This window comes from Calonectris borealis, chromosome W (assembly GCF_964195595.1).
Source record: "Calonectris borealis chromosome W, bCalBor7.hap1.2, whole genome shotgun sequence".
Taxonomy (NCBI): Eukaryota; Metazoa; Chordata; class Aves; order Procellariiformes; family Procellariidae; genus Calonectris; species Calonectris borealis.
Genome location: NC_134351.1, coordinates 42,857,648 through 43,001,826, shown reverse-complemented (window position 1 = coordinate 43,001,826; position 144,179 = coordinate 42,857,648). Strand labels below are relative to the sequence as shown.

General features: G+C 45.5%; 2 protein-coding genes across 2 annotated transcripts in view; one reads left to right on the top strand and one right to left on the bottom strand.

The window, feature by feature from the left end:
- Positions 1–57,814, top strand: part of LOC142075042 (serine incorporator 5-like) — a 61,992-nt gene extending 4,178 nt beyond the window's left edge. Inside the window, 11 exon segments of the mRNA XM_075136038.1 lie at positions 26,508–26,675; positions 37,705–37,883; positions 38,169–38,251; positions 43,564–43,657; positions 45,271–45,482; positions 46,312–46,407; positions 49,317–49,443; positions 51,674–51,744; positions 56,412–56,447; positions 57,118–57,265; positions 57,557–57,814. Coding sequence (XP_074992139.1) covers positions 26,508–26,675; positions 37,705–37,883; positions 38,169–38,251; positions 43,564–43,657; positions 45,271–45,482; positions 46,312–46,407; positions 49,317–49,443; positions 51,674–51,744; positions 56,412–56,447; positions 57,118–57,265; positions 57,557–57,704 — 1,362 coding nt within the window. The 3' untranslated portion in view covers positions 57,705–57,814.
- Positions 57,815–69,855: 12,041 nt separating this feature from the next.
- LOC142075041 (thrombospondin-4-like) lies at positions 69,856–130,711 on the bottom strand. Its single transcript, XM_075136037.1, has 11 exons — positions 130,615–130,711; positions 91,226–91,420; positions 87,923–88,174; positions 86,868–86,873; positions 86,017–86,110; positions 82,464–82,548; positions 75,804–75,852; positions 74,252–74,424; positions 70,953–71,090; positions 70,248–70,325; positions 69,856–69,861 (listed from the first exon to the last, which is right to left on the bottom strand). Exons 1-11 carry the CDS (start codon positions 130,709–130,711, stop codon positions 69,856–69,858), a joined length of 1,173 nt encoding a protein of 390 aa, XP_074992138.1.
- Between the last annotated feature and the right edge of the window lie 13,468 nt (positions 130,712–144,179).

Here is a 144,179-nt window from a genome sequence, read left to right as displayed (position 1 = left end):
GATGGGGAAGTCCAGTGTGTACCTCAAGGGGATTTGATTTTGGGTGAAAATAGCCAATGAACTGAATTGTATGATATTAATTGCTATATAATATTGTATATCACTATTTCTATGGTTGCTATCAATGGTATAGCAGTAAAAATCACCCAGATTAATGAAGAATGAACTAACTCCAATGAAACCGAGCAAAGTGCAACAGGCTTCAGGATGCAACAGTCCAACACCACACACCATCTCTCCTGCCCTGAAAGACTTTTATGACAGATGGAGCCCAAAGTCGTGGACTAAATGAACTCAATGGACATTTTAGAGGGATGACCCATAGACTAAGGGAATGATATCTGTGTGTATATATATAAAAAGACAAGAAAGGTGGTGGTGATTAATTGGAACGTATTAGAAAATGTGAGACCTTGGCATGTCATAGATGGTATAGAATAAGGGGTGGATACTGTCCTGGTTTTGGCTAGGATAGAGTCAAATTTCTTCCTAGTGCTGTGTTTTGGATTTAGTATGAGAAGAATGTTGATAACACACTGATGTTTTTAATTGTTGCTAAGTACCCTGCTAGTCAAGGGCTCTTCAGAGGCTGGGAGGGAGGCCAACGGGGTATTCCATACCGTATGACGTCATGCTCAGTATATGAATGGTAGGCGTGTTCCAGGAAGTAGCGATCGCTACGTGGTTATTGGTCAGCGCGGTATGGTGAGCAATTGCATTGTGCATCGCTCATTTTGTATATTCTATCATTATTATTATTATTATTATCATTATCATTATAATTATTATTATTATTTTCCCTTCCTTTTCTGTTCTATTAAACTGTCTTTATCTCAACCCACGAGTTTTTCTCACTCTTACCCTTCTGAGTCTCTCCCTGTCCCACTGTGGGGGTGGGGGAGTAAGCGAGTGGCTGCGTGGTGTTTGGCTGCCTGCTGGGTTAAACCACGACAGTTAGTTAACATCACTTGACTGTCCATTTTCTCCATTAATAATGCCAGCAAATTTTCCTGGTGTGAAGTAAATGAGTTATTGGTACTTTTGGTTTTGGATCAAACCGTGCTAAACATCCAGTTGATGATGCCTGTCGGAATAAATGCATTCAGGTTTCCCGGCCCTGATACCAGTTATTAAAGGATACAGTGGCAAGCTGCCAAACTTTAGTGTACTTTGGTTATGCTGATTTTGTGCTCAAAAATTATTTAAAATAATCTTAATTAACATTACTGTGTGATTTGTATCCTTGCCAAGTAGACCCTGGGAACTTGCTCTCAAGGAACTTGGCCATTTATAAACTTTAATTTCTGCAGCTGTTTTTTATTGGGCAATATACAACCTTATTTTGAAGAGAATTGCTATTTTTAGATTTCTGAGCTGTAATAAGCTTGCTAAATGTTTCTTCTTTTGCTCGCGTTTTGTTAGTAGACCCATTTTCAGAACTCAGTGAGAATACAGTCTGGCTTGGGCCTCCACAATGATTTTGATTACATAAAAACATCTGCTTAAATTGACTGGAAACAGGATTTTACATTTGGCTTTTCTTTAGTAGTTATTCTCAAGAGAATTAAGTTGAGATCACGGTTAAGAAAAGCAGATGTTGTGGAAAATCTTTATTACAATGAGTATGTGTTTTCCAGAGTTAAATAAATGTAATTTAGATAGTTAACATTAATTTTTTGGGAGCAGTATGTTGTAGCTGGGTTGTTCAAGAAGATGGATTTTTCACTTAGAACTGGTAGTTATTAAAGCTTATAAAGCTATTTTTGTATGTCTTTTAAAACTTGAGTGCTTTCTTTAATATTGTTCTGCACTTAGGAAATCATATCATGTAGTAAATGCAATAAGATGTGTCGCAAGTTACAGTATCATATTTTCATTTTATACCCAGACCTCTAACTCTGAGGATTTAAAAACAAACAAACAAAAAAACTGTATTTAAAATCATGGCCTAGGCCAATCTTATGACTTCTGGGGCTCATGGCTTTGGGGGCTAGGGAAGGAAGCCCCCTGTGTGCTCTGGGGCTGCCTGCCTCTCTGGCACTGCCTGTTCGCATCTGCAGGTTGAGAAGGGGGCTTGCAGTCCTGTCCTCATGATCTCCTCTTTTCATTACATGGTGAAGAGGGTGGCTCTGTCATCCAGGTTTGTGTCCTCTGAGGATGCTGTGGCATTGCTGGGGCGTGTGCGTGGCGCTATGTCTGCAGCACTGTGGGATGGTGCTGGAGGCGTTCCCAGCTCCACTCCATGCGGTGCTCCCCAAAAAACGTCTCTCCTTCTGCAAATAGTCTTCCTGCGTGAGCAGGATTTGGTTTATTGTGTTTAACCTGAGCTGGTCAGTTAAAAAAAAGAGGTGGGGAATTTAGTTGTGGGTCTTACCCCCTCTCACAGCTGCCTTTCCACACCCCTCTGTTCACCCCTGCCACCACTATCAGTCATGACTGAAGATGAAACTAGCTGTCTGAGGTCTGATTCCAAGTATTGTAGCGTACTCCACTTAAATACCGTTAGGAAAAACAGAGTAGGGAAGGACTTTTTTCCCGTTTCCAAAAACATGGAGTTTTTGTTTTAAACAAATGGTTGCCTGAACAACTGAATTAGCGAAGCCTGTTTTTCTACAGCTTTGTGTATTGAGGTTGGTATCTTATGTTGATTCCCTTTCTAATAAATACTGAACTTATGTGGCAGCCTTTTCTTTGTTCAGGATTGATTTTTCTCTGCTAACCCTTTCTTTTGTCTGGTTTAATGGAAATTGTAAGAACGGTAATATCTTTGAGGCCCTCATCTGCCTGCCATAGCTGGATAAAATTTGCTGCTAGATTCAAAAGTGATTGGAAAGGGAGGGGAAAGAGACCAAAAGACAGTGAGATCCCGTAAGCATTGTATCATTTGACACTTGCATCGCCAGGTTGAATTCAAAGGAATCCTTTCCCTAGCACTGCATAAGAGGCAGAAGATACTCTTTCTCATTCCTGCTTAAATTCCCATTGCTGCTTAATTTTTTTTAGCCTTTTCCTCTCACATCCCACAAGTTGGTTGCATTGTGGGTTTAAAGCAACAGCTTAAATATTCATGGCTCTACAGCTGTGGAGTGAAGGCAGTATAAGAACAGGACCTTTACCCTTAAGGGCAAGGGGATACTTTTCTGCAGAAGGATATAAATCCTACTGCTGCTTTTATTTTAATTTTTGCAAGTGTAGGTATTCCAGGGTGGTTTTCCTGTTACTGAGACTTTCATTACAATGGATGCACTCGCAGTTGCCGGTGCAAGACATACTTGTTTCAGGGGAGCAATTGAATGAAAGCCTTAGCTATGGCTACAGTATAAGGTGAAGGTCTCGTCTGGAGCTGGTGACTGCTGTCATCCCAAACACATGCTGACATCAGATGGTGTTATCAACTTAGCCATGTGAAGACACTTGGAACTTAGGTTGCTTCCAAGGTCCTTCTCATACCTGAGTTAATGGCACTTCCATTTGTTTCTCAACTGTATGAGGCTCTAATATTTTTTGACATGCTAAATGCTTGGCCTCCTAGATTTTTAGGATGTGATGGACCATTCTGACAACTGAATTGTTCAGGTCACCCAAGAAACAGACTTCAACATCAGCATGTGCTACAGTGTGAGGCACTGAGGGATGGAGCCAGCCAGAGCTGTGGGGACTGTAGTGTTTACCCATGACAGCAGCTGTGGGGAGGTGGCTCCGTGTTTGTTTTGAAGAAAGTCTTGACACACCTAGTAATCTTGTCGTCACTTTAATTAGTGGTAACTATGCTGGGACCTGATGTTTGCAGTTTAGTGATTGGAACTTCCCGCAATTATAGGTGGTGTACGCTCAAATACTTAAACATATAAATGTTCACAGTACGAAAATGGAAAGTTTTGCACTTCTCTTTCTGTCCAGTAGGACTGATGCAAAATGTGTCAATGTGTCATCTCTCACACTGAGTTTTAACAGGAACAGTTCTTAATGTTTTCTGGAGACCTAACTCATATGTTTTTTTCCTTGGCTTTTTATGTTACAGTCACTGGCAAAACAGTGGTTCAGGCATGCTGTTCAAGATACTTCTTGAGTAGTCATTGTAATTGTATTTAACAATGCTCATCAAAAAGTAAACTATGGGAAGACGTGAGCAGGCTCCATTTCGAACCAGCCAATCTGGAAATGTGTGTGAAGTTGACTGTTGTGACACTGATCTAAACTGGAAGGTCTTTAGCAATGCTTTGAGCAATTGGATTTTATTTTTTTTTTACTATGATGTGGTGTCCTGGTTTCGGCTGGGATAGGGTTAAATTTCTTCCTAGTGCTGTGTTTTGGATTTAGTCTGAGGAGAATGTTGATAACACACTGATGTTTTCAGTTGTTGCTAAGTGCCCTCCTAGTCCAAGGACAGCTCCCATGCCTACTGACTGAGCTAGGTACACAAGATGGGAGGGAACATAATCAGGACAGCCAGCCCAGCTGGCTAATGGGGTATTCCATACCATGTGACGTCATGCTCAGTATATGAACGGTAGGCGTGATCCAGGAAGTACCGATCGCTACTTGGTTATCGGTCAGCACGGGTGGTGAGCAATTGCATTGTGCATCACTCATTTTGTATATTCTATCATTTTTTTTTTTTCTCTTTTCTGTTCTATTAAACTATCTTTATCTCAGCCCACGAGTTTTTCTCACTCTTACCCTTCCGATTCTCTCCCCGTCCCACCGGGGAGGGGGAGTGAGTGAGCGGCTGCGTGGTGTTTGGCTGCCTGCCAGGTTAAACCACGACAGTCTTTTTTGGCGCCCAACGTGGGGCACGAAGGGTTGAGATAACGACACATCTGACCTGAACGGGTTAAAACAAATTTGTTATAAGCATTCATTATATCAGTTTAGTACTCGCTGGTCACAATGTTGGTCTATTTGCTCTCAGAGTTGTTGGATCTGTTCTTGGAGTTGTGGTCTGTAGCACCTTACTGGCTGTCTATACTGCTGATTATCAGTATTTATGTGGGGTTGGTCATCTCTGGGAAATGGATTAAGGCCATTGCTTTGCTATACTGTGTGACACTGGTTTATGTTATGATAAAATTATTGATCAGGAGCCTATATTCAGCACTGCCGTCATTCCTGTTCTTCGGGAGCTATCTTTTGGAAACTATTAATAATTACACTTCTTACCCCTTCTCCTCAGAGAGCCAATTTACAGGGGAGACATCTTCCTTCACCTTCCCCTTCTCCTCCAGGCTGATTACAATAGCTCTTGAGGATTTTGAATATCCTTGGGATGTTCAAACCAGCATGTTCCTATTGCTATGTCTCCTGAATGTGTTTCAGGCCTTGTTTAAGGTTAAACAACTATTTAAGAATACCACCCAGAGATCTGCCCCGAGGTTGGATAGTTATGAGTGGCAGGGTGTGTGGGATAGCATGGGCAAGTGCCTAGGACAGTGGTCACCTCCAGTGTTTTGGAATTTCACCCCTGAAAAAGTGCAGAATCCTGAAAAACTAGTAAAATATTTGGGGAAAGCATGCTGTCACCCTGGCAATTCCAGAGAGACACAAATCACTGCAATGTGCTCGGGCCTGGCCAACGCAACGGGCACTGCGGCTACTCCAACCCCTGTAACAGGCACTGCAGCTACTCTAACCCCCGCGACGAGCACTGCAGCTACTCCAACCCCTGCAACGAGCACTGCAGCTACTCTAACCCCTACAAGGGGCACTGCAGCTGAACCAGAGGACCAACCATTGCTGGTAACCGTCGCCCCTGTACAGAAGAAGAAATCTTGGAAGCGGAAGTCAAGTCGTTTAGAAAGGGATGATGGAAAAGCAGGGCCATCACGAGGAGGGGAGGAGCAAGAGGAAGAACTCATAAACGAGACTGTCTCCCACAGCATTCTCCTAGAGAAGCTGGCGGCTCACGGCCTAGACAGGTACACTCTTCACTGGGTAAAAAACTGGCTGAATGACCGAGCCCAGAGAGTTGTGGTCAACGGAGTTAAATCCAGTTGGCGGCCGGTCACGAGCGGTGTTCCCCAGGGCTCAGTACTGGGGCCGGTCCTGTTCAATATCTTTATCAACGATCTGGATAAGGGGATTGAGTGCTCCCTCAGTAAGTTTGCAGACGACACCAAGTTGGGCGGGAGTGTTGATTGCTCAAGGGTAGGAAGGCTCTGCAGAGGGACCTGGACAGGCTGGATCGATGGGCCAAGGCCAACTGTATGAGGTTCATTGCGCCAAGGGAGGTTTAGATTGGACATTAGGAGAAATTTCTTTACTGAAAGACTGGTCAGGCCTTGGAACAGGCTGCCCAGGGAAGTGGTGGAGTCACCAACCCTGGAAGTATTTAAAAGACGTGTAGATGAGGCGCTTAGGGACATGGTGTAGTGGGCATGGTGGTGTTGGGTTGACGGTTGGACACGACGATTTTAGAGGTCTTTTCCAACCTTAATGATTCTATGATTCTATGAGACAGAAACCACCCGATCCCTATCCCTGGGTGAGTTGCGAGATATGCGGAAAGAATTCAGCCATCGTCCAGGCGAGCATATGGTTACCTGGCTGCTCCGATGCTGGGATAATGGGGCCAGTAGCCTGGAATTAGAGAGGAAGGAAGCCAAACAGCTGGGATCCCTCGCTAGGGAAGGGGGCGTTGACAAAGCAATTGGAAAAGGGATACAGGTCCTCAGCCTCTGGAGGCGACTGCTGTCAGGCGTGAAGGAAAGGTATCCCTTCAAGGAAGATGTTATATATCGCTCAGGCAAATGGACCGCTATGGAGGGAGGTATCCAGTACCTGAGGGAATTAGGCGTGCTGGAGGTGGTTTATAGTGACCTGGACAACAACCAAACGCCCAAAGATCCAGATGAAGTCCAGTGCACGCGACCCATGTGGCGGAAGTTGGTACGGAGCGCACCAGTGTCACATGCGAGTTCGTTGGCAGTACTGTGCTGGAAAGAGGAAGAAGCACCAACGGTGGATGACGTGGTTGGCAGACTCCGGGAATACGAAGAAACTGTTTTCTCCTCCCTTGTCTTGGCTGTCCCGGGAGGTCCAGCAACTCAAAGAGGATATGTCCTATTCTCCACCTGTACGGACCAGTATCTCAGCCATTAGGAGTCAGCGTCCTACTGCTCAAGAGAGAGGATATAGAAGGTACACACCACGGGGCACCCTGTGGTTTTACCTGCGTGATCACGGAGAGGACATGAGGCAGTGGGATGGAAAACCTATCTCGACCCTAGAGGCACGGGTACGAGAGTTGCAAGGAAAAACAATCACACAAGGGGGTTCTCCCAGGAAAAATGCTGCTCCAGTTTTCAGGAAAAACCTGTCTCATGACAGTCCAGTTTCCAGTGAACAGTTCCCCAGACAGAGTAGAAGGGCTGATCTTACTTTGGATTGTAATTGCAATGAAGAAATTCTTGACTCACGTTTGCAAGAAGTTAGAGATGGATACTATGACCAGAACTAGAGGGGCCCTGCCTCCGGCCAGGTGGAGGAAAGGGACAACTGGGTTTACTGGACTGTGTGGATTCGATGGCCTGGCACATCAGACCCACAGGAGTATAAGGCTCTCGTAGACACTGGTGCACAGTGTACCCTGATGCCATCAAGCTATAAAGGGGCAGAACCCATCTGTATTTCTGGAGTGACAGGGGGATCCCAAGAGTTAACTGTATTGGAGGCCGAAGTGAGCCTGACCGGGAATGAGTGGCAGAAGCACCCCATTGTGACTGGCCCAGAGGCTCCGTGCATCCTTGGCATAGACTACCTCAGGAGAGGGTATTTCAAGGACCCAAAAGGGTACCGGTGGGCTTTTGGTATAGCTGCCCTGGAGACGGAGGAAATTAAACAGCTGTCCACCTTGCCTGGTCTCTCGGAGGACCCTTCTGTTGTGGGGTTGCTGAGGGTTGAAGAACAGCAGGTACCAATTGCTACCACAACAGTGCACCGGTGACAATATCGTACCAGCCGAGACTCCCTGATTCCCATCCATAAGCTGATTCGTCAACTGGAGAGCCAAGGAGTGATCAGCAAGACTCGCTCACCCTTTAACAGTCCCATATGGCCAGTGCGAAAGTCCAATGGAGAGTGGAGGCTAACAGTAGACTACCGTGGCCTGAACAAAGTCACGCCGCCACTGAGTGCTGCCGTGCCGGACATGCTAGAACTTCAATATGAACTGGAGTCAAAGGCAGCCAAGTGGTACGCCACAACTGATATCGCTAATACCTTCTTCTCCATCCCTTTGGTGGCAGAGTGCAGGCCACAGTTTGCTTTCACTTGCAGGGGCGTCCAGTACACCTGGAACCGACTGCCCCAGGGGTGGAAACACAGCCCTACCATTTGCCATGGACTGATCCACACCGCACTGGAACAGAGTGAGGATCCAGAACACCTGCAATACATTGATGACATCATTGTATGGGGCAGCACAGCAGAAGAAGTTTTTGAGAAAAGGGGAGAATAGTCCAAATCCTTCTGAAGGCCGGTTTTGCCATAAAACAAAGTAAGGTCAAGGGACCTGCACAGGAGATCCAGTTTATAGGAATAAAATGGCAAGATGGACGTCATCAGATCCCAATGGATGTGATCAACAAAATAACAGCCATGTCCCCACCAACTAGCAAAAGGGAAACACAAGCTTTCTTAGGCGTTGTGGGTTTTTGGAGAATGCATATTCCAGATTACAGCCTGATTGTAAGCCCACTCTATCAAGTGGCCCAGAAGAACAACGATTTCAAATGGGGCCATGAGCAACCACAAGACTTTGAACAAATTATACGGCAGTAGCCCTTGGGCCAGTCCGGGCAGGACAATATGTAAAGAATGTGCTCTACACCGCAGCCGGGGAGAATGGCCCTACCTGGAGCCTCTGGCAGAAAGCACCAGGGGAGACTCGAGGTCGACCCTTAGGGTTCTGGAGTCGGGGATACAGAGGATCCGAGGCCCGCTACACTCCAACTGAGAAGGAGATATTGGCAGCATATGAAGGGGTTTGAGCTGCTTCGGAAGTGGTTGGTACTGAAGCACAGCTCCTCCTGGCACCCCGACTGCCGGTGCTGGGCTGGATGTTCCAAGGGAGGGTCCCCTCTACACATCATGCAACCGATGCTACGTGGAGTAAGTGGGTTGCACTGATCACACAACGGGCCTGAACAGGAAACCGCAGTCGCCCAGGAATCTTGGAAGTGATCACGAACTGGCCAGAAGGCAAAGATTTTGGAATATCCCCAGAGGAGGAGGTGACGCGTGCTGAAGATGCCCCACTGTATAACAAACTACCAGAAAACGAGAAGCAAAATGCCCTGTTCACTGATGGGTCCTGTCGCCTTGTGGGAAAGCATCGGAGGTGGAAAGCTGCTGTATGGAGTCCTATATGACAAGTTGCAGAAACTGCTGAAGGAGAAGGTGAATCGAGCCAGTTTGCAGAGGTGAAAGCCATCCAGCTGGCCTTGGATATTGCTGAATGAGGGAAATCTCTGTACTGACTCATGGATGGTGGCAAATGCCCTGTGGGGGTGGTTGCAGCAGTGGAAGCACAACAACTGGCAGCGCAGAGGTAAACCCATCTGGGCTGCCTCATTGTGGCAAGATATTGCTGCCCGAGTAGAGAACCTGGTTGTAAAAGTACGTCACGTAGATGCTCACGTACCCAAGAGTCGGGCCACTGAGGAACATCAAAACAACCAGCAGGTGGACCAGGCTGCTAAGATTGAAGTGGCCCAGGTGGATCTGGACTGGCAACATAAGGGTGAATTATTTATAGCCCAGTGGGCCCATGACGCCTCAGGCCATCAAGGAAGGGACGCAACATATAGATGGGCTCGTGATCGAGGGGTGGACTTAACCATGGACGCTATTGCACAGGTTATCCATGAATGTGAAACATGTGCTGCCATCAAGCAAGCCAAGCGAGTAAAGCCTCTCTGGTATGGAGGACGATGGTTGAAATATAAATATGGGGAGGCCTGGCCGGTTGATTATATCACACTCCCATAAACCCGCCAAGGCAAGTGCTATGTGCTCACCATGGTGGAAGCAACCACCGGATGGCTGGAAACATATCCTGTGCTCCATGCCACGTCCCGGAACACCATCCTGGGCCTTGAAAAGCAAGTCCTATGGCGACATCGCACCCCAGAAAGAATTGAGTCAGACAACGGGACTCATGCCTGAAACACCCTCATAGACACCTGGGCCAAAGAGCATGGCATTGAGTGGGTCTATCACATCCCCTACCATGCATCAGCCTCCGGGAAAATGGAACGATACAACGGACTGCTAAAGACAACACTGAGGGCAATGGGTGGTGGGACATTCAAGCATTGGGACACACATTTAGCAAAAGGCACCTGGATAGTCAACACTAGGGGATCTTTCAGTCGAGCTGGCCCTGCTCAGTCAAAACCCTTACATACTGTAGAGGGGGATAAAATCCCTGTCGTGCATATGAGAAATATGCTGGGGAAGACAGTCTGGGTTACTCCTGCCTCTGCAAGGGAAAACCCATCCGTGAGATTGCTTTTGCTCAAGGACCTGGGTGCACTTGGTGGGTAATGCGAAAGGATGGGCAAGTCCGGTGTGTACCTCAAGGGGATTTGATTTTGGGTGAAAATAGCCAATGAACTGAATAATATGATATTGTATATCATCATTATTTCTATGGTTGATATATGTTGGAGAAAGTTAGCCAGACTAGGCCGCGGTGGGAAAATTCTGAGTCATGCAGACAAGGGAGAAAAGAAAGTTATGCTGACCTTGCTCTGTGCAGATAAGCAACTTTGAGAAAGTACAGTATAAGAAAAACAGGATGGAACCCGGACCACGTAGCAGTAACCGAAAGTAGGAGGAATATGATAATGTAATTTTTAGAGCTAAGCCAATGATTGTGAGACAAGTGTGCATAAGGTAGAACTTAGTGTATAAATATGTGTAGGGTTTTACAATAAAGTTGAAGCTGGCCTTATCACTCACATTGAGTCGACTGCCTGCCTTCCCTCGCTCGTCGCAAGTGGCGCCCGAACAGGGACCCCCCATCCCTGTTTTCCACCGGACAGCGAGATCGGAGAAGCACTGGTAGCAGCGACCAGGGAGCAGAAGATCAGTAGACGCTGTCGCGGCGTGCCTGATCCGTGCTTGAACCCAGGATAATTAAGAAGGGGTTCGCCGTCCGATAGAAGGCTACCCGTGGGAAAAGGCTGCAAACGACCGGATAATTAAGAGGGTCAGGAGAAGCGCGCAATGGAAGTAGAGGTAGCCTTCGATATTTTAAAATGCTTTTTAGAAGAGCGGGGAGTAAGCCAATTAAAAGACCTGGCTGGGTTAATTGCGTTAGGGAAAGCGAAAGGGTTTTTTAAAAACCCTGAAAGTATGTTTGAAGTAGACGAGTGGCGTTCTTATGGAGATTGTTTGTGGGATCTAGTAATTGATGATGATAAATCAGCAAGAAAATTAATGAAATCTTGGAGAGAAGTTATTAATTGTATAAAAAGATATAAAACTGAAAGGCGAATAGCTACAGCCGCCTCCGATCGGCTTGAGCAGTCCGATCCTGCCGCTGGACGTCTCACAGCAGGGGGTGACTACTTTTCACCTCCGCCTTCGGGAATTCCTGTTCCCGTTGTTCGCCGACCCTCTCGTCCCTCTCCTGATCCGCCGACAGAAAGGGCTTGTCCCTCCGCACCGCCGGGGAAAGGGGGAGAGGGAGGGTCCAAGTGAAAATGAGAGGGTAGACGGTAGCGGACAGGAGACTGCTCAAGCTGAAAGTCTTCTAAAGGCCTCACCCCCCCCCACCCCCCCACCCCTCACCCCCCCCCACCCCCCCACCCCCACCCCCCCCATCCCCCCCACCCCCCCCACCCCCCCACCCCCCCCCCCGTCCCAAGCTTATCAACAGCCGCGTTTAGTGCGGGTTGGTTGGGACAAAATAGCACGAGAAGCTGTTGAGCAAAAAGATTTTGATTTATTAGATCAAATTAGCCCTCAAGCCTTCCCGGTAATCTACCAGGTAGATAACGCGGGGGCTATGACTGGGGTGCATCAGGCCCTAGATTGGAAAATATTAAATCAATTGCGAAACACGGTTAATGAATCGGGAGTGCATAGTGAGCCTGCAAGGCAAATGCTAAACTATATCTGGGGTAGCGGAATGCTATGTCCAGAAGATATTAAGAACATAATGAGGCTTATTTTGAAGCAATCACAACAATTACTTTGGCAAGCTCACTGGCAAAGACTTTGTGAAATATCTGCGCACTCGCCCCGAGCCCCAAATGATCGTTTAGCTGGAGTAACTGTAGAACAACTAATGGGTATAGGTCCTTTTGCCTCTGTAGAAATGCAGATGCAAACTGGCCCAGACGTGTTGTTAGAATCTATGAAATTAGCACGAGAAGCCTTGCAGAAAGTTAAAACTACACCAGCTCCTCCCTCATATATGTCAATTAAACAAGGAAGAGAGGAGCCTTTTGCATCTTTTGTAGATAGAGTCACAGACGCTATTGACCGCGCAGATATGGCAGATTTTATGAAAGGACCTTTGCTGAGACAGTGTGTATTAGAGACTTGTAATACTTATACGAAGGGCATCCTTGTCACCTTACCCTTAGACGCCACCATAGAAGTCATGTTAGAGCGAATGAGTAGAGTTCCTGTAGGAGCTCAAGCCATGTTAGTTGAAACAATCAGAGAACTAGGGGAAAAATTAGTCAAGGCGCAGGGACAGGCGTTTGCAGCTCTTGCCCCACTGAAGCCTCCGGATGCCCACCAAAGTAAGACGACTGGCCGACGAGAGTATAAGTGCTTCCGATGTGGCTACCCAGGACATCTGCGTCGACACTGTCGGGAGCCACAAGTGTGGTGCCAGAACTGTCAAACGAATAATCATAATACTACGGTCTGCCGGCGTTCGGGAAACGGGAAACCGAGCGCCAAGAGCCGCAGCGCGCCGACACCAATCGTGGCTCCGGTCACCTTCAGGCCAACGGCAGCCCCCAACCAAACGACAGTGCAGAGATACCAGACGCCATTGCCCAGCTTCGACCAGCAACCCAACTTCGACCAGCAACCAGGGGGAGCCTCGGACTGGATCTGGCAACAGCAGTAGATGTCACGCTAATTGACGACCGGCCGCGAAAAATTGCTACAGGAATTAAAGGGCCCATAGTTATCAATGGACAATCTCATGGAGCGTTGTTGTTGGGGCGATCATCCAGTGGTCTCCAAGGACTTTTTATATTACGAGGACTTATCGATTGTGATTCAAAAACTCAGTACCCACATCGTTGACCGAGCAGTGGATCGTAATGACCCTGACTTACCTGTGGACTTAACCGTTTTGCACGGCCCCACACATTTTATTGGTGCACTCACGCAGTGCAAAAAGAAAAAGGGGGAGACTGTGAGAGTATTAGAATGGATATTTACCGGAATGCAACCAAAGACTACAATTCAAGATAACGACACGTTTGATTGGAATGTGCTAGATTGAATTTATAGCTGTTACTGCTGTTTAGCTATTAATTCGCAGGCTCTTGTGCTTGCCATGGGGCTTGCTTGCCTTAATGTGTATTAGAGTCTTGTGCTCGTTAGTGGCTGCTTTTTTGCTCTCGCTGCTTGCTGTACTGCTGCACTGCTGATCGTCTTACTGTGCTGTGCCTGGGAACGTTCTGATAACAGCAATAGGGATGTGCCTGGGCTGGCAGATGGCCAGGGCATCGCTGCTGCTTCTGTGCTGCTGTGCTGGACAGGCTGGAACTGCAGCGTGAACTCGAATCAAAGGGACTGTGACCTGTGGCTGAGTCCATGCGGGACAGGACGCCCCGAGGCGTCTGTGACTGTGGATAAGCCCATGCCCAAGCAGCAGGAACCACCTGAACCAACGGAGGACAAACTTTACAAGAAGCAGCGCAAGTGCAGCAGTGACCCGACCTGAGCCGGCTTTGGTGCCCAGTAACTCCACGCAACGCACCACCTCTGCTGACCTGAGTGACCACCATAACAGATGGAGCCCAAAGTCATGGACTAAATGAATGCAGTGGACATTTTGTGTACATTTATGGATATTTTATGGACATTTTACAGGGGATTGTGCGGGCCTGTCCTACGTGTAGCCACCATGAGCCTGGTCTCGGAATCGGCGTGAATCCCAGGGGACTCGAGGCCAGAGAATTGTGGCAAGTGGATGTGACTCACGTTGCTGACTTTGGCAGACTGAGATATATACATGTTACGATTGACACCTATAGCAAATTTATATGGGCCACGGCACAAACAGGAGAACGAGCACTCCACGTAATGCGACATTTGACTAGTTGTTTTGCAGTTATGGGAGTGCCACAAACGATAAAAACTGACAATGGCCCTGCATACACAAGCGCCAAAGTGAAACGTTTTTTCCAAACATGGGGAGTGCGACATACTACTGGTATTCCGCACTCACCCACGGGACAAGCTATCATTGAAAGGGCGCATCAAACGCTGAAACAATATTTGCAAAAATTTAGGGAAATCTCAGATGTACAAGAAAGACTTGTTAAGACTCTTTTTGTGCTAAATCATTTACGTATTTTTGCAGATCAGAAAGAGCCACCAGCATGGGTGCATGGTTATCCTAAAGAAAATAAGGATGACAAGCCAGTTTTCGTTATGTATAGAGATCCAGCAACCGGACTGTGGAAAGGTCCAGCAGAAGTGAAGTATATGGGTAGAGGTTATATGTGTGTACTTACTCCCACAGGGCCGAAGTGGATTCCAAGCCGCTGGACCAAAGCTGCTGTTGCTGATGATGATCAATGCAGCTCTGTCTGTACTGATCCCAGCGATGCCGTTGCCCAGCCGTGCGAACTTATGGGTGGCGTGGGCGAATAAAACTGGGACGACAGACTTTTACCTGAGTTCAGCTACGGCAACTGAGCCCTTTAAAACATGTCTGATAGGCTTTCCTGAAATTATTGCCAGAGATTTTGATAATTGGACGTCTGTAACAGTTAATTGTATAAATGTTACTGTAGCAGATTGCTCGGTACAACTAATAAGAGCCCTAAATCACACTCTCCCTTGGGACCCCCAAGAAATTGACCTTTTGGGGTCAGAAAAAACTGGAAATGCAACTGATAATGTTACTACTCAGACATGTTTTGTGTTTGGCAGTTTTAGCCGCTTTGCCGCACAGGCCCAGACCTTTCAGTCATTGATCGGCATAAGCAGCCGCACTGATGATAACAACCCTTTTGTTAATACCACCTGTTGGACTGTTGTTTCACCTTTTACGAAAGGATTCGAAATAGGCCAATATTGTGGGAATTATAACGCTTCCAAAACACTCAGTGCCTATGGACGGAGTATGAAGGGAACCAGTAACTCTTTGTGGAACAATGATATGGCCAAAGCTCTTCCCCCCGGATATTTTTTGATCTGTGGGGATCGAGCATGGCCTGGCATTCCAAAGAACGCCTTTGGAGGGCCTTGTTATGTAGGTAAATTAACTCTGCTCACAGTTAGCCGACAAAGTTGGCTCAATATAACTACAGTAGCGACAAATCGACACAAAAGGTCTATACATCAATTGCAGGCAGATTGTAACGACAATATAGAATTATGGTCAACCACAGCCAATGTATTTGCTTCCCTAGTGCCTAACATAGGCACTGAGCAAGCGCTGGCTTGGTATTCTATTAACAATTATAGTTATAGTAAAAATAGCATATCACTGTATTTTAAACAATGTTGTAAAAATGAACCACAATGTATTGGTGGTCCAAAAAGAAAAAGGGGGAAATGTTGGAGAAAGTTAGCCAGACTAGGCCGCGGTGGGAAAATTCTGAGTCATGCAGACAAGGGAGAAAAGAAAGTTATGCTGACCTTGCTCTGTGCAGATAAGCAACTTTGAGAAAGTACAGTATAAGAAAAACAGGATGGAACCCGGACCACGTAGCAGTAACCGAAAGTAGGAGGAATATGATAATGTAATTTTTAGAGCTAAGCCAATGATTGTGAGACAAGTGTGCATAAGGTAGAACTTAGTGTATAAATATGTGTAGGGTTTTACAATAAAGTTGAAGCTGGCCTTATCACTCACATTGAGTCGACTGCCTGCCTTCCCTCGCTCGTCGCAGATATAACAGTAAAATCACCCAGGTTAATGAAGAATGAGCTAACTCCGATGAAACCAAGCACAGTGCGATGACAATAGAACCGGACGAGCGCAGCAATACTAGAAATCAGAACTGGCTTCAGGATGCAACAGTCCAACACCACACACCATCTTTCCTGCCCTGAATGACTGTTATGACAGATAGAGCCCAAAGTCATGGACTAAATTAACTCAGTGGACATTTTAGAGGGATGGCCCTTAGACTAAGGGAATGATATCTCTGTGTGTGTGTGTGTATATATATATATATATAAAAAAAGACAAGAAAGGTGGTGGTGACTAATTGGAATGTATTAAAAAAAAAATGCGAGACCTAGGCATGACGTAAATGGTATAGAATAAGGGGTGGATACTGTCCTGGTTTCATCTGGGATAGAGTTAATTTTCTTCCTAGTGCTGTGTTTTGGATTTAATATGAGGAGAATGTTGATAACACACTGATGTTTTCAGTTGTTGCTAAGTACCCTCCTAGTCCAAGGACAGCTCCCATGGCTACTGACTGAGCTAGGTACACAAGATGGGAGGGAACATAATCAGGACAGCCAGCCCAGCTGGCTAATGGGGTATTCCATACCATGTGACGTCATGCTCAGTATATGATTGGTAGGCGTGTTCCAGGAAGTACCGATCGCTGCTTGGTTATCGGTCAGCGCGGGTGGTGAGCAATTGCATTGTGCATCACTCATTTTGTATATTTTATCATTATCATTATTATTTTCTCTTTTCTGTTCTATTGAACTATCTTTATCTCAGCCCACGAGGTTTTCTCACTCTTACCCTTCCGATGAGCGAGCGAGCGGCTGCGTGGTATTTGGCTGCCTGCCAGGTTAAACCATGACAGTCTTGCACATCAGAGCTAACCTGGAGAAAATCTGCTCACTGTATGAAGTGATGGCCTCAAATTGTCAGACTTTGCCATTTCTGACTTGTCTTTCATCTTCCAGTTGCTCTGTTAGTAGCTCCTCTGCTGTGAAAGGCAGAGAAGTGGCCGCAGCATGAGCTGGAACAACCTGCAGGTGAGAAAATAATATGAAATTATAGGAAAGGACCGCTAAAGTTATCAGCCAGCAGAGGTTGCTCTCAGTGAAGATTGTCAAGGGATCAATGCAAATAAGCTTCAGGATATTCACTATTTTCATCGGTGTCGTTGTTTAACACCGGATGACACCACACAGCCGCTCGCTCGCTCCCCCCACAATGGGGTGGGGGAGAGAATCAGAAGGGTAAAAGTGAGAAAACTCGTGGCTTGAGATAAAGACAGTTTAATAGGGAAAGCAAAAGCCACGCGCACAAGCAAAGCAAGCCAAGGAATTCATTCCCTACTTCCCATCGGCAGGCGGGTGTTCAGCCATCTCCAGGAAAGCAGGGCTCCATCATGTGTAACGGTTACTTGGGAAGACAAAATGCCATAACTCTGAACGTTCCCCCCTTCCTTCTTCTTCCCCCAGCTTTATATGCTGAGCATGACGTCATATGGTATGAAATATCCCTTTGGTCATTTGGGGTCAGCTGTCCCGGCTGTGTCCCCTCCCAACTTCTTGTGCACCCCAGCCTACTCGCTGGTGGGGTGGTGTGAGAAGCAGAAAAGGCCTTGACTCTGTGTAAGCACTGCTCAGCAGTAACGAAAACATCCCTGTGTTATCAACACTGTTTTCAGCACAAATCCAAAACATAGCCCCATACTAGCTACTATGAAGAAAATTAACTCTATCCCAGGCAAAACCAGCACAATTGGTGACCCAAGGGTACATTTGAAATTGTTCCTGAAAGCTCACGGGTGATGGTGTTGTCCGAAAAGCGGATTCGTGCCCGGCGTGCAAGTAACCAATTCCACACGCTCAGGAGAGATATTGTTTTATTCAGGCCTGGGTGCTCGGTGGACTTGCCACAAATCAAGCACACCTGGTCTAGTCACCTTTCTGTTTATATCCATGCTTCTCATACATATTTTAAGTTTCCTTGTTACATATTCATTACATTTCCGAGAACTAATTATAATATTGCATCATCTTAAACACATGCGCACTAAAGCCTTTAGGGTCTTCTTGGGGGTCTCAGGTGGTCTCTGGTGGTCGGCAGGGCAGTGAACTCTTCATGAACTTATTTCCTCTTTACCTTATAGGGTCGCAATTTGTCCCTGAGCCATGCTTGGACCACATCTGTTTATAGTTTCCATAGCTAAAATTAATTATCACTACTTCTAAAACACACACCTGTTAGTTACCTAACTTCTAAGCAACAAGTCTTCATTGTTTAAAATTACAGAAGCGAGCAACATAGAATCCACAACAAACCAAACCATCCATCACCATAGTACTCTTAAATTAAAACACATACATCTTGATCTCCTCCAATCAAAACCCCACTCACTAGTTTCATCATTCTGGTTTCTTATTAACTGGTTTTTTTAACCCAGTTCTGGGTGAGGGCTATACACAAGATGATAACACTTTAAAGATTAATGTTGATTAAGATTAACATTAACAATGGAAGGAGTTGTGGAGCGGAGAGTACTGTTGAAGGTGGTGTAACCCAGATGGCATGGCCCCAGTGCAAATAAAATACACTTTTTAAATACAGCCAGCTGGCTGGTTGCATGGACAAGGTGTGCGTGGAGGGCAGGCTGCTCCTGCAGCATGGGGTGCTGCAGGGCAGAGTCTTGCCCCCTCTTCAGCTGTGCGCAGGGGAGAGGAGCAAGGTGACTTGCTGGACTGTTTGCAGTTGGGCTGATAATGCTGTTTCTGTGGCCATGATTTTGTAGGAGGGGCTGGGGAAATTTGAGGGGATGCAAGGGAAAAAAAAAACAAAACCAACTTTCGTTGCTGGGAGGAAATGTCTTAAAGCCTTCAAATGAGAGACTGAGGGTAAACTGTTTGGGTTCCTTCTTTGATGAGTGGGGAGAAAAGACCAGGTATTTAAAAGACACTCTAAGCTAGTGAAGAAAGCCTCACCAAGAACCAGGGCCTGGGAACTGTAGCAGACAAATTAAAAGGGTTTTTTTTTTTGGCTGTTTTTAATGATAGATGTTAAGTAACTGGAGGGATGGACTGCTCACCTCATCCTGCTGTCAAATCCAGATGGTCTGTGCTAAGTTTAATAACTGGAAAATAGAAGTACTAGGAAACTGGGTGATGTGATATACTGTGATGCTCAGTTCAGACTAAATTGTCTTGATTTTTCCAAAATCATCAGGAGAAGAGCAGTTGGGCAGTCTTTAATTTAGACATTTTGCAGCGACGTTATTTTCTAATGCTGAACTGAGTCACCACTTAGTAACGTTTGAGCATGGAGACAGAAGCTAATCATCCTCAGTTCAGCCAAGTGCTTAATTTTGGCTCTGCCGACACCTGGCAGCGGCTTGCTGGCATTTTAGCTCTCAGTGTAGCTGTCCTAGACGCTGCTTTCTCATCTAGGTTTTGAGCTGCTTCGTGCTGTATGGCAGTTCTGCCCCATGGTGCAGGGCACAAGCCCCTTCACTTTGGAAACTCAGCTCAGGGTGGGAAAGCCTCACTGGAAAGCAGTGTTCAGGCAGCGTCTGCGCTGGTGTGACTTTTCTCTGAAGTCGGTTTTAATTTTGCACAGTTTGCAGGGAGAGGTGTGCTCCTAAAATTGGTTGTCAGTTGATTAACTGGTATGCTGGTCACAAAAGCTCTTGGCTTGAGCCACATGATCAGTCTGAATATTAAAGAAACAGCAGTGAAAAGCCAGCTAAGTCAGACAAAGGACAAAATAAAGCCTCTTTGGTGAATTTAGTTACTTTACAGGGACAAACCACTGTGTAATCATGCGACTGGTTGAAGAAGCTTGCAAAATGTGCATGTTTATAACAGCGGGGCTTTTCAATAATAGTCTGAGCCCAGCTCCTAACACTTGGGACACCTGGCATCAGGCACCTCTTGTTTTCCACAAAACCACAAAATGGTTTGCTTGCTTGATGCTCTTTCCTGAAACTAAAAGTCCAAGGGCAGGCATGTACTCACTTCTGGATATTAGCTGTGCAGGGCTGGCTGGTTTGCTTTTCCAGCATGCTTGGATTCTGCATGTAGCTGTGAGTGTAGGTGTTTGGGTGTTTTTGATAGACTTTGCTGTTAACAGTTCAGTGATTATCTGCAAATCTTATGGCCCAGATAATGCTGGTAGTCAAGTAATCAAGCAGTGTATGAAAAACTAAGCTGTTGTAGGCCCCCGTGAAAAGAAGCTTCAGCAAGGCACATTACTTTGCTCCACGGAAAGGCCAGAAGGCATGCAGTCTCTCCAGCCGCTCCATCTGGGCAGTCATTTAGGAGGGAAGAGATGAAACGCTGTTAAGTCTTCGTTTCATTTAAGTATGCACTTTTTTTTTTTTATGTGCTCTTCTTCGCTTTGATTTTTACCATTTCTGCTGAAGTCTCCCAAAAGGAAGAGTGCTTTGTTCTGATAAGTTTGAATCCTCCCTATGGTTTGTATATTTTTAAAATACCATAGGCTATTTTGGGCAGTGATCCTGAAACTCCTCACAGAGATACACTTTGTTTTAATGGCTACGCAAAATATTTTCTACGACCTCTGAGATTTTTTTGGAAACGTCTCTGGAAAATACCTTCTAAAAATGTCACTGTCTCTACAAAAGCAGTAGGCAGGACACATTCACTTTACTTCTCAGTCTTGTATGTAAATAGTTATGTGTGTGCTTAACATTACTGTCATATCTCCTTCCACTGATTTATCAGGTTGGGTCACAGCTTGCAAAAATCAAGACTTGCATGTGTGGCAGATGTTAAGTATATGTTGGTGGAGTATTCATTGTAGGGAGCGGATAGCTCATGTGCAAGTTGGTAAACCTGCTTTTACCCTGTTTTGTTAACCTGTCTAACTCTTGTTAACCATAGGTACTCCCCAAGCTGGCATAATATGGGAGTGTGCAAATATGTCCAGGCCAGCCTATACTTGGAAAAGTGGTTAGCACCGACTAGGGCTGTTATATAGTCCATACTGTACTACTGCTTGCTTCTGCTCCTCACTGTGTGGATGTAAAAATTATTGTTCCTCTGCATTGGCAGGAACCTACTGCGCTTGTCTCAAATGAGGTGGTAGAAAAATGCCACTGAAATGTCTGTTCAGAGAAGGGTCAAAGCAGTCGGGACTGCTGCGAGGCATTCACCTCTGCTCTCCTCTTCTGTCTGCGTACTGTCACCTCAGTTGAAATGGTAAAACTGTTTCTGCCATTGCATAGTAAATCAGCAGCTGAGAAGGATTGATATGTCATTTTTCTTCCCTTTTTTTTTAGCCAATAAGTTGCTTTATTTGGTTACCCCAGCAGCAGAAACAACTATCAGTGCTACTGAGGTGCTGGTGATAGAGGGAACTAACACTTAAGGGTTAATAGCAGAGCCATTGTCTGGCTTGCTAGTGCAATCTTTTGTAGCTAGCAACTCGGATAGACAGATAGATAACAGGATCCTTGAATTACTAAACTAACTAACAATTCCTGACTGAGACCTTACTGTAGTGCATCCTCCCACTTGATAAGAGAGGATAGACCTTGAGCTGGCTCGTTAGGCCTCCTATGTAACACCTGTGATGAGATAAGTGTCCTATGTAAATCACTAACAATGAACAACTGTGAAGGGATAAGTGTTAAAGGACAAGATAACCTGATGCCTCGTTACATTCCAAGAGTCGAGGAACTGATGAGTTAATTAAGTGACCGTATATAGACAAAGGAAGCCCAGAGTTCAACTAATGGACACAGTGAAGAAGACTATGGACGACCACTGGAGAAGGAAAAGACCCTAACCCTAATTTTACTGCGCATGCTTGGACTATGTAAATGACTTCCAGGAACTCATTACCATAAGACCACCTTTTCTAAGGAATGTAATGAATATGTATATATTGATTGCATATAACCCCTGTAAGTTAAGTACCCTGGCGCGCACGACTTTGGTGGGACTACCCCCCGTGCTGCCCAGCGCTGAATAAACATACCTACTTTATAACCTTTTAGGTTGTGGAGTCTGTTTTCCGCACGTCACTGGTGCGAGGGTAGGAGTGAGTGGCCGGCAGAGGAGAAAGGCTGGGGGGAGCCGATGGCTGTTAAGCCAACCTTGCCACCAGAATAAATGTCTGTGAAATTGTGCTTTGAATATTTTTTAACAGAAAAATTTCCCACACAGCTTTCCACAGCTGTTATTGTGAAACCAATCAAGTCAACCATCATCCAGACAGTTCAAATCACTGCACTGTCTGTTTTCAAGTACACTAGGTTTTCAAATTTCAGGCAAGCTGGCACTGTGTGCTCCTTGAGCTCCTAAAGAGTAGCACCGAGCAAAACAGATGGCCAGTCTACGTTGTGGAGGCCTGGTGGCGCGCTGGGTTAGTGTGAGAGGGTAGGCTGATTGCAAGTATTTGTGGAAAGCATAAATATTTGCGTAGTGCTTGTAATTATTGTCAGACCGTGATGTTCATCCAGTGAGGAGATGTAAGACTAGAGAGGGAGCTGGGGTGGCCGTACGCACTCATGCTTGCTGCCTGACTTGTGGGAACCTTTGGACGAGGAAGGCTTGAAGACAGAACCTGCTGTGGGTGTAACAAACTGCCAGAGCAGCCTGGCTTTTGGATGCTCTTGCGTTGGGCTCTTGGGGACCCAGGACTTGGAAGGATCACAGGACTTTGAAGGAGCTCTGTAGGTATAGACCAGGATTTTCAAGGCCTGCCTGCTGGCAGAAGTCATGGACCTTGGGTTGTCTGGGTTGTCTCTGTTCTGAAAACCTCGAAGCGCCTTTGTTCTGCAAAACCTGTCCTTTGGAGGAGCTTTTGTTTAATGATAAGCTAAATCTGTAAAAGATCTGCGACAGTAATTGCTTTTCATCACAGCCCAATTGTTTAACATGTCAAGAATTTGTTACCAGCTTGCACTTCAGCACCAGTAGGTCCTGAGCCCCTGGGCAGACCCTCACTGTGGTCAAGAGAGGCAGAGGTGAGGTGAGATGGGCCATGCCCACGGTAAAGCATGTGGCATCAGAGAGACTGCATAGTTTAGCTGCACGTTGACGGCAACCTTTTAACAGAGAACTCGTTGTAGAGGTGGACTTTGAAGTCTGTCACCCAAAGATAACATCTTTGAAACCTCTTGGGTCAGTAGGTTGTGGCCAGCACCTTACTCTTTGGGACAGAGACTGTTTTCATTTATTTTTGGATAACACATATTTCATTGCGGCCCACTCTGTAATGTAGTTAGTCATAACCAGAGTTTAAAAAAGAAAAAAAAAAGCCAAAACAAAAAACCTACCCAAATTTGGAACTGTGGCTGAATAACCTAACTAACTTTCTATGGTTTCCATGGCTATTCAGAGTGCTTAAAGGAGTGCATCTGAAATAAGATGGGTACACTGGTATTTTTCACAAATATTGCCAATTTACAGGGTACGTACCAACTATTATAAACTGTCATTAAAGTCTCTCTAAGTAATGTGGAACAATGCATAAATGAGCTATATATTCTATTGAAGTATTTGTTGCTTTAAATAGCAGCTCCAGGGACCCAGGACTGGAAAAGGAGACACGTTGCTGGATGTGGATGAGGTTTCACTGGCAGAGCTCTCTAGCACATGGCTTTAGGAAAATGTTGTTCCCTTTACAAATGCCAAAGCTGCATACCTTTTTAATTCTTTAGTATAGTTTTTAACCTTATGGTGAGTATGGCCAGCAGTTGAAGTTCATCCTGGATACTTTGGACCTGGCTGATACAGATTGAAAGGACCTTTAGTCTTAATCTATTCTTCCCCCCTCATAAATCTGAAGTGGATGGATTATACTTTTCTGGTATGTTTTTGTTTTGAAATGTTAATTGTTCTGTTTGTTTGCTGAATTGTTAACTTGCCATAGTTTCCTTATTTCTTGGATTTGTAGTTGATGCTGTAGAAGTTAACTTAATTTCACTACATATAAAAATTAAAATTGCCATTCAGCCACCACTGTCTTCTGTTTTGAAAGTATACTTGCATGATGTGCTTATGCACATAGTATTTTTAATTTCCAGCTTTGGTGCCAACATGAGCCTATTCTGTTTATTCCCCACAGTTGGAGCTTTGTGTGTTTTGGGGAGGATTTCTGTTTTGCAGCAGCAGCAGCAGTTTTAGCAGCTGCATGCTTTGAGGCCCCTGTCTCCTCTGGCGTGAGATCCAGCGATGAACTGAGAGAAGAGCAGAGTGGGAGCCGGGTTGGACTGTCCCTGTTTCATTTGTTCTGCAAACCGAAGAGCTGTTGTCAAGTGAGGCAAGGTCCCATTTGCTACAGCCTTTGTGCGGGGCTCAAGGCAGGAAGCCTGAGCTGGGTATTGCAGCAGATAGATAGGCAAGGAAATAATAAGCTGGGAGTCTTTTCAAGACACTTTAAAATTATTTGGAGCTCTTTGATCAACCAGTCTGGTTGTGAGACTCTTGTGGAGTTATATCAGATATGCACATCTGCAAACACACATGTGAAACCCCCTTCTCTGGGTCGGACAGTCGTCGATGCTGGAAGAGGAAGTGTCCTGGGAGGAAAATAGCGCGTGGTGGTTTGGCGTCTGAAGGCGCATACAAGCGAGTGAAGTTTGCCTGGACAACTCAAATGTGGCACTTGCTGCTTAGAGTATACCCCTGGTGACGAACAAGTGCGTTTTGAATTCCTTGGCAAGGGCTAAGAAAAGCCATCCACCTCATACAGCTGCTTGCTAGAGAGCAGGGGGGTCCTCTGAACATTTGCGCATCCCCTCCAAGGGCTGAGGAAACATGGGGAAAAGGCAGCCTCGGACTTGTTCTTGGTGTACTCAAGCCCCTGGCGCTGGCAGCACACTGCCCCTGCACTACACACTAGCCACAGGGAGCCCCCCAAAAATGGGAGTGCTGAGGGGTGAGGTTGCTCTGAGTCTGCAGCAGCGAGACCTGGAAGAGAGGTTCCCTGCTCCTGGATGCCTGCTGATGTCCAAAAATCCCTCCTGTAGTCATGGCTGCTGGGTTAAGGAAGGGAGCCATATGAAGCTGCTGCCTATTGCAAGGAAGGGCCTGGCCAAGGACACTGCTGCGTTATGTATAAAAATAAGGCATATATTTATATCTTTATATATGACTTTTCTTAAAGTAGAAGGCAGGGAAGATGAATCCAGCTGCTTTGAACGTTAATGATCCTGTTGACAGCAAGGAAATAACGAGCCCCGAGCTAGATCCCTTTCAGGATTTGTTCAATACCTTTTTCCCTGTTCAATAAGGCAATTATGTGCTTTTTGCTATGCTGCTTGTTTTTTTTTCTTGGTGAACCCTCAGATAGTTGCAGGTAGAAAAGAACTAAAAATACACAAGGAATTCTGTCTCTGATAGCGTTTAATTATTGGAGACAGAATCAGCTAAATATCAGCTAAAGTGTGATTTGGTATTATTTTCCTTGCAGCTGTGTGGGGTTTTTTTGTTTTGTTTTTTTTTTTCCTTGTCATCTTGCAAGTGGAATCACCACTTTCACCTTTGCAAAGTGTGTCTAAATAACTGTGAAGTTGCATTTCTTCTCTGGCAGTACAAGATTGTGCCATTGTATTTTGGGTCCTTGGGCTATCTTTTGCTTTGTTTGTAGTAAGCAAAATATTTCCAGGTTCTTTTTCTACTGCCCAAGATATTTAGAATTTTCAATGTGGTTTTTGTTTGGTTGGGGTTTTTTTAGTTGTTGTCTGTTTATAAAGCATTCAGCACAACTGTCCCAAAGTGTGGCTTAAACAGTTCCCCCCTCCCTTTAATTTGCTCAAAGTCTTTAATAGCATAAAAAGTTCTGTAGCAAAAAAAAAAAAAAAAAAAGGTTTTTGTCTGTGTGTACACCAGAAAGGGCACCTTAAAAAGGACAGTGTGGTTCTGGTGAATTGAAATGGATCTGTACAGCTTGTTGTGAAACAAAACCCATCTCTAGCTTGTCTTAAAAACAAAATCATTTTGTCTGTACGTTAAAAGTAAACAGTTTTAGTGTCTGTGCCCTACTTGTGCAGATTTGTTTTTTCCCCACTATGGAGGGGATAAGAGTGTATTGCAGGAAATAGAGCTTGATCATTGCAGTGCCTGTTCTGCTGGGTGAAACGTGCCAGGACCATGAGCTGCATAGAGATAGCAGAGAGCAGGATTAAGAAATCAGGAGCGGTTCCTCCTCATCCTTAGTGTGTGGGAAAACTAGAAGCTGGTGTGCTTAAACCTAGTGACTTTTGATAAACAAGACAATCTGCTTCTACTTAAATACTGCTCAGCTGGGAGGAGATGACTTAAGAAATTCTGGAGTTTTACAGGAAGTCTCCCAGCTTCCCTGTCTGACTTTTGTGATAGAAACCTAGCGACGATGATGGAATGACTTGTGTTTTTGTCTTGCTTTCCAGTTGGCCTGCTGCTGCAGTACTGCTGCTTGTTCCTTGTGCTGCAAATGCTGCCCCAAGATAAAACAGTCAACAAGCACCCGCTTCATGTATGCGCTTTATTTCATCCTGGTGACTATCATCTGTTGTGTCATGATGTCAACAACAGTAGCTAATGAAATAAAAACTCACGTAAGTAAGAGAGATAAACCCACTGCTGCCCCTGAAAGGAAATGGGGCTCCTTCCACGTCTCTTCATGTACAGGGGTGCTCCCTCAGAAGAGGCGGTTGATTCCCTCTACCCACCCACTTCCAAACTCAAACAGGATGATTTTCCGTTTTCAGCCTCTTCCTGTCAATTGCTCATCCATCGAGTGTGTTTCACAACAGGAAGAGTCAAGGATCACAGGACTTGCAGCCTTCCTCCTTCTTCATTGTGCAGAAACACACTGCAATAAACCCATCCCAGGTTTGTTGCGCTGGCAGTGTCAGTGTCCCGTTAGGGGACATGTTATAGTAGAACAAATCGGTTCAGTCTAATGTTGAGTTCGTCTCTGGCAACTACTTTAGTAGCAGAAGAAGCAAATTAGAAAATAACTCTTCAAGTATTGTGTTTATAATTTTAATTCTATGTTCTTGGTGTTATGTGACAGACTACTGCAATGTATGATGCTGTGGATCCTTTACAAGGGGTTTTCTTCAGTGTGCGTTGAGTCATCGTGTTCACATGGCCTCTAAACACAGCAGATATTGTTTATCTCTAATTGTCTTTTTAATTAAAAAGCTTCAAAAGCATGAAAGGAGCTGTGGCTAAAACTAGATTTTAAAACTCAAGTTTCTTTCAGAGCTTTAATATAACTTTCCTGAGCTAAATGCTCACCAGCCTGCTTGTGGTCACACGCTAGACCTGTTGTACTGTGTTTTTGGTTTGGTTTCTTAAGCAACCCAAGTTGCTCTCAGTAGCACAAATCCTCTCTCTCACCCTCTACAAACTACAAGAAAAGTTGTCTGTTTTTAAGTAGAGGGAACAATGGCTGGATTGCTTAATTTTTAAAAATTAAATAATGTGGGACTGAAACTTAGTTTCTGCACCAAACTTGGCATCAGGCCTGCTGATGAGGTTGTGAATGTGCTTGCCCTGGAGGTTCAGGCGGCCTCCATTGCTGAGGGCATCTAGTTGTTTTGTGTTATCCTCCCAAGAGGGAGTGCCAGTGAGTGCAGAGTGTTGGGGAATTTTTATGGTACCCCTCGAGGCGAATTAAACACATGTTTGTGCTTAAATATAAAAAAAAAAATAATGAACAATGCATTGGGCAGAGTCCTACCGCAATAAGCGGTTCTACAAGGAGTCTGCAAAGATGTGTCACAAGCAGATTCCTTATATACACTTGCACCAGCACCAATCCCCTGAGCGGTTGCATGGGGCACCTCAGCCCTACCAGCTGGCCATGGGTCCATCCCCCAGCCCAGCTCTGCTGCCCAAAGGTGGCCCCTGAGGTCTTGCATTCCAGGATGGCTACAAGACAATGCTGAGGCTGTTTCTTATCTCATCACCAAGGGAAACTTCACTCCCTTGCAGGGAGTTGTTCTGTATCTGACACCCCTGCTTCCAGCCAGTTTAACCCCTTCTTGCAGTTGCGCCTTCTTGCCCTCCATGCCAGATCATTCCGCTGTCACAAATTACCACTGCTGAGCAGTTACAATTTGAATTTCCCTGTCAACAGTTAAGACTGTTTCTTCGTTTAACCAGTTGCTGGTCGAGTTGATGCCCTGCTTACCTTCTGCGCTTGACTTTCGGTTGTCTGTGAAACACTTCCCTCTGCAGCAGCCTGGGTCCAGAAGCTGGTTGTAGCACTGTCACGAAATACTGATTTAGGATCCTGCAGACTACGCCAATTTGTTGCGAATTAGTGGTTTTGAGAGCACTTAAAGAATCACTGGCAAAGGTATCAGCAAAAGGTGATTTTAGTAGAAATTTGTAAAAGCGCGACTTAACAGAATTCGATGGCAAGGTTCACTCTATTACTCATTACATGGATTAAGTATACACAGGGAAAATCATGTCAGAATTATGTTGGAATGATTTATAGAAAGACCAAGAACAAAAGGGTAAGGAAGACCCTCCCGTTGAGTCACGAGGTTCAGAGTAGACCCCCTTGCTTTCTAAACTCCTTCTCAGAGAGGAGTCTAGGTGCGGCTGGATCTACCCCTAGTCTCAGACCTGGTCAACGGTTTATGCCTAAGGGGTTATATATGTTTAGCAGCAATTTAAAGTGTCTAGCAGCAATCTAAAGTTCATTCACAGTTTTAAGGTAGATCATAAGATTTTAACAGCACTTAATCATTGACTAATTTAACAGTTACAAAGCAAGTTAATCAAGTTTACTACAATTACTAAATTACGATTATGCTTATTGTTAGTTATCTAAATCAATACACACACACACACAATATAGATCTATTCACACACAAGAGCCCATAGCCAGGTAAATTCATGAAAGACAAAGGCCTATAGCTAGATAAAGATACCGGTTAAAAATTCCCCTCGGGTCTGTGAAATACTCACATTAAATGCCTTGGCATTTCTCAACGGGCGAAGGGTTGAGCCCTGAGGAGTGTCTCGGCCGAGGAGTGTTTCAGCCCAGGTTCCGACGGTCCTCCGAATATCACAAACTTGAGAGTTTGTGAACTCTGAGAGGCGTCCCAATCAGAAGGAGACTCTAGGCGCAGCCCGCTGCAGTCCAGGAGAACTCAAAGGGTCTCCCTTGGGACCGCTGTTTATAGGTTTGCAAGATGATTGGCTTTAGTCATCAGTAAATTTCCATCTTGGCCACTATCTGAGATGGTCCGGGGTAGTAATTATGGTATTGTTCCACGGTAACCATGGTATCGTTCCACTTGAGCTATGATCCAGGTAGGGAATGCTTCAGGGCTGTCAGAGATGATGAATTATCCCCTGCTCTTGTTCCCTACCTTGATCAGGTAGCTGGTGTTCCTGGTACGATCAGTGTCGCTCCCCGCCTTAGCCATGCAAGAGTGCCTGGTACGGTCAAGGGACGTGTCGTGGTTTAACCCCAGCCAGCAAAAATAAACACCACGCAGCCGCTCGATCACCCCCCCCCCGGTGGGATGGGGGAGAGAATCGGGAGGGCACAAGTAGGAAAGCTCCCGGGTTGAGATAAAAACAGTTTAATAATTGAAATAAAACTAAGTAGAACAGTAATAATAACAATGAGAATAACAACAAGAACAGAATACACAAAGCAGGCAATGCACAACACAACCACTCACCGACCGCCGACCCCGTGTCACGAACGGGGGGCGAGCCCCCCCCCCACACCTGGTTTTTACACTGAGCATGATGTCACATGGTATAGAATACCCCATTGGCCAGCTGGGTCCACCACCCCGGCTGTGCTCCCCCTCCCGGTGCAAGCATCACCCAGCAACAGCCAAAGCATCAATGGGCCATCAACGCTCCTTTCACACCGAACCCAAAACACAGCACACCCCCAAGATACTGGGAAGAAAGTTAACCCTGTCCCAGCTGGAACCAGGACAATATCCACCCCTTATTCTATACCATCTACATCATGCCCAGGTCTCACATTTTCTCATACATTCCACTTAGTCACCGCTCCTTTTTCCTGCCTTTTGATATATACACACACAGAGATATCATTCCCTTAGTCCATGGGCCACCCCTCTAAAATGTCCACTGAGTTCATTTAGTCCATGACTTCGGGTTCCACCTGTCATAACAGTCTTGCAGGGCAGGAGAGATGGTGTGTGGTGTTGGGCTCTTGCATGCGGAGGCCAGTTCTGGGCACTCATCCGGTTCTATCATTGTTGCACCTTGCTCAGTTTCATCGGCGTTCATCCTACATTAATCTGGGTGATTCTTACTGTAATACTGTTAATATGGCATATGGTAACCATAAAAGTGATGACATACAGTACTATGTAATAACTAACATCGTACAATTCAGTTCATTGGCTATTTTCACCCAAAATTAAATCCCCCTGAGGTACACACCGGACTTCCCCATCCTTTCTCATCACCCACCAAGTGCACCCAGGTCCCTGAGCAAAAGCAATCCCACGGATGAGTTTTCCCTTGCCAGAGGCAGGAGTAACCCAGACCGTCTTCCCCAGCATATTTTTCATATGCACGACAGGGACTTTATCCCCCTCTACGGTACGTAAGGGTTTGGATAGGGCAGGGCCAGCTCGAGTGACAGATCCCCTAGTGTTGACTAACCAGGTGTCCTTTGCTAAATGTGTGTCCCAATGCTTGAATGTCCCACCGCCCATTGCCCTCAGTGTTGTCTTTAACAGCCCGTTGTATCGTTCAATTTTTCCAGAGGCTGGTGCGTGGTAGGGGATGTGATAGACCCACTCAATGCCATGCTCTTTGGCCCAGGTGTCTATGAGGGTGTTTCGGAAGTGAGTCCCGTTGTCTGACTCAATTCTTTCTGGGGTGCCATGTTGCCATAGGACTTGCTTTTCAAGGCCCAGGATGGTGTTCCGGGCGGTGGCATGGGGCACAGGATATGTTTCCAGCCATCCTGTGGTTACTTCTATCATGGTGAGCACATAGCGCTTGCCTTGGCGGGTTTGTGGGAGTGTGATATAATCAATCTGCCAAGCCTCCCCATATTTATATTTCAGCCATCGTCCTCCATACCAGAGAGGCTTTGTTCGCTTGGCTTGCTTGATTGCAGCGCATGTTTCACATTCATGGATAACCTGTGCAATAGCGTCCATGGTCAAGTCCACCCCTCGATCACGAGCCCATCTATATGTTGCATCTCTCCCTTGGTGGCCTGAAATGTCATGGGCCCACCGAGCTATAAATAATTCACCTTTATGCTGCCAGTCCAGATCTACCTGAGCTACTTCGATCTTGGCAGCCTGATCCACCTGCTGGTTGTTTTGGTGCGCTTCAGTGGCCCGACTCTTGGGTACATGAGCATCTACGTGACGTACTTTTACAGTCAGGTTCTCTACCCGGGCAGCAATATCTTGCCACAATGAGGCAGCCCAGATGGGTTTACCTCTGCGCTGCCAGTTGTTCTGCTTCCACTGCTGCAACCACCCCCACAGGGCATTTGCCACCATCCATGAGTCAGTATAGAGATAAAGTACTGGCCATTTTCCTTTTTCGGCAATGTCCAAGGCCAGCTGGATGGCTTTCACCTCTGCAAACTGACTCGATTCACTTTCTCCTTCAGCAGTTTCTGTGACTTGGCTTATAGGACTCCATACCGCAGCCTTCCACCTCTGATGTTTTCCCACAAGGCGACAGGACCCATCAGTGAACAGGGCATATTGCTTCTCGTTTTCTGGTAGTTCGTTATATGGTGGGGCCTCTTCCGCACGCGTCACCTCCTCCTCTGGGGATATTCCAAAATCTTTGCCTTCTGGCCAGTTCGTGATCACCTCCAAGATTCCTGGGCGACTGGGGTTTCCTATTCGGTCCTGTTGTGTGATCAGTGCGACCCACTTATTCCACGTAGCATCGGTTGCATGATGTGTAGAGGGGACCCTCCCTTTGAACATCCAGCCCAGCACCGGCAGTCGGGGTGCCAGGAGGAGCTGTGCTTCAGTACCAACCACTTCCGAAGCAGCTCAAACCCCTTCATATGCTGCCAATATCTCCTTCTCAGTTGGAGTGTAGCGGGCCTCGGATCCTCTGTATCCCCGACTCCAGAACCCTAAGGGTCGACCTCGAGTCTCCCCTGGTGCTTTCTGCCAGAGGCTCCAGGTAGGGCCATTCTCCCCAGCTGTGGTGTAGAGCACATTCTTTACATCTTGTCCTGCCCGGACTGGCCCAAGGGCTACTGCCTGAACTATCTCCTGTTTAATTTGTTCAAAGGATTGTTGTTGCTCAGGGCCCCATTTGAAGTCGTTCTTCTTTCTGGTCACATGATAGAGTGGGCTTACAATCAGGCTGTAATCTGGAATATGCATTCTCCAAAAACCCACAACGCCTAAGAAAGCTTGTGTTTCCTTTTTGCTAGTTGGTGGGGACATGGCTGTTATTTTGTTGATCACATCCATTGGGATCTGACGACGTCCATCTTGCCATTTTATTCCTAAAAACTGGATCTCCTGTGCAGGTCCCATGACCTTACTTTGGTTTATGGCAAAACCAGCCTTCAGAAGGATTTGAATTATTTTCTTCCCTTCTTCTGCTGTGTTGCCCCACATGATGATGTCATCAATGTACTGCAGGTGTTCTGGAGCCTCACTCTGTTCCAGTGCAGTGTGGATCAGTCCATGGCAAATGGTAGGGCTGTGTTTCCACCCCTGGGGCAGTCGGTTCCAGGTGTACTGGACGCCCCTGCAAGTGAAAGCACACTGTGGCCTGCACTCTGCCGCCAAAGGGATTGAGAAGAACGCATTAGCGATATCATTTGTGGCATACCACTTGGCTGCCTTTGACTCCAGTTCGTATTGGAGTTCCAGCATGTCCGGCACGGCAGCACTCAGTGGCGGCGTGACTTCGTTCAGGCCACAGTAGTCTACTGTTAGTCTCCACTCTCCATTGGACTTTCGCACTGGCCATATGGGACTGTTGAAGGGTGAGCGAGTCTTGCTGATCACTCCTTGGCTCTCCAGTCGATGAATCAGCTCATGGATGGGGATCAGGGAGTTTTGGTTGGTGCAATATTGTCGCCGGTGCACTGTTGTGGTAGCGATTGGTACCTGTTGTGGGGTTGTTGAAGGTCAAAGAACAACAGAAGGATCCTCTGAGAGACCGGGCAAGGTGGACAGCTGTTTAATTTCCTCCGTCTCCAGGGCAGCTATACCAAAAGCCCACCGGTACCCTTTTGGGTCCTTGAAATACCCTCTCCTGAGGTAGTCTATGCCAAGGATGCACGGAGCCTCTGGGCCAGTCACAATGGGGTGCTTCTGCCACTCATTCCCGGTTAGGCTCACTTCGGCCTCCAATACAGTTAACTCTTGGGATCCCCCTGTCACTCCAGAAATACAAATGGGTTCTGCCCCTTTATAGCTTGATGCCATCAGGGTACACTGTGCACCAGTGTCTACGAGAGCCTTATACTCCTGTGGGTCTGATGTGCCAGGCCATCGAATCCACACAGTCCAGTAAACCCGGTTGTCCCTTTCCTCCACCTGGCTGGAGGCAGGGCCCCTCTAGTTCTGGTCATAGTATCCATCTCTCACTTCTTGCAAACGTGAGTCAAGAATTTCTTCATTGCAATTACAGTCCAAAGTAAGATCAGCCCTTCTACTCTGTCTGGGGAACTGTTCACTGGAAACTGGACCGTCGTGAGACAGGTTTTTCCTGACAACTGGAGCAGCATTTTTCCTGGGAGAACCCCCTTTTGTGGTTGTTTTTCATTGCAAGTTATGTACCCGTGCCTCTAGGATGAAGGTAGGTTTTCCATCCCACTTCGTCATGTCCTCTCCATGGTCACGCAGGTAAAACCACAGGGTGCCCCGGGGTGTGTACCTTCTATATCCTCTCTCTTGAGCAGAAGAACGCTGACTCCTAATGGCTGAGATACTGGTCCGTACAGGTGGAGGGTAGGACATATCCTCTTTGAGTTGCTCGACCTCCCGGGACAGTTTCTCTACAGCCGAGACAAGGGAGGAGGAGATAGTTTCTTTAAAATCCCGAAGTCTGCTAACTAAGACATCCACCGTTGGTGCTTCTTCCTCTTTCCAGCACAGTACTGCCAACGAACTGGCATACGACGCTGGTGCGCTCCGTACCAACTTCTGCCACATGGGTCGCGTGCACTGGACTTCATCTGGATCTTTGGGCGTTTGGTCGTTGTCCAGGTCACTATAAACCACCTCCAGCATGGCTAATTCTCTCAGGTACTGGATACCTCTCTCCATAGTGGTCCATTTGCCTGGGTGATATATAACATCTTTGTCCTGGTTCCGGCTGGGAAGGAGTTAACTTTCCTCCCAGTAGCTTGGGGGGTGTGCTGTGTTTTGGGTTTGGTATGAAAGGAGCATTGATGGCCCATTGATGCTTTGGTTGTTGCTGGGTGGTGCTTGCACCGGGGGCGGGGGGCATAGAGGTGGGAGCACAGCCGGGGTGGTGGACCCAGCTGGCCAATGGGGTATTCTATACCATGTGACATCATGCTCAGTACAAAAACCAGGGGTGTGGGGGGGCTCGCCCCTCGTTCGTGACACATGGTCCGTGGTCGGTGAGCAGTTGCATTGTGCATCTCCTGCTTTGTATATTCTGTTATTATTGTTGTTATCATTGTTATTATTACTGTTCTGCTTTGTTTTATTTCAATTATTAAACTGTTTTTATCTCAACCCGGGAGTTTTCCTACTTGTGCCCTCCCAATTCTCTCCCCCATCCCACGGGAGGCGGGGGGTGAGCGACCGGCTGCGTGGGGTTTATTTGCTGGCTGGGGTTAAACCACGACAATCTTTCTTGAAGGGATACCTTTCCTTCACGCCTGACAGCAGTCGCCTCTAGAGGCTGAGGGCTTGTGCCCCTTGTCCAATCGCTTTGTCAATGCCCCCTTCCCTAGAAAGGGATCCCAGCTGTTTGGCTTCCTTCCCCTCTAATTCCAGGCTACTGGCCCCCTTATCCCAGCATCGGAGCAGCCAGGTGACAATGTGCTCGCCTGGACGACGGCTGAAATCTTTCTGCATATCTCGCAACTCATTCAGGGATAGGGATCGGGTGGTTTCCGTCTCGTTTATGAGTTCTTCCTCTTCCTTCTGCCCTCCTCGTGATGGCCCTGCTTTTCCATCATCCCTTTCTAAACGACCTGACCTCCGCTTCCAAGATTTCTTCTTCTGTACAGGGGCGACGGATACCAGCAAGGGTTGGTCCTCTGGTTCACCTGTAGTACCTGTTGCTGTGGTTGGATTAGCTGCAGTGCGTTTCGCGGGCGTTGGAGTACCCGCGGTGTCTGGTGCTGGGGTTTGAGTAGCCACAGTGCCTGTCGCGGGGGTTGGAGTAAGTGCAGTGCCTGTTGCGGGGGTTTGAGTAGCCACAGTGGTTGTCATGGGGGTTGAAGTAGCCGCAGTGCCTGTCCTGGGGGTTTGAGTAGCCACCGTGTCTGCTGCTGGGGTTGATCTCTGGACAGTATTCCTGAATAGTTGTTCAACCCTAAACAAGACCTGAACCACATTCAGGAGACATAGCAATATGATCATGCTTGTTTGAACATCCCAAGGATATTCAGAATTCTCAGGGAATATTGTGGACGTCTTCATGAAGAGGATAGAAGAAAAAGGAGTTTCTGACGATATGGAAGGAAAGATGAACAAGTGGGAGTAAGTGTCCCATCCTGTCTCCCCCCTAAATTCATTCTCCTAGGAGAAAATAGTGTAATTACTAATAGTTTCTAAGAGGTGGTTCCTGAGGTACAGAGATGACAGCAGTGCTGAGTATGGATACCAGATTAGACTTACGACCAATGATTTTATCACCTCATAAAACAGCAGCAAAATGATAATCTTGGCCCAGTTCCGAATAATGATAAACAGCACAACAGGGAACATTATATACCCAACATTGAGAGCCAGCCCCACAACTCTGAGAGCCGATAAATCAACATTGTGACCAATCAATATAATGAATGCTTATAACCAATTTTGTCTTAACACGCTTTGGTCAGATCTATCGTTATCTCAGTCCTTCATGCCCCACGTTGGGCGCCAAGAAGGACTGTTGTGGTTTAACCTGGCAGGCAGCCAAACCCCACGCAGCTGCTCGCTCACTCCCCACACACACAGTGGGACGGGGAGAGAATTAGAAGTGTAAAAGTGAGAAAAACTCGTGGGTTGAGATAAAGACAGTTTAATAGAACAGCAGAGGGAACATAATAATTATAATGATAATGATAATCATAGAATATACAAAATGAGTGATGCACAATGCAATTGCTCACCACTCGTGCTGACCGATAACCAAGTAGCGATCGCTACTTCCTGGATCACGCCTACCATTCATATACTGAGCATGACGTCACATGGTATGGAATACTCCATTGGCCAGCTGGGCCAGCTGTCCTGGCTATGCTCCCTCCCAGCTTCTTGTGCACCTGGCAGAGCATGGGAAGCTGAAGAGTCCTTGACTAGCAGGGTACTTAGCAACAACTGAAAACATCATTGTGTTACCAACATTCTCCTCATACTAAATCCAAAACACAGCACTAGGAAGAAATTTAACTCTATCTCAGCTGAAACCAGGACAATCAGCCAGAGTTTTTTATTTGTGTAGTGTTGTGTCCTGGCATGCGTTGTTTTCTGTCTCCTCCAGCTACCTGTGCAGGTAGCAGCGATCAGCTCCAAAGGATTTGATGTGTTGCTCAGCTGGTCTCACCACCCTTGGATTGAGAGCTGTGAGCGTACAGAGAGGCCCTTCTTTCTTTGAAACGAACAGTGGTTTTCTAATTAAATGCCTCTCTTCCTGTGCAGCTGAACAGCTCCCTGTCTGTGAGGTGGCGGGGCGGGGGAGTCACAGGACTGAGTCTTGGCCACAGAGACCTGCTTTTTGAGCGCTCGGTGTCATGTCTGCCTGGTGAAACCGATGCCAAAATGTGTGGCTGTTTGCTTTCCCCTCCTGGCAAGAGCAAGGCCTCAAAGGCAAATATTTATTGAGTCAAGAGAAAGGTGGAATTTTCCTGCCTCTCTGTTCATTTAAATCAAAATCAGGGCAACTGGCACAACTCCCGTTCAGAGGCTGTGATGGAGGGGAGGGGGCTTGCTGCCCCTGTGCCACTTGGGTGTGCTTAGGTCTACGTTTCCACTGAGGGCAGCATGAGCCAGAGCTTCCTGCCCTGCAGCCCCGTTCACGGCCTCTTCGGCTGGTAAAACTGCTGGTATGGCTCCACGTAAGCTGGATTACTGAAGCAATCAAAGTCTTTTGCCGTAAAGCATGGGAAGAAGGAAGAAGGTCCCTGGGGTCAGGGGATAAGCAGTAAGGGGCAGAGATGGCTTAAGCCAACAGAGCTGAAGGAAAGGTAGGTGGACTTGTACCCCAAAGCATCTGGAAGGAGTTGAGAGTTGAGGCTCTGGAAAACTCCAGTCCCTTCTGTTTTACATTTTTTTATGTCCTTAAATCCAGGCTGAGGGGTATCAAGAGTGAAAGGTGTCAGTGTTAAATGAAGCCAGTGAAAAGTCGGTGGTGCATAGACGTAGACATGCTTAGTTACAAGGAGCCCTGTGTCCTGTCTAACGGCTTGTAACGTGTTGTGCTTTTCAGATTCCCTTCTATGAGCAGATGTGCAAGGGTATTCAGGCAGGTGAGATGTGCAAGAAGTTGGTGGGATACTCTGCGGTGTACAAAGTCTGTTTTGGAATGGCCTGTTTCTTCTTTTTCTTCTGTTTGTTCACCATCAAAATTAACAACAGCAAAAGCTGCCGAGCATACGTTCATAATGGGTGAGTATTTGTTCGATTACTTAATTTCCACTTCTCTTTATCAGTTTGTGCTGCCTACTTTCCAGTTGGATGTAGTACTAGGGAAAGAAAAAAAAAAGTAGTTTATTTTACTGCTTTTGTCAGATATAATGCAGTCAAGTGAAAACTAAATTAAATGGCAATCAGTCATCAAAGGTTGTTTTTTTTCTGTTGCTGGGCTTTAAATAGAGATTTCTCATGGTACTTGAGTTGAAGACCTCTAATTCCTATTATAACCAGATGATTTTTTTTTCTCCTCTCATCCAGATTCTGGTTCATTAAACTTATACTTCTGACAGCAATGTGCTCAGGAGCCGCCTTCATTCCCGATCAGGACACTTTCCTCAATGGTACGTCCTTCTCATTTTGTTACGCTGCTTTGTTCTGTACTACCTTGTGGGTGGTTATAAATCCTAAAGGTCTGATCAACATGAGTATTGCTGTATTTCTTCAAGTAAAGCTAGTATAGTCCGAGTGCAAAATAAATATTTGGAGCTGTTTGGGGGGAACTGCGCACACACACAAAATAACCATTCATGTACGTGTTCTTTGTGTGAATGCACAGTTGTGGTGGGTTGACCTTGGCTGGACACCAGGTGCCCACCAAGCTGCTCTATCACTCCCTTCCTCAGCAGGACAGGGGTGGGAGAGAGAGAAAATAAGATGGAAAAAAACTCGTGGGTCAAGATAAAGGCAGTTTAATAAAGCAGAAGCAAAGGCTGCGCACAGAAGCAAAGGAAAACAAAAGATTTATTCTCTACTTCCCATCAGCAGGCGATGTCCAGCCACTTCCTGGGAAGTAGGGCTTCAGTATGTAGCGGTTGCTCCGGAAGACAAACATCGTAATAACCAATGCCCCCTGTGCTCCTCCTTTCTCTTAGCTTGCATTGCTGAGCAGATGTCATATGGTATGGAATATCCCTTTGGTCAATTTGGGTCAGCTGTCCTGGCTATGTCCCCTCCCAAGATCTTGCCCACCCCCAGCCTACTGAGTGAGTGGCGGGGGGGGGGGAATGTTGGAGAGACAGCCTTGATGCTGTGGGAGCACTGCTCAGCAGTAGCCAAGACACTGGTGTGTTATCAACACCTTTCTAGCTACCAATAAAAAGCACAGCACTATGAGGGCTGCTATGGGGAAAATTAACTCCATCTCAGACAGCCCCAATACAATCTCCACCCCTTATTCCATACCATTTGTGTCATGCTCAGGTCCCACATAATTTAATACATATATATATATATCTTCTGACTATCCCACTGTATTTAATTGGCTGGACGGCCGAGCCCAGAGAGTTGTGGTGAATGGAGTTAAATCCAGTTGGCGGCCGGTCACGAGCGGTGTTCCCCAGGGCTCAGTTTTGGGGCCGGTCTTGTTCAATATCTTTATCAATGATCTGGATGAGGGGATTGAGTGCTCCCTCAGTAAGTTTGCAGACGACACCAAGCTGGGCGGGAGTGTTGATCTGCTCGAGGGTAGGAAGGCTCTGCAGAGGGACCTGGACAGGCTGGATCAATGGGCTGAGGCCAACTGTATGAGGTTCAACAAGGCCAAGTGCCGGGTCCTGCACTTCGGCCACAACAACCCCAGGCAATGCTACAGGCTTGGGGAAGAGTGGCTGGAAAGCTGCCCAGAGGAAAAGGACCTGGGGGTGCTGATTGACAGCCGGCTGAACATGAGTCAGCAGTGTGCCCAGGTGGCCAAGAAGGCCAACAGCATCCTGGCTTGTATCAGAAATAGTGTGGCCAGCAGGAGCAGGGAGGTGATCGTGCCCCTGTACTCGGCCCTGGTGAGGCCGCACCTCGAATACTGTGTTCCGTTTTGGGCCCCTCACTACAAGAAGGACATTGAGGTGCTAGAGCGTGTCCAGAGAAGGGCAATGAAGCTGGTGAAGGGCCTGGAGCACAAGTCTTATGAGGAGCGGCTGAGGGAACTGGGACTGTTTAGTCTGGAGAAGAGGAGGCTGAGGGGAGACCTCATCACGCTCTACAACTACCTGAAGGGAGGTTGTAGCGAGGTGGGTGTTGGTCTCTTCTGCCAAGTAACTAGCGATAGGATGAGAGGAAATGGCCTCAAGTTGCGCCAAGGGAGGTTTAGACTGGACATTAGGAGAAATTTCTTTACTGAGAGAGTGGTCAGGCCTTGGAACAGGCTGCCCAGGGAAGTGGTTGAGTCACCATCCCTGGAAGTATTTAAAAGACGTGTAGATGAGGCGCTTAGGGACATGGTTTAGTGGGCATGGTGGTGTTGGGTTGACGGTTGGACTCGATGATCTTAGAGGTCTTTTCCAACCTTAATGATTCTATGATTCTAATTCTCATTACTGAAATCCCTGCTTACCAACACTTACAACTTATACTACATACTTAAACCATCTTTATACCCAACATACAGATTTATACATTCTCATTAACTACTATCCCCTGTCCTTTAACAGACAGATATTACTCTCACATTCCATGGGCTTCCTCCACTTCTCCAGATGTTCATAAGAACAGGCTATGACTTGGGCCCCATCTGTCAAGATGGGTGCTCAGGACAGGAGAAGCAGTATGTTCGATTGTTGGGCGCCAACACCGGCTTGGTTTGGGTCATCGTTGCACTTGCCTGGTTCCTTGCGAAACTCACTCTTCGTCATTTCAGGTCATTCCTGCTACATTATTTCCTACAACATACAGCTCACATCACAATTATTTTTCCCCCAAGGTTAAATCTCCTTGAGGCACACACCGGGTCTCCCCATCCTTCCACATTACCCACCAAGTACACCCAGGTCCTTGAGCGAAAACAATCCCACGAATGGGTTTGCCTTTTCCCATGGGAGGAGCAATCCACACCGCCTTCCCCAGCCACTTCCCTATGTGCACTACGGGGACCTTATCTCCTCTCACAGTATGTAGGGGGTTTTCCTCCCACAGTATGTAGGGGTTTTGTTTGGGCAGGACCAGGACGGTTAGCAGATCCTCTGGTGTTAACTAGCCAAGTGGCTTTTGTGCATTTTTTTTCTGACCAAGAACAGGCCAAATGGGTAGGTAAAATACCACTGTGGTGCTGTCTTGCAAATTCTTTAAGAAGCAGAGAGCTGTAATGGTGCAGAAGAAATTGTTCACGCTAGAATACAGAGCCACGTGTTAGTTTGGCTTGTACAGGTAGCTTTGCTGTAGCGCAGCAGCCGAGGGCCGGGCTGCGCGGTGGAGAGGTGCTGGTGCTCCAAGGGGGCATGGTGACCTGCAGGGCGCTGGCGTTGGGTGCCTGGAAACCTGCAATGCCATAAAAGAATTTGGGATGTTGTTAGCTTTCAGGATGGTGGTGTAAATGCAATAAGGTATAATTAGACTTCTTGCAGTGTGTTGTGAGTGCTCTGCTGAGGATGCCATGCCTGAAGCATTTCCAGTTTTGGAAGACACCCTGGCACTGCACAGGCATGCTGGTACTGGCCCAGCACTTAAATGACAGCTCAGGGAGGGGCTTCTCACAGGCCTCTTGTGGGCTAGGAGCAAAAATCCCAGTGGTACTGAGTCTGGGCGGGTGAAAAGGGGTGGGCTCAGTAACACAGAGGAGCAGTTGTCTACTGCCTGCCTCCACTAAAGCTCACTGAGTTATGTGTGTTTTCAACACCAATCTCTAGCCAGGGTGTTTAAAAGGGGAAAAGGAAGGAGTAACACAAGGGAAGAGGATAGAGTGATGTACTATGAGCACGGTGCTCTGGGAAACTAAGGTAAAAACCACTTCAAGTAAACCACTAAAAGGCGTAATTCAGCTTCTTGCTCTTACTAGCTGTTTGTCTGGTCCTGGTTCAGTTTGATGCCCCAGAAGTGAAGGGCTTCTTATCCCTATTCGTCTTCTCTGTGAAGTCATGCGATGGCTGTATGTGCTTGTCCTTAGCGTCTAATCACTGGTTGGATTAGAAAGATGTATTGGTGCAATGCATTGTACCCACGAGCAAGTGAGACTGCCTATCATCTTTGCAAGCAACCCTTTCTGTGGTGAAGTTGTCAAGAATTGAAGTGTTTGGGGAGAAGGGGAAACAGAACTTTTTGTGCTGATTGGAGGACTGTTTCTCAGCAACAGTCTAACCTAGTGTGGAGATGCAGCATAACAAGCTTTCTTCCCCAAATTAGTTCTTGACTTTTCTCTGTAAAGCTGTATTCTATACATCCTGCTAAACTGTCCTCCAGGAAGCTCCTGAATTTGAGATTTACAGAGGGTTTGGGTATTGTGTGGTTTTGTTTTCCCTCCCCCCCCAAAGCAACTTACATGGTTTTTTTTGGTTTTTTTTTTTTTTGCCTAAGAACATTCTTGGAGCATTCTCCCAGTTTGCCTATTTTTTCTAAAAAAAAAAAAAAAGCTCTTGCCATGCTTTCCGTGCTTAGCAGTTTGTTAATCATGGAGGAGGAGTATTATGTGCAAGCACTAGGTTTGTGTGGGCTGTAGCGTTAAATCCACACTGGCCATGCTAACCTTATCTATGATGGATCCATAAAACATCCTGCAGTGTCTTGCCTGTGGCAGTGGGAGATCCTGAGAGTCTGGCTCTTTAATTACTCACTCCATTGGTGGTCTGCTTTTCCCTACTGTGCCTTTCCCAAACACACATGCACACCCTGTTCCCTGCCTTTTTTTTTTTATTTTTTACATGCTAGCTTCTTCTATTTTTGTTTTGTTTGTTTGAAGAACAGCATGCTTATCAAGTGCATACAATACATTTAGCAAAACCAGACAAATGGCATTTTTGCTTGCTTTCAAATAATGAGCTTATGGTGCAGTAAAAAAAAACCCAAAAAACCCCAAAACTCTATATTGTCTGCTAAGGGTAACGTACCCTGACTGTTCTGTTATTCCAGTTTACTTATACAAGCTTTCTTCAAAAGGAAAACACAATGTTAGGATATGGTTGAACTTTGCTAATGCACTTCCTCGGTCGTCTTCGCTGAAATCAGCTGCACACCTGGAGTCATTTATGGGCTACACTGCACAAGCTGTATATGCAACTAAACATTTAAATAGTTATCCCTATTTCCTCAGAGACTTCTGATGCACATAAGGGATTTGTTGTCCAAAGTATCCAAACAGCTACCCAAATACAGTATATGTAGGTCAATGGTATTACACTAGACAGTCAAATAACCTGTCTTAAAATCAGTCAGTGAATACTGAGTGTTCCTGTCTCTTTGGGAATGGATCAGGACAGCATTTGTAAATGGATAAGCCCCACCGTTGTTTTTCTGTGGTACTGGAATCTGGAAGGGAAGAAATTGCCCTTTTTAGTACTGGGTTCCAGTACCTTGCAATTTTAGGGTTTAGATTCCTGTGAAATGCCTTCAGGCCACCTCCCCCCCACCAGTCACAAATAAAGGTTTCAGTATTTTCTGTCTGAATATAGTAACTTTGTCTCCACAAAAATTCTCTAGGTTAGGGAAACCATGTAAATGTCCTAACAGGCTTATTTTGAAAGTGTAGCAGGTTGCAAGCTGAATTCACCAGGGTGCTAATCTTGAGTTAGCTGAGCTGGCCTTTCAGCTGAAATCTATCATCTCCTGCTACATCTGCGGGCTTGAGATATTCAAACCGCGTAACAGCTTCACTGCATAGACAATAATTCCATTTTATCTCAAGGGAAAGGCAGCTGCAGTTTGACCTATTGTCTGCCTCTCTGCCTTGCAGCCTGGCGCTACGTAGGAGCAACAGGAGGTTTCCTTTTCATTGCTATTCAGCTCATCCTGCTTGTTGAGTTCGCACACAAATGGAATAAAACCTGGTATGTGTTGGGCAAGTAATTATTTGCATAAAATTCTGGTGGACTCCTGAACAACACATTTCTCATAACAAAGAATTTAAAAATACCATGGATGTAATTTCTGAAAGAAGACACCTTAATGTCAATATTTAGAGCTGTGCATCTTTGCTTCATCTACTTTCTTCTTCCCCAGTGGAGATGTTTCCTCCTTATTCACTTCTACTCTCTGCTGATTTATTCTTAACCTGAATTGCTCGGCTTCCAATTAGTAGTAGTGTGTAGGGATGCAAAGACCTCTATTTTAAGTTGTTTCTGTTTTATATGAAAACATACCTGCTAAGAAACAGAGTGGTGCAAGAGAATAAAACTGAATTTGCAAAACATAACAGTGAAACTGTGTGCAGTGATGTTAACTGGTAAATCCTGTTTTTTGGTGTCAACTTAATGCACATCAATTTTTTTTTTTTTCTTGACATGAGAACTGCTACTTTCTCTTCAACTTCTTTGCTTTCATCTAAATATGCAAGATTCCATTATCAACCCACATATACCCCATTTTGGCATTGACTTGATTTCTGGTTTAAGTACATTTGCTATTACCTTCCTGGCCCTTAACCTCTCATCATGCATTAAAATATTTAAATTGTCCTCCCACATATATGCAGGAACTCCTGCCTCCCCCTCCACCCCTTCCTGTCGCCCATTTCTTCCTCTACAACCTTTGCAGTCCTCTCTTGTTCTAGTTAGCATACTGACTGCTAAGAAAGAGTTTTAGCAAACCTTTGGGCTTTGTTAGATACCTGTTTTCACGGAGGAAGAGGCAAGTTCTCCTTATACCACAGATATTTTTACTGCTAATTACTGTAGCTGCTTTTCTGCGGATGAAAGATTTCCAGCAGCAGCATTTAACTTTAGCACTCTCTACATTAGATATTCTTTACAAAATAAGTCATGTTTCCACCAAAAAAACCCCACCAAAACCAAAACCCCACAAAAAAAAAAATCTTCCATGCACCAAAAAAACCTTTGTGCCAAAACAACTTTTTTTAGTTGGTACTCCTGAAAAACACAGTGATCTTTGCAAGGGGTGTTTGGAAAGTGAAGAGAGGAAAACAAGACAGACCATGCTTTAGCTGGGGGAGACTGGTGGGATAGACCCAAACGGAGAGGAGGCTTTTTGAGTGAAAAGGTAGTAAAACTGTCAAGGTAGCGCAAGGGGCAGAAGAGGGGCCATGCTGAGCAATGCCTTTGCTGTCCTTGTGTGAAGAGCATCGCTCGCTAGCTGAGCCTGGGGCACTCCCGAGTTCCCACTGAGGAAATTCCCAAAGCATTGAGCTGAGATGCGCTCACGGGCTGATCCCAGCGTTTGGGAGTTCTCGGAGTCATGCTGGGCTATAATTATTGAAAAAGCTGGCCTTGATAATACAGAAGGTAAACACTAATGCTAAGGAATGTTTCCCTCTGTTTCATGGGAGGAACCTTGCAAGGGCCTATGTTGGTGTAGATTACTATATAGATGCTTCAGGAAAGTAAGCACTGTCTTTTGTATTTGGGGATATAAACTATTCAACTATTAGAATTTTATTTTTTGGGAAAGGGAGAAAAAGATAAGGTGCTTGTCTCTGTCTCCCCAGGACTGCGGGTGCAAACCACAAGCAGATGTGGAATGGTTTGCTCGCCCTGGTCACTCTTGTCTTGTACTCCGTTGCTGTGGCAGCCCTGGTCCTCATGGCTCTTTTCTACACACGCTCAGAGGGCTGCATGTACAACAAGGTCCTGATCGGTGTTAACGGTGGCCTGTGCCTCTTTGTGTCGCTGGTGGCCATATCACCCTGTGTCCAGAATCGTGAGTCTGCTGACCTCTTCTCCTCCTGGGTTTCTGGTGCTGTCACGGTTGTGTGCCTGGAGGCATGAACCGTGTTCAGGACAGAAAGTCTCATGATAGTTCAGAGCTGGTGCTGCTCTTGCCCCTGTCCCCTTATCTACGCTATGAAGTGCTATTGCTGGTCATCAGCTCAGCTGCTTAAACTACAGAGATGTTTTGGGTGTGCCATCAGGCAGTTATACTGTAAAGAAGGCTCACATGCTGATGGCTGGTAATGTGTTGAGGAGCTTACACAACTCTTGCAGTGGTAGCAGTTGAGGTAATAGCTGTCAAACTCTTTCACCTCTGTTTTACCATTTACTTTTGGCTGCTTGTGATTTACCATATGTAAAGTTTGGGCCTGGAGGAGTTGACAGCAGTATTTCATGCTTCAGTATATTTTGTGTGTGCTGTTAGTATCTTGCATACATTGGACCTGGAAATAGTAATTTGAGTGACTCCAACACAAATTTTACGGGCAAATAAAACTATCATGGCAGCTTGTTAATAGCTTTTGGAAAGCTGGTGCTTTTGGCGAGAGCAGAAGGGTGATTCTTTACTTACATGGGAATCTAATGCCTTTCTAAAACAGCCAGCAGAACTAAAGGACAGACTCTTTTCTCTTTACCTGCCAGAGGAAATGTATCTATCTAAACTGCCTCAAAGACTTATGAACTGCCTTAAGTAAAACATAAAAGATACTCTCCTCTTCTGAAAGATACTAGTGTGCTGTTCTTTAAAGGATATAAATTTCTTTTTCAGTTTGTTAAAATGACTACAAAAATAATCTATTTTCCTCTTTCTTCTAAAGGCCAGCCCCATTCTGGTTTGCTGCAGTCAGGAGTTATCAGCTGCTACGTAATGTACCTCACTTTCTCAGCACTATCCAGCAAGCCACCAGAAACTAGTAAGTTATCTAGTGCTTTATGTAAATCCTTTGAGACATGCTATGTATTAAAAGCAAGAAGGCCTTTAGCAAACCTGAATTAACAAATTCAGGGGATATAGGAGTGCTGGTTTTGGTCTGCTCTGGAATATGCGGAAGAAATTGCGAGTACTAAAAATAAATCTATGCAGCATTTGAGAGACTGTAATTGGCACTCTCCATGTACCTTAAATGCTTTGGTCTAGGGGAGCTTAACTTACTATGGGTGGGTTGCATCTGTTGCACCAGAGCCATTCCAGCCTGTTTCCTACAGACAAATTTCCCAGAGTCCTGCAGCCTGTCCCTCGTGTGGCAAGTGCATGTTCTCGTGCGATAGGACGTAACTAAATACGTAACGTGTTTGGTCACATGATGGGAAAGGAGTTGGAACAAATGGCTCTTGGATGCCTCTGGAAGAGGCCAGGTGACCAGCTCCATCCAAAAGGTTACTAGGTCCACCACCAGTCAGTAGGTCCCTTGCACCCAGGTGGCTTTGTTCTGTTCTTGCTGTGCTGGCCATCAGAGTGGATACTAAAATCACTTCTTTTCCCCTAGAATTGGTATGCTAGATAGCCTTGGCTCTGGACTCCTAATGGAGCAAAAACTTGAGTACTGCTCATCTTTAGTTTTGAGAGGAAACATTCTGAGAAATTACTTGGAGTTATGCTGCAGTTGTTTGAGGTGACGCTGTTCTTCAGCAGAGTTCCTATACTCCACGTCTTCTAACCATTGGCATTGCAAGCCAGGAGTAGGGAACTCCCTAGAGTTTTAAGTTCTTTATGCTACAAAAAGACAGCAAGTCTTTACAAGCACAACTCAAACTGTTTCCTTTTCCCAGGTAACCATTAGATTCACCTATTTGGACAAGGAGCATTCTTTTCACTTACAGAAGACTTTTCTGGTTCAGATCAGTAATGCTAAAAACCCCTTATTTATTATTGCTTAACTTTTAGTGTTGAATAGCTGAAACAACAATAACTAGAGGAAAATAAGTCCATTGGCAGGAAGGAGAAGTTTTACAGACACCTTCCCAAAGAAAGGGGAGAGATGGATGGGGGAAGAATCTCTTTCTCTCACACTTGTGTAGGCACAGGCACACACACAAATGTATTCCAGAGCTAAGAATGAAAACCAGACAGTGTTTAGGTGGAAGATGTACTTATGGAGCTTAAGCAGTGCTTTTGAATGAATATAGAAGTTCATTTAGATGGCATCTGAATTGCTCATAAGACTTGACACACTGTAAAAAAAAAATGTTATTTCATGCTTGTGACAGTCAAAGCCTTCAGCAGTTAAGTGAATGCTCTGATTCTTCTGGTATGTATTGCAAGTGTGGTTATTGCATTTGTCAGAGCATGCATCAAGCACGCTCTCAGACCTCCTGAATCAGACGTTTCTCCTTGTCTTCGCAGGCCAGAGAACTCTCTTGGTTGTCATCTGTTCTCAGAGATGCTCCTTTCTCCCCTGTCTATGTGATAAGGACTCTCATACTGGCCTGTGCAGCTTTTACAGTAGCACATGCTGGAGAATGTATGGGGAGCTGGCACTTACTAAGGTGTCCCATACCCTCTCGCCCAGATTTGCCATGAGCTTACCTAATGTTGACTCATTCCTCAAGCAAGGACCTTCAAATTGGCCATCTTGCAAATCGGCCACCTTGCAAACCAGGCCTGAAGAAAATGCAAGCTGCAAGTATTTATTTGCAACATCCAAAAAGCAGAGTTGCAAATGTCTTTAGAAGGAATAGGCAAACAAAAGGAAATGTCTGTTGAACCTGTGCTTATCACAGTGTGCCTTAGCTTTTTGGTGTCAGACTTAGCTAAAAGACCTGCCAAACAGTGGACCTGTCTTGCTGCAGATGTGTCCCTGATGGATGCAGGTGGGGGATTCTGCACATCTCTTGCCAAGGTGTTCCTTAAAAGCTTGTCATCCCTTCTTTTGCTCCCGCCTTCGCGCTGTCCCTGTCTTGTGCTGATAAAGCTGTTTGTGCAGCCTTGCAGGGCTATGCAAAGGCCCCCCCGCCACCAGGTCAGGGGACTAACTTTGAGTTTATTTTTAATCTGGGTGTAGCCTTTGCTGCATTTTGCCCTCTGCCCCTACAAACAGTTGTGCTGCCCCAATGGGGATGCAGTGTGGCTGCTGGAAGGAAAGAGGAGATGGGAACACAGTTTGCTTTAAACAGCATTGACTCAAAGAGCTCTTGATTTGAGATAAGATGCAGCTGTAATCTGCTTTGGGGTGATGCTGCAGGCTACTACTCTTGCTTTACTTTGACCCCAAGCAGACACCAAAAAGCCAGATGCATCTTGGAACATCGAGGACTGAATTGGTTTTGATTCAGGAACCTAAAAGTAGTATTTGCTTAGATGTTAAGATAAAATCTTGCCTGTGACCGGTGCATCTCCTTTTCTTTGGTTTTCTGTATATCAGTCTGAGAACAGGGCAGCTACATGCTACCTTTTTTCACTGAGTACGAATTTCATAGTTGTCCTCAAGGCACACCTGCTGTCAAAGAAATTTATGGACTCAGGTCCATACTATTTCAATGTTATATGGCTCTGTAGTCTTGGGTGAAGTGTTATTAAACTTCCAACTTCTTATTTCTTAGTTCACCAGACAGTCTTTTTCCTTGTTTGTCTGCGCTGGTAAAACAAGAAATTTTAGTACCCTACTAAGTTGCATTTTTGTTTTACCTGAAACGCAGAATCTGCCAGGTCAGATTTACAGAATTTTTTCTGTATGAACTCTCTAAAAGATAGATAGAAACAGCTGAAATGTGCCTATCCAATGTCTGAAGTAATAAAAATATTTTGCTGAAAACCTTCAGTCTGAAGACTACTTTGAAATGCAGTGAAATGAGTTTTGCTAACTGTTCGTTTTGTTTTGTGAAGTCCTGGATGAAAACAATCAGAACATCACAATCTGTGTACCTGAATTTAGCCAAGGCCTGCACAGAGATGAAAACCTGGTTACTGGCCTGGGTACTACCATTTTGTTTGGCTGCATTTTATATTCTTGGTAAGTCTGGGGGTTTGCAGTTACCTCACTGGAAATGCAATGTCGCGGTCCAACTAATGAAGGCTTATAGCAGGCCTCATGCAGACAAAGTAACGGCGAGAAGTAGAATAGAATTGAGCTGGAAGGTTCATATTCTCCTTAGTTTCAGAATGGCTAGATGTTCTAGCCAATAATCTCTAGCAAGCTAATATAACTTTTGAAACAAATATATTTTATTAAAACTGAATAGAGCAATTCACATCTAAAGGTGTATATGTGGGGGAATTTCCAGCTGTTCATGAACCCAAACAGTCTCAAAGTGCTTTGAATTCTGTATTTACTCTTTCTATAAGAAAAAAATATGCAGTTATGTTGTCATGGTTTAACCCCAGCCAGCAACTAAACACCACACAGCTGCTTGCTCACCCCCCACCTCCGGTCGGATGGGGGAGAGAATCGGGAGGGCAAAAGTGGGAGAACTCACGGGTTGAGATAAAAACAGTTTAATAATTGAAATAAAGCAAAGTAGAACAGTAATAACAATGATAACAACAACAATAACAGAATATACAAAGCAGGCGATGCACAATGCAACTGCTCACCACCCGCCGACCGACACCCTGCATGTCCTGAACCGTGAGACCCCCCCTTTCCTGGACCACGCCTCCTAATTATATACCGAGCATGACATCACATGGCATGGAATACCCCATTGGCCAGCTGGGTCAGCTGCCCCGGCTATGCTCCCCCCCAGCTTCCCATGCACCTGGCAGAGCATGGGAAGCTGAAAAATCCCCGGTGCAGGCAGCGCCACTCAGCAACAACCAAAACATCAATGGGCCATCAACGTTCCTCTCATACCAAACCCAAAACACAGCACCCCCCCCAAGCTACTGGGAAGAAAGTTAACTCTGTCCCAGTCAGAACCAGGACACATGTCCATCTAAAAAAAGCCATCTGAAATTTCTGTAGCCTCCTGGCAGAGGTTATCACTGTTCTTCCAGGGTCTTTAAAAAAACCAGAACTTTTTGGGAGGGTTTAGGTCTTCCTTTGAACAAGCGATGAGCACAGTACTGCCATCAGGATTTGCCAGCAATCTGCTCTAAAAAGATCTGTTTGTGCCCATACAGTTGTGATGCTCACCTTGTATTATTGCAGCTCACATCAATAAATTAAGTCATGCTCGGGGGGGGGAGAGGCGGGGAGTTGCTGATGACTAAAATGTGATGTATCACTTGTTTTGGCCATGCGGGTTGCCAGGAAACAGCACTGCCTGTCTGCTGCAGGTTTTTGAGCAGGTTCTGCTTCTGAATCAGTCCACTTCAAAGTTTATGTGCTGCAACTCCTTCATAATTTTGAAGTGAAAATGAGAGACTTTCTGACAGTTATTCTTCTGCTAACAAATATGCATATTTGTTCCATTTAATTCTGATATCAAATATATGGATAAGTATCATGGATCTAGTTCACATTAGAACAGTATTTCCAGTGCATCAGGAAGGTGTTTGGGGAATGCAGACAACCTTCATGTAGCCTGCAGGGGAAGTGCACCATGTAGCTGGGAAGATAAGAGGGCTTTCAAGGGGAATGTTTTGAAGTATTGCTTACTAAGGCTCAGTATGTACAGCAAAGCATTAACACACGTCTGTCTGTGGGTAATGGATAGTTTGCATTACGCATCCTGAAAGGGGAAGACTGGGCAAGAAATGTTTCTAATCAGAAGAAACTAGAAAGGATTCCCTCCAGACAACTACAATCATGCAAGAAAGTGATTTCTAGCAACTGGAATACTGACAATAGTGGTTGGTAATTTACTTTTGAAAACTGACTGCTGCCAGTGACCTGTTACTTCACTGGCAAAGCCTTTACAGAAGCATTTTATAAATGGTGAGCCAAAGCAATGGCTGTGAAGTTAATATAAAAGCATTGATTGTGCACAGCAGGGAAATTGGAGCAAATTGGAGCACTTAGCTGCTTTGCTGGTGTCTGATGGTGATGAATTTACCACCTTTCAGGAGTGACCTACTTTTAAGCTCGTGATTCATCCTGAGTTGGCCAGTGGCTGTCTGTCAGGCTGGTTTATACTTGTGCAGAACAAACTTTTTACATGCTTAGTGCTTGATGCTATATCTGGGCAAATGCTTAGCTTAGACATGGGAGTAGACTATTTGTTTGCTGTGGTGGTGAAAAATCACCCTGTTAGGCTTATACTTATGCCAAGGGTTTTGACACTATCTTCTTTTACTCCTAGTTTGACCTCAACAACACGTGCAAGCTCTGAGGCGCTGAGGGGAATATATGCAACACCTGAAACCAAAGTGAGTTTTTGCTTCCTCCCACAAGATTTCTGTGCAGACTTCCTTGTGTGCTTTTCTTGCTGTTGTTTTCATGGCTAACTAATCTGTAATTAGGTAAAAACAAAAGCTTGTTCATAGCACGCATGCTATGTGTCTCTGGGTATGGATTTGTCAGGACACTTGTCCACATTGGCCCTTCTGCAGCTCTTGCTGGTCCCTTGGAGGTGCCTTTATGTACTGAAATAATTTGCTGCTCTTGCAGTTTATTTAACATCCTGCAGACTTCCTGTAAATCTTGTGCTTCACACAAGCTCGTGTCCTCTCATTTAAAGGAAAAGTCTGCTGGGCTCTAAGAAGCTATCAGATAAAGAAGCAGGGGCGTTCTCGAACATTTTCAATCCTGGTTGCCTTTGTTTTCACATCAACATAACTAGTGCTTATGATCCCAAGTACCTATCTCTTATTTTTATTTCCCCTGTGGTGGGTTGACCTTGGCTGGACACCAGGTGCCCACCAAGCTGCTCTATCACTCCCCCTCCTCAGCTGGACGGGGGAGAGAAAATATGACAAAAGGCTCGTGGGTCGAGATGAGGACAGGGAGATCACTCACCAATTACAGTCACAGTCAAAACAGACTTGACTCGGGGAAATTAAATTAATTTATTGCCAATCAAAATCAGAGTAGGATAATGAGAAATAAAACCAATTCTTAAAACACCTTCCCCCCAGCCCTCCCTTCTTCCCGGGCTCAACTTCACTCCCGATTTCTCTACCTCCTCCCCCCAAGTGGCGCAGGGGGACAGGGAACCGGGGTTGCACTCAGTTCATCACATGTTGTCTCTGCCACTCCTTCCTCCTCAGGGGGAGGACTCCTCACACTCTTCCCCTGCTCCAGCGTGGGGTCCCTCCCACGGGAGACAGTCCTTCACAAACTTCTCCAACGTGGGTCCTTCCCACAGACTGCAGTTCTTCATGAACTGCACCAGCGTGGTTCCTTTCCACAGGGTGCAGTCCTTCAGGAACAGATTGATCCAGCGTGGGTCCCCCATGGGGTCACAGGTCCTGCCAGGAGCCTGCTCCAGCGCAGGCTCTCCACGGGGTCACAGCCTCCTTCAGGTGCCTCCACCTGCTCCGGCGTGGGGTCCTCCACGGGCTGCAGGTGGATATCTGCTCCACCGTTATCCTCCATGGGCTGCAGGGGGACAGCCTGCCTCACCATGGTCTGCACCACTGGCTGCAGGGGAATCTCTGCTCTGGCGCCTGGAGCACCTCCTCCCCCTCCTTCTTCACTGACCTTGGTGTCTGCAGGGTTGTTTCTTTCACATATTCTCACTCCTCTCTTCCGGCTGCTGTTGTGCAGCACTTTTTTCCTCTTCTTAAATATGTTATCACAGAGGTGCTACTACCGTCGCTGATTGGCTCAGCCTTGGCCAGCGGTGGGTCTGTCTTGGAGCCGGCTGGCACTGGCTCTATCGGACATAGGGGAAGCTTCTGGCATCTTCTCACAGAAGCCACCCCTGTAGCCCCCCCTTCTACCAAAATCTTGCCATGCAAACCCAATACATCCACACATAAGTATTTCCTTTCGTTTTGCCTATAATTTCATCTCAGATTATATTTCTTGTCCCTGTTTCCTTCAGCAGCAGAGGTTTCTTCATTCCACCTGCCTATTTCTTTGGCCTACTTATCCTGGGAACACCCAGAAACACTGGGAAACAAGTGGGGTTTTGCTAAGTAACAGTTACTCCTTATTTAGGCTTGCTAGTGTCACACTTTGAATGTATGTGTGTGTTTGGAGGATGAATCTCCATCCCTAACTCACTTTACATTTGTGTTACTTGCATCTGTAATTTTAATTTTTATTTTTAGAGTCTTTGATCGAAGTTCAAAGTGTGAGAATCCAAAAATGCAGAAGTGTCTGATAAGGCACTTGGTGTTTGCAGTAGCTGGACATGGGGAAGCAAAACACGTTTCGCTGTGGGAGCGTGTCAGTGCTGGAGGAGCTTTTCTCCAGCAGGAAGTTGCAACTGGACGGGGAGCGGGTGCCAGTGCCGAGGAGCCAAGTGCCCGGTGGGACTGCCTGCACCAGCTCCGAGCCCTTGCAGGCAGGCAGCCCACCAGCAGGCTCGGCGTCAGGCACCAAGACGTGGCCCAGCCTGCCTCAGGCAGATCCGGGCAGGACCTGCACCTCTCCCCCCAGCTCCCGTGCTGAGGGGCAGGTGGCAGGGGGTGAGGCGTGGGGAACTGGAGGGAAAACAGACGCCCTTCACGCCCATCCATCTTCCTCTTCCAGCGTTAAGCCATAGGAAGTCTCATCCAAAGGGCGTGGAAGTGGCTGCAGGTAGCCAGCGGTGCCAAAAAGCGGGTGCAGCTGTCACCTGAGTGATACCACAGCCCGCCGCACTGGTGCCGCCGAGGGCCAGAGCACAGGAGTCTCCGCCGCTGGAAGACACGCGCGAGCTACTGGCTTCATAGTGTTGCACCACAGCTTTGGGGTTGCAGTGTGCCCTGTGGCAGGAGGAGCAGTCGGGTTTGGGGGCAGCTGGCACAGCATGGCTGCTGGATGTGGCCCGCTCACTGGGAAGGCCCAGCTCATCCACTGCGGCGCTTGCCGACGAGATTATTTCCAGACCATCCAGTTTTAAAGAGCAGTACAAGAGCTGTTGAATGTAAATATAAAGAAATGACTGGTGAAGAGCAACTAATTGCACTTTGATTGTCTTTCCTGTGGCAAAGGGCCTTTGTCTCCTGACCAGGAATGTGAATGTAGCTCTGCAGTTGCTTGTGGTGTACAGAGTCTGTCGGCGTCTGCGCTGAAGACAATTGAGTATTATGAGGGGCTAGCAGTATGTGTGCCAGCATTGCTAATTACATCACTGTGTGTGCAAGGCCTTAATTGCAACTAATTAAAAAGTTTGAGGGAACCAGCACTTGCCTCATAATCTGAGTATGGCCAAAGGGGAGCTCAGGCTGACGCTGTAGGTGAGGCTTGGCATAGCAGTAGAAAGAGCCCGTTAATCCACTGACATACAGAATAAGAGTTTTATTTAAACTCTCAACCAGTCTCTTAAAAAAGAATGAGGTTTTTGGCTTTTCATGAGATTATGAACCTAGTGAGTACGTGTAATCATGGGTACGCAGGGTAAAAACTGTTGTTTGATATTTCTGTTGGACACTGTACCTTAAAGGCTTACTATCTGATTTTTGGGATTGTTAGGAAAATTCGCAACTGGCCCGTGGGGACTGAGGAGAGAGGCTAGGACACAAAGTATAGAATTATAAGGGTAAATATTTATTCATGCGCATGAGGTGTTCCAGCCAAATTGGGGCACACCGAATGTGATTTTACACAGGGTTCTTATATCCTTCAAACATTCAGGTACAACACAATTTGACTAATCACTAACACCCACACTACTGATTACTAATCATAGTAAAACTTTGCAAAGCAACTATATTTCTGCAGCATTCTTGCTGCTTGTCTATTGATCCAGATGTCCCTGGAGTCAGTCTTGCTATAGTTACTTATCTATGATGCCAGATGACGCTGGGAGGGTTTTAAAGATGTGTTAGAGGGGCTAGGATGCTGGCATTATCTTGGTTGTCCAGGGGTATCTTTTATCCTTCATGGACAGCTCTAAGCTTCCAAGAAGCAAAGTCCTTATTTCCAGGGCCGAGCCGTCCTTTAGTTTTTCTTACTTAAGCATGAACAATACCAAAGTCTCCAGTAAAATTCCACTACCTCATTACGTTGCAGTGTATAATGTGAATTAATATATATTAACAAAGTTAATACTCTTTCATACTATAAAGACTGATTGATATAATAGTTAGGGAAGGGAATTTTCATAACAGGGTGCATTGTCTTTATCAGACCACAACAAAAATAAATCCCAGAGTAGAATTTTATCAGAAGAAATAATGTTGGTGATGCAGTACAGAAAGTGCTGACTTGTACTGTGGTCTGGTGCAGAAAATGCACTTACTTATATATTTATTGGACTGTCAACACCTTTTTCCCATTTACATTACCACTCAACACAAGAAGTGTCTGACCCATCAGCAAACAATTTCAGCTTTCCTTTTTCCATCAGTTTAAAAAAAAAAATTTAAAAAATCTTCATTTAAATGAAGCAGTAAAACCAGCTTTCTGCTTGTACTCATTCTGGCTCCATTTCAGCAAAATCTTGCAAAGATAAGTACATTTCTGACTTATGCATGTGCAGTTGTGATTTCTAACCCATGCAGCAGGGTTTTGAAAGTTCCTTATACCTTCATTTCAGTAGAGATTTTTTTTTTATTTAAAAAGCACTTAGATGCAAGTCTGAAGAGGTAAGTCCCCTCTGAACTATTAATGTGCAACCACTTTACTGTAGCTTTTCCACCATTTTGTCATAGATTATTTGCACCAGTGCTTGACCTTGAGTTATATAAAACGGATGGAGTAATTCTTAAAGAATGGTTAATTTGCTCCAAATCTTACTGAGTAGGTTTTTCCAAAGCTTAGAAACTGCTGTTATGAACTACTTGGCAAATCCTAATTTGAGTTTTGTGCTGGTTGGAAAACCAAACCAGACTTTTCTAAATTAGCATCTGCTGTAATGTAGACATAACAGACTTTCTTCACCAACTGTTTTGCTGCTTTGCTGTAGCACAGACTCTTACCCTTCCTGTTGTCTGTTCCGCGGGTAGCTCATTGCTGCTTTTGCTGCGTGCCTGACGGAGATGGTAATTACATTTTCACTGCACAATTTACCTTGCTTGTGGGTTTCAGACCAAAGCAAAGAGAGTAAGGTCACTGCTGCAGACAGAGAGCTTCTTGTATCCTCGTTCTGTGGCATATCAAACTGAAGCAGCTGAAGTGCTCAAAGTTAAACTAGGGTGGGAAGTAAGAGATGTAACAATACCATTTTAAAACAACAGGCTAGTTAATAATTCCTTAAAGGACATCTCATTAATGCAACATACAAAGAGTAATCTCTGCTTGTGAGTGTGACCAACTGCCGGATTTTTGACTCAGCAGCTCTGCAGGGACTCCAGTTCAGGAGTGAGTTCAGGAAAGGAGTGTCCTGTTTGCAGACCTGATACAATCAGGGATATCATCTTGGACTTGCCAGAAGAATATCCTACAGGTAGAGCAATTTAAATGGCCCAAATGCTCAAAAAATAGCCACTAAACCAGGAAGCTGATACAGGGCAGGATTTCAGTGGCAGTCCCATTTATTTTACTAAAGGCTTAGGCCCATGCCCTGAGGGCAAGGAAATGTTCAAGTGTTGCTCTGTATCACACTTTGCTAAATCACACCATAGATGTTTTGCTCTGTTCTTCGTGAAGCCAGCTGCTGTTTTCAGTTCTCATTAAATTTGCAAAAGCTTTCTTGTTTCCTGTCTCTTACAGCTGATGCTGAAGAGCACATTGAAAAAAGGGGAGGCCAGACTGTGATTTATGATGAGAAGAAAGGCATGGTGTACAGTTATGCCTACTTCCACTTTGTTTTCTTCTTGGCTTCGCTCAATGTGATGATGACAGTAACTCATTGGTTCCAGTAAGTGTGTTTCTTTAAAGCTGAGAAATTATTGTCTCTCTGCATTGAGAGGGGAGATGTGAACGGGAACTTCTGCCATTAGTGTGTCGTGTCTCCTCTCCTTAAGTAAGAAGCTGGAAGAGAGGTTGCAATTCTTGAGCAAGGGCTTGCTCTACAAAGGGCTGTTCTCCCCTGCTTCGTGTCTGGGTTAACCTAGTTGAAGTCTGTGACCCACTTGGAAAACCAGAGGATACTGCAGTCTGAGATATGAATAGTAAGTTTATTGGTGCGTTTTTTTTTTTTCTTTAACAGTTATGAAAGTGCTCAGATTGAAAAATTCTTCACCGGAACCTGGTCCATCTTCTGGATTAAGGTGGTCTCCTGTTGGTTTTGTGTCTGTTTGTACTTATGGACTCTTATTGCTCCACTCTGTTGCCCAACCAGACAGTTCTTAGTGTGAACACTCAAAAGGTCCTTCTGTGGTTTTCCTCTTTTCTTTTTTTTTTTTTTTCTGTTACAAATAAAATACAGCAGTCACTTTGTAATGAGGAAACACCTATTGCCCGCTTATCATAATGTACCAGTTAGTAACTTTTTAGTCAGACTAAACAAATGATTGAAGACTTTTTTACCTTTTTTAATTGTCATGAACAAGCATTGCCCAAGGAAACGAATCTGTTCCAAAACTTTGTAACACTGATGTGTGGAGTGTAGGAAACACAGTTGTTGCATAAACTGGAATAAGTGAAATGCTTTTCAAATAACTGACAATCTTTCTCTGGCTTCATTGGCAAGAAAAGAAAAAATCATGGTGCAGATGTATCTTCTTCTTCCTGTGAATGTTGGATATCTTCTAGCAAATATGTGTTCCTTTTTATACTCTTTTATTAACTCTGTCTTTTACAGTTTGCAATGATGATTTGGACTGCTGTTTTGTACAGCATATAATTCTTGTAAGTAGTATGCAGATATTTTTTCCCGAAAATATAACCAAATACTTCTGTAGAAATAGAGAATATGTAAGAATTTGACTGCCAAAGCATCTACTAAAAATTGTTTAACTAAATATTAAATATATTAAGTTATTGTATACCCAGATTGAGAAAAGAATGTACCAATGATAAAAGAGTATTTATTCTATTATAACTTTAAAAGGCACCTGAATGTTTTATGCAATTCAGAATCAGTCCAGTTGTTAACAGAAGGGGAGTTCTACACACAGAAATTCTTAAACTCTGAATTTTGTCCAATTTTGCTTTGCCAGATCACTTAAACTGCAAGTTGTGTGTATGTTTGCTGTTGAGAAAATGCTAATTACAGGAGCACTGCCAGTTGCTGTTAACTTTAAAAGTGGAGTGCTCATTTACTTTTCTACCCTGATGTTTCAACTTGTGTCTAAAGATCTCCCAGGATCTTCAGTTCTGTTTCCATTAATAATTTTATAATATTTCAAATACAGTGATGGTCAGAAAAAGGACTACAGTGCTTCATCTTCCTTTTCTGCCTGTGTGTTGGTTGGAAAGTATTCTAACTGCTGTATTTTTATAGTCCTCTGTTGATGTTAGTTTTGCTGTTGGGATGGGAGTTAGCCAAACAATCCATTAATGGAGACTCAATTTCTTTTGGAGAACTTCTATTCCAAGCAGTGGGGTAAGCAGTCAGCAAAACAAAACCAGAAAACACAAATGTGACAGCAGCTGCCTTAGTACAAATGACTGATTTGACAATATTAAACCCTACCATGTCACTTTTATTTGCTTTTAAGCAGATTATTTGGTGGTAGAACAACAGCTCAGATGCTCTAAATGCTGAATAAGGTTGAACCCACTTTAGTTGTCTACATTCTGGTGGGATGAATTTATGACTCATGCTAGTCCCAGAGGTTTTGTCGCCCCCCCCATACAATGTGAAATATGCAGGATATAAACAAAATCAACCGATTTAGCAGTTCTTTTTTTGAAATATGATTGAGCCTTAAATCTTCACCCAATGCTTTCTGCAAAGCAAAGAAAAACACAGCATAAAGGCCAATGAGATGGCCAAAATATTTGCATGCCTTATTTGTTCTGTTGCAATAATTGATGGCTAATGCACACCTGGTAAGTAATCCTAACATAACAGATCTCAGTTCTGCTTGTTTTCTTTACCATTTTTAGCTGCCTTGTTGCTATGGTATCCTAGGGCTTCTGTCCTGCTTGGAGCCTGCTAGGGGTGCGATCTTCCCAACCCCGTGCACTCTTACCTCAAGCAAAATCCACAGGTCTGCAGTCCTGTATACTTATACCACCTACCCCAGTGATTAGGAGCCTCAAAATACCTGTCATGAGATCTGAGGGAAGGAGGAGTCTGTCCAGAGGTGACACTCTTGCTCTTCTTGTTTGCGCCTAGGGGGAAAAAAAGCAGTTGAAGCTTAGCTTTGACATTGAGTTAGAAAAGCAACAAATAGCTCTGGAGAGGGAGGCAGTTTTTTGTCTTTCCTCTTGCTTCTGCTGGGAGGTTCTGATCTCACCAAGAGCTCTGCTAGCATGGGGGTCCGTCAGTATGTCTCTGCCTGCGTTTGGAGTCCAGCCATGCAGATCCTTCTGCAGCAGAAAAAGGCCTATATTAATGCATTCACAACCTAGAAGCATTTATCTGTCCCTTCTAAGATAAGAGCTTATGGGCTGTGCAGTGATAACTAACAGTTGTCTCGCCTAACTCATAGCAGCTATTCTGACAAACAATCTTGATCCAGTGCTAGAACTGTGAGCTGCAGCTGAGATAGTCCAGGCTCTTGCCCCTCCCTTGGCAAATGCTGCTCCCTAATATATAAAGGCTCACAGGAGTTGCCTTCTAGTGCCATATATGTTGTAATATGAGAAACCAAGGATGTTTTATTAAAATTAGCAATGGTTTTTATAAAAGAGCAATCTGGGCAAGGAGCTCTACAGAAGGCGGCATGCAATATGTCATGTTATAAGGCATGGTAACTGTTCTCTGGATCTGATAACAGGCATCCCAGTCACAAATGTAGATGATCTTGATACATATCTTGGCCAAGGTGTTGTCGATTTTAAGCCCTCGAAACACACTAAACAAGCATGTTTAGAGAGGAGACATTGCTTTATTCTGCGCAGGGTGCAGGGTGGATATTTTCCACAAATCAAGCACACCGCCACAAGCTCCAGGCTCTCCTTTATAGTACAAAATTAGCAAAACCACGCCTAAAGCCATGCCTAACTAATACATATTCATGAGATTATGTAAGTGTTACTTCTTATCTTCCCTGGCATTCTTCCCAGTCCTTCTGCGCTTGCGCGGGGGTCTCTGGTGGTCATCGGTGGTCATTTGGGGAAGTGCCCCCTCCTCATTTTGAAGCAAAGTTCAGTTTTAGGGCACAGGTTTGCTGCTTTATCAGGGATGACCCTGGCAACCATTCAAGTCTTATTAAAACAGTCTTTGAAATACAGCCTTTTCTATATGTTCAGGTCATCTTGACACTGCTTATCTCAGGGACTAAGGATGATGTATTCCAGGAAGGTTTGGGAGGAACAGAAGAGCTACATCCTTGATAAGAGAATGACAATTCATCGCTAAGCTTATAACTGTCTTACACATTATTTACATAATTTGCAACTGTCCAAGGCTTCACTATGGAATATTACATGGCTTCGCTATCCATGTTATTTTTATACTCCTCCAGAGTGTGATCTCAGAAGATGGCAGGTTGTACAGATTTGTCCGTGGCATCTACTCTGTACAGTCCAGCTCTCTGAGATGTGTCAGATACCTCTGACAGTGCTAACAAAATATTTTCGAGGCCAAGTGTAGCACTGAAGCCCCTGCAGTTGTTTGAAACAAGGATTTCTGATTTGTTTCTCATTTGCCCAGATGGTAGAGTGGCCAGCTGCTGAATTTGGCACCTAGATCTGCACCAAGGAAAGTGCTGCATCTCCATGGGTCCTGGTCCCTTGTTTCTCACTGGCTGTGTTCGGGCTGTCATGGAGTCCTGTTTCAGCATATGCTGGCTGCAGCCCACTTGCCCAGTACTGGTTGCACACACGCCATAGAGCTGACTGGACCCATGCCAGGACATGAGTTCCTTGTTGTTATGAGAAACTGCTGACTGAGTTTCAAAGGATCAAATGGCAGCCACTATTCTCTGTGCAGCTCTGGTGCCAAGCTGGGAGGCTACACGTGGTGAATGAGGTGCAGGGCAGAGATGGCGGTTCCTGAGTGGTGCCGAGGGTCTGCGAGAGCTGACCACCTTTGCTCAGGAGCCTTCCACCGGTCTGCACACCCCTGCCTTCCCCCCACCCTGCAGGGTTCTGGCAAGATGTTGTTCTCTTCTGGTATTTCAAACCAGGAGAGGGTCTTAGGGAATGGAAGCATTTGAAGTGTGTTTGTTGTGGTGTTTGTAGCACTTGGGAAAGAGTTAACCTTTGGTGAGAGGTTAGACCCTGGTGAGCGGGAGCCCCAAGACTGAACTCCAAAGTAGTTGCAGCTGCTGCTCCAGCTGACTGCAGCCCAGCTGCGCAGGCAGTGGGGGCAAGAGAGAACTACGTGCTCAGTTTTAAATGAGGGATTGCAATGTCTTTACTTTCCAGAGGCCACACATGGAGCTCTGTCTGCATTGCACAATAGTCCAGAAAGAGGTGGTGGTGCAAGAGGAGCTTGTTTAAATGCTTATACACAGGGACTGCACAGTCTCTGATGGAAACATGAGGGGCAGGAGGTTTCCCAAGCCTGGAGTATGACCTTGGGGCAAATCTTTGTCACAGCTGGACTTTGCTGTTCCTGAACTTGCAGGCTACCCAGCAGTTGGTGTGTCAACACAACAGACATAGTGAGCTCCAGCATCCCATTGTAAGGTCCCAACAGAACCTTCTGAAACAAAAGCAAAAGTTCTGGCTGTTTAAGCTATGACTGGTTTCTGTGGCTACCAGTTGAGCAAGCCAGTATGTTTTCTGTCAGGAGAGGTTGGAAGCTCACAGCTTCATGCAATTACCTTTGACAGCACAAGAGCCAGAGCCTGTATCTCATCTTCCAGCCTCCAGTGGCCAAGGGCTGTGGCATAGGCTGGAAGAGAGCCTGGAAATGGGCAAGCTCGAAGGTGACAAACTGGTGTGGCAAATGGCCAGGGTGCTCCCTCCCTGCTGCTGTAGCAGGAGGAGAGCCTCCGACTGCAGGCGGGAGGGCTGGGTGGAGGTTCGGAGGCTGGCAGGGGTTCAGAGGCTGGCTGTGGTCATGTTTTCTGATTGAGCTGATGTGTGCTGTCATGTTCTGACCAGCACACGCTGCAGGCAGGTCAGGGTGGGCCTGGCCTGTTGCATTCACTGTGCATAGACCACTTGGGCAAAATGTATGCAGTGCAGGCCAGGCATACCCCCTCTGTGCTGTGCCCACGGTGTGCTTGTGTGCATGCTACAAGTAACTGCCTTCTGCCCAGGTTGCACCCAAACCATTCAGACAGGATTTCTGCCTGGAGAAGGGGCTGTATCCAGTGAAATGCAAATGCATGATAGGGAAGATGTAAATTTGCTTTATGGTCTGTGTTCTAGTTTATAAATGAATGATACTGCAGTTACAGCCTATGTACAGCTAGAAGCAGGTGTCTTTTCTCATCTTTTAAGCATAATTTGACAAAAGCCATGTCAATACCCTCTGTGTTGCTCCAAAGTAACTAGCCTTTTGATCTTCTATTGAAAACCTGGTGAATGAAGTTGGGTTTGGTGAAGCCAGGGAGAAAGGAAGACTGAAACTGGAGGACCTCTCGTAATGAAACGCCGTGCCAGGGGAGTGCTCCTGCGTCGTGCTCTTTGCTGTGGGACTCTGGGCTCCCTCATGGGACAGGTCCCAAGGCTGCGCTGCTCCCAGAAGCCTTGGCAATGGTGGACAAGCCCATGGTGAAAACTCTTCCTGTAGCCCAAGCCTTTGATAGCATCATAAACCTTAAGTATATTTTTATTGTAGTGAGAACAGGAAACTTTTTTTGTTTGTTTGTTTTGTTTTGTTTTTATACTCTCACCTGATAATTTAACTCAGTATTTCCTCCTGTAATCTTGTGCTGGGAAACAACCATGGCTGTTCATTTTCTCAGGGCTACTTCTGATTTTTAAATCACTGTATTCCCCCTCTGTCTCCGTGTGTGTCATCCCCCCCCGCTGAAGTACTGTTTCCTATTGTCCTTTTTAAAGTAATTGTCCTGTACCCTGCAATATCCTTCTCTTCAGCTTTCCTTGAAGCTTGTCCTCCCCTACTTTCATAGCTTCATTTTGAAAAATGATGTAGTAGAAATGCATGTGGTATCCAACATCTTTCTATATATTGAATTATATAGTGCATTGTGATACAATTTTTTTTGCTTTTTGTTTTCTAATCCTTTCCTAATGGTTACTAACGCTTAATTCAGTGGTTGTTTTTTTTTTTTAACTTAGTGACTTATTTTCATAAGATTGCAGTACCTGCTGAGAGAGCTCGGCTCTGAGTGGGGACAGCAGGTCAAAGCCTGGCTTTGTGTATGTGAAAGTTAATCTTATTTTCTCTCTATGGGTGATTCTGCATTTATCTCCATATGTCTCTTTTGGTTTTAGTCACATGCAAGTCATGCACTGCGTAAGACGTGACTACAATGCCCTGCAGTCAGCTTTTTTGCTTTTACAGGCTGTGATAGTGTTACTCATAGTTTTCTGGGGGTGGGAGTGTAGGTAGGTCTAATAGAGTTCTTAGAGGAGGTCTGTCAAAGATAACTAAGTAAGTCTCCAAAGGAGTTAAACTGCTCTAAAGGAGATAAAACTTCTTCCTAGCAGGGACTAAGCATGACTGGAAAGGTACTGAGAAGCCTTTGGCTTGGACAGACAGCTCCCATCTCTTCTAATATCCACTTCATGCTGGATGCAACCTGTTGTTTCCGACATGTACTAGACAGACAAAATTGTGCTTTCTTTCCCATCCTGTTTAATACTGAATCCAAAACGGCAATAGATTCAAACTTTTCCTGAGAATGTTTTAAGCAAGTATCATTCCATTACATGCTGCTCCCTAGATTTTAGGGCAAATTTGAAAACAAGTGAAGCCCCAGTCTATTTTGTCTCCTTTTTATTTTCACTTTGTGCTCGTTTTGGCTGGGATAGAGTTAATTTTCTTCACAGTAGCTAGTATGAGGCTATGTTTTGGATTTGTGCTGAAAACAGTGTTGATAACACAGGGATGTTTTCGTTATTGCTGAGCAGTGCTTACACAGAGTCAAGGCCTTTTCTGCTTCTCACACCACCCCACCAGCGAGTAGGCTGGGGTGCACAAGAAGTTGGGAGGGGACACAGCCGGGACAGCTGACCCCAAATGACCAAAGGGATATTCCAGACCATATGACGTCATGCTCAGCATATAAAGCTGGGCGAATAAGAAGGAAGTGGGGGATGTTCGGAGTTATGGTGTTTTGTCTTCCCAAGTAACCGTTACACATGATGGAGCCCTGCTTTCCTGGAGATGGCTGAACACCTGCCTGCCGATGGGAAGTAGGGAATGAATTCCTTGATTTGCTTTGCTTGCACGCGTGGCTTTTGCTTTACCTATTAAACTGTCTTTATCTCAACCCACAAGTTTTCTCACTTTTACCCTTCTGATTCTCTCCCCCACCCCATTGTGGGGGGAGTGAGTGAGCGGCTGTGTGGTGCTTAGTTGCTGTCTGGGGTTAAACCACGACACGCTTTTATACAAAAAAAAGTCTGACATAGTCACATCAATGAGAACAAGCTGTGGTGTGCACTTTACAACAACAATCATATAAGGATTTAAAATATATTGTTTTATTGTTTGCAATAGCAATGTTAGTTTGCCTTTCCTTCTTAAATATCACCAATGCCAAATTGCTGAGCTTGAAATTCTTGAAAGTCCTCTGGGATGGTGTCTGAAAACAGGAAAATATGCAAAAGTTTAGTCTCTTCTGACAAAATCAAGGAGCACTTAATTAATTACCCAACTACTTTTTTTAGGTAACATGCCTTCTCTTTTGTTTACACATTAAGAATGAACTGGGAATGTTTTCAGTTTTAGCTGTATGCCACTGAAAAGCAGAGAGAGGCTAACGAGACAGCGAGTGCTACAGTGCCAGCCCATTATGGAGTACTATCAATCTTCAAATTACATTTCCACCTGAAAACTTTGTGGCTTTCACTCATATTTTTATTACTAAATGCTAACCAGAAAGGCAGAAAAAGTGGTTGTCTTGCTCTGCACCCCAGACACGTTTGTAGTGTCAGCGTCTCTATTTCTCATGTATACTAATTCACCTTCCCTGTGATGGTTTCTCATGCCACAAGAAGGGACAGAAACATTAACCTAAGGACCAGTAGCAACTGGTAGAAAAACTTCAAAATTGGTGAAGGGAGCTGGAGATGGGTCAATGTCATAAGAGTAACTACAGTTCTGGTTGAAGCGTTGAGTTTGCAGTGTCCCTTTGCCAGAGCCCAGAACACTTCATCTGGAGAGCTAGAGCTAACAGGATAGCTAAAGCTGCAGCCAAATATGGACTCACAGCTATGAAGCTCAACTACCTGACCTCAACTTTGATCTGATTATTTCCACCCTGATGCGGGACAGGTAATGCTAAACTCAAAAAAAGAAGTAACTATATAAACATACACAGTATATAGAAAACAAGGGGAAAGCCCTCCGCTTTTTTCAACTGTTGTTTTGATTGCTTCTTTTTTTGAGGCTTGAAAATTCTTTTTAAGGTTTTTCTGCAAATGTAGGAACTTGTCTCAAATGAAAGTAGGGATGTTTGGGAACTCCAGAGACTTCTTTGAGTGAGTTTCATTGACTTACTACAGTGCCTACAGCAAAGCCCCTGCTTGTTCACTGCCAGGAACATATCAGTGGCAGCTTTGAAACATGCTTTCTGGGAAACCACATACTGTTTGAGACTCTTATCAAGTAATTTTTAATTGTAAGCACCACTGTCTAGAAGTTCCCCTGTTTAACCAGGACTGCGAGCACCAGCCTAGGCATACCAAGTGCCCAAGAACCAGGGTCCATCACCAGAACAAGCTGCAGAGCCAGGGCCTGGCCATGCAGTGGCTGTGTCCACTGCAGACCTGTGCTGGGCTTCTTGGATCCACAGAAAGCAGACAAGGAAACTATTCCAATTTGGCTGGTAACTTATTTTCCTAAGGTTGCCTTGGTCAGGCAGGGGTTGATACTGAGAGGAGGGGGCAGCCCCTCCAACCCCACTTCAAGGTAGCTGAACTGCTGCCAGGGCAGAAATAGCCTGATGTGATCAGCTTTTGTGTGAGTGACCAAGGGTTGAGTTATTCCTATAGCGGGAGATCAGGGCTAAGTTGTGAGGTTCTTACCCCAAGTAGAGCGAGCCAGCATGCTCCCACAGAGTGTGAGAAGGATTCCTCCATGGGAGGAAGGACATCTTATGATCTTGTCCTCCCACAGACAGGAGCAACCAGCAAGTACACGGGTGACGCTGATGCCTGGTGACTGATCCCGCTGGATCTCCAGATTTATTTCGCCTTGTATTCAGAGCTCAAGGCATCCTACATACAGGATGGCCTCAGTATATTGTGCATGTACAAATCATGGTTGGTTGGTTTTAAATAACGTTTCTAATTCTCTGATGACAGCTATACTACTTAGTTGGCACAATCTCTGCAGCAGAGTGACTGCTCTGGGAGGAACAGTTGTGAGGTGTTAGTTCCCATCTGGCTGGGCTGCAGTGTGTTGCTGGTGTCAGGGGAGGTGTTTCACAGCTGTGAATAACTTGTAAATGAAAAGCAAAGGAAAGGATGCAAAATGGCTTAATCCAACAGCCATGCTACTGGTTCTTCGTGGTCACTTGCTGGTTGTTAGCTAAAATGACATAAGAGCAACATTACCATTGCAGCGATATTTCAGGTTGGACCAAATAATGTTTTCCTGAGAGAAGCAGAAAACTCCCAGCTGTCTTCCATGCTTGCCCTTAATGGAAGCAAACAGAAGCTCTGTTAGGTCTTTTCTGAGGCTGCAACATTCATAAAAGTAGTTTCATTACCCATGTTGATTCTAGTCTTGGACATGCTATCCTCTCATCTAGCCCAGGGGAAAAAAAGCAGTTAAGGTAGCTCCTTTGTAGGCTGGGAACTGGAGCAATGCTGCACTGGCAAGAGCTGGGCAGGGAGGGGGCTTTTTGTATGTTTTGGTGGTTGTTTTTTTACACATCCTACAAAAACCTTGGAATGTTTTTTCCTGTCCTCAGTCAGGCTGAGAGCTTTAACTCTTGACAATTTCCACAGTCGATAGTTATAGGAGTATAGGAGAAAGGGAGAATCAGATTAGATTGGTTGAAGAAGGCCAGATGGATTTTGTCTCACACAGTTTGAAGCTAAACTTTTATTTTTTAAATAGGCAAAGTTTCAAACAAATCATTTGGAATCTTAAACTTGACTGTGAAATTTCTTTAAAATGTGAATATGATTAATTCCAGGAACAGTTTTGATAATCTGGCATCTTCTTGTTAGAAAACCTGTCAGCAAATTCCCAAATAACTCTGGGAATAGCTGCGCCCTGCCAGATTCCCAAGCGTGTGCCCTGTACTGAGGGCTTGAGCGGAACCACGCTGGAGCCAGCTGAGCTATCGCAGCGCTGGCTACACCAAGTCCTCAGCCTCTGGGGTACTGGATAAACGACTTACAGGATGATGAGCCTGGAGGGCCCTGTTTTGGATGAGGACACTGCTGTGTTAGGAGCTGGTCTAACATGCAAGAAAATAGCAGGTGGTGAAGGGAAAGAAAGTTCCTATGTCTTTTCATAAAATAAGAAAAAAAACAATTCCTGTTATGTTCCTGACTTTATTTCCTGATTTGCTGAGGCAGTTCAAAAGTATCTGTACAATGAATAGAACTTGTCTTTCAAATTTCCGTGGGAGAGGCTGGCTCAAGTGATTTTTTTCCTAGGCTTCCTTGAAGCCTCGGAAAACCTTTGCTAGACATATTATGGTCTGTGGCATCTGGCCTAAACAGACCACAGTGAAATGTGGACAGAGCGCTGGCAGAGACTCGCTTTAGGCCTGGCTGCCTTTAGTTTTTTAAGGATTTTGTGACACTGACTTTTCTGCCTTCCTCAGTTGCAGAGGGCGTTAATTAGGCTGCCTAGAGAGACTGCAACCACAGGCAGATGTTTGCTTGTGAAGCAGCTTCACAAACAGCTTGGTCTAAAGAAAAGTTGCCACCCAAAATTTATTCACTACTGCCCTGTGGCTGGGACACCATAATTGACAGTATAAATGTTCTTAATCCATTTTAGCATAAAGTCAAACACGCTCACTCCAATTACTGCTGAAGATGATGCTCTGTACCAGAAAAGTGGAATAATTATACCATCAAGTTACTGCATCTCAACTGCAGGGTGGTGATTTCTTGTAGAACTGACTTCCCTGTATTTCTGTTCTATTACAAGGTTGCAAAACCTGAGCTGATGATGCCAGAGCAGTTTATTTTTTTGCATTTTAACATCAACCTTGAGCTGAAAGTATAATTCCCACTGATCTGGATGTTGCAGAATGAAACCCTTCCCCCGAATGGTGAATTTTTTTTTAAATAACTTTTTTTTACAAACAAAATAAGAATAGATAACATGCATTACATAGCTTTGACAAACTTTCTGAATATATGCTATGTAATCTCAAATCTATCACGTCATGATAATTACTGATCTTAGTTAGGATCACAACCTTTAAGTGGACAACTTTGATTAATTCTGTTATCACAGAATATGTAACTATCACAATTCCAATAAAAATATTCTAAGAGATCAAAATTAAGAAATTTTGAAATTCATGTTTTTTCAGATCAGTGGCCAGTAGTAGCTTGGAAAAAAAGGTATTAAGGCCAGAAAAGGGCTTATTAGGGTAGGGCACAGTTACAACAGCCAGATGGTAGAAAACTTCAGTTACAAACTTGTCTTTCCTAGGAAAAGAATTGCAGGCAGAATTTCACAAGTCTAACCTGTTATAAGGCTTCATCAGTGCAAAGCCCAGACATGTTATAAATTCTCAGATTATCATCTGAATTAGGTGTTGAGAAACAACAGTTTAGGTAGACATGTATCTGTACTCACCTTATCTGTCCTTTCCTTTCTTACCTGATATAACCAATCTGGGGTCTGTGCTGCAAGAACCAGCAGTAGGAGACTTTGTCTTTCCACCCTGCATTTTGGGGGTCCTTCCACAGCAGCCTGACCTGATCACTGGTGTCTCCCGTGTGCCAGAGGGAGTTGTGGAGGTGCTCGCCAGGGCCTGTCTTGGATTTCACAGCCTGCAGAAATACAATTTTCCAATGCTGACCACAGAGAAACGTCGCTTTCAGGAGCTCTAAGTCTTTTTGTAGCGGGGAGCAGGTCTGCAGAAGCACCCTCCCTCCTGCTCACAAGCCCATAACTTCTCTTTCATAACTGCAGCTGCTGCTTGCATGGAGAAGTAATTGAGTACCTGGACCAAGGAGAAGGAGGTAATTTGACCAATTACAGTCAGAGCACGATCAGACCAGAGACTAAACACTCCAGCTGATGAGCAGGGGCAAGACTGGAGATGAAGTTCCTTAAAAAATGGTGCTATTAACAGGGCTGTGGGGCAGCCATCTGACTTTGCATTACTCCTATAAAAAGAGCAGGCAGAAGAACATCTTGCTGCAGCAGTTCCTAGGTGGGAAGAGATGAGGGGAAGCAAAGGTTTAATCTTTCAAAGGAGGTTCCTTGCAATAACATACTCATAAACACACATAACTGGATGGTGTGGATAAAAGAGTTCCTGCCGTTCCTCAGGAAAAGTGATAAGGATACAGCTCAGGTGGACATGTTAATGCCAAATGAAGTATCGATTATTTTATTAGTCAGGAAAAGGGGAAAGGATTCTTTGGTTTAGATGAAGTCAACAAACAAATTATATTATTCAGCTCTTCAATCAGAGCCACAAATCCAATCCTAGCCTCATGGAATTTTAAAACAATCAACTTTTTAAAGCCACGAATGAAAAGGTGCTTACCAAAGTGTTTATACAATGGGAATTTGGAACGCAGAGTCCAAGTCCACCATTCTGACATTCATCACTATCTAAGCAGACCTAGCAATAAAACAAATCAACATGTAATAAAAACTATGTCAATTTGAGATCCAAGTCTGAAGAAGAGCCACCAAAGTTTAAGTCTAGAAAAGAGTCATAGCCTCTCCTGAAACCGCTATCAGAATGGCACAGACATACCCATAGGCTAACTTTCCAATGGATCTCCAGACACATATCAACCCTGAAGAGACACTGTGATACAGAAAATTTCAACCTTAGGATGGGCTTCTGGTTCACCCACAAGAGTTTAGACAAGAACTCTGTTCCCCTTGTAGGGCGCTACAGGAACATTCAAAAAACAGCAGTAAAATAGGCCTTTTCTATCAAACTCTTCCTAGGTCAAAGCCAGTTTACAGAAATCAAGAGGGCCCCTCTTTAACAATTATCAGATATACCTATGAAGATAATGACATTTTTTTCTTGTCTCTGTACCAGTCCTGAGTATTAGACTGTTCATACTCACATTAAAGCCAAGTAAACACAATGTAGATCTTCTAATTGAAACACTCTGCCTAACTGCACAAGGCAACTGTGCAGTAACTGAAATATAAATAAAATGCAATACAGATACATTGATATAAACCAGCACCTTGCAATGGCAGTTGCCACAGGGATGCTGCCACTCACCTGCTTATTGCTCTTGGCATAGCTGAGTCCTATCCCTTGCACAGTTTGTCCTGTATATCCTGGGGGACAGGTCTCACACTGAAAACCTGGAGCAGTGTTCACACAATGCACTCCAGGGAAGCAAGGGTTGTAACGGCACTGCAAAGAAAAAAATTAACCGAGCACATGTTCATGCTTCAGTAATGTCCAGACTCTGACTATGAGCATAGACCTCTCAGTCAATTTGCCTAGGCAATGCTACATGCAAATGTCTGTACGTCTTCTGTTCAGAGCTGGCTTGCAGAAGAAAGTCTCAGGTATGTCTGACTCCAATAGGTCTTCAGCTATCTCTGCAATTTAAGTAACACTTGCAGTCTTCCATTATAGCCTGTAGTTGATGTCCTAAGCTCTAATCCCCATCCTTCCTTTTGCTGGGCAGGTTCAGCTCCCTTGGAGGCTGAAAGCCTCCCATGGGAGGGCCCAGACCAAAAATATCAGGAAAGCCACTTAACTGCAACCCACTGAACAGTCCTGCAGTTGTGTTTTGTACACACAGAAGTGGCAGCAGCATTTCCCCTCATTTATATTTGGGCAAATTTCATGGCCTGAAGTAACCCAAACATGAGCAAGATGAGCAGGGATGTATCAGTGGCACCCACACATTTCTAGACCAGAGGCCCACAGACAACCCTTAGCACTTCTCCCAAAATACCACATGCCCACAGCATCACCCTTGGCCTGAAGGCACCATTCGCTTCATTGCCTCATGCAGTTTTACAGAATGGCTGTGACCCATTTCAGTGACCTTGCGGGTGCCAGTTTGGGAACCACATCCTGAATTGCTGCCTCTCCAATATCAACACTAGCTGCTAGGTAATATTTATAAGAGTACTGAAAACATCAACATGTCATCATGCTGCATATGGCTCAAAGACAACAATAAATAAGAAACATGAGAAAGAAATATAAAAGAGTTTTACAAATATGCCTTTTTTCCCCTCCATTGCTAACAGAAAAACATCCGTAAGATGGAGGGAGAACAAGTCAGAGTATATCCACCTACAACAACAAACATATGACTCGTAACCAAACGCGCACACACAAGGGAGCAAGAAAAGGTATGTTTAATATCAAAGTGTGTTTGACAGAAAGATTTGTTAGAAATATGTCCACAACTAGCATAAGGAAAATGTAAAACCTAGGACAGACATTTTGTGCTCCTTATTTAATGTGAATTTTTTTATTGTAGGCAGCAGAGGGCACTCAAATTACACCATACACAGAGCAGAGCTGCAGCTCACAAGATACAGGGCATCAGCACATGAAAGTAATGTCTTCAAATTGGTAATGAATAAGAAAGGAGCATATTGCAGAGATGCTAACAGCCTCAGAAAGGATGATGGCAGCTCTTTGTGAGGAAGCTTCTAGATTTCTCTTTATCAGAATTTGCACATGAGCTCCTTTTTAAATGCCAGTTTTTAAGAAATACAGAAATAGTTCATTCAGTAGAAAGGTGTTCTCCCAGAAGAGATTCCCAAAGAGCTTTCAAGAAAACCCAAACCCATATTATTTTCCTTCTTACAGTTTCAGCTAACTCAGGAAAACAAATAACATGACACATTCCCTCTTATTAGACAATGAAAAGCTATTGCCATTTATTATCTCTTTCCCCCCCCCTGCGCAACCATAAGTGAAAATCCAGCTGTTAAAGGAGATATTTACTGGTGAACAAAACCACACCAGACTAGTTGGCATTTTAGTAGCATTGTCCACATAAAGACCTTATATAAGCAAGACTGTATCTCTCTGACACCATTTTGGCAAAATTTCCTCACTGTTTCTAACGTGAGATCAGCTCTGCCATGTGGAGCAGTGGCAGGAACATGAAGGCACGTAAATCTCCAGTGGCAGAGCCCTGACTGCTCACAGAAACCCATGTTAACATCAGGACACTACAGATCAGTCTCGGTTTGTTTTCCCACCACTGCTGTCACCGGTAGAATTGCTCCAACACTGAAAATGGCAGGGAGGAGATTATTGCCATGCTCTGCCTCAGTCTGGGTATGGCTCAGGAGAGGGAACCTGTCCGTACTGGTGGGCTCCACCTAGGCTGGCTTGAGTCTCTCACTGTGATTGTCTGTGGCATGAAACTCACACCACAGCTGTCTCAGCTTCACCTCTTGCATTCCCATTTCAGAGCTTCACCTCCATTTTTTGCACCTTCCGTTGCAGCAGACACAGTCCACGCCATGCGAGGCAAAATAAAAGACATCGCCTACAACTCAGGAAACTGCCACACTCAACCCCCTTTCTCTCCCCAGTGTTTTTCACAGACAGATATAAGTTGGGCACATCGCATCTTCTCTGCTGATGGCCTACAGGAGGGAGTAAACCAAACAAGCAGTCAAAGCACATCTCTTGTTGGCTAGGAAGGAGAAAAAAGGAATTGCTTTTGCTGTTTTACATCATTAGGCAGGTACATTGATAGTACTGTGTTATTCACAGGCACAATTAATGACCTAATTCTCCTGGTTCCCTGGTCTACTACATCCAGGTCCTTTTCCACAAAAATCACTAAAGAGTAATGGCAAAAATCATCACACAGAAAAAATGTGGTGAAGCTGTAGGTGGTTTTGTTGTTTGTGTTCCGAGTGTCACATTACAATTAATACAGGTTTTATTTAATAATTTAAGATATTGTAAATCCTTTAACTCAGTCCTCAATACAAGCAAGTTCTGAATTTCTAACATACAGCACAAGAAAAAAAATAGATTTAAGTCAACCTTATCAGCTTTCATCACAACCATAAAGAAGCAGAAGGAACTATAACAATAAATGTTTATTTTCTTTCATAGACCTTTAAGGTTAGGCTGAAAACATGGCTCCAGTTCGGGGTGAACAGAGGACTTTGGTCTCCAAGGCTGGTTCGGGAGCACTACAATTTAAAGAAACAAAGCCCATATCGACAAGTGCTTCTGCAGGTCTGCCCATAACAGAAGCTACTGAATCTTCTTGTGGAATAGAAACAACTATGTCAAAAGCTTGTTTTGGTTGGGTTATTTTTTAAACATTAAACTCCTTTAAGTAACTTCTCAACTCACCAGAGTATTTCAAGTTTTCACACATATAACCTCCATAAAGTTGCAGCAACAGTGAAACAGGGAGGTAGAATCAAATCAGAATGAATAAATATTCACTGTGCAAGCAGTCAGCAAATGCTGAAGACAGCAAGCATCAGCAACCCATTGATATGTATGAAACGGTTGCTTTTTAGCTTTTTGCCTTTTTTTTTTTAATTCAGTGAAAGTCACTATTTTACCTCATCAATATCTGAGCAGGTAACTCCATTTCCCGTGAGCCCTTCAGGGCAGGGGCCACGCTGAAATCCCTCTGCTGTCTTCATGCACCTGACTCCCCTGAAGTAGGAATTAACTTTGCATTTGGGTTTACTGTGCCTAGGAAGCTGAGTTGGAAAATTCTCAGTTCCCAAGCCTTTACTGCAGAAAGAACAACAGTTTCAGTGATTGAAAGAAACATCCATCATGGCTTTCAGCTGGCAAGTGCTCTGAAGAGATTCCCCAAGATGCTGCTCAGCAGGGGCTTCATGTTTCTGCACTGCGCTGCTACCAGCTGTGCTGTGTCTGAAGAGACTTCATGCTGGGAACGGCCCAGCAGCTTGCTGCATCCCCAAACAGGGGAAATTAAGGCTATTTTGTTAGGTCCACATGCTTCTCCTGACTACACATGGGAGCCCACCTGCTAGGTTAGTCCCAGCACAGATCTGTTGCTGGCAAGGGGAGGAAACTGTGAAAGCCAGTAACCTCAGAAGGCCAAAAGGATTCCCAAGGGACTAAAGTGTGATGGTACAAGGCATTTCTCTGGCTAAATCAGCAACACTACCACTTCATAAAAAAACAGTGCCATGGTTTCACAAGAGCATATCTGACAGTCTACAAATAAGGGGAATAAAGAAGCAGCAGCTGACAGCCCATGGACATGCAGCAAGACATGCAAGTACACTGCCTCAGGTGCACAGAGACCAGCCCTGGGGAAAAGCAAGGTTTTCTGAGACTCAGGCAGGTGCTGAACCTTGGTACTGATACATGGGCCACATCTTTGCAGTTGTGCAGGATTTAAAGACTTTTTCTTTGGCACTTACAAAAAGTTTAACCTGGCTGGAGCTCAACTGAGTTTTGATAAGGCTGATAAATTGGGAGAAGCAATCAACTAAAAGGTCTGATGAGTTTAGGGACTTTCACCCCACCCAGTGAGGGAGTATTTTTGTTTTTTATACTGAGTGCATGTCTGTCCTGATTGTCAGTTGTGTAGAAGGGCCATGCAGTGGCATTTGGGAATACATTTATTTCTTCCACTTAGTGAAAAGATGGACACTTTCTCTTAGGTCTTACTGCTGTTAACCAATGACTACCTACTCAGAATCAGACTAATTTCAGGAGGACATGGGATCTTCCTCAGACTGACAATATCAGCTAGAGCAGAACATGATTCCTCCCTTGTCCATCCACTAAGATCATTCATGAGACATTTGGCAGGTAATGTCTCCCTCCCCAGGAACATGTGGCACAGCTTTGTGGTAGAGCGAGAACTAACAGTACAGGGTGAGTGGTACTGTTTGACTTAGAGGGGTTTTATGCCCCAATAGGTAATTGTCAGGTCTATGGAAATGGAAAGCTTTTTCTCTAATGAAAATATATTTTAAATTTGTGTCCAATACATCTAGAACTTTGGACACAGTATTTTTTAAAAATTAGTTCTTAGAAACCGAATAAAGCTGATGCAATCAATATTAGTTTTAAAATGACTCTACATCTCATCTGGTTGCCTTTTACAGGCAATACAGGAATACTCACCACGTGCTTGACACTCAGCTATGGTATTTCTCAAAGTTGTTTCTTTGACCTTGAGGATATAGAAAATAAACATTATTTTGATACAGGCAGCTTCAGTTTGTACCTGGCTGCCAGAAGAACCATTATCATTTTTCCCAAGATGCCACTCAAACTATGCAACATATGTACTCTATCTTGAAATGAGATCCTCTTTGTACTCCATAAAATTAAGGACAGTGATAATGATTGTACTTCAGTTCATCCTTGATCAACAGGACCTTTAAGAATGACATGCTTAATTAAAGGCATGCGCCAGCAATTCCACTTCTGACACCCACCAGCAAGTGTAACAAATTGTCATGGTTTCAGCTGGGATAGAGTTAAATTTCTTCCTAGTGCTGTGTTTTGGATTTAGTATGGGAATAATGTTGATAACACACTGATGTTTTAGTTGTTGCTAAGTACCCTGCTAGTCAAGGACTTTTCAGCTTCCCATGCTCTGCCAGGTGCACAAGAAGCTGGGAGGGAGCATAGACAGGACAGCTAGCCCAACTGTCCAATGGGGTATTCCATACCATATGACATCACGCTCAGTATATAAATAAGAGGCATTGTCCAGGAAGTAGCGATCGCTGTTTGGGCATTGCTCAGCGGGTGGTGAGCAATTGCATTGTGCACCACTCACTTTGCATATTCTATCATTATTGTTGTTGTTGTTGTTATTATTATTACTGTTATTATTTTCCCTTCCTTTTCTGTTCTATTAAACTGTCTTTATCTCCATCCACGAATTTTAATTTTTTTTGCCTCCTGATTCTCCCCCCCATCCCATTTCGGGGGGTGGGGAGTGAGCAAGTGGATGTGTGGTGTTTGGCTGCCTGCCGGGTTAAACCACGACAGTCCTTTTTGGCACCCAGCGTGGGGCTCAAAGGGTTGAGATAACGACATATCTGACCCAAACGGGTTAAAACAAATTTGTTATAAGCATTCATTATATCAGTTTAGTAGTCGCTGGTCACAATGCTGGTTTATTTGCTCTCAGAGTTGTTGGATCTGTTCTTGGAGTTGTGTTAAGTAGCACCTTACTGGCTGTATATACAGCTGTTTATCAGTATTTATGTGCTGTTTATCACCTCTGGGAGATGGATTAAGGTTATCGGTTTGCTACACTGTGTAACACTGGCTTATGGCATGATAAAATTATTGGTCAGGAGACTGTAGTCAGCACTGCCGTCATCCCTGTGCTTCAGGGGCTATCTCTCGGAAACTATTACACTTTTTACCACTTCTCCTCGGAGAGCCAATTTACAGGGGAGACAGCTTCCTTCACCTTCCCCTTCTCCTCCAGGCTGATTACAATAACTCTTGAGGATTTTGAATATCCTTGGGATGTTCAAACCAGCATGTTCCTATTGCTATGTCTCCTGAATGTGTTTCAGGCCTTGTTTAAGGTTAAACAACTATTTAAGAATACCACCCAGAGATGTGCCCCAAGGCTGGATAGTTATGAGTGGCAGGGTGTGTGGGATAGTATGGGCAAGTGCCTAGGACAGTGGTCACCTCCTGTGTTTTGGAACTTCATCCCCGAACAAGTGCAGAATCCTGAAAAACTAGTAAAATATTTGGGGAAAGCATGCTGTCACCCTGGCAATTCCAGAGAGACGCAAATCACTGCAATGTGCTGGGGCCTGGCCCATGCCTACCGAGCCCTGTTCAACACTATTCAGAACCATCAAGGGGGAGAGAAGGTCTCCGGATCTGATGACAAAATGAAAGGCACTGCGGCCACTCCAACCCCCGGGACAGATACTGCGGCTACTCCAACCCCCGCGACGGGTAGTACAGGTGAACCAGAGGACCAACCCGTGCTGGTATCAGTCACCCCTATACATAAAAGGAAATCTTGTAAGCGAAAGTCAGGTCATTTAGAAAGGGATGATGGAAAAGCAGGGCCATCACGAGGAGAGGAGGAGGAAGAGGAAGAAGTCATAAACGAGACGGAAACCACCCGATCCCTATCCCTGAGTGAGCTGCGAGATATGCAAAAAGATTTCAGTCGTCGTCCAGGCGAGCACATTGTCACCTGGCTGCTCCGATACTGGGATAATGGGGCCAGTAGCCTGGAATTAGAGGGGAAGGAAGCCAATCAGCTGGGATCCCTTGCTAGGGAAGGGGGCATTGACAAAGCGATTGGAAAAGGGGCACAGGCCCTCAGCCTCTGGAGGCGACTCCTGTCAGGTGTGAAGGAAAGGTATCCCTTCAAGGAAGATGTTATATGCCACCCAGGCAAGTGGACCACCATGGAGAAAGGTATCCAGTGCCTGAGAGAATTAGCCGTACTGGAGGTGGTTTATAGTGACCTGGACAATGAGCAAGTACCCAAAGATCCAGATGAAGTCCAGTGCACGCGACCCATGTGGCAGAAGTTAGTATGGAGCGCACCAGTGTCGTATGCCTATTAGTTGGCAGTACTGTGCTGGAAAGAGGAAGAAGCACCAACGGTGGATGAAGCGGTTGGCAGACTCCGGGAATACAAAGACAGTGTCTCTTCCTCCCTTGTCTCGGCTGTGGAGAAATTGTCCCGGAAGTTCCAGTAACTCGACGAGGATAGGTCCTACTCCCCACCTGTATGGACCAGTGTCTCAGCCATTAGAAATCAGTGTCCTTCTGCTCAAGAGAGAGGATATAGAAGGTACACACCACGGGGCACCCTGTGGTTTTACCTGCATGACCACGGAGAGGACATGAGGAAGTGGGATGGAAAACCTACCTAGACCCTAGAGGCACAGGTACGTGAGTTGCAAGGAAAAACAATGACACAAGGGGGTTCTCCCAGGAAAAATGCTGCTCCAGTTGTCAGGAAAAACCAGTCTCACGACGGTCCAGTTTCCAGTGAACAGTTCCCCAGACAGAGTAGAAGGGCTGATCTTACTTTGGATTGTAACGAAGGAATTCTTGACTCGCGTTTGCAAGAAGTGAGAAACGGATACTATGACCAGAACTAGAGGGGCCCTGCCTCCGGCCAGGTGGAGGAAAGGGACAACCGGGTTTACTGGACTGTGTGGATTCGATGGCCTGGCATATCAGACCCACAGGAGTATAAGGGTCTCGTAGACACCGGTGCACAGTGTACCCTGATGCCATCAAACTATAAAGGGGCAGAACCCATCTGTATTTCTGGAGTGACAGGGGGATCCCAAGAGTTAACTGTATTGGAGGCCGAAGTGAGCCTGACCGGGAATGAGTGGCAGAAGCACCCCATTGTGACTGGCCCAGAGGCTCCGTGCATCCTTGGCATAGACTACCTCAGGAGAGGGTATTTCAAGGACCCAAAAGGGTACCGGTGGGCTTTTGGTATAGCTGCCCTGGAGACGGAGGAAATTAAACAGCTGTCCACCTAGCATGGTCTCTTGGAGGACCCATCTGTTGTGGGGTTGTTGAGGGTTGAAGAACAGCAGGTACCAATCGCTACCACAACAGTGCACCGGCAGCAATATCGCACCAACCGAGACTCCATGCTTCCCATCCATAATCTGATTCCTCGACTAGAGAGCCAAGGAGTGATCAGCAAGACTCGCTCACCCTTTAACAGGCCCATATGGCCAGTGCGAAAGTCCAATGGAGAGTGGAGACTAACAGTAGACTATCATGGCCTGAACGAAGTCACACCGCCACTGAGTGCTGCCGTGCCAGACATGCTAGAACTTTAGGAATAAAAGGGCAAGATGGACGTCGTCAGATCCCAATGAATATGATCAACAAAATAACAGCTAGCAAAAAGGAAACACAAGCTTTCTTAGGTGTTCTGGGCTTTTGGAGAATGCATATTCCAGATTACAGCCTGATTGTAAGCCCTCTCCATCAAGTGACCTGGAAGAACAATGATTTCAAATGGGGCCCTGAGCAACAACAAGCCTTTGACCAAATTAAACAGGAGATAGTTCAGGCAGTAGCCCTTGGGCCAGTCCAGGCAGGACAAGATGTAAAGAATGTGCTCTACACCGCAGCCGGGGAGATTGGCCCCACCTGGAGCCTCTGGCAGAAAGCACCAGGGGAGACTCGAGGTCGACCCTTAGGGTATTGAGATCAGGGATACAGAGGACCCAAGGCCCGCTACACTCCAAGTGAAAAGGAGATATTGGCAGCATATGAAGGGGTTCGAGCTGCTTCGGAAGTGGTTGGTACTGAAGCACAGCTCCTCCTGGCACCCCGACTGCCGGTGCTGGGCTGGATATTCAAAGGGAGGGTCCCCTCTACACATCATGCAACCGATGCTAGGTGGAGTAAGTGGGTCGCACTGATCACACAACGGGCCCGAATAGGAAACCCCAGTCGCCCAGGAATCTTGGAGGTGATCACGAACTGGCCAGAAGGCAAAGATTTTGGAATATCCCCAGAGGAGGAGGTGACGCGTGCTGAAGAGGCCCCACTGTATAATAAACTACCAGAAAATGAGAAGCAATATGCCCTGTTCACTGATGGGTCCTGTCGCCTTGTGGGAAAGCATCGGAGGTGGAAAGCTGCTGTATGGAATCCTATATGACAAGTTGCAGAAACTGCTGAAGGAGAAGGTGAATCGAGCCAGTTTGCAGAGGTGAAAGGCATCCAGCTGGCCTTGGACATTGCTGAACGAGGAAAATGGCCAGTACTTTATCTCTATACTGACTCATGGATGGTGGCAAATGCCCTGTGGGGTGGTTGCAGCAGTGGAAGCAGAACAACTGGCAGCGCAGACGTAAACCCATCTGGGCTGCCGCGTTGTGGCAAGATATTTGTGCCCGAGTAGAGAACCTGGTTGTAAAAGTACGTCATGTAGATGCTCACATACCCAAGAGTCGGGCCACTGAAGAACACCAAAACAACTAGCAGATGGACCAGGCTGCTAAGATTGAAGTAGCTCAGGTGGATCTGGACTGGCAACAGAAGGGTAAATTTTTTATAGCTCTGTGGGCCCATGACGCCTCAGGCCATCAAGGAAGAGATGCAACATATAGATGGGCTCGTGATCGAGGGGTGGTCTTGACCATGGACGCTATTGCATAGGTTATCCATGAATGTGAAACATGCACTGCCATCAAGCAAGCCAAGTGAACAAAGCCTCTCTGGTATGGAGGACGATGGCTGAAATACAAATATGGGGAGGCCTGGCAGATTGATTATATCACACTCCCACAAACCCGCCACGGCAAGCGCTATGTGCTCACCATGGTGGAAGCAACCACCGGATGGCTGGAAACATATCCCGTGCCCCATGCCACCGCCTGGAACACCATCCTGGGCCTTGAAAAGCAAGTCTTATGGCAACATGGCACTCCAGAAAGAATTGAGTCAGACAATGGGACTCATTTCCGAAACACCCTCATAGACACCTGGGCCAAAGAGCACGGCATTGAGTGGGTCTATCACATCCCCTACCATGCACCAGCCTCTGGGAAAATCGAACGATACAATGGACTGCTATAGACAACACTGAGAGCAATGGGTGGTGGGACATTCAAGCATTGGAACACACATTTAGCAAAAGCCACCTGGTTAGTCAACACCAGGGGATCTTTCAATCGAGCTGGTCCTGCCCAATCCAAACCCTTACGTACTGTAGATGGGGATAAAGTCCCTGTCGTGCACATAAGAAATATGCTGGGGAAGACAGTCTGGGTTACTCCTGCCTCTGGCAAGGGAAAACCCATCCGTGGGATTGCTTTTGCTCAAGGACCTGGGTGCACTTGGTGGGTGATGCGAAAGGATGGGGAAGTCCGATGTGTACCTCAAGGGGATGTGATTTTGGGTGAAAATAGCCAATGAACTGAATTGTATGATGTTAATTGCTATATGATATTGCGTATCGTCACTTCTATGGTTGCTATCAATGGTATTGCAGTAAAAATCACCCAGATTAATGAAGAAGAAACTCTGATGAAACTGAGCAAAGTGCAACGATGATAGGATCAGTCGAGCATAGCGATAATGGAACCAGAACTGGCTTCAGGATGCAACAGTCCAACACCACACACCATCTCTCCTGCCCTGAAAGACTGTTATGACAGATGGAGCCCAAAGTCATGGACTAAATGAACTCAACGGACATTTTAGAGGGATGGCCCATAGACTAAGGGAATGATATCTGTGTGTGTATATATCAAAACCAAGAAAAGTGGTGGTGATTAATTGGAATGTATTGGAAAATGTGAGACCTGGGCATGATGTAGATGGTATAGAATAAGGGGTGGATACTGTCCTGGTTTTGGCTGTCTTTATCTCAATCCACAAATTTTACTTTTTTTTTCTGATTCTCTCCCCCATCCCACTGTGGGGGGTGGGGAGTGAGCGAGTGGATGTGTGGTGTTTGGCTGCCGGGTTAAACCACAACAAAAATGCAATTTCAGTTCTGTGCAACAGACCTAGCTCTATCTAACAGCGGGCTAGGATGGCTGCTCTAGTTACTCTCTGCTTAAAACACTACATTTTCTGGATCTGAATAAGCAAGTTCCCTACACTCCCACATTCAGTGATCCTGCATAGTGAGCACAGGGTACCAGGACCTATATGGTTAGTTCTTCTTCACTGTCATGCCTCTGAGGCAATGGTGTCTACATAGGAGTTTATTCCTTATGTGAATTCTGCCCTAACTCTATCAAAAGTCGCAAGCTTGGGAGATTTCACACTGAAGCCTTTATACAGTACCTGTTGTCTAAGAAGGTCTTTCACATCTCCCAGTATTTGGTTCATCTGCATCATCTGACCCACCAGCTGCCTATTAAAATCACCTTCAGGGAAACGGCAACAAAAAAGAGTGCACAATGCACATAACTCTCCTTCATTTGCCATGATAATTTCTAAGATACAAGGTGGAAACACCTTTGCATGAACTCAAGGCTTTTCTGGACTGAACTCCACTGTATACCACAGAAACAGGCAGTGAAAGCAGAAATTTCTCCACAGATAGAAAAGCAATCTGTTATTTTTCTATCATTTTTTAGCATCAAGGCTCTCTGGTAAGACCTAACAATACTGGCAACTAATGCCACCAGTGTTACTGGTTCCCCCAGGCCTGAGATCAGCAACCCTAAGTGAAACCTTATGATTTCAAGACTGGTTTTTTGTGATAACCCATTTGGGACAGGAGGGCAAGGCAGGGGCATGAAATGTAATGGGAAGTCACCCTCCACAAGTGTATTCCATGTCACCACAAACAATTCCTGCTCTCTTTTCAAAGTGAAGCTATCCAGCCTTCTGAGCAAGCTCATTGTGCAGCTCCGATCATGCATCAAGAGTGCCTGCTCTGACCAAAACAGCGGTTTTAATACCTGTGACGGTCATTTGGCTTTTTTTCCAAAAGGCAGCTCATCACACTGTACACAAGTTCCATGGCTGCGTTTGCTTCTGGTGGGTGCAGAGTTTGTATAGACTCTCAAAACATCTACTCAACATTCTATGAACTCACATCAAAGCCAGTTCTCAATACTAAGTAACAAAGACTTCTAAGAAAAGACCAAAAGATACATCTGTAACAAACCATAGGGAAGGAGCAGAACCAACCTAAGATCTTCACATGAGACTCATATTTGTCAAATGAAACATTAGTTTTGACCCAGTAACAGAGGAGAAGCATAGAGTATGTTTAGCACAGTAGTTTGTAGTAGTTTGTTTGTAGCTCACTTCTGAGTTTGTAGCTCTCTCAAGCAGCTATTTGTTTACTTCTCTAAGCCTGTATGTCAAAACAAATTTCACAAATATATGCTCTTTTGCATTCTAAGCAGGCAGGATATTTTTATATTATGCCCAATGGCTTCAGGGAGGTTTATTCATGTGCTACTTTTGTGAGTATTGAAAACATATGAAAAATGCTTTTCTTAATGTTTACCTCATTGTTTTGAACTTCAAAGCACATCTAAGTGTTTCCAAACATTCTAGTGGGAATTGTCCAACTCCTCACATACTATGTTTTCTTCATTTCAGATTTTCTCAACAAAACACTAAACAAGCTTAAAGACTCAGAACCACCTGTTCCAGAACCTGCCTCTGTTCTAGTCCCAACCTTGTCTTATTTTTATTTGGGAGGAAGGTAGCAGGACTTAATATCATGGGTATTTCAGAATCCCATAGTGGAGCTTGGCATGCAGGCTGTTGGGACAGATGCCGGTGTCTGTTCTTGTTTTGCTTATTTTTTTTAAGCAAAGAATGGTTTAGGCATTATTGATTGAGATCTGCAAAAAAAATCTCAAGATTTCAGATGCCTGTTTGTTGGTTAGCATCTAAATCAAAACTAGATCTATTTTGTAGAGTTAAGTTTTGCAGACTGTTAAACTTTAAGGTGGACTAAACAGGTTATACCTCCATGAACTACACATCCTATTTGCAAATTTAGATAGCAGAGAGTAAACAGATGACTTCCCATAGGTTTTTTTTCCTCTTTCATTTAAAGCCAAGTCTTATGGTAGACCTCACCTGCAGCAGAATGACTGACGATCTGTGGCAAGAACAGAGAGAGGCCTTTCAGGGAGCTGCTGGTCCACAGTATATTGTGGGGTGGTTTTTCCCAGGAGTGAGCAGGGTAAGCCAAAGGTACAGCCTGAAGCTATACAGTTATCTGGTCCTACCATGTAGTCACTCTCATCCATACCCCACCTACTGAGGCAACTCCCCAGTTCAGCTAGCGCCTAGCTCTGTACTCTGAGTCAGTAACAACCTGAGTAACAGAATGGCTTTCATGGCAATAATTAAATTCAGAAACAGATCTGAAGAATTACTGTCCAACAGGGAACTGAAGTCCCTTGACATGCTTATTCTCTGTAAGCCTGAGGTCATGTCAGGGAGCTACCCTGTCCTTCTCTTCCCAGGACCTTGTAGTATAGAATCATAGAATGGTTTGGGTTGGAAGGGACCTTTAAAGATCATCAAGTCTAATCTCCCTGCCATGGGCAAGGACATCTTTCACTAGATGAGCTTGCTCAAAGCCCTCCTTCAACCTGACTTTGAACACTTCCTATCATGGGACATCCACAACTTCTCTGGGCAACCTGTTCCAGTGCAGGGCCTTAGATTTGGAGCAGGCGACCAGCTTCATTGCACAGCAGATCGGCCCAGGCAGGGTGACACACAAACACTAGCTTGCGAGACTGCAGGCCACTGAAATGCCTCATAGATACATCAGCCCTTCTAGCTCTCTTTGGAGCAATACTGGCTTGAGCACCCCACTTGCCCCCATCTGGCAAAGTCAGTCTTGAAGTGTTATTTAAAGAGATTGTGGTTACTTGGCCAAAATCAGAGATCCAGCCATGATTAAAGTATGGATGATGGCTGACAAGAGAACAGCTTCCTGTCAGCCTATAATCCTCTACCCAAAGAAGCTGCATATACAAGTTGCACGTGCAACTACAAAGAGCCAGGTTCAAAGTAAACAGAAAGAGATACCTCCTCAGACATGTGATGGATTTCTTGCCAGGAGACATTCTTGATCATGCATTCAAAACTGACTGGACAGATTCATGATTCCCCTGGGGACCTGCAGGAATCCCAATAGCCTCAGCTCCTTCCTTTCCTCCCTGTTCCCAGCTCAGTCTCCACAATGCTCAGCACAGGCAGAAAAGGAATTGGTTCTGGAGCAGATTTTCAGTCCAGCAGGTGACAAAAGCCCCGTCTAACTTGTGGCAGGACTAGCAGCTGCCCAGCAATGGCTTTTCCCACATGGACCTGCAGGCTCTGTAGCCGCAGCACCAACACGGTCTGCAGTCTCCCATGTTCCTCTTTGTGCCTTGTCCCTCCCCTCTCTGGGGCACTCCGGTGATCAACAAAAGATGAATACTGGCCTTGTGGATAAGTGCATTGATAGGTCTTGCTACTCCATCCATCTACCTATTTTCATAAATCCTGTAGCAGTGTATCAACCTTTAGGACTACTTCCTGTCTGCAAGTCCAATTTGAATACTTAAAATATTATTAAACTGACACAAACAGGTCATGATCACAAAAGTTTGTCTTCCAAATTAGGCTAAAAAGCCTCTTTTAATCATCACAGACTCCTCCTTCACTAGGACAACAACTCACTGCTTTATCACCATCAACTGTGATTGTTTTCTCTCCAGACTGAGCTATTTCTAAAATATTTAGAGGATACTATCATGGCTGTAATTCAGTCAAACAATTGTCATTACTTGTCTATAGAGCTTCTCCACATTAGCTTCTTTGCACTGGTATCTTAAGGAACCATTTTAACTCCTGGTTGCAGGCCTCATCAGTGTACTGAGGAACAGGTTCAATTTGTTGAAGAAAACAATCCTGCAGGTTCCCCACTTGGGCAAGCATTCCTCCAGTTACCAGCTTCAGCTCATCTAGCATATCCTGGAGTCACAAGAAAAACAGAGCTCACAGTTCTGGTACAATGGTAAAAGTGTGAAATATTGGAGAAAGTAAATTAATTTTTCAGAGTGGATGTCCATTTCCTAAGCGTGCAGGGCTCCTACACTGTCCCTTCAGGACCACCCATCACCATCTGAACTGTAATAAAATCCCAAATCTTTGCCTTGCAGATTTTCACATAGCTGTGGTTTTATTTTGAACTTTTCTTTTTACTATTCCAATTCATATGATCTCACATACCAGGAAGTTCACATATTTTTATATCCGTGGTATATAAAAATGATTTTTTTTTTTTGTTGAACTGAATCCAGAGCAATCTTTTTCCCCCCCTCTCAAAAAGGTTTACATTCACATCAGGAATGTGGGCACTTTAGCAATTCTCCATATAAGCAGGCTCATTTTCAAGCCTGCAATGAAACAAAGTGTGGGGGCAACCTTGGGGGCAGAATGCCTTTGCACCTTCTAATGCATATTTTGCATTAATGATGATGGAAGATACCGTTTACCTTGGACTGCTGATATGGAAATTACAGGAAGCTCTGCCAACCCCTGGTTGGCAGATAGAGGCAGAAAAGCTATTGTAGTCAAACAGATGGGGGTTTGACTCTTATCCAGCACCATGTGAGTCCCCCCTTCTTTTGTCTTCTTAGTCCGTGTGGGTTATCGTGAAGAAGAAAGCCATACACACAGCCAAGGGTTGCTCATGCTGAACAGCTGTAAGAAGCTCACCAAGAGCTGCCCTTACTGCATCAGCTAAGACCTTACAAAAAGTCCAGTCCCCAAGAAACACCTAGACTGAAGTGAGGGAGGCTGTAATTTTTTTTTTTCTAATAAGCTAAAAATTGTGTTTACAATGAATAGGAAAACTATTATTGGGTTCAATGAAGCTAAGATTTCACCTGTTCCATAGGGAATTTGTATTTACATTTATTTCACAAGTTAATACTCAAGTATTACTGAAGTACCATTGTACAGAGCTTAGCTGCTGCAAGGGCTGAGGTCTGGAGTCAGTGATCCAGAGGATCCCTGCTGATTCCTCTGTGGCAGTGTGCTCCCCCCCCGCTTAAGCAATAACCATCAGTGGTGGTTGTGATGGCTGCATCCGGCTTAAGTTGGACTTTGGGGAGATGAATGGCAACACAGTAGCCAAGGGCTGTCTGGCGCAGTGACCCAGATGTCTTGCTGGTATGCAAATATGACTATAAGTCAATCATTTTACTCCATAAATTGTGGACAGCCCAGGGCCCATTGAGCTCTCCTGCACGGCAGCAGGCTGCACTCCAGGATCTCCCCTTGCGTAGGGACACCTCTCAAGGTTACTCCTCGAGGTTGAGAGAATCCTTATCGCATCAGATACTCGGTAAGTGAATTAGGAATAAGTGCGCTGAAACTTTGTAATCTTAGCTAAGTAATATAAAGCACTGATTACGCATATATAATCCTTTAGACATAAACCGTTGACCAAGTCTGGGACTAAGTCTGGATCCAGCTGCACCTAGACTCCTCTCTGAGGAGTTTAGAAAGCAAGGGGGTCCTCTCTGAACCTCATGACTCAACAGGAGGGTCTCCCTAACAGTTTTGTCTGACCCTGTCCTCTATGCAGTAAATAATCAAGTGTACCTTGCCATCGAATCTTGTTAAACCACTGTCGCATTTACCATTGAACTTTGTTAACTCACTGTCTTATATCAATAAAATATATTGTTGCTTCTGTCTTGCGAGTGAAGTGCATCACTCTTTCTGTGACACCCTCTAAGTGCTCAGCCCGCTCCCAGTTTTCCCACTCATCTGTGGCTTCTCCTGGAAAGTGCGCAACTCTACTGCCGCTGATCTCTGAGACAGCGTCGAAAACACTTTTGGCAGGCCCTGAATAGCCCCTACTTGCAAGCAGTCCAGATATAACTCTATTGTGCTCAATCCCTGCTGCAGGCCACTCAGCCACAAGATAACAGCATGGGGTTTCCTATCAGCCATCTGGATGTTGCTAAAGATCACAGAGTTCAGCCTCCCATCGCTCTTCAGATAGCGCAGCATCACTGGTACAAAATACACAGAAGGACTATCAGAGGGTAGCAGATAATCCAAGGCTGATCAAGGAAGATCCTGTGGAAATCTAGAATTGCTCTGGTATTTTTCCACATGTCAGCTTTGGTAAATGCATCCCATATGCAGATATATATGGTAAGAATAAATGGGACATTGACTCTCAGAGCAGGATTACCGAGACTCTTGCGTGACTCCCTATTTGTAAAGCATTGCTGCCTGCAGAATGTTTTCCCGCTGCTTTGTCCAGGCCTCTAACTGGCTTAAACAATGTCACCTTAAAGGGCATAACGTGCTAAAATACACAGTGGTAAAGGTAATGGGTGTAGCTAACAGCCTGCAGTCAGCACTTTGGCAGGTACATATCTGATAGCCCTAGAAATACTCTGTAGCAGAAATGTACAAATAGAAAAATCAGTTTGTGATGCATATTGTATTCAGCGAAGCCATCTGACAGCATATCCAAATGCATCATTAAAGAAACCAAAGGAAGCATGATTCCAAGCAGATAATCTGCATTTCTCTGTAACAAAATATAATGCAGAAAAGACACACCCCACCCCTAAAGATGACAGAGCCCTCTCTCAGCTCTTTTTTAAGGCTTTAATGAATGACCTATTTGATACTTCACACAATAAATTCTCATTTTATGAAGTACAATGCACCATCAAAAACACAACAGCAGACAAACAAAAACTCTTACATGCTGCGTAATATTGAAAAAAATGTCTCTTTCCTAAGGAAATTGGATCTGTAAGCTAGGACCAGCTAGCTAGTTCTCCCCACAAAAATCTCTCCCTGGCTCTCCGAATGCATGTGGATATCTGCAGAAGCAATGAGCTAAGTGCATCTAGTCAGCGTATAACTATTCTACAATGTTAGACAGACCTTGTTTCAAGGATCCCACTGATCACCAACCTGCATGTCCCTTATTTCCTCATGGTAAGAGTTACGTGCATTGAGGAGTCAAGCTGCACAGACGCCAGGCACTTAAACAGTTAAGTGCTGGCTCTTCTGAACATCTGTTTGAAGTTCAGAGAGGGCTGCCACTGTTGCATCAAGTGAGAGCTCACAAATATGCTGACCTTCAAGAAACACCTACATTAAAATGAGGTCAACTAAAAATTGTTGATACTGTGGAAGGAAAAACTCTTATTGGCTTCAGAGCTAATAACACCTACTGAACTCATTCCATTTCTATTCATTTAACAAATTATCTTCCTATCTCTCTGCTACTAATGATGCTGCGATACCTCTGTCGGGGAGCTTCTGAGTTACTGGGTACATGTTCCCTACTATCTTTCTAATTGCTCGGTCTAATGATTAAAAGAATCCAAATTTATACCAGCATGAATGGGGCAGGGTATGTCTCCATCTTTAAAGTCTACACTAGTGCTAAAGTCTCAGCAGTTGTGATCAACATCAGGAATGTTTTCACTGCTGTCTATGTCAAAACGCTGCCAGAGCCAAGATTTCCGCAAAGGTGCATGAAGTCACCAGTAACTTGCTAAAAGGTAGCATTTCTTGGCAAACTCAAAGATCTGGCAAGACAGAGTATGTTGTAGACATTTTACTTATGTGAATATTATGTGTGCCAGGTTGTATGAAAGCAAGGTCCTTGGATCTGGGCCCTGCATTCAGAATGACCAAATGCAGCAGTAAGTTAGAGAAAGAAAGAAGAGATGGTGGCGGGACCCAGAACGGACCCTGGCAGAATAGTTTCAGGACAAGGAGCAGTCTGGCTTGGAAGTAGGATCAAGTATTCCTTCCTCAGCCAAAACCAAATATCCATCTGGTAAACTAGAGTCGGCTTTTGAAGGGAGATTTTGCTGGACCACAGCCTCCGCCTCCATAAGACTTAACCCATCTAAGCACTTGCATTAAGTGTTTGCTGCTAGTATATTCTACACTGACATTCCTGAGAGTAAGTGGCTCACCTGCACTGTTTAAGAAACATTTTCAATGAAACTACTAATCCTGCCAGTAAATGGGAACTGCTTCACAGTCAGTGTTAGGAATTGTACGACACTTACTGATAAAGCTGTTTGATATCGTCTTACCCACCCCCAACACAAACAGAGCATAAAAGTTCTTATTCCCTGACCTCAGAAGGATTTTGGCAGACCTGATAAAACTACCAGTGTTTTATCTAACTCATTCCCCTACATTTCACAAGCAAAAAGTGTGCTTTTCTTCAGCATATAGAATAATTTTCCTACATATAAACTGAAATTTGTCAGTAGAGTTTCTCAATATATTGGACTCAGCTGCCCGATTACAATTGCAGCAGCAAATTATCATAGCAGTGGTGAAATCAATGGAGCAACAAAAATTTACATCACTTGATAATTTTTCACTGAACCTTAATATTGCAATATATCCTAGATCTTGTCTAGGGAGCGATGAAAGCTCTCCATTTCTAAAAATCTGCTCAGGTTCCTACTCTGACTCCTGATTAACTAATTTCAGTAAATGGAGAACAAACACGTTAATTCACCCAAAAGATCCTGTAAGTGCTAGGAATGTTTGTCTTGCATAGTCACATCTAACCTCCAGGGTCAGCGGAACAAGAACCTGCTTTTCATATGCATGAGCCGGCATGTGTGTCCCTCACATTCCTGAGTAATAAGAACCAGTGATTGTCCCAAGGGGAAAAAGAGGGGGAAAAAAACCCACACAAAACCAACAAACAAACAAAAACCACCACAAATTGTCTCCTTTCTCCAATATTCCGTTTTTTTCCTCCTTTCTCAGTATTGCTCAGAGCACGCTCTATGGCAGAGTGGAGATACCAGCTGATTGTCAGGTCAGCTTCCCCCAGCCAGGAGAGAGCAGCATCCAGGGAGAAGAAGGAAACAGAAGGGGAGTGAGAGAGGATGTTGCCAACACTTTTATCTTGTGAGGGGGGCCTAAGTGGTGACAGCATGCAACAGGAATGACTCAAGCACAAAGGTTAATCACACTGTTTTGAACATCCATCTATGACATACCAATAACTATGGATCCAACACTATTTTTTCCCCTGCTTACTCCAAACAACTCACCTTTATTCATCCGTCCCATTACCATAAATTCAAAATACTTGCTGTTGTCAGCTGACGAATACAGGCCAAATATGGTGGCTGTGCTCTTTGGCTGCAGTTTGAATGTTGAGACTTCATTCAGTGTAGGATCACCAAGTGCTTGTTGCAAGAAGTTCGTTACTGCTCTCTTGTTGGAATACGGAAGAAGATCAAAAACTGAAAAATAAGAGAGTTTCAACAGCAGTTTAAATATAATAATGAGCAAAGAAGAATGTAGTCTAAAGCCTGCTCGTCCCCATGCCACCTGCTGGAGATTGAACACTCTTCACTATTTCCATATGGATACTTTAAAATAAACCCAAGTTGTCCTACCTAAAATAAATAATATGAAAACAAAAATTAACAATATGAAGATTGTCTTTAAAGATCATCTAGTCCAACCCCCCTGCCATGGGCAGGGACATCTTGAGCAACCTGATCTAGTGAAAGATGGGGTTGGACTAGATGATCTTTAAAGGTCTCTTCCAACCAAAACCATTCTATGATTCTATGAAAAAATCATATAGATTTTGTTGCAACTAATCATTTTTAATCAATAATTCCTTTAAAAAAAAAGTTGCTAAGTTACTAACATAGAAATATCTAGTCTTCAAATTGAAATACTCAAATATTTTCAGGTAGATCTCCAAGATTCGTGTCTTTTGAGATACACCTCAACAGAAAGCTTTTTAACCTATTTCTGCTTTCATAAATTCAGATGCTTATGTTCACATTTCAATTAGACTCGGGATCCAACATCAAAATTTTCAGACAGATTTCCAGTCTGCTTATTCTAAGAACCATTTTGATGGCATTTGCAGGGCATCAATTAAAATGCTAAAAAGCTGGGTAAGCAATATGATATTCATGACCTCCTTCTCACTTCACTGACTTCTCAGAAGATACATCATAGAAATAAGACTCATCTTTCCCTTCTGGCACAGATAACAAAGAAAGACAGGCCTGACAAAAAAATAACCCTGAAGGCATAGCGAAAGCTGTTTCAAATTTTTCTTTTTAATTTTTGCACAATGCATCAGCAAAGAGTCTAAACATTATACTTGTAAGTATGTCAGCTACCCCCCTTATGGCATTGAAGCAACAAACTGAGTTTTTCCTCAGTGTTCCTAAATCCATGATGTCTCCAAACTCAATAAACTATTCCACTAGGTTTCTTGATAATCTCCTATTTCAACCTACTGCTATTAAAGCAGTATATATTATACCCTTCCAATAAAGTCTGATAAATTACTATGTACAAGTGTTATTTAAATATATGGGTATATTTAGTCATTGTATACCACTGCCACTCCAACAGGCCTATCATAGCTGGGCCATATTTTTCCTCACACGCTAGCACAACACTGTAGAGCTGCCACCAGAGAAGAGCCCTAAGACTAAGCAGATGGCAAAGGCACATGACAGCACATTGTGCCTTACCCGGATTCAAGCCCGCAGTTGTACCACTGAGTTTAGTTTTGCAGGCCAGAAAATGGTGGACCTTTGAAGATGAGTCTTTTCTACGCAGCACAACCTCAAAGTGAGCCTGTTGACTAAGGAGATGGAGCCATCCTACTGATCCAGTGTTTCCATACACCATGAGCAGGAGGAGACTCCAGAGTACTCAGAGGACAACAACATGGGCACACGGACCTACCCACAGCAGTGTGGGAATCCCTGTTCCCTTATATTAGAGCCTGGATTAGTGCTGCTTCCATTGCTGTCGTGGTTTAACCTGGCAGGCAGCCAAATACCACGCAGCCGCTCACTCACTCCCCCCACCCACAGCGGGACGGGGAGAGAATCGGAAGGGTAAGAGTGAGAAAAACTCATGGGTTGAGATAAAGACAGTTTAATAGAACAGAAAAAGGGAAAATAATAATGATAATGATAGAATATACAAAATGAGTGATGCACAATGCAATTGCTCACCACCCACGCTGACCGATAACCAAGTAGCGATCGGTACTTCCTGGATCACGCCTACCCTTCATATACTGACCATGACGTCACATGGTATGGAATACCCCATTAGCCAGCTGGGCTGGCTGTCCTGATTATGTTCCCTCCCATCTTGTGTACCTAGCTCAGTCAGTAGGCACGGGAGCTGTCCTTGGACTAGGAGGGCACTTAGCAACAACTGAAAACATCAGTGTGTTATCAACATTCTCCTCAGACTAAATCCAAAACACAGCACTGGGAAGAAATTTAACCCTATCCCTGCCGAAACCAGGACAGTATCCACCCCTTATTCTATACCATTTACGTCGTGCTTAGGTCTCACATTTTTTTAATACATTTCAATTAACCACCACTATCTTTCTTTTTACATATACACATATATATATATGCACGCACAGATATCATTCCCTTGGTCTATGGACTATCCCTCTAAAATGCCCACAGAGTTCATTTAGTCCATGACTTTGGGCTCCATCTGTCATAACAGTCTTTCAGGGCCGAAGAGATGGTGTGTGGTATTGGGCTGTTGCATCCTGAAGCCAGTTCTCATTTCGGTACTGCTGCGCTCGTCCAGTTCTATCATCGTTGCACTTTGCTCGGTTTCATCGGAGTTAGTTCATTCTTCGTTAATCTTCATTTTCACTGCTATACCATTGATAGCAACCATAGAAATAATGATATACAATATCATGTAACAATTGACATCATACAATTCAGTTCATTGGCTATTTTCACCCAAAATCAAATCCCCTTGAGGTACACACCGGACCTTCCCATCCTTTCGCATCACCCCCAAGTGAACCCAGGTCCTTGAGCAAAAGCAATCCCACGGATGGGTTTTCCCTTGCCAGAGGCAGGAGTAACCCAGACTGTCTTCCCCAGCATATTTCTTATGTGCACGACAGGGACTTTATCTCCATCTACAGTACGTAAGAGTCTTGATTGGGCAGGGCCAGCTCGATTGGCAGATCCGTTGGTATTGACTAACCAGGTGGCTTTTGCTAAATGTGTGTCCCAATGCTTGAATGTCCCACCACCCATTGCTCTCAGCGCAGTCTTTAGCAGCCCGTTGTATCGTTCGATTTTCCCAGAGGCTGGTGCATGGTAGGGGATGTGATAGACCCACTCAATGCCATGCTCTTTGGCCCAGGTGTCTATGAGGGTGTTTCGGAAATGAGTCCCGTTGTCTGACTCAATTCTTTCTGGGGTGCCATGTGGCCATAAGACTTGCTTTTCAAGGCCCAGGATGGTGTTCCGGGCGGTGGCATGGGGCACGGGATATGTTTCTAGCCATCCGGTGGTTGCTTCCACCATGGTGAGCACATAGCACTTGCCTTGTCGGGTTTGTGGGAGTGTGATATAATCAATCTGCCAGGCCTCCCCATATTTATATTTCAACCATCGTCCTCCATACCAAAGAGGTTTACTCGCTTGGCTTGCTTGATTGCAGCGCATGTTTCACATTCATGGATAACCTGTGCAATAGTGTCCATGGTGCTATCGATCACGAGCCCATCTGTATGTTGCATCTCTTCCTTGATGGCCTGAGGCATCATGGGCCCACCGAGCTATAAATAATTCACCCTTATGTTGCCAGTCCAGATCCACCTGAGCCACTTCAATCTTAGCAGCCTGGTCCACCTGCTGGTTGTTTTGGTGCTCTTCAGTGGCCCGACTCTTGGGTACGTGAGCATGTACGTGACGTACTTTTACAACCAGGTTCTCTACTTGGGCAGCAATATCTTGCCACAATGCGGCAGCCCAGATGGGTTTACCTCTGCGCTGCCAGCTGTTCTGCTTCCATTGCTGCAACCACCCCCACAGGGCATTTGCCACCATCCATGAGTCAGTATAGAGATAAAGTACTGGCCATTTTCCTCGTTCAGCAATGTCCAAGGCCAGCTGGATGGCTTTCACCTCTGCAAACTGACTCGATTCACCTTCTCCTTCAGCAGTTTCTGCAACTTGTCATATAGGATTCCATACAGCAGCTTTCCACCTCCGATGCTTTCCCACAAGGCGACAGGACCCATCAGTGAACAGGGCATATTGCTTCTCATTTTCTGGTAGTTTATTATACAGTGGGGCCTCTTCAGCACGCGTCACCTCCTCCTCTGGGGATATTCCAAAATCTTTGCCTTCTGGCCAGTTCGTGATCACTTCCAAGATTCCTGGGTGACTGGGGTTTCCTATTTGGGCCCGTTGTGTGATCAGTGCGACCCACTTACTCCACGTAGCATCGGTTGCATGATGTGTAGAGGGGACCCTCCCTTGGAACATCCAGCCCAGCACCGGCAGTCGGGGTGCCAGGAGGAGCTGTGCTTCAGTACCAACCACTTCCGAAGCAGCTTGAACCCCTTCATATGCTGCCAATATCTCCTTCTCACTTGGAGTGTAGCAGAACTCGGATCCTCTGTATCCCCAACTCCAAAACCCTAAGGGTCGACCTCAAGTCTCCCCTGGTACTTTCTGCCAGAGGCTCCAGGCAGGGCCATTCTCCCCAGCTGTGGTGTAGAGCACATTCTTTACATCTTGTCCTGCCCGGACTGGCTCAAGGGCTACTGCCTGAAATATCTCCTGTTTAATTTGTTCAAAGGCTTGTCGTTGCTCAGGGCCCCATTTAAAGTCATTCTTCTTCCTGGTCACGTGATAGAGAGGGCTTACGATCTGACTGTAATTTGAAATATGCATTCTCCAAAAACCCACAATGCCTACGAAAGCTTGTGTTTCCTTTTTGCTAGTTGGTGGGGACATGGCTGTTATTTTGTTGATCACATCCATTGGGATCTGAGGACGTCCATCTTGCCATTTTATTCCTAAAAACTGGATCTCCTGTGCAGGTCCCTTGACCTTACTTTGTTTTATGGCAAAACCGGCCTTCAGAAGGATTTGAATTATATTCTTCCCTTTCTCAAAAACTTCTTCTGCTGTGTTGCCCCATACGATGATGTCATCAATGTATTGCAGGTGTTCTGGAGCCTCACCCTGTTCCAGTGTGGTGTGGATCAGTCCATGGCAAATGGTAGGGCTGTGTTTCCACCCCTGGGGCAGTCGGTTCCAGGTGTACTGGACGCCCCTCCAAGTGAAAGCACACTGTGGCCTGCACTCCGCCGCCAAAGGGATCGAGAGGAATGCATTAGCAATGTCAATTGTGGCGTACCACTTGGCTGCCTTTGACTCCAGTTCGTATTGAAGTTCTAGCATGTCCGGCACGGCAGCACTCAGTGGCGGCGTGACTTCGTTCAGGCCACGGTAGTCTACTGTTAGTCTCCACTCTCCATTGGACTTTCGCACTGGCCATATGGGACTGTTAAAGGGTGAGCGAGTCTTGCTGATCACTCCTTGGCTCTCCAGTCCACGAATCAGCTCATGGATGGGGATCAGGGAGTCTCGGTTGGTGCGGTATTGCCTCCGGTGCACTGTTGTGGTAGCGATTGGTACCTGCTGTTCTTCAACCCTCAACAACCCCACAACAGAAGGGTCCTCTGAGAGACCAGGCAAGGTGGACAGCTGTTTAATTTCCTCCGTCTCCAGGGCAGCTATACCAAAAGCCCACCGGTACCCTTTTGGGTCCTTGAAATACCCTCTCCTGAGGTAGTCTATGCCAAGGATGCACGGAGCCTCTGGGCCAGTCACAATGGGGTGCTTCTGCCACTCATTCCCGGTCAGGCTCACTTCGGCCTCCAATACAGTTAACTCTTGGGATCCCCCTGTCACTCCAGAAATACAAATGGGTTCTGCCCCCTTATAGCTTGATGGCATCAGGGTACACTGTGCACTGGTGTCTACGAGAGCCTTATACTCCTGTGGATCTGATGTGCCAGGCCATCGAATCCACACAGTCCAGTAAACCCGGTTGTCCCTTTCCTCCACCTGGCTGGAGGCAGGGCCCCTCTAGTTCTGGTCATAGTATCCATCTCTCACTTCTTGCAAACGTGAGTTAAGAATTTCTTCATCGCAATTACAGTCCAAAGTAAGATCAGCCCTTCTACTCTGTCTGGGGAACTGTTCACTGGAAACTGGACCATCGTGAGACAGGTTTTTCCTGACAACTTGTCCTGGTTTTCGCTGGGATGGAGTTGATTTTCTTCCTATTAACTGGTATAGTGCTGTGTTTTGGATGTAGTGTGAGAATAGTGTTGATGACACGCTGATGTTTTGGTTGTTGCTAGGTATTGTTTACGCTAGTCAAGGACTTTTCATCTTCCCATGCCCTGCCAGATGTACAGGGGGCTGGGAGGGAGTGTGGCCAGGGCGGCTGGCCCAGCTGGCCAATAGGCTATTCCATACCATATGACGTCACACTCAGCATATAAGGCTGGGTGAAGAAGAAGGAGGGGGGGCGTTCGGAGTGATGGCGTGTGTCTTACCAAGTAACCGTTACGCGTGATGGAGCCCTGCTTTCCTGGCGATGGCTGAACACCTGCCTGCCGATGGGAAGTGGTGAGTGAATTCCTTGTTTTGCTTTGCTTGCGTGCGCGGCTTTTGCTTTCCCTATTAAACTGTCTTTATCTCAACCCACGAGTTTTTCTCACTCTTACCCTTCCGATTCTCTCCCCGTCCCGCTGGGGGTGGGGGGAGTGAGTGAGCAGCTGCGTGGTATTTGGCTGCTGCCAGGTTAAACCACGACACAACTGGAGCAGCATTTTTCCTGGGAGAACCCCCTTTTGTGATTGTTTTTCCTTGCAACTCACGTACATGTGCCTCTAGGATGAAGGTAGGTTTTCCATCCCACTGCCTCATGTCCTTTCTGTGGTCACGCAGGTAAAACCACAGGGTGCCCCGTGGTGTGTACTTTCTATATCCTCTCTCTTGAGAAAAACGCTGACTCCTAATGGCTGAGATACTGGTCCGCACAGGTGGAGAATAGGACATACCCTCTTTGAGTTGCTGGACCTCCCGGGACAGTTTCTCCACAGCCGAGACAAGGGAGGAGGAGATAGTTTCTTTGAAATCCCGAAGTCTTTTAACCACCTCATCCACTGTTGGTGCTTCTTCCTCTTTCCAGCACAGTACTGCCAACCAACTGGCATACGATGCTGGTGCGCTCCATACCAACTTCTGCCACATGGGTCGTGTGTACTGGACGTCATCTGGATCTTTGGGCGTTTGGTTGTTGTCCAGGTCACTATAAACCACCTCCAGCATGGCTAATTCTCTCAGGTACTGGATACCTCTCTCCATAGTGGTCCATTTGCCTAGGCGATATATAACATCTTCCTTGAAGGGATACCTTTCCTTCACGCCTGACAGCAGTCACCTCCAGAGGCTGAGGGCCTGTGTCCCTTTTCCAATTGCTTTGTCAATGCCCCCTTCCCTAGAAAGGGATCCCAGCTGATTGGCTTCCTTCCCCTCTAATTCCAGGCTACTGGCCCCGTTTTCCCAGCATCGGAGCAGCCAGGTAACAATGTGCTCGCCTGGACGACGGCTGAAATCTTTCCGCATATCTCGCAACTCACTCAGGGATAGGGATCGGGTGGTTTCCGTCTCGTTTGTGAGTTCTTCCTCTTCCCCCTCCCCTCCTCATGATGGCCCTGCTTTTCCATCATCCATTTCTAAACGACCTGACTTCCGCTTACAAGATTTCCTCTTCTGTACAGGGGCGACAGATACCGGCAAGGGTTGGTCCTCTGGTTCACCTGCAGTGCCTGTCGCGGGGGTTGGAGTAACTGTAGTGACTGCCGCCGGGGTTTGAGTCCCTGCAGTGCCTGTGACGGGGGTTGGAGTACCCGCGGTGTCTGGTGCTGGAGTTTGAGTAGCCACAGTGCCTGTCGCGGGCGTTGGAGTAACTGAAGTGACTGTTGCGGGGGTTTGAGTAGCCACAGTGGTTGTCGTGGGGGTTGAAGTAGCCACAGTGCCTATCATGGGGGTTTGAGTAGCCACTGTGTCTGTTGCCTGGGTTGATCTCCGGATGGTATTTCTATTTGTTTAACCCTAAACAAGACCTGAACCACATTCAGGAGACATAGCAATATGATCATGCTTGTTTGAACATCCCAAGGATATTTAAAATCCTCAGGGAATATTGTGGACATCTTCATGAAGAGGACAGAAGAAAAAGGAGTTTCTGGTGGAAGGGAAGGGAAGGGAAGATGAACACGTGGGAGAAAGTGTCCCATCCTGTCTCCCCCCTAACTTCATTCTCCGAGGAGAAAAAAGTGTAATTACTAATAGTTTCTAAGAGGTGGTTCCCGAGGTGCAGAGATGACGGCAGTGCTGAGTACAGATACCAGATTAGACTTACGACCAATGATTTTATCACCTCATAAAACAGCAGTTAAATTATAACCTTGGCCCAGTTCCTAATAGTGATAAAGAGCACAAGAGGGAACATATACTGCAAGCAAGGTATTACATGACCCAGCATTGAGATCCAGCCCCACAACTTTGAGAGCCAATAAATCAACATTGTGACCAATCAATATAACAAATGCTTATAACAATTTTGCCTTAACACGCTTTGGTCAGATCTATTGTTATCTCAACCCTTTGAGCCCCACGTTGGGCGCCAAAAAGGACTGTCGTGGTTTAACCTGGCAGGCAGCCAAATACCACGCAGCCGCTTGCTCACTCCCCACATACAATGGGACGGGGAGAGTATCGGAAGGGTAGGAGTGAGAAATACTCGTGGGTTGAGATAAAGACAGTTTAATAAAACAGAAAAGGGAAAATAATAATGATAATGATAGAATATACAAAATGAGTGATGCACAATGCAATTGCTCACCACCCGCGCTGACCGATAACCAAGTAGCGATCGGTACTTCCTGGATCACACCTACCATTCATATACCTAGCATGACATCACATGGTATGGAATACCCCGTTGGCCAGCTGGGCTAGCTCTCCTGGCTATGCTCCCTCCTCCCAGCCTCTGCGTTTGGTGGAGCATGGAAGCTGTCCTTTACAGGGCACTTAGCAACAACTGAAAACATCAGTGTGTTATCAACATTCTTCTCATACTAAATCCAAAACACAGTACTAGGAAGAAATTTAACCCTATCCCAGCCGAAAACAGGACACCCCTCTATGAAACTTTGAAGGGGTCAAAAGAGAATCACCTACTATGGACTCCTTAATGCCGAATAGCCTTTAAGGGCTTAAAGAAGGCTTTGATGTCAGCACCTGCCCTGGGACTGCCCGATTTGTCTAAACCTTTCGAGCTGTTTGTATATGAATGGCAACATCTTGCCCTGGGCGTGCTGTCTCAAAAACTGGGAACGTGGAGAAGAGCTGTGGGATATTTCTCCAAACAATTGGACAATGTATGTAAAGGATGGCCAGGATGTTTGCGTGCTGTAGCCGCAACAGTTCTTTTAATCCAAGAAGCTAGAAAATTAACAATGGGGTGAAGAATCACGGTGCATGTTCCGCATATGGTAATTTCTGTTTTAGAGCAAAAGGGGGGACATTAGTTGTCTCCAAGTCGTATGCTGAAATATCAAGTTATTTTGTTGGAACAGGAGGATATAGAACTTACAACCACCACAGTGATCAACCCAGCGATGTTTTTGAATCCCGAAGTAAGGGACTCTGAACCCTTGTACCATGATTGTCTGCAAACCATCGAACGCGTATATTCGAGCAGACAGGACCTAAGAGATGAACCGTTAACTAATCCTGATTTGTTTACAGATGGTAGCAGCTTTGTACGGGATGGGAAACGGATGGCCGGATATGCAGTGGTTACAACTACACAGGTAATAGAGGCTGGGGCCCTAGCCATTAACATGTCAGCCCAGAAGGCAGAATTGATAGCGTCGAGACAAGCCCTGAAGATAGCTGAAGGGAAAAAGGTAAATATATGGACTGATTCAAAGTATGCATTTGGGATAGTCCATGCACATGGGACTATCTGGAAAGAAAGAGGATTGTTGTCAGCTCAAGGATCACCTATTAAATACAAAGAAGAAATTCTCCAACTTCTACAGGATATTCAAAGACCTAAGGAGGTGGCGATAATGCATTGCAAAGCATATCAATCCAGACAAACTGCATTAAACATGGGTAATCGATTGGCTGATAAAACTGCTAAAGAGGTGGCTGGACAAAGCATCCTTGCATTGGTACCAGTGAAACAGGTGGAACTCCCAATCCTAAAACCTAATTATAGTGAGGCAGATCAACAGTTGGCATCACTGTTAAAAGCAACCACAAACGGAGGGGGTTGGTTAATAACTCCCGCGAACCAAGTCATGGTTCCACTGCAGAAAATGACTGAGTTTGTAGAAAAGAGACACGAGGAAACGCACTGGGGTAGTGAGGCCATGATTTCTAGCCTTCAAAATTTGATTATATGTGTAGGTATGACTGGGATAGTAAAGTCTATAATAGCAAAATGTCCCATTTGTTTAAAAAATAATCCCATGAACAGGAAAAGACCGCCCCCAGGAACCATTAGGCAAGGAAATTCCCCAGGATATTATTGGCAAATTGATTTTTCTGAGTTACCAAGACAAAATGGTTATAGATATCTCCTGGCATTGGTTGACACCTTCTCGGGATGGCCGGAAGCTTTCCCCTGTCGCACCAACAAAGCTAGAGAAGTAACTAAGCTATTACTCAAAGAAATAATACCAAGGTTTGGGGTACCGATAAGAATGTCCTCTGATCGGGGCCCGCATTTTGTGGCAGATATTGTACAACAGTTAAGTAAGATTCTTGGTATCAAGTGGGATTTACATACCCCATGGAGGCCTCAATCGAGTGAGAAGGTGGAAAGAATGAATCAAACCCTGAAATGGCAGATTAGTAAAATATGTCAGGAAACTTCTTTAAAGTGGCCACAGGCCCTTCCACTAGCTCTTTTGAGAATCAGAATACAACCAGGGTCTAGGAGTAAAGTTAGTCCTTATGAGGTATTTTATGGAAAACCATACCAAACGCCACTGATTCCAGGGGTAATACATATAAAGGGAAAAACAGATTTAAAGTTATATCTGATTTCTCTAGGGAAAAATCCTTGTGAGTCTCCGACGTCACATTGTTTTGACAAGACCACTCACATTAGATACTCCGGTCCATCAGTATCAACCAGAAGACTTTGTATACGTGAAAACGTGGAACTCCGAACCTCTGCGGGAAAAATAGAAAGGACCCTTTCAAGTACTCCTAACAACCTACACTGCAATCAAGGTAGGAGGAATCGAGCCCTGGATCCACTACACTCGAGTAAAACCAGCATCAGCACCAAAGGAGCCTCAGTGGAAGGTCATCTCGACAGATAAAGATCTGTTAGCTAGTCAAGGGGGATGTATATTATGTTGCATTATGATTCAATGTTTACCTTTGATCACGTCATGTTGTACTCGATTGTGCACACCTGAAAGTCGAAAGTATTATCAGAATTATGCAATGTAGGTGAGACTCCCAAAGAGATCTTTCTTTGGAAGTCTCAAAGGGGGGAATTGTTATAAGGGGCCTCAAACAAGAATGCACCCAAGGACATAATTTGCAACTGTGAATGGTCCATCCTGGTGGAGTGTAGATAAACCAGCAGACACCAATTGAAACCAAGATAAGGAACTTGAGAACTTTACAAACAGAGAGATAAGCAAAGACAAGACCATATATGGAAAAGAAGACTCAGAGTTCATGGAAAGGACACTAAAAGAAACCTCTTCAACCACCACTAGGGACCCCCAGAGACCACCGAAGACCCCCATGGAGGTCCCTCAGAGACCCAAGCCGCATGCGTAATAACTATGTAAATATGACAATTAGTTCCCGGAAATAGAATGAATATGTATAATTCTTCCGGGAGATCCAATGTATATGTATGATGTAGGACGATATAAGCTGTAACTGATGCAACACGCGGCATGCACGTTAGGTGGAACGATGCCCCGTGCATCCAGCGCTGTAATAAAGAGAATGCCTGCTTCTTAATGCTGCATTGGGGTTAAGAGGTTTATTCCCGATTTCGGTGACAGTTTTGGCACCCCAGGTGGGACACTGCTTCTGAATCTCGACGGATCCACGGGATCGCAGGACCTCCAGCCGGCACCGAGGGATTCTCGGGGAGAACCTCTGATCCCCGGACCGAAGAGCTCTGAGCAAGACCCCTGGGAAGGTAAAGGCATTCCTTTCTTTAAAAGGGTGGTTGCCTGCCCGTAAGGTGCGGCGAAAGCCTTGCAGGGTTGGGCTATAAAGGTGCCTAAGGGAAGGGGTGGGTTAGAGTCCCACTAATATAGGGGTTAGAGTCCCCCGGGGTTAGAGTCCCAAAGGATTGGATCCTATCGGACGAAAGTCCGTAGGACACCTGGGTTTTGGAAACCTTCAGCCAAGGGGTGGGTTAGAGTCCCACTAATATAGGGGTTAGAGTCCCCTGGGTTAGAGTCCCACTGAAACCGGCATAGGGATTCGAGTCCCCTTCGATTGTTTGTGTAAGGCTATTGTCTCTGTGTTTTGGGTTGCTGTTGCTATTTGTGGCTATTTTGTGTGAAGTTGTTGGTTTTGTGTTTTGTGTTGCTGCTGGATCTTTTATAATGGGTAATAAACCCTCGGCGGAAGGGGGGATTCTGAAAAGATCTCCCCTAGGATGTATACTGAAACATTTGGGAAAATTGGGGGGGGACCCTCTCACTCGAAAACAGCTTATAGAGTATTGTAATAATTGGTGGCCAACGTATACTCTCGAAGATCAGGAAAAATGGCTGAAAAATAGAACTCTAAGATATAACACTATACTACAATTGATGTTGTTTTGCAGGCGGGAGGGTAAATGGGATGAAGTATCATATGTGGATTTATTTTTCACACTAAGAAATCACCCGGAATGGCAGGAGGAATGCGGAATAATCCCACAGGACCCTATGATCTTGGCCCTAAAAAAAGAAGGGAGGGGTAGGAATTTAAAACGATGTTGTTCTGCTTGTAGTATTAGGAAGAGATGTTTGAAATGTGAACGGGAGGAAGATGATGATTTGGAATTAATGGTTGCTCCCCAGCAGAGGTTGGGAGAAAGTCCTGACGATGATGATGAAATTAGTGGTGTGAGCAGGGCAAGAGAAAGTGGTCGTAGGTGAGCCGATGAGGCTGGTGGTGCGGGAGGATCAAGGGAAAATAGCTATGAACAGGGAGGGCGATCTGGTCGGGCAGAAGGATTTAGTCCAGTTGCAGGAAGAACGAGGGGACGACAAGGGGAAGCAGGAGAGGTTTTACAAGCTCCCCTCCGGCAAGCGGTCGGAAATAATGGGCCAGTAACAGTTAAAGTACCATTTTCAAGAACGGATTTAAGGTCCTGGAAGGAAATGGCGGGTATTTATAGAGAAGACCCAGAAAGGGTGTTTAAAGTATTTGAAACTATAATCAGGACCCAAGACCCTGATTGGAATGATTTCCAGGTAATATTAGACACATTGCTAGACGGTACTGAAAAGAAGATGGTATTAAACACTGCTCGGAAACAAGTAGAAGGGGCACATGCTAATGGGATTTGCAGGGAACGATAGATCAAAATTTCCCCGCCGCAGATCCAGGGTGGAATCCCAACCAGCCAGGACCCCGGGGACTTTTAACAAGATATCAGAGATGGATATTATTTGGCATAAGGCATGCTATGCCGAAAGCGATTAATTGGTCCAAATTATATGAGGTTAAACGAGAACCAAATGAATCCCCGTCTGCCTTCATGGAGTGATTGAAAGTCACTGCCCAGAAATATACTAATTTGGACCCTGAAAAGCCAGAAGAGGCTGTTCAATTGGCTTCTATTTTTATGGGACAGTCGGCCCCAGATATAAGAAAGAAACTTCAAAAATTGGAAGGGGCAGACTCAAGGGATTTGGGAAAGATGTTAGAGATAGCATGGACAATTTTTAATAATAGGAAGAAGGAAAAAGAGACACGACAGGCTCAAAGGGAAAACCTAAGAGAGGGGAAATCGATTGCTGCTTTGACAGGGGCTCCTGGAGGAGCCTATGGAGGAAAGGGAGGAATAGGAAGGGGTTACCGGGGGATGGGAAGAGGTAGGGGAAGGGGAAAATCATCTCCTTTTGTGCAACCCGGTCTTGCGGAAGATCAGTGTGCAATCTGCAAAGAAAGAGGGCATTGGAAAAGGGAATGTCCTCAGGCTGGGAACTTGGACCCAGCCCTACAAGCCATTAAGCTGATGACATTAGACAATGAATCCTGAAGGGGACCGGGGGAATCATCCCCAGCTGAACCCCTGGTTACACTAAAGCTGGGGAACGATGAGGTAGAATTTTTAGTTGATGTGGGAGCCACTTATTCTGTACTTAATACTTGTAAAGGAAGCCTTAGCCATGAAACTGTAAGCGTTGTTGGTGCCACAGGGAAACGAGAAAATCGGCCCTTTGTGCAGCCCTTAAAATTTAAGTTAGGAAAACAATGGGTGACTCACCAATTTTTGTATATGCCTGAATGTCCGACACCCTTGATGGGAAGGAATTTATTGAGTAAACTAGACGTGCAGATAACCTTTGAGAATGGAGAGGTACAGCTGCTAATACCTGAATCAAAAGCTGTGGAAGCGAGAATTTTTATGTTACAGAATACGCAAAAAACAGAAGAAGAAATTCCTGCAGAAGTAGAGGATGCAGTAACACCTTTGGTATGGGCTAGTGGAATCCCAGGTCGGTCTAAATTGGCGAAACCAGCAAAGGTTGTTCTAAAACCCGGAACTAAACCGGTAAGACAAAAACAGTATCCTATTAAGTGGGAGGATAGAAAGGGGTTGGAAGAGTTAATAATGAAATTTTTGAACTATGGATTACTGATAGAATGTGAATCAGAATATAACACCCTGATATTGCCAGTAAAAAAGCAAAATGGCAAGGAATATAGATTACTTCAGGATTTAAGAGCTGTAAATCAGATTGTTCAAGATATTCACCCGGTAGTGGCTAATCCATATACCTTGCTGACATCCTTAAAGGAAAAGCATAAGTGGTTTACTGTACTTGATCTCAAGGATGCTTTCTTCTGCATACCTTTAGACAAAGACAGTCAGGCGATATTCGCCTTTGAATGGGAAAGCCCCACCACCGGACGCAAAACACAACTTACCTGGACGGTGTTGCCTCAAGGGTTTAAAAATAGTCCAACAATATTTGGCAACCAATTGGCAAAGGAGCTGGAATTATGGAAAAAGGAAAACCCAGAAGGAACAATACTGCAATATGTAGATGACATTTTGTTGGCTACAGAGACTCGGGGAGAGTGTTTGCAGATGACTATAGGTCTGTTGAATTTCTTAGGACAAGGAGGATATCGTGTATCAAAAAGCAAAGCTCAGGTAGGGAAAGAGACTGTGGTTTACCTAGGCTTTGAGATTTCCCAAGAAAAATGGAGACTGGGAGCCGACAGAAAAGAAGTGATCTGCCAAACCCAGGAACCAAGAACTGTACGAGAATTGAGGGCGTTTTTAGGTATGGCCGGATGGTGCAGACTGTGGATTCTCAACTATGGACTGTTGGTAAAACCCCTTGTCGTGGTTTAAGCTGGCAGGCAGCCAAACCCCACGCAGCCGCTCGCTCACTCCCCCGCCCTGGTGGGATGGGGAGAGAATCGGACGGTTAAGAGTGAGAAAAACATGTGGGTTGAGATAAAGACAGTTTAATAGAACAGAAGAGGGAAAATAATAATAATAATAATAATAATAATAATGATAATAATAATGATAAAATATACAAAATGAGTGATGCACAATGCAATTGCTCACCACCCATGCTGACCAATAACTAAGTAGCGATTGCTACTTCCTGGATCACGCCTACCATTCATATACTGAGCATGATGTCACATGGTATGGAATACCCGGTTGGCCAGCTGGGCCAGCTGTCCTGGCTATGCTCCCTCCCAGCCTCTGCGTTTGGTGGAGCATGGAAGCTGTCCTTGACAGGGCACTTAGCAACAACTGAAAACATCAGTGTGTTATCAACATTCTTCTCATACTAAATCCAAAACACAGCACTAGGAAGAAATAGAACTCTATCCCAGCCGAAACCAGGACAGTATCCACCCCTTATTCTATACCATTTACGTCATGCCTAGGTCTCACATTTTTCAATACATTCCAATTAATCACCACCACTTTTCTTGTCTTTATATATATTTATATATACACACAGATATCATTCCCTTAGTCTATGGGCCATCCCTCTAATATGTCCATTGAGTTCATTTAGTCCATGACTTTGGGCTCCATCTGTCATAACAGTCTTTCAGGGCAAGAGAGATGGTGTGTGGTGTTGGATTGTTGCATGCTGAGGCCAGTTCTGGTTCCATTATCGCTGCGCTCATCCGGTTCTATCATCATTGCACTTTGCTCAGTTTCATTGGAGTTAGTGGGAGAAGGGGTTAAGGTAGTAGAGTGACTGATAGTAGTTAAAGGATTAGTCTGATACTTTGTTGTGTAAATTAACTGAGGCACCTCACAAGGACAGTTCCTGATAAGAACTAAAAACTTGCCTTAAGGACCAGCTAAAACTGACCCTGCAGTTTGAGCAAGAGTCAAGGAACAACTGAGCCTGCGCAAAAACAAAAGGTTACTAGCGGTGACGGAGAGGAACCACTAACCTTCATCCCCACGACCCCCGACGACCACCACTAGGAGGCAATGCACAAGCGCAGATGGGAGGGGTCCATGGAAATGACTTCTTGGAACTCATTTTAATACAAAGCGGGGACAGGTCATGCATATGTATAGGTGTAATATGAAACTCTATGAATATGTAATATTTTACTGTATATATTTATGGTAAGTGCCGCGTTGAGGCGCGCACGACTTTGGTGGGACTACCCCCCATGCTGCCCAGCGCTGAATAAACATACCTACTTTACAATCTCATAGATTGTGGAGTCCGGTTTCCGCAAGTCAGCTTTGGCGAGCCAGGCAGGAGACTCTCTGCTTCACCGCGGGATCGGCTGAGGAGCGGACGCCCCTGGGCGCGCCCCGAGCACTTCCTCGGAGGGGACTACGCTGCCAGCCACTCACCGTGGGAGTAGACAAGAACCTCCTGAGTCCGCGGAAAGGAAAGGTATGTTTTAGGAGAGGGGCCTGTAAGTTGTACGCATGGCTGGGGCTGCTGGTAAATCGCGCAGAGACTTCTGGCGTGCAGCATAGTCCCCGTATGGTAGGAGGGTACCCTGCACGGTAGGGGATTCGCTGACCGATAGAGCGGCCGCTAGCGATCTTGGGAGTAGATCAAGTGAATCCGAGGTTTCCGCTGCATCCCAGTGTTGGGAGCCAGGACGGACCTGCTAATGACTGGTATATAAGAAGCAGGAGAAGGGTAAGCGGACCTCCTTGCAATTGCGATTGGGTCATCTTTACGGTTGCAGCTGCTGGGTGGATGTACAACTAGTCTGAGGAGTTGTACGTGGCATGGCCATAAGTATTATCATCTGTTGCAACAATTTATTGTGTGACTGAGTGTCTGTGTTGTATGAGTGAGACGCAGCACAGCTGCGAAGTGAGTGCGGAGTTCTGATCCGCGGTTCCGTAATCTCCGCGAGGAGAGCGGCCAGAGACGAACGAAGTGAATGATAGGATCGAGCCTTCGTCTTTTGTGTACGAAAACATTGTAAAATTTTGTGGAAAAGCAGTATTGTACATCTATGATAAGAAAACCTCCGATAAAATCACTGAGACAGTGAAGTCGGTGTGCGGGAAGGAAAACTAGTCCCGGAAGCTTATTAAAGGTTAAAAGAAAAGATCAATAAAGGGAAGATATGAAATGGGTAACATTCAAAAGGGAGTCTTGAAGAAAAGCCCCTTGGGCTGTGTGCTTGCTCGTTGGAGAGATATTGTTGGGACTGGAGGGACAGAAAGTAAAAAGACTCTTATTAAGTATTGTAATCAATGGTGGCTGTTGTATAAATTAGAAAGTGAAGCTAAGTGGCCATTCAATGGATCAATAGACTATAATACTCTCCTACAATTGATGCTGTTTCTAAGGAGAGAAGGGAAGTGGGATGAAGTTTCATATGCAGATATGTTTTTTACCCTCCGAAATCATCCGGAGTGGCAAAGGGACTGTGGAATGGTACCACCACAGGACCCTATGGTACTCGCACTTGAGCGAGAAAATAATAAGAAACTTAAAGGTAAACTGAAGCAGTGTTGCTCAGCATGTAGTATTGGACAAAGGTGTATTAAAGCAAACAAAATTCACCAGGCACTGGAACCAGATCTAACTGACCTGTTTAAGCCTCCCCCTCGACCACAGGAACAGGATGCGGACTCGGACGAAACTTCCACCCCCCCGGACAGCCCTGTATCTTCCCACACCAGAAAGAAAACTGCCCCAGTAGCCTTACAGGCACCTCTTCGAGAGGTGGTGGCGCCTGATGGCGGGACAATGCTAATCAAGGTACCTTTTTCCACTACTGATTTAGGGGAATGGAAAAGGGTTGCGAAGGATTATAGGAGCGATCCAATCAGTGGATTATAGGAGCGATCCAGTATTACATCCAGCGCTGTAATAAAGAGAATGCCTGCTTCTTAATGCTGCATTGGGGTTAAGAGGTTTATTCCCGATTTTGGTGACAAAATGTTTGATATTTTAATTGGTTATTCCTTAGTTAGTGTATTGAGTTTACGTGGCAAGGTTTTGGTAGAAGGGGGGCTACAGGGGTGGCTTCTGTGAGAAGATGCCAGAAGCTTCCCCTATGTCCGATAGAGCCAGTGCCAGCCGGCTTCAAGATGGACCTGCTGCTGGCCAAGGCTGAGCCAATCAGCGACAGTGGTAGCACCTCTGTCATAACATGTTTAAGAAGGTGGGGGAAAAACTGCTGCACAACAGCAGCTGGGAGAGAGGAGTGAGAACATGTGAGAGAAACAACCCTGCAGACACCAAGGTCAGTGAAGAAGGAGGGGGAGGAGGTGCTCCAGGCGCCAGAGCAGAGATTCTCCTGCAGGCCGTGGTGAAGACCATGGTGAGGCAGGCTGTCCACCTGCAGCCCATGGAGGTCCACAGTGGAGCAGATATCCACCTGCAGCCCGTGGAGGACCCCACACCGGAGCAGGTGGATGCGCCCGAAGGAGGCTCTGACCCCATGGAGAGCCTGCACCAGAGCAGGCTCCTGGCAGGACCTGTGACCCCGTGGAGAGAGGAGCCCACGCTGGAGCAGGTTTTACTGGCAGGACTTGTGACCCCATGGGTGACCCATGCTGGAGCAGTCTGTTCCTGAAGGACTGCACCCCGTGGAAAGGAACCACGCTGGAGCAGTTCATGAAGAACTGCAGCCCATGGGAAGGACCCACGTTGGAGAAGTTCGTGGAGGACTGTCTCCCAGGGAGGGACCCCACGCTGGAGCAGGGGAAGAGTGTGAGGAGGAAGGAGCGGCAGAGACAACGTGTGACGAACTGACTGCAACCCCCATTCCCCGTCCCCCTGCACCGCTCAGGGGAAGGAGGTAGAGAAATTGGGAGCGAAGTTGAGCCTGGGAAGAAGGGAGGGGTGGAGGGAAGGTGTTTTAAGAATTGGTTTTATTTCTCATTATCCTACTCTGATTTTGATTGTCAATAAATTAAATTAATTTCCCCGAGTTGAGTCTGTTTTGCCTGTGACAGTAATTGGTGAGTGATCTCCCTGTCCTTTTCTCTCCCCTGTGCAGCTGAGGAGGGGGAGTGATAGAGCGGCTTGGTGGGCACCTGGTGTCCAGCCAGGGTCAACCCACCACAGTTAGTTAGGTAAAGCAGAACTAAAAGAGAGACAGTTAGATTAATTTAGCTGTGTTTCCAAAAGCCTTTATTAAAGTCCTTCTTGATTTAAGAATACTTCAGAAAATTGTCATATTGAGAAGTAGGATATTGCCATATTTTAAAAAATAGAGGCAGAAAAAATAAAGTTCAACAAAATGCAGCTTTCCAGCTTGGCAGGGGCAGTGGCCAGTGAAAGACCCTACTCTCAGCCCATGAAGTTTTCACCTCATTAGAGTCTGAAATCATTGCAGTGGGGTTAGGATTTCACACCAGGTGTCTAACGCATCATTATCTTGAAAAGTGCTCAACAGCAGTGGAGAAGTGTTTACATTTACAGTTATTATGGTTAGCTGTGAATGGAGAAGAACCTTGGAGGGTCTCAAAAAGCTGGTGTAACATGTCAGCAGAATTAAAGGAAAGAAAGGGTCTTTTATTTTGTGTTCTCTGCTCTCCTGTGCCACTAATTTCCATTCTTCCATGCCTCTTCCTCTTAGGACTTTCCGTCATGTCTTTTAGCTCCCATCTGCAAAGCTAGCCTTGATGTTTTTGGGCAGATCTCCAAAGAGTGATTTGCCACTGTCTATCTAGGTGTAGCTGATCCCTTGTTAGCATTTTCATAGGAGGGTGAGCAGGTCCCTTCTAAAAACCACGGAGAGCAGGGGGGAGAGAATTCCTGCGCCGTTTCATGAGTGGGCTCAGTTTAACCTGGTGTGTATGCACACATGCACTCGTGCTCGGAGGCATACCCCAGTCCTCACTCTCACTGCATGGATTAAAACCAGCTGCTTGCGCCTTTCAGCTTCGGCAATCCTTTTTTTTATCAGTTTGTTTTCAAGTCTGCCTTTCCAAGGAGAGGAACAAAAAGATGAGATTCTTCTAAAAATGAAATCTGAAATCCTTGTGGATCTTTTTTTCTTGTTCCTTCCAAACGAGCAATTGTCTCTGTAAGGTCTAAGAGCTGTTTCTGCCTGCCAACTCTACTAGGAATGTAAAATGAGTTTTCATAACCCCATTGCTCTTCTCCTAGCCACTTTTGCTAGCACGTGTGCAATTTACACTAAAGGATGCATTCGGTCACGTAATACGTCTACATACTGGTCAGTGAAGATATCCCAAGAGAGGGTTTGATAACATCCTGCTCAAGGATTCAGTTAAGGCAATGTGCTTTATAGAACACAACTACCAAACCAATTTGAGCGTTCATTTAAATATGCAAATTTCAAAAATTTCAATATATGTTTTCCGTAAGGTTAGACAGATGTGTGCCAGTGTTTAGTCATTACTTTTATAATATTTCTCCTGTATTTTTAAGTGTTTGACTCTAGCAGAGATTAATTAGTCTCATAGGAATCGATATAAAATCAGCCAATAGACCTAGGACTGAACAAAATGTATAGCCATATTTTGTGCTGTCAGAGACTTAAGTACTGTATTGCAGTGCTCCAGCTGAGAAGACACAGCTGTATTTTATGAATGGTTATTACCTGCAAAATGCTGTTGTACAGAGTAGTGAGTTGCATTTCAGTCTCTTGCTTGGGCAATTGCTTTGCTCTCTGTGGACTAAATGTGATGAAATACCCAGCCTTTCACCTCTGCTGTCTGGATCACTGGTTTCGGTGGGAGCAGTGGTTGTCCTGGGATGCTTGTAAATATGAACTGAATGAAAGAGAAGTCATTTGACCAGGTCAAACTCAGATATGTGTTTCTTAGTTGTTTGACAACAATATTTCAAGTGCATGCAAATCAAGGGCCCGATTCTTTTTGTATAGTGTCCTGAAAACTCTCAGTAGAGTTGTAGGATCCTCGGACCCAATACAAGTGTAGACTTAAGTGATGATCTATATTTCAATGCTTTTATGAGGTGAAGGGAAAAAATCTCTTCATTTTTCTCTTTTTGGAAATGACATTAGTGTCCAGATGAATGGATGCTCCAGAATGAGCAAAGGAAGCAGCACTAATCCAGGCTCTAATATAAGGGAACAGGGATTCCCACACTGCTGTGGGTAGGTCCATGTGCCCATGTGGTTGTCCTCTGAGTACTCTTGAGTCTCCTCCTTCCCTTGGTGTATGGAAACACTGGATCAGTAGGATGGCTCCATCTCCTTAGTCAACAGGCTCACTTTGAGGTCCTGGTTTTGGCTGGGATAGGGTTAAATTTCTTCCTAGTGCTGTGTTTTGGATTTAGTATGAGGAGAATGTTGATAACACACTGATGTTTTCAGTTGTTGCTAAGTGCCCTCCTAGTCCAAGGACAGCTCCCGTGCCTACTGACTGAGCTAGGTACACAGGATGGGAGGGAACATAATCAGGACAGCAAGTCCAGCTGGCTAATGGGGTATTCCATACCATGTGACATCATGCTCAGTATATGAACGGTAGGCGTGATCCAGGAAGTACCGATCGCTACTTGGTTATCGGTCAGCGCGGGTGGTGAGCAATTGCATTGTGCATCACTCATTTTGTACATTTTATCATTATCATTATTATTTTCCCTTTTTTTTTCTGTTCTATTAAACTGTCTTTATCTCAACCCACGAGTTTTTCTCACTCTTACCCTTCTGATTCTCTCCCCGTCCCGCTGGGGGTGGGGGGAGTGAGTGAGCGGCTGTGTGGTATTGGCTGCCTGTCACGTTAAACCACGACAGGCCCTCAGCCTCTGGAGGCGACTCCTGTCACGCATGAAGGAAAGATATCCCTTCAAGGAAGATGTTATATATCGCCCAGGCAAACGGACCACTATGGAGAGAGGTATCAGGTACTTGAGAGAATTAGGCGTGCTGGAGGTGGTTTATAGTGACCTGGACAACGACCAAATGCCCAAAGATCCAGATGAAGTCCAGTGCATGTGACCCATGTGGCGGAAGTTGGTACAGAGCGCACGAGCGTCGTATGCCAATTCATTAGCAGTACTGTGCTGGAAAGAGGAAGAAGCACCAACGGTGGACGACGTGGTTGGCAGACTCAAGGAATATGAAGAAACTGTCTCCTCCCCCCTTGTCTCGGCTGTGGAGAAACTGTCCCGGGAGGTCCAGCAACTCAAAGAGGATATGTCCTGTTCCACACCTGTATGGACCAGTATCTCAGCCATTAGAAGTCAGCGTTTTTCTGCTCAAGAGAGAGGATATAGAAAGTACACACCACAGGGCACCCTGTGGTTTTACCCGCGTGACCACAGAGAGGACATGAGGAAGAGGGATGGAAAACCTACCTTGACCCTAGAGGCACAGGTACGTGAGTTGCAAGGAAAAACAATCACACAAGGGGATTCCCCCAGGAAAAATGCTGCTCCAGTTTTCAGGAAAAACCTGTCTCACGATGGTCCAGTTTCCAGTGAACAGTTCCCCAGACAGAGTAGAAGGGCTGATCTTACTTTGGATTGTAATGAAGAAATTCTGGACTTGCTTTTGCAAGTGAGAGATGGATACTATGACCAGAACTAGAGGGGCCCTGCCTCCGGCCAGGTGGAGGAAAGGGACAACCGGGTTTACTGGACTGTGTGGATTCGATGGCCTGGCACATCAGACCCACAGGAGTATAAGGGTCTCGTAGACACTGGTGCACAGTGTACCCCAATGCCATCAAACTATAGAGGGGCAGAACCCATCTGTATTTCTGGAGTGACAGGGGGATCCCAAGAGTTAACTGTGTTGGAGGCCGAAGTGAGCCTAACCGGGAATGAGTGGCAGAAGCACCCCATTGTGACTGGCCCAGAGGCTCCGTGCATCCTTGGCATAGACTACCTCAGGAGAGGGTATTTCAAGGACCCAAAAGGGTACCGGTGGGCTTTTGGTATAGCTGCCCTGGAGACGGAGGAAATTAAACAGTTGTCTACCTTGCCTGGTCTCTCGGAGGACCCATCTGTTGTGGGGTTGTTGAGGGTTGAAGAACAACAAGTACCAATCGCTACCACAACAGTGCACCAGCGGCAATACCGCACCAACCGAGACTCCCTGATCCCCATCCATAATCTGATTCGTCGACTGGAGAGCCAAGGAGTGATCAGCAAGACTCGCTCACCCTTCAACAGTCCCATATGGCCAGTGCGAAAGTCCAATGGAGAGTGGAGACTAACAGTAGACTACCGTGGCCTGAACGAAGTCACGCCGCCACTGAGTGCTGCCGTGCCGGACATGCTAGAACTTCAATACGAACTGGAGTCAAAGGCAGCCAAGTGGTACGCCAAAATTGACATTGCTAATGCGTTCTTCTCAATCCCTTTGGCGGCAGAGTGCAGGCCACAGTGTGCTTTCACTTGGAGGGGCGTCCAGTACACCTGGAACCGACTGCCCCAGGGGTGGAAACACAGCCCTACCATTTGCCATGGACTGATCCACACCACACTGGAACAGGGTGAGGCTCCAGAACACCTGCAATACATCGATGACATCATTGTATGGGGCAGCACAGCAGAAGAAGTTTTTGAGAAAGGGAAGAGAATAGTCCAAATCCTTCGGAAGGCTGGCTTTGTCATAAAACAAAGTAAGGTCAAGGGACCTGCACAGGAGATCCAGTTGTTAGGAATAAAATGGCAGGACGGACGTCGTCAGATCCCAATGGATGTGATCAACAAAATAACAGCCATGTCCCCACCAACTAGCAAAAAGGGAATACAAGCTTTGTTAGGCATTGTGGGCTTTTGGAGAATGCATATTCCATATTACAGCCTGATTGTAAGCCCTCTCTATCAAGTGACTCGGAAGAAGAACGACTTCAAATGGGGTCCTGAGCAACAACAAGCCTTTGACCAAATTAAACAGGAGATATTTCAGGCAGTAGCCCTTGAGCCAGTCCGGGCAGGACAAGATGTAAAGAATGTGCTCTACACCACAGCTGGGGAGAATGGCCCTGCCTGGAGCCTCTGGCAGAAAGCACCAGGGGAGACTCAAGGTCGACCCTTAGGGTTTTGGAGTTGGGGATACAGAGGATCCGAGGCCCGCTATACTCCAAGTGAGAAGGAGATATTGGCAGCATATGAAGGGATTCGAGCTGCTTCGGAAGTGGTTGGTACTGAAGCACAGCTCCTCCTGGCACCCCGACTGCCGGTGCTGGGCTGGATGTTCAAAGGGAGGGTCCCCTCTACACATCATGCAACCGACGCTACGTGGAGTAAGTGGGTCGCACTGATCACACAACGGGCCCGAATAGGAAACCCGTCGCCCAGGAATCTTGGAGGTGATCACGAACTGGCCAGAAGGCAAAGATTTTGGAATATCCCCAGAGGAGGAGGTGATGCGTGCTGAAGAGGCCCCACTATATAACAAACTACTAGAAAATGAGAAGCAATATGCCCTGTTCACTGATGGGTCCTGTCGCCTTGTGGGAAAGCATCGGAGGTGGAAAGCTGCTGTATGGAGTCCTATACGCCAAGTTGCAGAAACTGCTGAAGGAGAAGGTGAATTGAGACAGTTTGCAGAGGTGAAAGCCATCCAGCTGGCCTTGGATATTGCTGAACGAGAAAAATGGCCAGTACTTTATCTCTATACTGATTCATGGATGGTGGCAAATGCCCTGTGGGGGTGGTTGCAGCAGTGGAAGCAGAACAACTGGCAGCGCAGAGGTAAACCCATCTGGGCTGCCGCATTGTGGCAAGATATTGCTGCCCAAGTAGAGAACGTGGTTGTAAAAGTATGTCACGTAGATGCTCACGTACCCAAGAGTCGGGCCACTGAAGAACACCAAAACAACCAGCAGATGGACCAGGCTGCTAAGATTGAAGTGGCTCAGGTGGATCTGGACTGGCAACAGAAGGGTGAATTATTGATAGCTCTGTGGGCCCATGACACCTCAGGCCATCAAGGAAGAGATGCAACATATAGATGGGCTCGTGATCAAGGGGTGGACTTGACCATGTATGCTATTGCACAGGTTATCCATGAATGTGAAACATGCGCTGCAATCAAGCAAGCCAAGCAAACAAAGCCTCTTTGGTATGGAGGACAATGGCTGAAATATAAATATGGGGAGGCCTGGCAGAGTGATTATACCACACTCCCACAAACCCGCCACGGCAAGCGCTATGTGCTCACCATGGTGGAAGCAACCACCGGATGGCTGGAAACATATCCCGTGCCCCATGCCACAACCAGGAACACCATCCTGGGCCTTGAAAAGCAAGTCCTATGGCGACATGGCACCCCAGAAAGAATTGAGTCAGACAAACGGGACCCATTTCTGAAACACCCTCATAGACACCTGGGCCAAAGAGCATGGCATTGAGTGGGTCTATCACATCCCCTACCATGCACCAGCCTCTGGGAATATCGAACAATACAATGGACTCCTAAAGACTACGCTGAGGGCAATGGGTGGTGGGACATTCAAGCATTGGGATACACATTTAGCAAAAGCCACCTGGTTAGTCAACACCAGGGGATCTTTCAGTCGAGCTGGCCCTGCCCATTCAAAACCCTTACGTTCTGTAGAGGGGGATAAAGTCCCTGTCGTGCACATAAGAAATATGCTGGGGAAGACAGTCTGGGTTACTCCTGCCTCTGGCAAGGGAAAACCCATCCGTGGGATTGCTTTTGCTCAAGGACCTGGGTGCACTTGGTGGGTAATGCAAAAGGATGTATCTCAAGGGGATTTGATTTTGGGTGAAAATAGCCAATGAACTGAATTGTATGATGTTAATTGTTATATGATATTGTATATCATTATTTCTATGGTTGCTATCCATGGTATAGCAGTAAAAATCACCCAGATTAACAAAGAATGAACTAATGACTTGCGGAAACCGGACTCCACAATCTATGAGATTGTAAAGTAGGTATGTTTATTCAGCGCTGGGCAGCATGGGGGGTAGTCCCACCAAAGTCGTGCGCGCCTCAACGCGGCACTTACCATAAATATATACAGTAAAATATTACATATTCATAGAGTTTCGTATTACGCCTATACATATGCATGACCTGTCCCCGCTTTGTATTAAAATGAGTTCCAAGAAGTCATTTCCATGGACCCCTCCCATCTGCGCTTGCGCATTGCCTCCTAGTTGTGGTCGTCGGGGGTCGTGGGGATGAAGGTTAGTGGTTCCTCTTCGTCGCCACTAGTAACCTTTTGTTTTTGCGCAGGCTCAGTTGTTCCTTGACTCTTGCTCAAACTGCAGGGGTTTTAGCTGGTCCTTAAGGCAAGTTTTTAGTTCTTATCAGGAACTGTCCTTGTGAGGTGCCTCAGTTAATTTACACAACAAAGTATCAGACTAATCCTTTAATTACTATCAGTCACTCTACTACCTTAACCCCTTCTCTCAGTCCCCCCTTTTCTAAAAAGTTAGTAAATTCTTTTACTTTATATTAATGCCTTTTATATTATTCCATTCCTCTCCAGGTTCTTTATAAGATTTTTGCCTGCTTCTATTTGTTGTCGGTGCTGATAAGCATATATCAAATGTCTCATTTGTTTTACCATTCGCCAATTTAGAACATATAGCACTATAGATAGAACAATACTAATACAGGACAAAATCAGGAGAACAATAATATGGTGACACAAGTTATTAAGGATACCTGTAGCAGTGGGTCACCATCCGAAAAGTTTATCCCACCATTTATGTTCTCCATCCTTTTCTAATCTTTTAGAACTTCTTTTAAGTATACTTGACTTCCGTGCATAACCACGGTAGATAGATTTGCACCCTTTCGATCAGAATGTATCCCCATGGATCCAGTGTATCCGATATAAGCTTGAGACCAAGGTTGCCCAATATTATTCTGGCTAGAAGTGCTCCCCCATCCCTGAATTATAATTGTGACCGTGAGAAAAATAATTTTCCTGGTTGGGCTTGTGCAACCTTCCATGGAGATTTATGTGTCTTTTCACTCTGGTGTGATGGATCCAGGTGCTCTGCTCCTTGATTTTGATTGCTGTGAAGGAGGTGAGGAGTACCTGGAATGGTCCTTCCCACTGCGGTTCCAAAGCCTTTTCTGTAAGAGACTTTACATATACATAGTCTCCAGGTTGTATATTATGTACAGGCCCATCCAAACCCCTGCTTCGAGTCCCAACCACATATTTCTCAACTTTCCTGAGTTGTTTCCCCAATGCCACCATGTAGGAGGTCATGATTTCATCCCCGGCTTGTGTGGACATCCTTTTCTGTACTCTGTAGGGTCATCCATACAAGGTTTCAAAAGGGCTCAGTCCTTCTTTTGCTCTTGGTCTAGTTCGTATACACAAAAGAGCCAAAGGGAGAGACTGAGGCCAGGTCAAGTTAGTTTCCTGTCCCAATTTCACAATCTGCTGTTTGATTAAATGGTTCATTTTTTCTACCTGGCCACTCGACTGAGGGCGATATGGGGTATGAAGCTGCCAATCTATGCCCAAATGGCGGCTAATTTGTTGTACTACTTTTGAGATGAAATATGGTCCTCTGTCAGAAGATATGGTTGCTGGAACCCCAAAACATGGTATTATTTCTTGTATTAATAGCCTAGTTACCTCCCAAGCCTTGGCTGTTCTGGTAGGGAATGCCTCTGGCCAACCTGAAAAGGTATCAGTTAATACCAATAAATATCGATACCCCCCTTTTCTTGGGAGTTCTGAAAAATCGATCTGCCATTGTTGTCCAGGCCTGTTGCCTTTCCCGATTTGGCCCATTTCTGGTTTGGGGGTATTCTTGGGATTAGTCTGGAGGTAAAGATCGCACTGCTGAGTCACTTGTCTCACAGTGGTGTATAGATTTCTAGCTACGATCTCTCTAATTAGGTGTTTATATAGGGCCTCTGCCCCCCAATGCCTCTTCTTATGTTCTTCCCTTATCAGAGACCATGTTAGATAGGAGGGAGTGATTAGTTTCCCTTGTGGGGTGAGAGCCCGCCCCTCTTTATTATATGACCCTTCTAGATCTGCAATAAGCTTCTGATCATCTTTTGTATATCCTGGCTTACCTTCTAGGGAGATTCGCCCGTCAGGGACTAAAGCCCCTTCTATTTTTACCTTTGCCTTGGCTGCCTGTTTTGCCTCTCTGTCCGCCAGCTCATTTCCCCTTTCCAATTCCGAGCTCACTTTCTGGTGTGCCTTGATGTGTATAATTGCCACTTTCTCAGGGAGTTGTACTGCCTCCAACAGTCTCAAAATTTCCTCTGCGTGTTTAATATTCTTCCCTTGGGAGTTCAATAACCCTCTTTCTTTCCAGATTGCCCCATGTGCGTGCACAACTCCGAAGGCATATCTTGAGTCTGTATAAATGTTCACAATTTTTCCTTGGGCCAATTCTAAGGTACAGGTTAGAGCGATTATCTCTGCTTTCTGTGCCGAGGTATTTAGGGGCAAAGGCCTTGATTCTATTATCTCCTGACTAGTGATAATAGCGTATCCCGCGTATCTTTTACCACTCAGGACATAGCTGCTTCCATCTGTGAACCAGTTTTCTCCGTCTTCTACAGGGCTGTCTTTCAGATCTGGCCGGCTTGCATATGTTGCTTCAATGGTTTCTAAGCAGTCATGATGCACTGGTTCTCCTGTGTTTCCCTCTAGGAAGGAAGCTGGGTTGGCAATGTTAGTGACTATTATTTCCACATCATCCTGTTCTACCAATATAGCCTGATATCCTAGAAATCTTTGTTGAGAAAGCCAATGTCCACCCTTCGCTTCCAGTACTGCAGATACTGTATGGGACACCAGCACAGTCATTTTCTGACCCAGGGTGAATTTTCGGGCTTCTTGTATGTTTAGTATTACAGCTGCGACTGCCCGCAAGCATCCAGGCCAGCCCTTCGCAGTTATATCCAACTGTTTGGAAAAGTAGGCAACTGCTCGTCGATCGGGACCCAAATTCTGTGCTAGTATCCCCAGAGCAACCCCTTGTTTTTCGTGGGAAAAGAGGAGAAATGGCTTACTCACATCTGGGAGCCCCAAGGCTGGAGCTGACATCAAGGCTTTCTTTAGTTTTTCAAAGGCTCGTACGGCCTGGTTGTTCCATTCAAGGTGTCCCTGGTCAGTAGTTATTAGGGCATATAATGGTTTAACAAGCAGTCCATAATTATAAATCCACAGCCGACACCACCCAGTCATTCCCAAGAAAGTCCGTAACTCTTTCACTGTTCGAGGTCTCTGGGTTTGGCAGATTGCCTCTTTGCGGGCTTGTCCCAAGGTTCTTTCCCCAGCACTGATTTCATAGCCTAAATAAATCACTTTGCACTGTATTACTTGGGCTTTCTTCTTAGACACCCGGTACCCTTGGAGCCCCAAGAAATTTAATAGACTCACCGTCCAGGTGATACAATCATTCTCTGTTTTGGTGGCAATCATGGATATCGTCCACGTATTGTAGCAGTTTTCCTTTTTCAGACGGGATTTCCCATGATTCCAAGTCCTTCGCAAGCTGATTGCCAAAAATGGTAGGGCTATTTTTGAACCATTGTGGCAACACCGTCCAGGTGAGTTGAGTCTTGCGACCGGTTTTGGGGTTTTCCCATTCGAATGCAAACAATCTTTGGCTGGCTTCATGGAGAGGGAGGCAAAAGAAGGCATCTTTCAAGTCTATAACAGTAAACCAGGCTAATTCAGGTATTAGTGTAGTCAACAGAGTATATGGATTCGCCACCACAGGGTAGAGATCCTCAGTTACCTTGTTTACAGCCCGTAGATCCTGGACCACACGGTACGACCCGTCAGGCTTACGAACTGGTAATACGGGTGTGTTAAAATTAGACTCACATTCTTTTAATAGTCCCAATTGTAAAAATTTTTCGATTATCGGCCGAATCCCTTCTCTATCTTCTCTCTTTAGGGGATATTGCTTAATCCTTACTGGTTGTTGGTTTCCCTTTTTAAGTCTAACTTTAACAGGTAATGCATTCTTTGCTCTTCCGGGTACATCGGTAGCCCATACCCCAGGGTATACCTGATTTAAGACTTCCTCCCTAATTTCTCCTTTTATGGAAGGACTGGTTAAGAATAAACCCAGGATTTGAATGTATTGTTGATCTTTTTACTTTTAGAGAAATTTCTTCTTTTTCGAATATAATTTTTGCACCTAATTGTTCTAGCAAGTCTCTTCCCAATAGGGCCTTTGGAGGGTCGGGCATATATAGAAATCTGTGAATTCCCCATTGTTTTCCCAGTTTATATTTCAAAGGTTTACAAAAATACGCCTTTTCACTATGGCCAGTTGCCCCCTTTACCATGATGTAATCATTCTCCAGGGGCATCAAGGCTTGATTCAAAACTGAGTATGTTGCCCCTGTATCAACTAAAAATTCTACCTCTTGTTGTTCCTTCCCTAGCTTTATTATAACCAGTGGATCCACTAGGGTGGATTCGCCAGGTTCCCGTCAGTCCTCTTTCACATAAGCTACCACTTTCCTTGCCTGATAACTTCATCCTCTTCCCCTATTCATCGGACATTCTTCTTTCCAATGACCAAACTTTTTGCATCGTGCACATTGATTTTTTTCTAAGCGAGGCGGTTCTCGCCTAGGTCTCCTTTCCTCTTTTTTCCTTACAACTGCCACTATTCTCCTTTGCCCTTGTCTATATCCTTCTTCTCTGTTACTAAATACTCTCCATGCTTCATCTAGCAACACTTCCAGATTTCTACTTTCTGTAGTGCGTAGCTTCTGGAGCTTGCGGCTAATGTCCCCTGTGGACTGACCCAAAAACAGAGAGACTAGTTGTTGTATTCCTACCTCGGATCCAGGATCCAGCGGTGTGTTACGGCGCATTGCATCCATCAGTCGATCCAGGAATTCAGATGGGGACTTGGAGGGACCTTGCTTAACTGCATATAGAGCTGACCGGTTTATGGTTTTGGGTATAGCCTTTTCCATTCCTCTCAAAATCCACTCCTGATACCCCTGTAGTTTTACCTTTTCTGCAGATCTGTTCGCATCCCATCTTGGATCTTGTAGAGGGAAATATTCCTTAACATCCCCTCCTTTAGTCTTATAGTGATCATCAGCCAAACTCCCTGCTGTTTTTAAAATCAATTGCTTTTCTGTTTCAGTCATACAGTCTAATAATAACTGTATGTCCTTCCAATCAGGGTTATGCTGTTTCACAATAAACTGAAAATGTTTAGTTACACTGATTGGATCGCTCCTATAATCCTTCGCAACCCTTTTCCATTCCCCTAAATCAGTAGTGGAAAAAGGTACCTTGATTAGCATTGTCCCGCCATCAGGCGCCACCACCTCTCGAAGAGGTGCCTGTAAGGCTACTGGGGCAGTTTTCTTTCTGGTGTGGGAAGATACAGGGCTGTCCGGGGGGGTGGAAGTTTCGTCCGAGTCCGCATCCTGTTCCTGTGGTCGAGGGGGAGGCTTAAACAGGTCAGTTAGATCTGGTTCCAGTGCCTGGTGAATTTTGTTTGCTTTAATACACCTTTGTCCAATACTACATGCTGAGCAACACTGCTTCAGTTTACCTTTAAGTTTCTTATTATTTTCTCGCTCAAGTGCGAGTACCATAGGGTCCTGTGGTGGTACCATTCCACAGTCCCTTTGCCACTCCGGATGATTTCGGAGGGTAAAAAACATATCTGCATATGAAACTTCATCCCACTTCCCTTCTCTCCTTAGAAACAGCATCAATTGTAGGAGAGTATTATAGTCTATTGATCCATTGAATGGCCACTTAGCTTCACTTTCTAATTTATACAACAGCCACCATTGATTACAATACTTAATAAGAGTCTTTTTACTTTCTGTCCCTCCAGTCCCAACAATATCTCTCCAACGAGCAAGCACACAGCCCAAGGGGCTTTTCTTCAAGACTCCCTTTTGAATGTTACCCATTTCATATCTTCCCTTTATTGATCTTTTCTTTTAACCTTTAATAAGCTTCCGGGACTAGTTTTCCTTCCCGCACACCGACTTCACTGTCTCAGTGATTTTATCGGAGGTTTTCTTATCATAGATGTACAATACTGCTTTTCCACAAAATTTTACAATGTTTTCGTACACAAAAGACGAAGGCTCGATCCTATCATTCACTTCGTTCGTCTCTGGCCGCTCTCCTCGCGGAGATTACGGAACCGCGGATCAGAACTCCGCACTCACTTCGCAGCTGTGCTGCGTCTCACTCATACAACACAGACACTCAGTCACACAATAAATTGTTGCAACAGATGATAATACTTATGGCCATGCCACGTACAACTCCTCAGACTAGTTGTACATCCACCCAGCAGCTGCAACCGTAAAGATGACCCAATCGCAATTGCAAGGAGGTCCGCTTACCCTTCTCCTGCTTCTTATATACCAGTCATTAGCAGGTCCGTCCTGGCTCCCAACACTGGGATGCAGCGGAAACCTCGGATTCACTTGATCTACTCCCAAGATCGCTAGCGGCCGCTCTATCGGTCAGCGAATCCCCTACCGTGCAGGGTACCCTCCTACCATACGGGGACTATGCTGCACGCCAGAAGTCTCTGCGCGATTTACCAGCAGCCCCAGCCATGCGTACAACTTACAGGCCCCTCTCCTAAAACATACCTTTCCTTTCCGCGGACTCAGGAGGTTCTTGTCTACTCCCACGGTGAGTGGCTGGCAGCGTAGTCCCCTCCGAGGAAGTGCTCGGGGCGCGCCCAGGGGCGTCCGCTCCTCAGCCGATCCCGCGGTGAAGCAGAGAGTCTCCTGCCTGGCTCGCCAAAGCTGACTTGCGGAAACCGGACTCCACAATCTATGAGATTGTAAAGTAGGTATGTTTATTCAGCGCTGGGCAGCATGGGGGGTAGTCCCACCAAAGTCGTGCGCGCCTCAACGCGGCACTTACCATAAATATATACAGTAAAATATTACATATTCATAGAGTTTCGTATTACACCTATACATATGCATGACCTGTCCCCGCTTTGTATTAAAATGAGTTCCAAGAAGTCATTTCCATGGACCCCTCCCATCTGCGCTTGTGCATTGCCTCCTAGTGGTGGTCGTCGGGGGTCGTGGGGATGAAGGTTAGTGGTTCCTCTCCGTCACCGCTAGTAACCTTTTGTTTTTGCGCAGGCTCAGTTGTTCCTTGACTCTTGCTCAAACTGCAGGGTCAGTTTTAGCTGGTCCTTAAGGCAAGTTTTTAGTTCTTATCAGGAACTGTCCTTGTGAGGTGCCTCAGTTAATTTACACAACAAAGTATCAGACTAATCCTTTAACTACTATCAGTCACTCTACTACCTTAACCCCTTCTCCCACTAACTCCAATGAAACTGAGCAAAGTGCAATGATGATAGAACCGGATGAGCGCAGCGATAATGGAATCAGAACTGGCCTCAGCATGCAACAATCCAACACCACACACCATCTCTCTTGCCCTGAAAGACTGTTATGACAGATGGAGCCCAAAGTCATGGACTAAATGAACTCAATGGACATATTAGAGGGATGGCCCATAGACTAAGGGAATGATATCTGTGTGTATATATAAATATATATAAAGACAAGAAAAGTGGTGGTGATTAATTGGAATGTATTGAAAAATGTGAGACCTAGGCATGACGTAAATGGTATAGAATAAGGGGTGGATACTGTCCTGGTTTCGGCTGGGATAGAGTTCTATTTCTTCCTAGTGCTGTGTTTTGGATTTAGTATGAGAAGAATGTTGATAACACACTGATGTTTTCAGTTGTTGCTAAGTGCCCTGTCAAGGACAGCTTCCATGCTCCACCAAACGCAGAGGCTGGGAGGGAGCATAGCCAGGACAGCTGGCCCAGCTGGCCAACCGGGTATTCCATACCATGTGACATCATGCTCAGTATATGAATGGTAGGCGTGATCCAGGAAGTAGCAATCGCTACTTAGTTATTGGTCAGCATGGGTGGTGAGCAATTGCATTGTGCATCACTCATTTTGTATATTTTATCATTATTATTATCATTATTATTATTATTATTATTATTATTATTTTCCCTCTTCTGTTCTATTAAACTGTCTTTATCTCAACCCACATGTTTTTCTCACTCTTAACCGTCCGATTCTCTCCCCATCCCACCAGGGCGGGGGAGTGAGCGAGCGGCTGCGTGGGGTTTGGCTGCCTGCCAGCTTAAACCACGACAAGGGGTTTTACCAACAGTCCATAGTTGAGAATCCACAGTCTGCACCATCCGGCCATACCTAAAAACGCCCTCAATTCTCGTACAGTTCTTGGTTCCTGGGTTTGGCAGATCACTTCTTTTCTGTCGGCTCCCAGTCTCCATTTTTCTTGGGAAATCTCAAAGCCTAGGTAAACCACAGTCTCTTTCCCTACCTGAGCTTTGCTTTTTGATACACGATATCCTCCTTGTCCTAAGAAATTCAACAGACCTATAGTCATCTGCAAACACTCTCCCCGAGTCTCTGTAGCCAACAAAATGTCATCTACATATTGCAGTATTGTTCCTTCTGGGTTTTCCTTTTTCCATAATTCCAGCTCCTTTGCCAATTGGTTGCCAAATATTGTTGGACTATTTTTAAACCCTTGAGGCAACACCGTCCAGGTAAGTTGTGTTTTGCGTCCGGTGGTGGGGCTTTCCCATTCAAAGGCGAATATCGCCTGACTGTCTTTGTCTAAAGGTATGCAGAAGAAAGCATCCTTGAGATCAAGTACAGTAAACCACTTATGCTTTTCCTTTAAGGATGTCAGCAAGGTATATGGATTAGCCACTACCGGGTGAATATCTTGAACAATCTGATTTACAGCTCTTAAATCCTGAAGTAATCTATATTCCTTGCCATTTTGCTTTTTTACTGGCAATATCAGGGTGTTATATTCTGATTCACATTCTATCAGTAATCCATAGTTCAAAAATTTCATTATTAACTCTTCCAACCCCTTTCTATCCTCCCACTTAATAGGATACTGTTTTTGTCTTACCGGTTTAGTTCCGGGTTTTAGAACAACCTTTGCTGGTTTCGCCAATTTAGACCGACCTGGGATTCCACTAGCCCATACCAAAGGTGTTACTGCATCCTCTACTTCTGCAGGAATTTCTTCTTCTGTTTTTTGCGTATTCTGTAACATAAAAATTCTCGCTTCCACAGCTTTTGATTCAGGTATTAGCAGCTGTACCTCTCCATTCTCAAAGGTTATCTGCACGTCTAGTTTACTCAATAAATTCCTTCCCATCAAGGGTGTCGGACATTCAGGCATATACAAAAATTGGTGAGTCACCCATTGTTTTCCTAACTTAAATTTTAAGGGCTGCACAAAGGGCCGATTTTCTCGTTTCCCTGTGGCACCAACAACGCTTACAGTTTCATGGCTAAGGCTTCCTTTACAAGTATTAAGTACAGAATAAGTGGCTCCCACATCAACTAAAAATTCTACCTCATCGTTCCCCAGCTTTAGTGTAACCAGGGGTTCAGCTGGGGATGATTCCCCCGGTCCCCTTCAGGATTCATTGTCTAATGTCATCAGCTTAATGGCTTGTAGGGCTGGGTCCAAGTTCCCAGCCTGAGGACATTCCCTTTTCCAATGCCCTCTTTCTTTGCAGATTGCACACTGATCTTCCGCAAGACCGGGTTGCACAAAAGGAGATGATTTTCCCCTTCCCCTACCTCTTCCCATCCCCCGGTAACCCCTTCCTATTCCTCCCTTTCCTCCATAGGCTCCTCCAGGAGCCCCTGTCAAAGCAGCAATCGATTTCCCCTCTCTTAGGTTTTCCCTTTGAGCCTGTCGTGTCTCTTTTTCCTTCTTCCTATTATTAAAAATTGTCCATGCTATCTCTAACATCTTTCCCAAATCCCTTGAGTCTGCCCCTTCCAATTTTTGAAGTTTCTTTCTTATATCTGGGGCCGACTGTCCCATAAAAATAGAAGCCAATTGAACAGCCTCTTCTGGCTTTTCAGGGTCCAAATTAGTATATTTCTGGGCAGTGACTTTCAATCACTCCATGAAGGCAGACGGGGATTCATTTGGTTCTCGTTTAACCTCATATAATTTGGACCAATTAATCGCTTTCGGCATAGCATGCCTTATGCCAAATAATATCCATCTCTGATATCTTGTTAAAAGTCCCCGGGGTCCTGGCTGGTTGGGATTCCACCCTGGATCTGCGGCGGGGAAATTTTGATCTATCGTTCCCTGCAAATCCCATTAGCATGTGCCCCTTCTACTTGTTTCCGAGCAGTGTTTAATACCATCTTCTTTTCAGTACCGTCTAGCAATGTGTCTAATATTACCTGGAAATCATTCCAATCAGGGTCTTGGGTCCTGATTATAGTTTCAAATACTTTAAACACCCTTTCTGGGTCTTCTCTATAAATACCCGCCATTTCCTTCCAGGACCTTAAATCCGTTCTTGAAAATGGTACTTTAACTGTTACTGGCCCATTATTTCCGACCGCTTGCCGGAGGGGAGCTTGTAAAACCTCTCCTGCTTCCCCTTGTCGTCCCCTCGTTCTTCCTGCAACTGGACTAAATCCTTCTGCCCGACCAGATCGCCCTCCCTGTTCATAGCTATTTTCCCTTGATCCTCCCGCACCACCAGCCTCATCGGCTCACCTACGACCACTTTCTCTTGCCCTGCTCACACCACTAATTTCATCATCATCGTCAGGACTTTCTCCCAACCTCTGCTGGGGAGCAACCATTAATTCCAAATCATCATCTTCCTCCCGTTCACATTTCAAACATCTCTTCCTAATACTACAAGCAGAACAACATCGTTTTAAATTCCTACCCCTCCCTTCTTTTTTTAGGGCCAAGATCATAGGGTCCTGTGGGATTATTCCGCATTCCTCCTGCCATTCCGGGTGATTTCTTAGTGTGAAAAATAAATCCACATATGATACTTCATCCCATTTACCCTCCCGCCTGCAAAACAACATCAATTGTAGTATAGTGTTATATCTTAGAGTTCTATTTTTCAGCCATTTTTCCTGATCTTCGAGAGTATACGTTGGCCACCAATTATTACAATACTCTATAAGCTGTTTTCGAGTGAGAGGGTCCCCCCCCAATTTTCCCAAATGTTTCAGTATACATCCTAGGGGAGATCTTTTCAGAATCCCCCCTTCCGCCGAGGGTTTATTACCCATTATAAAAGATCCAGCAGCAACACAAAACACAAAACCAACAACTTCACACAAAATAGCCACAAATAGCAACAGCAACCCAAAACACAGAGACAATAGCCTTACACAAACAATCGAAGGGGACTCGAATCCCTATGCCGGTTTCAGTGGGACTCTAACCCAGGGGACTCTAACCCCTATATTAGTGGGACTCTAACCCACCCCTTGGCTGAAGGTTTCCAAAACCCAGGTGTCCTACGGACTTTCGTCCGATAGGATCCAATCCTTTGGGACTCTAACCCCGGGGGACTCTAACCCCTATATTAGTGGGACTCTAACCCACCCCTTCCCTTAGGCACCTTTATAGCCCAACCCTGCAAGGCTTTCGCCGCACCTTACGGGCAGGCAACCACCCTTTTAAAGAAAGGAATGCCTTTACCTTCCCAGGGGTCTTGCTCAGAGCTCTTCGGTCCGGGGATCAGAGGTTCTCCCCGAGAATCCCTCGGTGCCGGCTGGAGGTCCTGCGATCCCGTGGATCCGTCGAGATTCAGAAGCAGTGTCCCACCTGGGGTGCCAAAACTGTCACCGAAATCGGGAATAAACCTCTTAACCCCAATGCAGCATTAAGAAGCAGGCATTCTCTTTATTACAGCGCTGGATGCACGGGGCATCGTTCCACCTAACGTGCATGCCGCGTGTTGCATCAGTTACAGCTTATATCGTCCTACATCATACATATACATTGGATCTCCCGGAAGAATTATACATATTCATTCTATTTCCGGGAACTAATTGTCATATTTACATAGTTATTACGCATGCGGCTTGGGTCTCTGAGGGACCTCCATGGGGGTCTTCGGTGGTCTCTGGGGGTCCCTAGTGGTGGTTGAAGAGGTTTCTTTTAGTGTCCTTTCCATGAACTCTGAGTCTTCTTTTCCATATATGGTCTTGTCTTTGCTTATCTCTCTGTTTGTAAAGTTCTCAAGTTCCTTATCTTGGTTTCAATTGGTGTCTGCTGGTTTATCTACACTCCACCAGGATGGACCATTCACAGTTGCAAATTATGTCCTTGGGTGCATTCTTGTTTGAGGCCCCTTATAACAATTTCATAAGACAATGGAGAGGGTTAAAAATGCACAGAGAACCAGGAGCAGCTTTAAGGCTGTAGATTCTAAAACAAAGCAGGTTCTGACTTACTATGTGCATAATATTGCCATACAAAGTAATGCTGGATTTAGAAGGTATCTTTTTTCCTATGTACTTTATGAAGTAGAGTTTTCCCAACGAGTTGTCATAGCTTAGTAATTTACTTCTCATTTATGAGAACTTGCATCTTGCAGTTGCAAAGTGCTCTTCAGACGTTCACCACACCTACTAGCACCCCTATAAAAATCAGTCCACTTTCTGCTGATTTTAGGGGGGGTGGCTGACGGCGCAGCTACACCGCGACCTCCTCTGGTTGCCACCGCAAGCCTGGCGGGGCAAAGCATGGGCGGGGGCGGCTTAGCGGGCGCTTTCTGCGCCCCGCCGGGCAGAGGCAGCCCCCACTACCCGTGACGGCTCCGGCTCCCCTCGCAGGCGCAGGGCAGCTCGCCCCGGGCCACCTGCAGAGCTGGCGGCTCCTCAGCTCCACGCGTAGGTTGGCAAATGGGTGCCCCCTCATCCCCCCTTGCCCTACCGGCACAGAGCCCCCAAGCACAGCTCCCAGCGGACGGGACAGGGCGCTGCAAACCCAAAGTCGTCTTGAATGAAAGAAGGAGGAAAGAAAAGTTCGCTAAAACAAGGGAAGCAGCGGGGGATGGGGGCGGGGGGCTTACCTCGTGGGGCAGGCGGCGTGGCGCGGCCCGGGCACAGCTGCAGAGCGAGCTGCAGGAGCTGCAGGAGCAGCAGGGCAGCGCCGCGCTCGCACACCATGACGGCCGCGGGCCGAGCAGGGCGGCAGAGAACGGCACGCCACTCTGCTCCGGGCCTCGCCGTTTAACGGGGGCTGCCCCCGCGTTCGGGGAATGACGGCGGCAGGCCATTGGCCGGGGCTCCTCCGGACCCTGGGGGCAGGCGGGGGCTGCGCCGGGGTAGGGCCGCGCCGTCGGGTTCCGAGCCGGGGAATGGCCGAGCCCTCGGGTGGACCAGAAGGGAGCGAACCGTCGGGGCCCGAGCCGGGAATGACCGACGTCGGTGGGGGTGTCTGAGCCCGGGAAGAGCCTGAGATCTTGCCGAGATCCACGCAAAGGACCACACCTGTCAGGATGCAGGCTGGAGTCTGCCCTTTGAGGAGCCCTAGGAACTGAAACGTGTTTAATGGCACTGAATTCAAAATGGATGTGGATGCCCTGGTGTATAGACTTGGTCTTGGTAGGAATTTAACTCATCCAGTTTTCCTAACTGAACAGTGTCACCAAAAGGGTCTGTGCAGATTGCAGACTGGAGCAAATTTGGTTTCTAGAAGAGTCTTGACTGGCAAAGTGAGGAACATATCATCTGGTCTCCCCCACTTCATTTAGAGAGCTCAGGAACATTGGGAGAGCTCAAACAGACCGGCTTGAGGCTACTGAAAAAGATTGCTTGTGTTAACAAACCCCCAAACCTGATGACTTAACCAAACTCAGTTTAAAAAAAAAACTTCTGCTTTCAACTACATCGATTTTCAGTATTGTGTGTGCCCCCCAGGATGTCATTATTCCATTGTTTCTCCTCTACTCCAGAAAATCCTAGCCTCTGCATTGCTGATGTTAAGAAAGCATGGGAGCGAGGGGCAAGCGAGCAAGCCCCTCTGGGGCTGAGCAGCCGTGCAACCAGTTTCCTCTATGCCCACGTGAAACCACCCATCAGGCAGGCCACCCCCCTCTGTGCTTTCTGCTCACAAAGGAAGGGGTCTCCCACGGGAGCCCGTAGCAGCAGAAGAGCTGCAAGGCGCTTCTCCCGCTCAGGAGCTGACAGCACGTGGCGGGCTTCCCAACCTGCTGCACTCCCCTCTTCGTCCTATGCTTCTCTTTGTGCCCCCAGTCCTGCAGATGAACCTCTGTCACATCAGAAGAAACCCAGGAAGCCATGGCTGGCCCCCTCACAGCTTGCTACACAGCACGCAGTTGGAATAGCTGGAGCTGTCTGATATTATTTACATAATAAAAAGAAGGGCAACAATAGGAGGAAAATTTTATGTTAAGTGAGCAAAGTAGTATTGATTAATGTTCAGTCACATCAGGCTTGGCGTATACAGCTAACAAGTACTGCAGAGAACAGCCCTTGGGGGGCTCATTGTGTGCAAGGCAAGACACAGCACGCTGCAGGGCTGGGGCTGCGGAGCACGCTGCAAAGGGTCTGCCCGAGGGGCTCCGCCACCGCACAGAGCACGGGTGTGGGCTCCTCTCCAAGGCAGGCGCAGTGGGATTTTCAAATACCTTCAGCTGGCCTTTATTCACATACTCTTTAGTTGCCCTCCCTGCATGTTATATACCCTATAACACACCATACTTCTTAGCTTATTTGTGTAAGCGTTGACCCACTCTTTTAGTTGCACATTTCTTCCTCTGCCCATCGCCAGGCTGGAGGATGCTCCCTCATATCCAGTGTGTCCCAGCATAATGTTCTTCCACCTCCTCACCCTGCTGCTCTTCCATATATCTCTCCACACAAGAAATGCCTCGGCTTCACTTCCACCATCCTTGCCCCTGTGGTGGAAGTGACAGGATGACGTGGTGGTGTCAGCAGGCTGGCAGAGAGCAGCACAGTGGAGTGAGAAAAACAGAGCAGCAGGTTCAGAGTGCTACAGAGCAGGGAGAGAGAGGAAGGCTGAAAGGGGGTAGAGTAGGAGGCAAGGACATGGAACAAAAAAAGGAAGAAGGAAGGATTTACGGTGCCACAACTTCCTAGAAAGAAGTCTCAGTCCAGAACTCATCCCCAACCTAAAGGATGGAGACAGCACAAATGCTGCAGAGGCTAATACATGGACCTAGAGCAGCACTGACGTTGCTCTACTATCTATGAAGAAGGAGAAGTCCTTCATCACCAAAGAGCATTCTTTGAAAACATAGGTTTAAATGCCTTTACACAAAAACATCATGAAGGTCTGCAAAATCATCACGATTCCGTATTTAAGTATTCAGTGACTATAGCAGACAAAAAAGAGTGATAAAAGGAAGGTAAAGTTTTGCTTTCACCTAAGGAAACACTATCAATTATTTGCAACTGTTTATTCTGTAATTTCTTTGAGTTTATCTTCAGGAGACCTGATTTTTCAGAAGGCCAACGTCATCAATTCTGAAAAAATCTATGCAAGATGAGTCTATAAAGAGAGTATGCCATTGGATTATTATCTGTGAGAACAGCTGTCATGGTTTAACCCCAGCCAGCAACTAAGCACCACACAGCTGCTCACTCACTCCCCCACGGTGGGATGGGGGAGAGAACTGGAAGGGTAAAAGTGAGAAAACTCATGGGTTGAGATAAAGACAGTTTAATAGGGAAAGCAAAAGCCATGCGTGCAAGCAAAGCAAATCAAGGAATTCATTCACTACTTCCTATTGGCAGGCAGGTGTTCAGCCATCTCCAGGAAAGCAGGGCTCCATAACGCATAATGGTTACTTGGGAAGACAAACGCCATCACTCCGAATGTCCCCCCCTTCCTTCTTCTTCCCCCAGCTTTTATTGCTGAGCATGACGTCGTATGGTCTGGAATATCCCTTTGGTCAGTTGGGGTCAGCTGTCCCAGCTGTGTCCCCTCCCAACTGCTTGTGCACCCCCAGCCTACTCGCTGGTGGGGTGGTGTGAGAAGCAGAAAAGGCCTTGACTCTGTGTAAGCACTGCTCAGCAATAACGAAAACATCCCTGTATTATCAACACTGTTTTCAGCACAAATCCAAAACATAGCCCCATAGTAGCTACTGTGAAGAAAATTAACTCTATCCCAGTCAAAACCAGCACAATGGCCCTGCTGGAACAAGAGTTAGTGGGCATGTGAAGGCAGACTTGATTACACATAAAAATGTAATAGAAATAAAAGAACTAAGCTGAAGTTTTCATAAGGGGCAAAGGGCCAGGCTTTTAAAGTAGCTGATGCACAACCTGGGCAACTTAATTCATGGCTATACTGACAGAACTTCCCTAAATTGCTTATTCACCAAGCATGCACATGGAAGCAAAATTTGGCAAACAGAGCACGCTGCTCACAATGTTCACAATATATATAAACAGAAGTTTAATTTCATGTTTAGATGAACTTAGCCAGTACACATAAAGGTCACTGCAATTTTTCCAGTTTTCATTTCTGTGTTCAGTTTTATTATTGGAGTATGTTACAGACTGAAGGGGATTTTATGCTCAAGCACAACCTTCTTTAATGGATTTTCACAAAGTATAATGTTTATCTGCTGTCTGGATGGGGCTATTTGACATTCTAATCACCATTTTCAATAACAACAATGTAATATTAGCTATTGCCTTTTCACTCTTGTGTATTCTCTGAAGTACAAACTCCAGCTTAACTTACTGGAGGTTAATATCATGGATAAGAATAAAGAAGTGGTTATTGGACATTGTGTTTTCAAGAAATTTTCATAAAGCCAGTAACATTTTGTAAGGAAGTTTCTCACAGAAATATGACTGTAACTTTTTATATAGGATCTGCAAGTAAACCTCAACCGTTAAAATATTTGTCCTGCTTACTTTATTTAAAACAATAAAATTCTAAACATACAGAATACAGAGAAGCTGCCAACATTATAGATTTTGCTTTACAGAAGTGTCCATGACTTGTTCGAATTCCGAATACTGGGGTAGGGGACATAGGAAGGAGTCCCTGCTGCTTAATTCAGCTTTCATAAACTCACTGTTTTTACAGAACTATATGGCTGATTAAAAATCAGAATTAATGGGAAATTAAGATATATGCAAGTGAAATCTCAGTGAAGTACAGCTCTAAACCACATCCTTCCATATTTATGTCAACACTTATGGGTTTGATCCTGCCACATTTTCATTAAAAGTGTGTAGAACATAAGGTTTCAAGCACGAGTTTCAGAGGAAGTTTTGCTTTTTCAGAAACACAAATTGAAGCCCCACTTTTCCAAGTCAAGGCATATATCCATTCTCAATGCACCTATTTACTTTTCATTTACACTAATAGGAATTCCACTCAGGCAACCAAGAAGAAAAAGCTCCGGAATAGCTTTTGGATGCAGGAGTGTGGGGGAGCTCGCCCCCCCGTTTGTGACACGCGGTCGGCGGTTGGTGAGCAGTTGCATTGTGCATCGCCTGCTTTGTATATTCTGCTATTGTTGTTGTAATCATTATTATTACTGTTCTACTTCTATTATTCTTCTTCTACTTCTATTATTACTGTTCTACTGTTCGGGCCATCAAGGAAGAGACGCAACATACAGATGGGCTCGTGATCGAGGGGTGGACTTGACCATGTATGCTATTGCACAGGTTATCCATGAATGTGAAACATGCGCTGCAATCAAGCAAGCCAAGCGAGTAAAGCCTCTTTGGTATGGAGGACGATGGCTGAAATATAAATATGGGGAGGCCTGGCAGAGTGATTATACCACACTCCCACAAACCCGACAAGGCAAGCGCTATGTGCTTACCATGGTGGAAGCAACCACCGGATGGCTGGAAACATATCCCGTGCCCCATGCCACTGCCCGGAACACCATCCTGGGCCTTGAAAAGCAAGTCCTATGGTGACATGGCACCCCAGAAAGAATTGAGTCAGACAACGGGACTAATTTCCAAAACACCCTCATAGACACCTGGGCCAAAGAGCATGGCATTGAGTGGGTCTATCACATCCCCTACCATGCACCAGCCTCCGGAGAAATTGAACAATACAACAGACTGCTAAAGACAACACTGAGGGCAATGGGTGGTGGGACATTCAAGCATTGGGACACACATTTAGCAAAAGCTACCTGGTTAGTCAATACTAGGGGATCTGTCACTCGAGCTGACCCTGCCCAATCAAAACCCTTACATACCGTAGAGGGGGATAAAGTCCCTCTTGTGCATATGAGAAATATGCTGGGGAAGACAGTCTGGGTTACTCCTGCCTCTGGCAAGGGAAAACCCATCCGTGGGATTGCTTTTGCTCAAGGACCTGGGTGCACTTGGTGGGTAATGCGAAAGGATGGGGAGTCCGGTGTGTACCTCAAGGGGATTTGATTTTGGGTGAAAACAGCCAATGAACTGGATTGTATGATGTTAGTTACTATATAATACTGTATGTCATCACTTCTATGGTTACTGTATGCCATATTAACAGTATTGCAGTAAGAATTACCCGGTTTAATGAAGAAGGAACTCCGATGAAACTGAGCAAGGTGCAATGATGATAGAACCGGATGAGTGCCCAGAACTGGCCTCAGCATGCAACAATCCAACACCACACACCATCTCTCCTGCCCTGCAAGACTGTTATGACAGATGGAACCTGAAGTCATGGACTAAATGAACTCAACAGACATTTTAGAGGGGTGGCCCATGGACTAAGGGAATGATATCTCTGTGTGTGTATATATCAAAAGGTAGGAAAAGTGGTGATGACTAGTTGGAATGTATGGGAAAATGTGAGACCTGGGCATGATGTAGATGGTATAGAATAAGGGGTGGATATTGTCCTGGTTCCGGCAGGGACAGAGTTAACTTTCTTCCCAGTAGCTTGGGGGGTGTGCTGTGTTTTGGGTTTGGTGTGAAAGGAGCGTTGATGGCCCATTGATGCTTTGGCTGTTGCTGGGTGGTGCTTGCACCGGGGAGGGGGAGCACAGCCGGGGTGGTGGACCCAGCTGGCCAATGGGGTATTCTATACCATGTGACATCATGCTCAGTATAAAAATCAGGGGTGTGGGGGGGCTCGCCCCCCATTCGTGACACGGGGTCGGCGGTCGGTGAGCAGTTGCATTGTGCATCACTGCTTTGTGTATTCTGTTATTGTTGTTGTTCTCATTGTTATTATTACTGTTCTACTTTGTTTTATTTCAATTATTAAACTGTTTTTATCTCAGCCTGGGAGTTTTCCTACTTGTGCCCTCCCGATTCTCTCCCCCATCCCACCGGAGGTGGGGGGTGACCGAGCGTCTGCGTGGGGTTTATTTGCTGGCTGGGAGTAAACCACAACAAGGAGGGAAGATGCAGATTGCCTTTTTTTCCATCTTTGCTCTGGACTCCGCAACAGTGCAGAGATGAATTGAGCCCTAAGGCAACGTAAAGAAAGTTTACTCTACTGTTTACTTCCTAAACCTTCTTGCAGCCTGCCTTAAGAAGAGCCATAATGTTGTCCGAAAAGCGGATTCGTGCCCGGCGTGCAAGTAACCAATTCCACACGCTCAGGAGAGATATTGTTTTATTCAGGCCTGGGTGCTCGGTGGACTTGCCACAAATCAAGCACACCTGGTCTAGTCACCTTTCTGTTTATATCCATGCTTCTCATACATATTTTAAATTTCCTTGTTACATATTCATTACATTTCCGAGAACTAATTATAATATTGCATCATCTTAAACACATGCGCACTAAAGCCTTTAGGGTCTTCTTGGGGGTCTCGGGTGGTCTCTGGTGGTCGGCAGGGCAGTGAACTCTTCATGAACTTATTTCCTCTTTACCTTATAGGGTCGCAGTTTGTCCCTGAGCCATGCTTGGACCACGTCTGTTTATAGTTTCCATAGCTAAAATTAATTATCACTACTTCTAAAACACACACCTGTTAGTTACCTAACTTCTAAGCAACAAGTCTTCATTGTTTAAAATTACAGAAGCGAACAACATAGAATCCACAACAAACCAAACCATCCATCACCATAGTGCTCTTAAATTAAAACACATACATCTTGATCTCCTCCAATCAAACACCCACTCACTAGTTTCATCATTCTGGTTTCTTATTAACTGGTCTTTTAACCCAGTTCTGGGTGAGGGCTATAGACAGGATGATAACACTTTGAAGATTAATGTTGATTAAGATTAACATTAACAATAAGGTGGCTCATCCTCCTTATGGAAACAGATTCCATGAAGATCTAAAACCACAGATCTGGCAGGGGTGGGGGGGTGCAGGGAGGAAGGAAGAAGCTTTGCCCTTGCTCTCTTAATCTCTTTATGCGCAGAAGACTCGAATAAGGGCGGTCAGCACAGTTTGTTTGTTGTGGGATTTTTTTGGTTTTTTTAGGCATTGTGATATTTTTCCTTGTGTGGGAAGGATGGAAACGTTTTACTTGACTTAGTATTTAGAAGTGCTGTGGCACATCTGCATGAATGCTGAAATGAAATGGCAGAGAACTTTATGCCTTTTAAGGTCCACATTAAAAAAAATACACTGAATGGGTTATCATTATAACTTGGTCAAAACTGGTACCATATGATCGGAATTCCTTATTTTTAAAGCCAAATTCCTGACAATTACTCTTTACATTTCATCGAAAGTCAAAATTTTTGCTTCTGTGGAAAGTCGCAACTTCCTGTGAAATAACAGAGCCAGAGAGCTGGGGTTCAGCAATACGGTAGTTTGAGCAGCCGTATTTCACGAATAATACGACAGCGCCTCACAGCGGGCGGCAGTTTCCTCTCAGGGAACGGCTTCGGGCTGCCATCGCCCCTTCCCCTCAGCGACGCCTCCAGCGGCCTCGCCCCCAGACTTGTGGGCAGCCTCAGCAGTAGGCAACGGTGATGGGGAGGAGGGCAGGACCTCCTTCCGCGGGGGCTCCCCGCCGCCTCCCAGCCACACGGGCTGGGGGATGGCGGCGGCCCCTCAGGCGCGCACGCCCCCTGCCCTCTTCTCCCTCCCCGCGGCGCGGCCGGGGGCGCTCGGGTGCCGCCATGCGAGGGTAGCAGCGCCGCGCTTCCTGGGCCCGCGCGGACGGCGGACAAGATGGCGGCTCCCATGGAGCTGAGCTGCTGGGAGGGCGACTGGGGGCTGCCGTCCTTGCTCCCGGAGTCTTTGACCGTCATGGTAACGGCCGGTGGCCGCCACCCGCCCCGGGAAGGAGGTTTGTCCGCGGGGCTCTTCCCACCGGGGAAGGTAGCGCCCCCGCCGAGGGGCGCGCCCGCCCTTGTCGTCCTGAGGTCGGGCGAGGGGCCCGCCGCTGCCGCCGCGCTCGGCCGGGGGTCCAAGGCGGGGCGGCGCGGCCCCCGGCTCTCCCCCGCAGGGAGCCGCTTCGCCGCGGACCGTTGCGTCCCTCCCCCGCGGAGCCGCGGGCAGGGCTGCTGCCCTTCCGAGGGCGTCGTGCTTTCCTGGGGGCTGCGTGGCCCCGGCCTTAACGGGCAGCATTTCCTGGAAACGCGCCGGAGAGCGCTAAACAGCCGCCCGAAGCTGTTTAAAACAAAACTTTTGCCGTTAATGCTAACGCAAGTCGCAGCAGGAAATTCCGGCCTAAATCCTTAAAAATGCGAGCCCTTTCCTGGTTCAAAACCACACCGGATGCACGTAGTGATGGTGAAGAATTTATTTATTTATTTATTTATTTATTAAATTTAATCCAACACAGCTAGTCAGAGTACCCTGATTTCTCTTGTGGCCGGCTCTTTTAAAGTGCGATTTTTCACTTTTCTTACACATGCTGACTAGATTTTTTTTCCATGCAATCTTTGTTGCATGCTTATGCCAAATTTTCTGGTGCTCCCCTGACAGTGAATACTATAAATAACTCTTGGAGAGCTCCAAAAGGTACCTTCTTTGCATTTTTTTTTTGTTTTAAAGTCACTTTATAAACGTGAGTTCCAATTTCAGCGTTATTTCTGAGTTTCCTTTGGTTTTGTGTTCATGAGTGTAACCTGCTCCAGCGGAGGCTACCTGCTTTCATGATATATTGATAAATGACTTTACAGGATCAAGTGTGATGAATTTGTGGGAATAAAATAATGGAAGACATAAAGTGGCTCAATGGACACTTTATTAAAATGTGTATAGGTGAAGCAGCGGACAGTCAACAAAGCAGTGGTGCCAAGTACATACTTGTTTCTGTCAGGCAGTCTAAATTGACGATATAGTGAAAGCAAATTTTTAAGCTTTTTGCAGTTTGCATATTTATAATGATAGTAACTAGACTTGCATATGGAAATAGGATTCTTTAATTATACATAATTTAATGGGCTGGTACAGTTGGAAGTGGAATATGAGCCTGAAAGAGTATAACTTGCACCAGCTGGGATGTTTAGTACTGTGCTGAGTTAGAGAGATTGAATCAGAAAAGCTGACTAACAGCCTAGTTGCCAGAGAGGTTGAAGATAAGGTATCAGAGAGGACGACTTCGTATTGGATACTTCTACTCATTACTTATCTGTCTGCTCAGCATCTAAGTTACTGTCTTGGTGTATTCCAGAGAGGTAAAATCACTGCAAGGTTAAAGTACTCTGTCATTTATACTTACCACCTCATCAATTTAGGCATTACTGTATCCACGCAGAAGTTGCGCCTTTGACTCTTGCTGTTTAGTGTATTGTTTTCTGTTAGCAGGAAATACCAAGAATTAGCTGGGTATACTTGTCAAAAGTTCAGTGGCTTTCTTCATAACCAAAATACATAAAATCCATACAACAACCCCATCCAAATAGTAAGTGTTGCTGATAATTGATACTTTAATAGTATTTAGCAGCACAGTCATATTAGGCTCATTGTGGCAAGTACCTTGTGAACATGCTGTAAGATAGCCCCTTTTACAGAGATTTTAGACTCTACAGTCTTTGACCTGCAATCTGATGAGTAAAGGCAGACTATGCTTCTGGGAGAAGGGAATTATTTGGCTCTGGAAGAGTTCTTGGTTATGCACTGGTAGCTTGGGCAGTGGATGTAGCAAGGCTAGAGAAAACAGGTGGTTAAAATGGATTTGGAGGGAAAGGACAGGAAAAAATAGGACTAGAAGGAATCATAGAATCATTAAGGTTGGAAAAGACCTCTAAGATCATTGAGTCCAACCGTCAACCCAACACCACCATGCCCACTAAACCATGTCCCTAAGGGCCTCATCTACACGTCTTTTAAATACTTCCAGGGATGGTGACTCAACCACTTCCCTGGGCAGCCTGTTCCAATGTTTAACCACTCTCTCAGTAAAGAAATTTCTCCTAATGTCCAGTCTAAACCTCCCTTGGCGCAACTTGAGGCCATTTCCTCTCATCCTATCGCTAGTTACTTGGCAGAAGAGACCAACACCCACCTCGCTACAACCTCCCTTCAGGTAGTTGTAGAGCGTGATGAGGTCTCCCCTCAGCCTCCTCTTCTCCAGACTAAACAGTCCCAGTTCCCTCAGCCGCTCCTCATAAGACTTGTGCTCCAGGCCCTTCACCAGCTTCATTGCCCTTCTCTGGACATGCTCCAGCACCTCCATGTCCTTCTTGTAGTGAGGGGCCCAAAACGGAACACAGTATTCGAGGTGCGGCCTCACCAGGGCCGAGTACAGGGGCATGATCACCTCCCTGCTCCTGCTGGCCACACTATTTCTGATACAGGCCAGGATGCCGTTGGCCTTCTTGGCCACCTGGGCACACTGCTGGCTCATGTTCAGCTGTCTGTCAACCAGCACCCCCAGGTCCTTTTCCTCTGGGCAGCTTTCCAGCCACTCTTCCCCAAGCCTGTAAGAAGAACATAAAGAAATAAAAGCTAGATGTAGAACAAGCAGGAGAAAGACTGACTGTAGGTTAGTGACTATAACATTCAGCTGGGAGCAAGGAGAGCTAGCTATTGGTCTTAACTTGCAAGACTATTTCTGAGTTTTGATCAATACATTTGCCTACTCCTTTGCTGGTATGTACACTTGAGGAAAGGCCCTTCTTTTGTTGGTATACGCACTTGCAAGACAATGTTCTTTTGATTGTAATAAAAATACTTTTTAAGTACAAGGCTTCATTAATCATTCCTTTCAAATGACAGTTTTCTTCCTGCATCTCTACACAAAGTAACTCACTAGAAAAGAAGCAATTAAAATAAAATGTCCATTGTACAGTTGCAGTTGCCACGCAAGAATATCTGTGAACAAGCAACCACAACAAAGCAGGAAAATTAGAGACTGAAGCAAAAGTAACCTTTTCAATCAAGTTGGATTCTTTGTTTACAAGCTGTGTGAGTTTCTGCAGATTAGAATCTGCTGTATCCTGTCCAGCTGGAGAAGGGCCTGGAGAGTGAAGGTAGAAAGATGAAGAGTAAAAAGGTATTTACAAAAGCTTTTAAATCCTTAAAAAAATACACCCACATTGGAGAGAAAGTTCATGCAGTATTTTTATTTGTCCTGGTTCCAGCTGGGATAGGGTTAACTTTCTTCCCAGTAGCTTGGGGGGTGTGCTGTGTTTTGGGTTCGGTGTGAAAGGAGCGTTGATGGCCCATTGATGCTTTGGCTGTTGCTGGGTGATGCTTGCACCGGGGAGGGGGGAGCACAGCCGGGGTGGTGGACCCAGCTGGCCAATGGGGTATTCTATACCATGTGACATCATGCTCAGTATAAAAACCAGGTGTGTGGGGGGGCTCGCCCCCCCGTTCTTGACACGCGGTCGGCGGTCGGTGAGCGGTTGCGTTGTGCATTGCCTGCTTTGTGTATTCTGTTATTGTTGTTGTTCTCATTATTACTGTTCTACTTAGTTTTATTTCAATTATTAAACTGTTTTTATCTCAACCCGGGAGCTTTCCTACTTGTGCCCTCCCGATTCTCTCCCCCATCCCACCGGGGCGGGGGGTGATCGAGCGGCTGCGTGGCGTTTATTTTTGCTGGCTGGGGTTAAACCACGACATTATTCTAAGAAGAATTTAAGTGGAAAAGCCATTCCGCATCAGAGAAACAGAAGCACTAAGCATGAGCCATAGCACAGATACAGGTGCATTTTGCCAATGCTTGACAGGCTCTAAAACTGAATATTAACCCTTGCTTTTAATTTTCAATCCTTTCTGCACAACTTTAGAAGTTTCTCTACCTCATTTCCCAACAGAAGCTCCAGCAGAAGCTATATAAAATCTAATTCTGCCTTGGTTCACAAGTGGAAACCAGCATTCTAATCCAAACAAGACTATACATGACAAAGAGGGGAAAAAGAAACACAGCTTACCTGAGACGATGTCCTGGTTTCGGCTGGGATAGAGTTAATTTTCTTCCTAGTAGCTGGTATAGTGCTGTGTTTTGGATTTAGTATAATAATGTTGATAACACACTGATGTTTTAGTTGTTGCTAAGTAGTGCTTACACAGAGTCAAGGACTTTTCAGCTTCCCATGCTCTGCCAGGTGCACAAGAAGCTGGGAGGGAGCATAGCCAGGACAGCTGACCCAAACTGACCAAAGGGATATTCCATACCATATGACGTCATGCTCAGTATATAAAGCTAGGGGAAGAAGGAAGGGGGGATGTTCGGAGTGATGGCGTTTGTCTTCCCAAGTACCTGTTATGCATGATGGAGCCCTGCTTTCCTGGAGGTGACTGAACACCTGCCTGCCGATGGGAAGTAGGGAATGAATTCCTTGTTTTGCTTTGCTTGCACGCATGGCTTTTGCTTTCCCTATTAAACTGTCTTTATCTCAACCCATGAGTTTTCTCACTTTTACCCTTCCAGTTCTCTCCCCCATCCCACCGTGGGGGAGTGAGTGAGCGGCTGTATGGTGCTTAGTTGCTGGCTGGGGTTAAACCACGACAGATGATTAACCTAAAATAGCAAGTTAAAATATCATTACAGAATCGACACGTTTCAAATGCTCTTGTAATTGTACTCTGGGGAAGCACACTTTATAAATCAGTGCAAGGAAACCAAACACAAAGGCATCCAAGGTAGTAGGCCTGAAAAGAGTGACAAAACAGAACAAAAAAGCAAACTGACTGAGGTAAGACATTAAGACCTGTAGCATGTAACCATTTTCTGTGTATGTCAAACACAACTCAGGGCAGAATATAGTCAGCTTTTCTGGTATTCCATCTTTTCATATCAATCTGGTAAATGCTTTGTACAGACTATCTACTGATTTCAGCACCTCTGAACTTGAGACATGCTGGCGTGGTGGGTTGACCTTGGCTGGACGCCAGGTGCCCACCAAGCTGCTCTATCACTCCCCCTCCTCAGCTGGACAGGGGAGAGAAAATATGACGAAAGGCTCGTGGGTCGAGATAAGGACAGGGAAATCACTCAGCAATTACCATCACAGGCAAAACAGACTCGACTCGGGGAAATTAATTTAATTTATTGACAATCAAATCAGATTAAGGCCCAAGACATTTTCCTGATGAAACCCCTGAAACTGTACTTATATATGCTGGAAATGGATGCGTTTGTATGAGAACTCTTTGTGACTCTATACTTATAGACAACACCACTGTAGAGACATATAATCACTCAAATATTTGTATTTGTAATTTTACCAAAATCGTGGGATGTGACTTGAATTATTCAGCTCCTGTTATAACCCATCAGCTGTTACAATCGA

Coding starts and splice junctions, on each gene's coding strand:
- LOC142075041 (XM_075136037.1), bottom strand. CDS start 130,711: ATGGTGTGCGAGCGCGGCGCTGCCCTGCTGCTCCTGCAGCTCCTGCAG. Junction 91,421..130,614: donor CACGCCGCCTGCCCCACGAG/GTAAGCCCCCCG, acceptor CTTATTTTTCAG/TTTTTGATCTTCTTCCGTAT. Junction 71,091..74,251: donor CCTGCTCAGATATTGATGAG/GTAAAATAGTGA, acceptor TTTTCTTTGCAG/TGCCGTTACAACCCTTGCTT.